Source organism: Peromyscus californicus, unplaced genomic scaffold (genome assembly GCF_007827085.1).
Source record: "Peromyscus californicus insignis strain IS unplaced genomic scaffold, ASM782708v3 Scaffold_7__1_contigs__length_154581171, whole genome shotgun sequence".
Lineage (NCBI taxonomy): Eukaryota > Metazoa > Chordata > Mammalia > Rodentia > Cricetidae > Peromyscus > Peromyscus californicus.
Genome location: NW_026294595.1, coordinates 126,542,565 through 126,683,692, shown reverse-complemented (window position 1 = coordinate 126,683,692; position 141,128 = coordinate 126,542,565). Strand labels below are relative to the sequence as shown.

Sequence of the window (141,128 nt, the reverse complement as noted above, 5' to 3'; positions counted from 1 at the left end):
CAACTATCCTCCTGCCTCGGTCTTCCAAGTGTTAGGGTTGGAAGTATGAACCGCCATGCCCAGCTTTGTTGTCATTTTTTTGTTTGTGACAGGGAGTCAGCCCGCAGGCCGAGCTGGTTTGGGATGTGTGTGTGTGGCAGCCCTCCGCCTCAGCCTCCCGAGTTCCCGGATTGAGGTGTGAGCCACCGTCCTCGGCCTGGGGTGCTGCCCTGTCTCCTATCTAGAACTCTGACGTCTAGTTGTTCATCTGAGAAGCAGAGCTAGCACCGCCTCACACTGTTGTTGCAAAATCTAAAGGGGAAGTGATTGGCATAGCTGGGGGGGGGGGGGGTCCGGTAATGGATCAACAAATGTTATCTTTGACATTATTCGCCTGAGCATCAGGAGATCCCTTCTGCTATCTGGCTGAAATCTCTCCTGCTTTAGACCTCTTCTTCTGACTAGTCCTGGCACCAGGTCTGGAAAGGAGAATTCAGGGTCCTCAACCTTGTAGCACCCTCCTTTGGGGACACAAAGGCCTTAGAAGGCTAAGGTGTGGGAGCTAGGCTCTAATGAAACCCGGAATGAAGGGGTCTACTCTCTTCCTCAGTGGGCTCCAGTTTGCTGGAGGAACTTGGTCCAGGACCTAGGGGCAGGATCAAAGGAGGTGATGCGAGGCAGTTAACGGGGCTCTCTGACAGAATCCTGGAGCAGGGCCGGACCCTGGGTCTGAGCCTTACCAGTACTTCCTGGGCTGTGTGTCCCCCGAGTTCCGAGTCCTCCGGTCCTCATCAGCAGACTCCAGGCAGCTCTGGAAAGCATCTGTGGGGCAGGAGACAGGTGTGGTTCTGCACCACGGGGCTCGCTGGCTGCCCCTCAAGGCCAGATGCTGATTTGCTGGTGGGGTGGAGGTGACCCCTTTCAGCGTTGTCTAATACGTGGGAGTGGATGGGGGCACTCCAGATCTTTAGGGCCCTCTTGGGTTCTCCATCGTTTGAGAAGTGGAAAGTCAAGCCTCTCTCTGGATGAAGTCTGAAAAGTTTGGGACTGGGGGGCGCAAGCTCTGCTGTCAGTCTCGTATCAGCCAGGTTGGGAGCCCCACTAAACTGTCTGCCCCAGAGGAAAGCCCTGAGCCTCCTCCCTGCAGGGCAGTTGGCCCAGGTCTCAGAGCAGATGCTCGGCGGCGTCTTGCTCCAAGGTCTCCTTAATTGACTGTCTACGTGCGTTTTGCCTGCTCCGCTGCAGGAGGAGGGGGCAGGCTGAGCCCTGCCATCACTGGACACGCAGGGTCTGGCATCCCAGCCGCTCTAGAGGCCAAGGACCAAACTGGGTCAGCGGGTGGGAGAGGCGACACATCTAGGAAAAGGAGCAGCCCATCCTCTGGAAAGAGGAGACCCCACTTCGTGGAAAGAGGCAATGCCCAGGACTAGGACCCCAGTGAGGGACCCCAGGAAGGGAGAGTTGTGCGGCGATGGGGCAAAGGCTCAGGGTGGCCACCACCAACACCCCCCGCACCCCCCCTCCCACCCTGCGCGCGACCCTTCCCTCGGGCGGGACTCACCTTTGCAGGCTGAAGGCAGCGGAACGATCCAGAGCTGCCCCGCTGAGTGACTGGCAGGGAACCGCAGACCCGACCGAGGGGACCAGAGCGCGCCCCGCCTCCGCCCGCCACCCCCACGTGGGAACATCCCGCCTCTGTCGCTTGTGCTCGGCCACGTCCCCAGGGAGAAGAGGGAGAGCTGCAGCCGCCCGCCCTGTCCCCACCGGTGCGGGGAGACCTCTGCAGACCCCCAACTGGCAGAGGAGCAGGAGGAGGTCCCTGCTACTTCAACCTTCTCCTGGTCATCCCACCAAGAATGCTCTCTGATTTTGTTTTGAGTCAGGGTTTCATGTAGCCCAGGCTGGACTCGAACTCACTGTATAGCAGAGACTTGGCTACTTCCTGCCTCCACTTCTGGGGCTCTGCATTGTCTTGTCAGCCTTCCAGCCTCCTACTCCAGGCAGCCTTCAAGTACCATTATGGGCGCTCCTTCCGGCCCTCTACGCTGAGGGCGGTGAGGTTGGGGAGAGGGGAAAGCCTCCTTCAGCCGCAGGCTGCCAGCAGTCCCAGGATTCCAGAGGTGGAGGCAGGAGGACCACAAAGTTCAAGGACAGGCTTTGCTACAAAACCCCGTCTCTAAGGAAAGAGAGATGAAGCCTCCTCCTGGATTTTTCATCTGTGCTGGGTGACTCTCAACAATTGGCCTGGTGTCTCTGAGCTTCAGTCTTCTCTCCCATGAGACAGACCTAAGGTTGGTTCCCACCACATCACTGGCTTCAGTACCAGAAAAAAGCTCAGGAACATTTAATGAATAACTACCCATCGACCCAACACTCCGGAGAAAGAGGCAGACAACTCTATGAGCTGGAGGCCAGCCTGGTCTACGTAGCTAGTTCCAGGCCAGCCAAGGCTACATAGTGAGGCACCACCTCAAAAACAAAAAACAGAAGAATTATTTATCGATACTGTGCCAGTGAAGCAGTTTAATCCCAGCACTTGGGAAGCAGAGGCAGGTGGATCTCCGTGAGTTCAAGGCCAGCCTGGTCTACATAGTTCCAGGACAGCCAGGGCTGTGTAGAGAGACCCCGTTTCAAAAAGAGATAAATAAATGAAATAAATTTATTGTGTGTGTGTGTGTGTGAGAGAGAGAGAGAGAGAGAGAGAGAGAGAGAGAAGGGGGACCTGCATAGGCCATAGTGAGCAGGTGGAGGTCAGAGGGTAATTTTTTTCAGCAAATGTTCCTACCTGCTGATGGATTCAAGGCCAACCTGAGCTACAAAGTCAGACCTCTCTAGCCAGTGGAGCTAAGTGTGGTGACAAATGCTTATAAGCCTAGCACTCAGAAGGCTGAGGCCGGAGAATCACATTGAGTTCAAGGCCAGCCTGGACTACCAGGCCAACAAGGGCTATATGGAAAAATCCTGCCTCAAAAAGAAAGAAAGAAAGGGGAATGGGGATTGGGGGGCAGGGAGATGCAGTTCAGATGAAAAATGCTTGCCCAGCATAGACAAGGCTCTGGATTTGATGCCAGCGCTCAAAGCAAAACAAAACATTTCTTTTTTTCTTTTTCCTTCATTCCTTCCTTCTTTTTTTCTTTTTTCTTTTTAGAGAAAAGAGTGTATTGAGACCCAGTGCAGCTGCATTCATTACCAGTCTACAGTGACAAGACCAGACATAGTTCCTGCTCTTAAGGCTCACAGTCAAGTTCCGGACTTCGGAACAACCTGTCAGAGCCCAGAGGCAGAAAGACCCAGGGTGTGTTGCAGACCAGAAGGAAGGCCAAGGCGTACAGGGAGGCATGCAAGAGGAGGGCTAGATAAGGGGAAGAGAGGGGTGAGGCACCGAGCCGGGGCCACAGTGAGAATCTTGAATTTGTTCTAAAGAGGATAAGAGGGCTGGGGATACAGCTCAGCGGTAAGTGCTTGGCCAACATGTCCAAGGTCCCGTGTTCAATTTCCAGTACCTATAAAAAAAACAATGAGAAGCAACCAAAGGCCAGAAGTGAAGTGCTGCGGAAATGAGGAGATCATGGACTCAGTTAGGGAAGCAGAGGACTGTCAGTAGACTGGTGGCTGAGGGCTGAGGTTCTACAGTGAGCTGGAGTCACGGTACCCTGGTTTGTGTCCATGGGGTATGCCCATTCTCAACTCACGCACCAGAGTTCCAGTAGCCTGCCCAGGCCCGTTTACTGGAAGGAAGGGGCGTACTCCTCAAGGAAAGACACGCTTGCAAGGGCAGACATCCAAGGCAAGATGCTAGAACTCAAAGGGGGGATGCGTACCACCTCCATTCTGCATCAGGGTAACAGGGCCCGGGGAAGGCAAATATGGGGTCCTGGGATTCTAATAGCCCCCCCCCCCACCTCTGCCCAGTGCCAAAGGCAGGCCCTGCCGAGCTCTCTAGTGGTCACCCCTGGAAGCTGCCCTCCCCTTCCAACTAAGCTGATTCCAGATTTGAGAGACACCAAAGGACTGCTCTCCTTGAAGACTAGCAAGGTGTGTTGTAGAGTAGCGCCCTGGAGCAGAGGGCAGAGGGAGATTCTCCATCATGTAGCCTGGAAGAGGCACACCTTGCATCTTCAGTGCCACAGCCCCGTGCCCCCACCCTACCACACCCCTGTGCTCTGCACACACCCTCAATGATTGAACCCAGGGTCTTGCCAGCATCCCCAGCATGCCTTCCCAGATGGTGGGTGGCAGCGTTGGGAAGAGAAGCTTGTGTTGTGGGCTCTGCTGCAGCCACACTGCGTGGGTGCGCAGTGGCACTTCTGGGTCTCAGTTTCCAGGCCCTCACGGGGCCTCCCAAGGGAAGGCTTATGGGGAACATGACCCTCTGTTCTTCCCTATCCCTTCCCACCAGGCTCTGTGGGAACTCCAGGCTCCCAATGTGGGGTGAGGCTGTGATGAGGAACATCTGTTTGGAAGCTCTGTCCAGGACTGAGGAAAAGAGTGAAGACAGGATCCCCTCCACCGCGCATGGTGGGTCTGGTGGCTCACTGTGCTTGGAGGACCACTGAAGAACATCGTCCTCTGTGGGTCTTGGACATGTGACAGGCTCTCTGTCACTCGAGGAACCCTGGGCCTAGGAGTGAGTCTGCCCCTGAAGTCCCTGGTGAGACTGGTCCTCGTGGTGTCCTCCTGTAACCTGGGCACTCGGGAGTGGAGACAGTAGGAGAAGGGGTTAAAGGTCATCCTCGGTCACACAGCAAGTTCCAGGCCAGCTTGGGCTACATGAGACATCAAAGCAAAACAAAATCCACAGAGTCGGGAATAGTCTTTGTGGGCACTGCACTCATGCCAGGGGCCCTGGGGCTGCACCTGTGGAGGAAGGGAGAGATTTGTCCTTTTTCTGTGGGCACTAATTTTTGGTCTTGGGGACACCTATAGAAAGATGCAGCTAAGCCCAAAGTGGTAGCACACGCCTTTGATCCCAGCATTCCGGAGGCAGAGGCAGGTGGAGTTCTGTGAGTTTGAGGCCAGCCTGGTCTACAGAGCGAGATCCTGGACAGCCAGGGCTGCACAGAGAGACTCTGTCCAAAAATACAAACAAGCCGGGCAGTGGTGGCGCATGCCTTTAGTCCCAGCACTGGGGAGGCAGAGGCAGGTGAATTTCTGTGAGTTCAAGGCCAGACTGGTCTACAGAGCGAGATCCAGGACAGCCATCAAAACTACACAGAGAAACCCTGTGTTTAAAAAAAAAAAAAATTTTTTTGATTTTATTTTCAATTGCATGTGTGGGCTCATATGAGTGCAAGTGCCCAAGGAAGCCAGAGAGGGCATCAGATCCCCTAGAGCTGGAGTTTCAGGTAGATGTGAGCTGCCTGATATGCATGCTGAGAGTGTAATTCAGGTCCTCCACAAGAGCAGTAAGGCGCACTCTCAGCCATCTCCCCAGCACAATTTCTACACTTTCTATTTCTTTGTTTTTTTCGTTTCTTTCTTTCTTTCCTTCTTTTTTTTTTCCCTGTAGACCAGACTAGCCTTGAACTCATAGAGATCTGCCTGCCTCTGCCTCCCAAGTGCAGAGATTAAAGGTATATGCCACCACTGCCTGGCTGTTTTTCTTTTTTTACTCTCTTAAAGTAGGAGCCTGCATTATTTATGTGAGACATTTCTTTTTTCCATATAAGCATTTGATACTATAAAACTGTTATATAAATTTTGATGTTATTTTATGTAATTAACTCATTTCAAATTATTTTCTAATTTCTTTAGAGACCTTTTGGCCCCTTTAAAACTCAATTGTAGCCAGGCATGGTGGGGCAAACCTTTAATCCCAGTACTTGGGAGGCAGAGACAGGCGGATCTCTGTAAGTCTGAGGCTAGCCTGGTCTATAGAGTGAGTTCCAGGACAGCCAAGGCTATACAGAGAAACCCTGACTCTTAAACAAAAAGTGAATTGTAATCCAGGATGAGGGGGTAGTGAGTTCCTTTAATCCTAGAACCTGGCAGGCAAAGGCAGGCAGATCCCGATGAGTTCAAGGCTAGCCTGATCTACATATCAAGTTACAGCCAGAGCTACATAGTAAGATCTTGTCTCCAAAAAACAACAAAAACATTTCCCTGTGTCAAACCCAGAAGCAGAAAATCAGGAAGTAATTCCTCAGCAAATTCCACAATACTAGATACAGCTTCTTCTACAAAAGTTGATCTCAACCAGGTGTTTTGGTGCACATCTCTAGTCCCAGCACTCGGGAGGCAGAGGCAAGCAGATCTCTGTGAGTTCGAGGCCAGCCTGGTCTACAGAGCTAGCTCTAGAACAACCAGGGCTACACAGAGAAATCCTGTCTTGAAAAACCAAAGAAGAAAGTGGGGGGGGGGGGCAAGATGAGAAGGAGGAGAAGGGGGAGGAAGAGAAGGGGGAGAAGGAGGAAGGGAGGGGGAGGGGAAGGAGGAGGGGGAGGCTCACTATGAACTCAGGTACAGAAGGTCTGAGGATTTCTCCTGTTTGCTGACTCTCGCTCTTCTGTTCGTGTGATTCCATCCAGGGCCCCGCGTTACACTGAATGTCACGTCTCCTCCATCTCACTGATCTGTGACAGTTCTTCAGGCCTTCCCGCTTCCCACTTCCCGCTTTTTTCATGGCCTGGACAACTTTGATTTTACTTTCCCACTTTGAAGAGTTGGAGTCTGCTGTGTTTATAAGAACTGCCTGCCAGTTTGGATTCCCGAAGTTTTCTCATGATCCAATTACAGTTACACTTTGCTGGGGAAGACACTGTGGAGGTGGGAAGTGGTGTCTTCCTTTTCCAGTGCGTTCCTACAAGAGGCATTTCATGTTGAGTCACATAACCGGGGAAGTGAACCCTGACTGAGGTTAAGGTGGTCTCTACTGGGCTTTTTTTTTTTTTTGGTTTTTCGAGACAGGGTTTCAATTCAATGTGTAGTTTGGAGCCTGTCCTGGAACTAATTTAATAGACCAGGCTGATGTCGAACTTACAGAGATCTGCCTGCCTCTGCTGGGATAAAAGATGTGAGCCACTACTGCCTGACTCTACTGGGCTTCTTAAAACACTCTAGAATTATTTGTCTATTTTTAATTTTATGTGTATGAGTGTTCTTTCCTGCATGTGTGTATGTATTTCTTTGGAGACATGCATGCTTGGTGCCCTAGGAGACCAGACAGAATTGGATCCCCTGGAACAGAAGTAACATAGTTGTAAGCTGCTGTGTGGGTGCTGGGAACTGATCTCAGGCCCTCTGCAAGGGCAGCAAGTGTTCTTAACCATTGAGCCATTGATCCAACCCTACTGTACAATTATTGTTATTTTTTGAGAGAGGGTCTCACTGTGTAGACTAGGCTGGTCTTGAACTCACAGAGGTCCACCTGCCTCTGCCTCCAAATGCTGGAATTAAAGGCATGCATCACCACAGTTGGCCCATTGTTAATTTTTTGTTATTGTTGTTTTGTTTTTCGAAACAGAGTTTCTCTGTGTAGTTTTGGTGCCTGTCCTGGATCTCGATCTGTAGACCAGGCTGGCCTTGAACTCACAGAGATCTACCTGGCTCTGCCTCCCAAGTGCTGGGATTAAAGGCATGCGCCACCACCACCCTGCCCCCCCTTGTTGATTTTTAAATCTTTATTTATATGTAGATGTCAATATGAGTGTATGCCACATGTGTGTGTGGGTGCCTGCAGAGACCAGTAGAGGGCGTGGGATCCCCTGGAGCTAAAGTTACAGGTAGTTGTGTACTGCTGTGCCATGTGCTTGCTGGTAACCGAACAGCAATCCTCTGGAAATGCTCATAACCACTGAGCCATCTCTCTAGCCCCAAATAGTATTACTTTACTTTGTGAGGTATATGTATATATTTGTGTGGGTGTGTGCCCATATGTGTGAAGTGTGCCAGATGTCAGCATCAGGTATCTTGTCTATCACTTTCCACCTTATCCTATGAAACAAGGTCTCTCACGGAACCTAGAATTTGTTGATTGGCCTTGGCTGGCTAGCCAGCAAGCCACATATCACACCCACACACCCACACCCACACACCCACACACACACACACACCTCACTTTCTCTCCTTGACTAGCGATTGACCCTATGGCCTTGAACATGCTAGTGAGTGCTTGGCCACTGAGCTACATTCCCAGAACTTTTTAAAATTTTATTTACTTTCTATTTTTTTTTTTTTTTTTTTTTTTTTGGTTTTTTCGAGATAGGGTTTCTCTGTGTAGCTTTGCACCTTTCCTGGAACTCGCTTTGGAGACCAGGCTGGCCTCGAACTCACAGAGATTCGCCTGGCTCTGCCTCCCGAGTGCTGGGATTAAAGGCGTGCGCCGCCACCACCGCCCGGCTTACTTTCTATTTTAAGACAGGGTTTTACTAAATGGCCCAGGCTACTCACTATGAAGCAAGACTGGACAGCTACATGAGACCCTGTCTCAAAAGATGAAAGGCTGGGGAGATGGCTCAGTGGTTAAAAGCACTGACTGCTCTTCCAGAGGACCTGGGTTCGATTCCCAGCACCCACATCCCAGCAGCTCATGATCATCTATAACTCCCTATTTCAGGGGATTTGACTCCTCTTCTGCCTTCTTGGGTGTCAGGCATGTACAAGGTACACATGCATACTAAATACCCGTACACATAAAACAATTTTTTAAAATTTAATCATGAGCTGGGCAGTGGTGGTCACACATTTAATCCCAGCACTCAGGAGGCAGAGGGGCAGTCTTATCTCTGTGAGTTCGAGGCCAGCCTGATCTATAGAGCAAGTTCCAGGACAGCCAGGGCTACACAGAGAAACCTGTCTGGAAAAACAAAAAACAAAATATTTAATAATGAATCCACCCGCCAGTGACTCAATCTACTGATAAGCAGAAGCCTCCTGATCTGGTCACCCTTGAGCATTGCCACTAGCTAGAGACCAAGCCCTGAATACAGGAAGCTTTCAGAAAGTCACTTCAGATCCAAACCGTAGCCCCAGGGGAGCCTGTGAGAGTCCCCAAACTGGACTTGGTTCCCTGAGGAGGTGAATCCAGATAAAGGAGATTTGGCAAACACTGTTTGAAGTTTTTGTGCAAAGTCTACAGGTCAGAACAAGAAGAGGATGCAGGTGAGCACGTAAGGGCCTACATATCATCATGGCTTTAGGAACCAGAACCGTTCTCAGTGCCTTTGTCCGAAGCTTACAGTCCCCTCTCCTCAATGCCAGGGTCTCTTCAGGAGTGTTCCGAAGTCCACCCAGCTGGCTAAGGAGCTAGACACTCGTATGGCAGGTCTGAATCTATCTACCTTCTTTTATGGAACACGTGCTTACTGAGCAGTGACTTTATGGCAGTCAATGGACATAGGGTAGTAGGCAGAACACTCAGGGAGACAGAGTGACAGTGAACAAGTAACACCAAAGGAACAAACAATACTAAACTTTATGTCCTAAAACAACTGGGAACAAGCCCGGCGGTGGTGGCGCACGCCTTTAATCCCAGCACTCAGGAGGCAGAGGCAGAAGGAGCTCTGTGAGTTCGAGGCCAGCCTGGTCTCCAAAGTGAGTTCCAGGAAAGACGCAAAGCTACACAGAGAAACTCTGTCTGGAAAAACCAAACCAAACCAAAACAAAAACCAACTGGGAACAGCCAGGCATGAACAGAACTCAGGGCACTGAGGCAGAATTGTCTTGAGTTCAAGGCCACCTGGGGGCCTGGCAGCCCACACCTTTAATTCCTGGAAAGGGAGGCAAGCATAATCTATGCAAGTCTGAGTAGCAAATTCCTGGTTACCCAGGGCTACAATGGTGAGACCTAGCCTCAAAAACAACAAAAAACTGGCGTCAGCTGAGCAGTGGTGGCACAGGCCTTTAATCCCAGCATTGGAGAAGCAGAGGCAGATCTCTGAGTTCAAGGCCAGCCTGGTCTACAGTGCTAGTTCTAGGACAGCCAAGGCTAAAAAAAAAAAAAAAAAAAAATACTGTTTAGAAACACTCCTGCCCCCACCTCCACCCCACCAAAAAAAATCCTCGGGTCACTCAATGGGTTCATTCTTTGTTTTGTGTCTGATCTGTTTTGTTTCTTTGCTGGGCCTCACTCAAACCCAGGGCTTAGGACATGTAAGGCACATGCTCCACCCAAGACACACCATTAGCCCAAGACAGTCTGTGTCATGAGACAAGGTCTGTGTTATGGTTTGAATATAAAGTGTCTCTCACAGGCTTGTGGTGTTAGCTCCTGGCCTCCAGGTGGTGGTACTATTTTGGAAGGTTCTGGAAACTTTAGGAGATGGGACCTAGCTTTAAGAAAGTAGGAGGCGGAGGCAGGTCCTTGGAAAAATATTGTCCTGCCCCTTTCTGCTGTGGCCCTTCCCGCCGGCCCACCATTATGTAAGCTTTCCCTCTATGTCCTCCCCACTGTGATAGGGTCAACCTTGGGAAATTATGAACCAAAACACCCCCCAGAACTCTTTCAGTCAGCTATCTGTTTTTGTTCTCTTGAGAGAGGATTTCACGTGTACCTCAGGCTTGCCTGGATTCTGTAGTTGAGGATGATTTTAGGTTTTGTGTAGTGTTGCCTGCCTGTAATCCCACCACTTGGGAGAAAGATCAAAAGTTCAAGGTCATCCCCAGCTACATCAAGAGTTCAAGGCCAGGCTGAGATACTGGGTTTTCTTTTTAAAGGTATATTTTAAGGCTGGGTGGTGGTGGCAGCACACGTGTTTAATCCCAGCACTTGGGAGGCAGAAGCAGGTGGATCTCTGTGAGTTTGAGGCCAGCTTGGACTACAGAGTGAGTTCCAGGAAAGGCGCAAAGCTACATAGAGAAACCCTGTCTGGAAAAACAAACAAAAAAAGGTGTATTTTATTATTATTGTTATTTTATTTATTTAGTTAGTTTTTTGGAGACAGGGTTTCTCTGTGTAACAGCCTTGACTGTCCTGGAACTCACTCTGTAGCCCAGCGATACATAAGATCTTTTTTTTTTTTTTAACCAGAGCTGAGGACCGAACCCAGGACCTTGTGCTTGCTAGGCAAGTGCTCTACCACTGAGCTAAATCCCCAACCTTGATATATAAGATCTTAATCAGAGCTCTGATGTGGGTGGAAGTTTCTGGATTCTGGTGTACAGTTATGTGAGTACCTGGATACATACTCATAAACCAAATGGGAACACACACACACACACACACACACACACACACACACACACACACACACTCACACACACTCACTCACTCACTCACTCACTCACTCACTATTACTCTCACAGTCCATTAGAGGCCGCCAGGATTCAGGCTGTCACTAACCCTGGGACCCAAACAGGATTTTGCGCCCGTGGGGGCGCAGTTCCAGTTCCTCCTGAGAGGGGGCGCGAGTGGCCAGAGAAAAACCAGAGCCCACACAATTGATGCTTGCTGCGTGAGGGCCACTGCGGGAGGCGGAGTCCACTGGTTCATCTCAGCAATTTCCCCCATGCCTCTCCTGGCTTAGAGATGCCGGGTCTTAAACCCAAGAATGGAACACAAACACAACACATAAGCGTGATTCTTCTGTCTTGCCTCTCCTCATGTACAAGACACAACCTAGGTTTTGTGGAGCCTCTAACAAGAACACAACATACAAATTTTACAAACTGCACAAAAACCCCTGTGAACTCTAAGCTAGAACTCTTATGAGTGAGAGCCTTGACCTTTAAGCTTCTTGGGTCATTTCAGAGTAAATGAACCTCAGGTGGTATGTGTGTGTATTTTTATATATTCACTGTCGGTCTCCAACTAAAAAAAAACGGAAACTCCTAGATGGTACTGAGTCTTGTTGGAATTTAGTTCCGGTAGTCTGTTCCTAGTGCACGGGAAGAGCTTTCTAACTACACGGTGAATAAGTTGGGACTCCTATAAATTCCCAGGTAGAAGCGACAACAGCTTAGCCTGGAGCTCAGCGTGTATAGATTGGACTTCGCTGGAACCTCAGAGCAGCGGGTAGAGAGCTGGCGATGCTCGAGAGCCAGGAAGAACATCCGATCAGAAATGGCACTGGGGCCGGCTTTCCTGCTTCCCGCTTGGCCCACAGCCATCCTCTCATCTCTCCTAACCGCTCCTTGCACAAGGCCCTGATGCAACCCTGTACCGGCCTGGGGCACCTCTCTTGGGGGAAGCTCTGGGAAGGAGGTTTTGCAAGAGTTGAGGGCAGGAAGCAGAGCCAGCCAGGGTGGGGTCAGAGAGATAAGGGAGCCAGGCCTGCTCCCCAGACCTGTGGTTCCTCCTAGCCCTGTTTCCTCTTCCCTTCCTTTTCCAGGAAAGTGGTGGCTGGTCCTCACCTCAGCCTCACCCAACTGCTGCCTGGCCCTGTGACTCACCTCCTTTCACTCCAGCAGCCAGGCAGGATCTGAGGTCTGCCTACCACTCGGGACCCAGCTATGTGACCCCAGGCATGGGGTAACCCTCTCCGGTTGGTGGTTCTGGTGTTCAATAAGAGTCAGTGCTGTTGCTGGGAGCAGTGGCTGGCTCATACTTGACTCCTACCAACTGAAAGGCTGAGGCAGGAGGACTGCCTTGAGTTCAAGGCCAGCCTGGGTAACAGGGTAAAACCTTGTCTCATATGTGTGTGTGTGGTTGTAATGGCCAGGTGTGGTTGTAATGATACATAACAAAGAAAGGCAAAGTGGGTTCTTTTTGTGGGGCCCGCCAAAGTACGCCACTAAGCAGACACACGCCACATGCGACCAAGTTAGTGCAAGAGGTTTGTCGGGGGAGGGGAGAGAGTGGGGACATGAGAGGCAGGCAGACAGACAGACAGACAGAACGAGGAAGAAGAGGGGGCAAGAGAGGAGCAAGAGGCAAGAGAATGAGCTGTGCCTGGCGGGCACTTTCAAGGGGTGCACATGTCGTATAGCTCACGATGGAAAATCTCCTGGCAACAGGTGATGATATAACTGCTTTGGTGGCAGAGGCGGCTGCCGCTGCTGCTCTGGTGGATTCCAGCACTTGGGAGGCAGAGGCCGGTGGATCTCTGTGAGTTTGAGGCCAGCCTGGTCTACAGAGCGAGTTCCAGGACAGTCATGGCCACAAAGAGAAACCCTGCCTCAAAAACAAAGCAACAACAGCAAAAACTGAAGAAGCACCAGTAGCTGCTGGGGACGGGGTTAAGGGTGCATGCAGATATCAGGGCTTGATGATCCCCCACTCTCCACACAGAGCCAGAACTTTCCATAGAATTTGGTTGGCTTCCACCTGGTTTTAAGACCTATGCCTAGCTATGGTGACCTATGTCTTCTCAAAGGCAGGTCACACAGAACTTGACCCAGGACATCTTAGATACAGAGGGAGCTTAGGCTATCTCTATCTTTCCTGGTTCCAGTTAGATTTTGTTCTTGTTGTTTGAGACAGGGTTTTATGTAGCCCAGGCTAGCCTCCAATTTGTTATGTCGGTGAGGATTACCTTGAACTCCTGATCATCCTGCCTCAGTGCCTCAGTTCTTTTTTTTTTTTTTTTTTTTTTTTTTGTTGTTTTTCGAGACAAGGTTTCTCTGTGTAGCTTTGCGCCTTTCCTGGGACTCACTTGGTAGCCCAGGCTGGCCTCGAACTCACAGAGATCCGCCTGGCTCTGCCTCCCGAGTGCTGGGATTAAAGGCGTGCGCCACCACCGCCCGGCAGTGCCTCAGTTCTTAATCAAAGAGGCAGGATGCCGTTCAAGCCAGCTTATGCTGTCTCAAAAAAGCAAGAACTAGGGATGCGGTTGATCATGGGGCACTTGTCTAGCATGGTTGAGGCTCAGGGTTTGGTTCCCCAGGAAAGAAAGAAAGAAGAAAGAAAGAAAGAAAGAAAGAAAGAAAGAAAGAGAAAGAGAGAGAGAAAGAAAGGAAGAAGAGAGAGAGAAAAAGAAAGAGAGAGAGAAAGGAAGAAAGAAAGAAAGAAAGAAAGAAAGAAAGAAAGAAAGAAAGAAAGGAAGGAAGAAAGGAAGGAAGGAAGGAAGGAAGAAAGAAAGAAAGAGATTAGCCAGCCACTACTATCGTTGCTGTTAAAATGAGCTTAAGGGGATTGAGAGATGGCTGAACACTACAGGCTAGGCTTGTAACCAAAATGAGCAGAAGATTGCATTTGGGTCACTAAGGGGTTAAATATGTAGTGCCTATCACATGTATATGAAGTCTCTAATCACGTCTTGGCCTTTTGTCTAAGACCCAGTGTAGGATAAGGCCTAGCAAATACTAAGCACTCTGCATTTGTTAAATAAAGAGGACCCTGAGTTTTCAGTCTTTGCACCGAGTCTGGGAGGGTTTGAGATGTTAATGATTTCCAAAGGAGGAAGGTTTGGCTTGTGCACGCGCGCGCGCGAACACACACACACACACACCACGTTCGTGGCCTCTGACCCTGGGTTTGGGGCGCTCTCTCTCTCTCTCTCTCTCTCTCTCTCTCTCTCTCTCTCTCTCTCTCTCTCTCTCTCTCTCTCTCACACACACACACACACACACACACACACACACACACACACGTGGCCTTTGGCCCTTGGTCTGGGGTACACACACAACTGGGATATGCACACACATTGGTGGCCTCTGGCCCCCTCCCTCCTTGGTATCTCTTATGCAAGCTGCCGGCGCCCGCCCCGTTCCCAGGCCTGGCTGCAGCTGCGGGCGGAGGGGCAGGGCGGGGGCGGCCGCTGTTTGTCTAGCGCGGCCGTGCCAAAGTCGGCGGGCCCAGACAGCCAGGCGCCTCCGTACACCTGGGGATGCTCAGGTTAAATAGCTCCGCATTCCTCGGGCCCAGCTGATGGAAACGCTCCCAGGCTGCTGCGGAGCCGGCCTCCAGATGGGCTGGGTCCGGGCCAAAGAGGAAGAGAGGGAAACGTGGAAGCCAGAGTGTGCCTGGATGGCGGGGGAAGTGGCCAGGGGCGCAGTGGCCCCTTCCTGGGCTAGAAAAAGGCTCTGCAGGGTAGAGGTGCACGCGGGGACACGCCCACGTCCCGGTGGGTGGGCTTGCGAGGGGTGGTGGTGGTGGTGGTGGTGGTGGACTCACATGGTGAGGAAGTGAGTGCACACGTGTGTGCCTCCGATTAATAATTTCTGTCTTATGTACTGGGCAGTGTGCTAAACTCTGTGCTGGATTTCATTTATTCTGGACAATTCTGTGAGGTTAGTACTATAAAACCGCCAGGTGGAGAGGGTGCGGCAAAGGTTTAACCACCTACAAATACTGCGCTGTTTGGTAAAGTCCATCAAATGCTTGAGATCATTTTATGTACCTGGCTTAGTGTTAAAGTTAACGTAACTTAGTCAAACTTAAGGTAAGTGCTCTATAAATATTTCCGAATTTTATTGCTGTTCAGCTTATTTCTTCAGTGATATAACTGGGCTCAGAGTTCTGCCTTTAACCCCAGTGGGGAATCCATGAAGTCCTTCAGGCAAAGGAGTAGTCTGGCTCCTGGCTCTAGGTGTTGTTTATTGGGTTTTAATCCTTATTTTGTAACTTGAGAAAGGGTCTCCCTGTGTAGCTCTGGGTTGCCTGGATCTTGCTACACACACCAGGCTGTCTAACACCATGCTTTAGCACAACTGGTTAATATTGTTTAGTGGCAAATTATATCAACCGTTCTTACTATTGGGGACAAGGTCTTTGCCTTTTCTGGCACTCCATTTCTCTATGGGAGTTAACCTGGCAGGGATACTCAAAGGACAGTGTCCCCAAGGTCTAACTCACAGCTGGCCAGGGAGGTGGGAATTGTACTTTTGAGAAATGGTTTGCCTACACACAGCTATCCCACTGTTGCCCTAGACCTGCAGTGGCCTAGAAATAAATGCCAAGCAATCTAGTTACAAAGGAGCCCAGTGTGGCTCTACAGCCCATAACATACACACTACCTACCAACCCAGAGCCAGGCAGATATGAGCACAATGCACCCAAGCAAAGCCCTGGAGGGCACACACTAGTCTGCAGAACCCATGTGCTCATTTGCGTGTACCGCCTTGCTACCTGCAAACACTACCGGACCCCAAGGAGAGATGCCCCAGTTCCTCAGGTCACACACAGGCAAGCCCAGATATTTGTGCACTCCCCTGGTGAGCACAAAGCTACATGTCCAGGTAGACAGAACCTGAGTAAAACCTTTTCCCTTCTCAGGAGTTAGGGACAAGACTCGCCCCCACACTAGCCTCAGGGGAAATGTTGATCTGCTAGCAGAGCCAGGCCAGGGTGAGGGGGCCGAGTTCAGACCCAGAGCAGGTGGCCCTGCAGCTGTGCACAGCCCTAACCCTGCCAATTTCATCACCCACTTGGACAAGGCAGGAGCCCTAAGGCAGCCTGCTGGCACCCAGAGAAGGGTGGCCCAGCAGGGAAGAGAGGGCCACACAAGCCCTGCTTCAGGCAAGCTACGACCCTGTGCAGGCCCCTCTCACTAGGTGTCATCCCACAGCCACACACACCCCTGCCCTTGGCAAGGAAGTGAATGGTCCAGTGACCTGCATTTCCAACTTGAATGGCTTGAATACGCCCCAGCCCAGAGCGAGCCGACCCAGCAGGTCCATCTGCATTTTAACAACCTCCCTGGGTGATCCAGATGGCCCAGAGACCACTTTGAGAGAAACCCTACTAGAGGTCTAGAGGATTTAATTTTATGACACTAGAGAACAGGGAAATGGCCAGGGATGAGGGAAAGAATAGACATTAAAGACACCGGAAACACTCATTCAGGTCGGTAGGAATGGCAGTCCAGATGTGGCCCTCCAATTCCTCGCTCTCAACACCAGCTGTGAAGATGGTCAGAGGTCACTCCTGCCCCAGGCCCCTCCCCCCATCCAAGAAGTCACTGCAACGTTATCTAAAGTATTTGTTTAATAACAACAAAAAGCCCACCCCCATAGAACTATTGTAAAACAATATTCTCAGCCAGTGATCATTGTAATATACAATACAAAACATTTTCTCAGAAATCTGAGAAGCACGAAATGTGACCATTTAAAAAAAATGTCTGCTTTTCAAAAAATAGAAACACACGGGGTTGGTTAACCCCCTCCCCAAAGTCTCTGGGTGCTGAAAGGTGGAGAAAGGGTGAGCCTCCGCTGGTCAACCCTCTAGCCCCCTGGCCAGATCCGCCAAGAGTCCGGTGGCGGCGGTAGTCTTTTCCCGGGCTCCCTTGGGGAACCTAGAGCACTTTATTCCTCTTGCGTCCTGAAGGGCTGGAGTCCATCTGGTCCCTCAGCGCGCCGCTTCAGCGACACAAGATGCGATCGTCGGCTGGAACACATGCCGCCTGTGAATACCAGAGCGAGATAAGGGATGAGACAGGATGGAAGGGACAAGAAAGGGAGAGGCGTTCCCACTTCTTCACTCCAAGGGACACGACGAAGGAGCCACCTTTTTCTTATTGGGGGCCCCTAAATCGCTATGCACCCGAAATGGAAGGCAGACATACTGCTAACCCCTCCCCATGGCCTTAGTTTCCCCATCCGCAGGAGAATAACGTAATGTTCCGACTCGAACCTCACCTCGGCCGCCAAGGCACTGATCTCGCCATTCAGGGTGCTGAGCGGAGCCCGAACGGGCAGCCCCCGGCCTCCGGCTGTCCCGACTTCGGATTCCGAGTTCAGCTCCAGCTGCAGGTCCCTGATGTAGTCGATAACGTGCTGCAGGATCTCCACCTTGCTCACTTTGCGGTTCTGAGGCAGGGTGGGCACCAGTTCCTTGAGACGTGAGTAGCAGCCGTTCATGTCGTAGAGCAGGACATTCACCTGCTGTTCGTCCAGCAGGGCCGGCAGGCGCGTCCCGGCGCAGCGCGAGATGGCTACGCTCTGCTCCGACAAGCCGAGCACAACGTCGCCCGCGCCGCCCGCGGTCCGGCCGGCCTTCAGCGAGCAGCTGGGGCCCGCGGTGGCCGCGGCGCTGCCACTGGCGACCTTCATGATCCTGAGGACAGGCGGAGGGGAGCGGAGGAGCCGACGAGGGAAGTGCAGGGAGAGAGCGCAGAAGTTGGAGGGAGGTTGTACAATGAGAGGGCTGAGCGCTGGAGCCAGTCTTTTATAAGGGCGGACCCAGGGCGGGTTCAGAACGTTCAAAAGCAACCAATGGCTGGTCTGGAGGCGTGGCTTAGCGCGCCCTCGGGTCCCAGCTCCCAGCACCCTTGGGCTGGTGGAAAGGTGGTGGAGCTCAAGAACAGCGAGGGTGGGAGGGCATGGGTAGAGCAGCTAGTGGGCTCGTCCTTAAAGAAGCCAAAGAGGTTAAGCCAATTTTGCAGATAACAAAAAGATCTCAGGAATCAGCTTCTCGTGGTCGCTTTCTAGCTTCTCCAGGTCCATTTTGCAGATGAGATAAACAGGACCGGAGAAGTGGCTGGCTCTGGGGCAGTCAGTAGCTAAGGACTAGCCCAGGATTCCCAGATGCTGTCAGAAGATTGGGCTATGATCTCCACTTATCAAAGCCGAATTTTATTTTTATGTTTATTTATTTTTGAGGGTTTTGTTTTGTTTTTTGTTTGTCTTGAGACTGAGTCTCATGTAACCCAGGCTGGACTCAGAACTTGCTGTGTAGCGGAGGAGGACGACCTTGAACTCATGATGCTCGTTGGTTGCTCCAGCTCCCAGGTGCTGAGTTTACAGGAGTGCTCTGCCACATCATGTTGAGACAGATTTTAAAGCAGGCTCTCTCTTACTCTGGACTCCGGGGCTGGTCTCAACGTCCAGAAAATGAACCGTAAAGTCCCTAGGACCAGGACCTAGGTCCATTGAACTGGGAGCAATACCGGGAACATCTTTAAAGTGGAGGACAGAATCTGAGACCTGAAGTAGATAGAAGGGTCGCTGGAGAGTGAGACTACATTCCCCAATTCTACCTTGGATTTGCAGCCTCTTGCAGAAAGGTCCCAAATCTGCAGCAGCTGGCGACATGTATTTTTTTTAATTTTTTCTCTTCTTTTTGCTAGCTTTTTTTTTTTCTTTTCTTTTCTTTTCTTTTTTTTCTTTTTCTTGAAGCCCTCGGAGCAAGCTCTCCCTCCCACAGAGCAGCAGCTGCGGAGATCACCCCCTCCCTTTCCTTTCCCGGGCTGGTCTGTGTCAGCGTCTGAACAAGCGGCTCAGACCGTTAGACGCCAGGCCCGTGACGTCACCCATTCATAAAACCCGGACGGGCTGTCAAGCTGGCGCCGCGCGGGCGGTCGCCATGGAGACGGCAAACTGGGCCGGAGCATTCTCCGCTTGGCCCCCCCTCCCATGAGCCTGTCACCTGCAGACCTTGGGCGGGAGGCCTGGGAATGCGTTCCTCGTGGGCGCGGCCGCAGACCAAGGGTCAACTTACCTCCCCGCCCCACACCTGCTGAGTCTCCTCCACCCAGCCCCACAGCTCGGGTGGTTTAGGAGGTTTTCGTGTGAGAAAACCTTCTCCCCGCTAAACTCCTCTCGGCCGAGGCCCCTCCCCAGCTGAGCTGGATTCCTACACTGAGATTACAGGTGTGCTCTGTCACGTCATGTTCTGGGACAGATTTTAAAGCAGGCCTTCTTTTATTCTGGACTCCGAGGCTGACTCAGTCTCCAGAAAAATGAACGTGAAGTTCCTAGGACCAGGACCTATCTAGGTCCGTTGAACTGGGAGCGATACCAGGAACATCTTCCTTTCAGGTGGAGGAGAGTCTGAGACCTGAAGGAGATAGAAGGGTCGTGGTGTTAGGTGTACGCTCTGCTCTGCCCTACCCTGCCTGGTTTCGATAATAGCCACGACCAGTCCCGGAGCTCTTTCTCGGAACAAGAGCTGTGTGAAGTTTTGCCTTCATCTGTCGTAGTTCCCTCCATAGCACTGAAGACCGATCTGTTTAGTTTATTCACAAAAGAACAGGGGGTTAAAAACCTCCCAGGAACCTTAGCTATTGTCCTGGAAACATCAAGGACATAGTGTCACAGAGGATGTAGCTCAGCTGGTAGACTGCTGGCCTAGCATTCGGGAAGTCCTGGGTTCTGTCCCCAGAATGCCCTAAACCTGTGTGCGGGCACATGCCTGCAACCTCAGCACTGAGAAGGTAGAGTTAGGAGGATCAAGAGTTTATCCTAGCTGGACAATGGTTGGACTCAAGAGGCAGAGGCAGACAGATCTCTGTGAGTTCCAGGCCAACCTGGTCTACAGAGTGAGTCCCAGGACAGCCAGGGGTACACAGTGAGACCCTGTCTGGAAAAACTGAAAACCAAAAACCAAAACAAAACAAAAAAAGTTTGTCCTAAACCACACATTGAGCTCAAGGCCAGGCTAGTATATGGTGTATGTATGTGAGAGCCTGTCTCTCACTCTCGCTCCCAAAGAGGACAGGCCACCTGACTCCAGAGCCCTAGACAACCAGAAGCAGGAAACTGAGGCTTGTCACTTGTCACCCCAGAATTACCTTGAGAAACAAGGGTAAAATACTGTATGCTCCCTAGGAGAGGGCAATATTATAGTCTCTCCTCCCCATAGCAATGAATTCATACAGATATTTGGTGCGACAATGAACAGCCCATTGCCCGCTGTACCTCAGAAAACCAGGAAAACTGGCAAGTGAAACCAGCTTCAAAGGAGAGACTGTCACATCTGTAATCCCAGCAGTCCCCAAACAATGAGGCAGAAGGATCTGAAGGGTTAGGAATTTGAGGTCAACCTGTTCTAAGAAAAGAAAAAGCAGCATATCACTAAGGAGCTGAATTCCCTCCTCCCCAACTCCTTACATACTGTTCACCGAACAGCTAACAATCGGATCACAAGAGGTTTGAACTTTGCACTGCTCAAAAGAATTGCTTGGGGTTGGCGGTGATACGGCTCAGTCAGTAAAGAAAGACTCCTGCTCCCAAGCCTAAAGGCAGGCGTTCAATCCCCAGAAGCCGCACGGTAGATGTGAGCCCTGCAAGTTGTCCTCAGCCTTCCAAATGCTCATCATCATGCATATGACACCTCCTCCTGTACACAAAATAAATAAAAACATACAATTAAACAATTAATTTTAAAAAGGAGAGACTTGCTAAAAGGACTAGAAAGGCACTGGGCAGCCAAGGAAGGGAACTGGAATGTTAATTAATTACTAACAATTATTCATCGCCCCAGAGATTCTACTGTAGTCAATTTTAGAGAAACCTACACTGACAGGCATAGAGCTCCCTGCCCAAAGATACTCACTGCTGTGCTGTCTGGAGAGGGATGCAGTCTGGTGGCACCAGCCCCGCAATCCTAGCAGGATTCTTTGGGAGCTAAGGAAGACAGATTGCAAGTTTGAAGCCTGTCTAGGCTATACATCGAGTTCAAGGCTGGTCAGAGCAATCGAGGAAGATCCTGTCTCAAATTTTAAATTTTAGAGGTAAAAAAATACATACATTAAAAAAAAGTTTATTTGTTAATTTTTGATGGGGCTCACTATGTAGCCCAGGCTGGCCTCGAACTCACAGAGATCCACTCTTCCTCACAGGTGCTGTGATTAAAGGCATGTACCACCATACCTGGCCCCAAATTTAAACATGGTTAAAGGGTCAAGCCTTGATGGTTGTAATCCCAAGCCCCCAGGAGGCAGAGGCAGAAAAATCACTGCAGGTGGGTGGGAGGCTGCAGGTAGGAGGCTGCTTTTGACTACATAGAGAGTTCCAGGCCAGTCTGGGGTGGGCAGTGGTAAATAAAAGGCTGGAGATGTAACTCAGTGACAGAATGCTTGTCTAGCATGTGAAGAAGACCTGGATTCAACTCCCTGTCCCACCAAAGGCTGAGGGAGGAAGACTGTAACTAATAAGGAAGGATTGGTCCTGTGAGAAGGTTAAGAGGACTAGGAAAGAATGAGGCAGGCGACAAAGCCTCAGGTCTGGCCTCAAACACACCATGTAGGCAAAGTTTAAAGTTTAGCCATGAACTCCTGACCCTTGCCTCTGCATCTCCAGTCCCCAGTGCTGGGATTTTGGGTGTGAGCCACCACACCAGGTTCCGAATGCATGTGTTTGTTTGTGAGACAGGATCTCTCACTGTGTAGTCCTGACTGACCTGGAACTCTCGAACCAGGCTGGCCTCAAACTCATAGAAATTGGAATGATGAGATTAAAGGCATGTGCCAGCATGCCTGGCTATGAATGTGGTTTTGAACAGAAATGTATACAAGGCTGTGTGTAGCTCAGTGGTGCAGTAAGTTTTCAGTGTGTTGCAGGCCCTGGATTCACTCTCAACAGAAACAGAGGTAAAAGAGGAATAGGGGGAAAGAGGGAAAAAAGGAAAAAGAAAAATATATTTCTATGCTCCTTTGTATAGAGGTCCACCTCACAGGCCTGACTGCTGGCTGAGATGAGGTCAAAGCCAAGAATATTTTGCACACAGTAGGGGAAACAGAAATGAGGTGACAATTGAATCCCAAAACTGAAGTATGTGAGGGTGTGGAAGCCCAGATGTGTGCAAGCTCTGTGCATGTAGAGGCCCGAGAACAACTTGGAGTTCGTTCTTTCCCTCCACCATGGTCCCTCCCTCCACCATGGTCCCTCCCTCCACCGTGGTCCCCTCCCTCCACCGTGGCCCCTTCTTCCACCATGGCTACTGGGGATTGAACTCAGGATCTCAGGATTGCATGTTAGGTGCTCCTACCTGCTCCTCTCTGTCTCCAGCCCTGAAACGGCCTTATCACCTGTTCAGCTGGCTCTGTGCTTGCCATTCTTCCCCCAGCAGGACCACAAGATCAACTCATCTAAGTAGATGCCCAAGAAATGACAAAAGGAGTTCTTTTCTTTTGTTCTTTTCCTTCCTGAGACGGGGGTCTCACTTGCCCAAGCCGGACTCCACTTAACTATGTAGCTCTTCTTGAGCTCTGGGGTTATAGATATGCCCCACCATGTCTGCTTTATGTGTTGCTGGGGATCGAACCCAGGGCTTTGTGCATGCCAGGAAAGCTCTATGAGCTGATACACCCCATCTCTCCTCTTATTTGATGTGTATGGATGTTTTTGCCTGCATGTATGTCTGTGTACCATGTGAGGTCCTGGTGCCCTCTGAGGCCAGAAGAAGGCATCAGATTCTCTGGAACTGGAGTTTCGGACAGTTGTGAGCCACCATGTGGTTGCTGGGAACTGAAGCCTACTCCTCTAGAAGAGCAGCCAGTGCTCTTAACCTCTGAGACATCTCTTTAGCCCCAGTATTTTTTTTTTAGGTACAATCCAGGTTGGTCTCGAATTCTGGGCTCAAGCCATCCTTCTGGAGTGGCTGGTACTGCAGATGACGGTCACCACACTGAGACTACCAGAGAGCCTGGTGCTGGGACTCAGTGTGTGTCACTGGGCCTGACATGATGGAGGCTTCCTGGCTGGGGTGGTTTCTTGTATTAGTTATTTTTTCTCATCACTGAGACAGAGTACCTGATGTAAGAACTCAGGGAAGAGCTGCTTTCTTTTGGCCCATCAGACAGTCCGTTAGAGTGTGAGTGCAGTTTGAGTGTGCTCCGTCACATTGGGAAGGCAGTGTGAGTGTGCTCCGTCAGAGGGGAAAGGCAGTGTGAGTGTGCTCCGTCAGAGGGGAAAGGCAGTGTGAGTGTGCTCCGTCACAGTGGGAAGGCAGTGTGAGTGTGCTCCGTCACAGTGGGAAGGCAGTGTGAGTGTGCTCCGTCACAGTGGGAAGGCAGTGAGTGTGCTCCGTCACAGTGGGAAGGCAGTGTGAGTGTGCTCCGTCAGAGGGGGAAGGCAGTGTGAGTGTGCTCCGTCAGAGGGGGAAGGCAGTGTGAGTGTGCTCCGTCTTGTACTCTATGAAGAGGCACAGGAGAAACGTGCTGAATGAAGGCAGGGCACCATCACACCTCCAGGGTGATTCCTGTCACAGGCCTCCCTTTCTGTCAGGCAAATGGCTCAGAGTAACCTAGTGCTCCCTCAGTATCAGGCATTGTTCTAAGTATTAGCCTAAGCCAGAGGGCAGGGGCCCAGCTGTTCCATCCAGTGCTGTAGCTCAGCTACAGGGCCTGTCACATCAGAGAGGCCCTGGGACCAGTCACAGAATGAGCAGTCACTTCATGTCCTATCTGCAGAATGACTAGCTTCGGGGCACACAGTGTGATCAGCTTCGGGGCACACAGTGCGGAGGTGGCATTGCCTCTCAGTGTGGGCGTGTGGGGGCGTGGGGAGACTTTGCGTGGAAGTCCCCACTGCAGCGTGTCTCTGTGGACATGTGCACTTCCAGCTTTTTCCTCAACTGCCCTCTCCCATAGTCTTGGCTCTGTAGGCTCCAGGGCGGGCCTGTTTGGTGCCACGTGACCTGCTCTGGCCCTGGCCCGGCAGCTGCTCCCCAGATGTGCCCACAGCGAAGTCTTCCAGCAGCCAGGCCGGCGCCTCTGGGCTGGGACTGAGGGAGCTTTGGGGAAAGACCTTGGGCTCTGGCTGTCCCCACCCCTGCTTGTAACTAGAGACTACATAGTCCCCCATCCCACCCCAGGACTCTGGTCCAGCCAACACAGTGTCTGTGCCCATCTCACCAAGAACAGAACCCCAACTCCTCCCCTTCGCTCACCCCTCCCCCTTCCCCACCCAGCCCATGTCCTGTCCTCCCATTTCTCTCTCCAGCATCTTGACTTCCTCTAAACCAGCTCCATCCGGTCTTGAGGCCCTTGCCCTGGAGGTGCCCTCAGCCTAGAGCACTTACCAGCCAGATCTCTGCAGGCTTGTCACCCTGAGGTCCCAGGTCAAAGGTCTCCTCCTCACTGGAGACCTCAGAACACCCTTGGCTATTTTCCTTTGCTATCTAAAGTGATCTTTGTCTCGTGCTCTATTATCTACTTCCTTTTCCCATCCTCCACTGACTGGGCTATGAGCTCTGGAAAGCAAGCAGGATTTACAGGGCATGGTAAACCTGTAACCCCAGCACCCAGGTGGAGGCAGCTGGAGAGCTGGCCGTCTGTGGCCATCCTGGATTGCATAGTAAACCCTATTGAGGGGGTCAGGGGAGCAGGATTAGAGACCCACTGAAGAAGTGCATAGCTCAGGAAAGGTGAACAGTTTGCTCAAACAGCATAATACTTGCAGCTGAGTAATTTTTAGATAATTTTAGCTAAATAGTGAATTGTTCCTCCAAGGCCCTCAGTTTCCTCATTTGCAAAATGAGGACAAGACTTGAACTTGGGCCTGTGCAGATGGCTCAGTGGAAAAGGGGAAAGGTGCTTGGGACCCAGCCTGACAACCTGAGCTCTGTTCTTGGGACCTGCCCACATGAGAGAAGGAGAGAACCAGCTTTTACAGGTTGTTCTCTGCCCTCCACACGAGTGCATGCACACTAGATAAATAAATAAAATACAATAACAAGATAAAATTTAAAAGTTGAACTTAACCCAGAATTAGGGTTAATGTTTAGCTCACAAGAAGTACTCTGAAATGGGAGCCAGGACAGACAGTTTTGTATCTTTTTCTAGGATCTCGTTTATCTAGCCCCCAGATTCAGCAGGAGGTTGTGGTGGTGGTGGTGGGGAGTTTGCACACGAGGTGTGTGTGAAGGCTGTGACCTATCTGGCCTTATCACTCACAGAATCATCTCTTTCTGCTCTGGACTCAACTTCTCCATCTGCACAATGGGGTCCATAGTCAACCTTACCCTAGGGGTTCCAGGCTGGGTTTCTGGGTGGTTCTAGGGAGTGGGATGGTCCAGGCTTGGACTCACCTTTTGCCATCCACCCCAGTTTCCCAAAGAGACCCTAGAACAATGGGCGGGAGTCTGGAGCCTGGTAGTCTGGGCCCCTCCCCAGGTCCCTGCAGATGGAGGGGGTGGGGCCTTCCTGTGGCTGGACAAAGGACTGCTGCCCCCATCCCCCAGTGTCTCCAGTGACAAGGAGAAAGGGCAGAGCCTATGCCAGGGAGCGTCTATCTTAAGCTCCCAAACCTTAAGGCAGCACACTGTTGTATACACCCACACAGCAGAATATAGATGCACTGATCCAGCACCCCATGAGTGTGCAGCAGGCACAGCCAGCATGATAGCAGCACATTCACACACAACCAAACGTGCATGTGCAAACACAAATACAGAATCCGCACAAAGCCAACACACTGGAAAAGACTAAGGAGGCGACATACAAACTACACAATGGTTGCCCTCCTCCCAGCCACTCACACAGCACATACAGCCATCCCAGGAACCCAAACCACACACAGATGTACACAGCCTCCCTCCCCGGCACCAACCGGAACCACTCGGACAGCACACATTTGTCATACCAAAGCGGTACTAGTCATACCAAAGCACCATCCACAGGCTGGGTTGTAGCTGGGGGCAGAGCGTGGCTGGAGCACGCTGGAGACCCTAGGTTCCATTCCCAACACTGCAAAACCAAAAGGAACCAAGCACAGGCCTCACATCCCGTGGGGGAGGGTTCTGAAGGATCACTGAGAATTGGAGGCCAGCTCAGTCTACCTAGTAAGTTCCAGGCCAACAGGGGCTTCACGCTAGCTAAGTGAGATTCTGTCTCAAAAAAAAAAAAAAAAAAAAAGGCGAAAGCAAAAATGAAAACATTAAAAAACAAAAGCCTCCCAGTCATACCAAGGCCTGTAGCTGTACAAAAACGCCTCTTCTAGGCATCTATCATAGTGCTTAGGCCCAGCCACTGTCAACCCATACCAGGATGAAGACTCCATGTTGGCGGGTCATAGCATGCAGCTAGGATTCCAACTACTTGGGAAGATCACAAGTTCAAGGCCAGTCTAGACTACTTATGGAGACCCTGTCTCAAAATAACAATAAACAAAGATAAAGAACAGATCAATAGATTCTAAGGAGTTTAAAATTAAAACAAGCAAAAATCCCACCAAGACCCCCATACTGTCACCCAGCCCCAAGTATTTTTAGTTGTACACAGCCCCTTGACTCTCAACGTGAATACATACTTCAGAAGGCTACAAAAGCCCCACAGACACACAGCTGTAAAGATCCAGACCTCAGGAGTCTCACACCCACGCATGCAGGCCTAGCCCTTTCCCAGGACTGTGGTGTAGGAGTTAGCCTGACCCTGGCTTGCTCTGAGGCTCTCAGGCCACAGTCTGAGCAAAGCCCCACAGGGGTGGGAGGGTGGGACAAGGAGATTGCACAAGGCGCCCCTGGGTGGGGCCTCAGTGGTTTCTGCATGCACCCACTGGGGATGGACAGGAGCCTCCAGAGATCCCATCGTGGAAGCAGCACCCCTCCCTCCCTAGCACGTGACCTGGCCTTCCTTTGACTCACCTACCTCCCATACACCTGGGTTCCCCCTCCTACTGCTGCAGGGCCTGGAAGCAGGGGAGGGGCTGAGGTTGAGGCTTTCATAGGACCCCACCCAGCTCCCTGCCCATCAGTCCTTCAAAGCCTTGAGCACCCCCTTCCTGTCTGCTCCACCCAACCTTGAGTGTCACCAGGGGTGGCACCTCTAGCTACTCCCTCTTCTCAGGCCCCAAGGAAGGACAGCTGGATTCCGACACTATGTGTGACTCACCACAACGCCTTTCCTACTTTTCTTTTTAAAAGTATCATTATCATTTTACCGAGGTCAAAGCAGCCATGAGCTGGTTGAAAGGCAGTTCAGACATCCTGGAAGCTGGGCTTAATGGCTCACACCTGTAATCCTAGCACTTAGGAAGCTGCGGCAAGAGGCTCAGCTTAGTTCAAGGCTAGCCTGGGCTACATAGTGAGTCCTGGACAGCCTAGACAACAATGGGAGCGAGAGCTTGTCACAAACACCACCACCACCACAAATAATAATAATAATAATAATAATAATAATAATAATAATAATAATAATATAGTAATAATAATAATAAAAAAGACATCCAGGGACACTTGAAAAGGGAGCTTTTTTCTGGGTGTCTCAAAGTCCCCAAGAGTCTGGCTCCACAGGACTGAGCCACTTTATTTCATCATGTTTCTGTGTCATTATCTGTGAGAACATAGACGGCAGATGCTCCCACCTCTGTGAGGGTGAAATGATTAGGCCAGTGAGGAGCTTAGAGCAACCTCAGCAAAGTCAGCCTTGAACAGACACTGCTTCTTCTTCTTCTTCTTCTTCTTCTTCTTCTTCTTCTTCTTCTTCTTCTTCTTCTTCTTCTTCTTCTTCTTTTCTTCGAGATAGGGTTTCTCTGTGTAGCTTTGCGTCTTTCCTGGAACTTGCTTTGTAGACCAGGCTAGCCTCAAACTCACAGAAATCCACCTGCCTCTGCCTCCCGAGTGCTGGGATTAAAGGCGTGCGCCACCACCGCCCAGCTCAGACACTGCTTCTTAATTATTGTTCCCATACAAATGCTATCTCTCTTAGTGGCTCCACCATGGCCATTTATTCCATAGTAACTCCATGGTTCACACTTGCATCACAGAGAATGACTTGACTTCATGACTTTAGGGAACCCCATTCGTTCAGCTGGGAGTAACCAAATGGGAACAGTTTGCTTGGGACACACAGATGCTGTCTGGAGCTGGCCGTTGTCACCTCAATAGCACACTTCATAGCACAGTGAAAGCCCTATATTCTGAGTAGGGGAAACTCCTGCAAGAACACTATCTATAGCGCCTGTGTACCCTTCACAGCTGATTCAGCAGCCCGAAACTCTGGTGCCTGCCTGGGGAACTCATAGTCTGGAGGGAGAGACAGACTGGAATGAGGCCATCATCTCCCAAGTTCCCCAGGCTGGGATGGAGAGACACGGGGAACTAGAAGTCAAGGGGGTCTTCCTGTCAGTGGCGGCTACTTCCCCGCTGAGGCGGATGTTTCTAGCTCCAGCGTCTGCAGACTGATGGCCACATATACTGCAAAGCCCTCTCAAGGCAGGTGATTGAAAGCGCTGGTGATGGTGTGGGAGAAGGAAGCCTCTGGTCCTCTGCCGGTGGGTGTGGAAACTGGTAGGATCGCTCGGAGCTCTGTGTGGCAACAAGGAGGAAAAGTGAACATCCAGACACCCTGTGACCCAGAGGCTTGCTCTCACTCCCACGGACAAGCCCAGAGAGTCTTTCACACAACCCGCTGCGGATGTGGGCTGGAACCCTTAGCTAGCACTTGCCCAGCAGCCTCGAATGGGAAGCTCCTTGTCCTCCACAGAACAGAAATGAAGTGACAATGGCCAACTGTGCAACATTTCATCTGGGTGAGCTGGAGGGATGAGAGCACTCGGCAGATACATGACAGACTTGCTAAGGGCAGATGCAGAACGACAGAAAAAACAAACACGTGAAAACCTCTCCAGCAAGGCCAAGACATTTATGTGCAGCAAAGTCTGAAGCATGGGGTTCTCAACCTGTGGGTCGGTCGCGCTCCCTTGGAGGTTGAACGACCTTTTCACAGTGGTCGCCTAAGACCATCAGAAAACACAAATATTTACATTAAGATTCATAACAGTAGCAAAATTACTGTTGTGAAGTAGCATTGAAAACAATTTTACTGTTAGGGGTTACCACAACCTGAGGATCTGTAGGTCACGGGATTAGGAAGGTGGGGAACCACTGGAAAGAGAGAACCAGGGCGGTGTAATAAAAAATAGAAGTATGGCCCAGGTGTGGTGGCACAAGCCTTTAATCCCAGCACTCAGGAGGCAGAGGCAAGTGGATCTCTGTGAGTTCGAGGCCAGCCTGGTCTACAGAGCGAGTTCCAGGACAGCCAGGGCTACACAGAGACACCCTGTCTTGAAAAACAAAAAAAAAAAAAAAACAATAAGAAAAATAGAAGCATGGCCTGGAAGAAAACATGCTCAACTCATGATAGACAATGGCTGTGGGGGTGATCAGCAGCTAGCCTCGGGGAAATGGGGTGCTAGCTCTGGAGGCAAAGCTCTCGGGAGCATGTCAGTCCGTGTAGAAGAGGCTGAAGAAATGGCTCCCTGGTCAGAGTGTGTAGTGTGCAATAGGAATCTCAGCTCCACATTGGCAGTTTAAAATCATCTGGAACTCCAGGGGAATCTGTTGCCTCTGGCTTTCACGGGCATTGGCATGAACTTATCCCTCCCCCACAGACACACAAGCACATACACAATTAAAATCATAATAAATCTTTTTTAAAAAGAAGAAAAGGTATGAGGTGGCCAAGGATACAGCTAAGTTGGTAGGGTGCTTGCCTAACATTCCTGAGGGCCTGGGTTTAACCCCCAGCACTGCATAACCTCGGCATGGTGGTCCTTGTCTGTGATGTCAGCACTCGGGAGATAGACGCAGGAGGATTGGAAGTTCAAGAGCATCCCGGGCTACTAAGGGAGCAAGTATTTGCTTATGCCTAATCTCTGGAGGTAGGGTGCCGGTGAGACCCAGGGCAGGGCAAGTTAATGGCACCACCTCAAAACAACAACAACAACAAAAACCCACAACCAAGGCCAGTACCTTCTGGCCCAGGCCTGCAGTGTTCAGAATTGAGGCAGAGCTACTCCTGCAGCGACTTAGGACTGAGTAGGACTGGGCCTGTAGGAGGCTCGTACCCCGGCTTTGTTCCGGGCGGGCGCGCACTGCCCGAAAGCATCCCCCGCCAGGGCACCCGCCCCGGCAGATGGGAGCCCGGACTGCGCGCGCTGGACCGTGGGAACCGACCGGCGGCCCGGGCAAGGCAGGGCACAGATGGGGCGGGCGCCCGGGGGCGGCGGCAGATGGGTGCGAGGCTGGCCCCGGCTGTGCGACAAAGGCGAAGGGCAGATGTTTGTGACCAGATGTTCGCGAGAGTGGGGCGAGGGCCTGGGAAAAACCGACAGGCCAGTTTCCTGCATCCTTCCCTCGCGGCCGCTAGGGAGGGCCTGGGAAGCCAGGGACCGAGGTCGGGGTCTCAGGGCTGATGTGATCCTGTGTCTCAACCTGGGTCCCCCGCACCCACGCCCTGCACCACCGCCCACATTGATGTAGGAAGACACAGGAGTCTGTGGGTGCAACCACACCATCCTGGCCACAGCGGGGCTCAAAACCTCCTACTACTGAAGTTTCGCAGCCACTTGTGCGGAAGTTGATCCCAGAATCACCTCCCACGAGGGTCTATGAACCTGGAGGTCTCCAACAGCAACGACTGGACCAAAGGCTCAGCCCGTAGTGTGTGAGGACTGCGGCTAGAATCTAGACTCGTAAAGCCTGTGGGTCCTCTACACCCACACCTTCAGTTTGTCCGCTGGGACTTCACAAACCTTACCCAAGGATCAGTCGGGGAGCCCAGCATGGTGTGGAGACAACCCATAATCTCAGCACTTGGCGGGAGGATCAGAGGTTAAAGGTCGTTCTAAGCTAAGAATCATCTTCGTGTTCTGGGCTATAGGAGGCTCCATCTCAACAAGACAAGGTATCTGGAAGACCCTACGTGCCAGGTTCTGGCCAGTGCTGAGATATTATAGGGGACAGAAACAACTCCAGTCTTTGTCCTGGGCAGCTTTTATTTTGGAGATAGGGACATGGAGACATGCAATATAAATGCATAACATTATCTCATATGAGAAATTACTACTACTACTACTACTACTACTACTACTACTACTACTAATTTTGAGATCATCTTGCTATGTAGCCCAGGCTGGCCTGGAGCTCAGGATACCTCTCCCTTGTCACCCAGCCTCCTAGGATGATAGGTACACACCATTGCATGAGGTGCAAAAGGTAATTGGTGTAAAAGGTTATCTATCTTCTATATTTTTAAAATTTATTCTTATTTATGTGTACGAGTTTTTCCTGCATACACATAAGTGTACTGTATATGTGCCTGGTGCCCAAAGAGGTCAGAAGAGGCCATTGGATCCCCTGGAACTGGAGTTACCAATAGTTGTAAGCCACAATATGGGTACTGGGGACTAAACCTGGGTCCTCTGTAAAAGTAACAAGTCATCTCTCCAGCTGTCTGTCTGTCTTCACTGGCAAGGTAGAGAGAGGAAGATGGGAAGTTTAAGGTCATCCTTAGCTACATAATGGGTTGGAGCAGGATTGGGCTGCATGAGCCTCTGTCTCAGGTCAGTTTTAAAAGGCCTGTGAGGTGTCTCAGTTGCTAAAGGGACCTGCCACTGAGCCCGATGAGCTCAGTTCCTTCTCTCAATCCCAGGGACTCACGTGATGGAGGAAGTGAACTGACGCCCCAAAATTGTCTTTTGACCTCTAAACTTAAACACACACACACACACACACACACACACACACACACACACACACACACATGTGCGTGCAGGCGCGAATAAAAATACTTTAAAATTCAGTTTTTAAAAAAAGTCAGGTTAATTTGTTATGTTTCTTTGGGAGAGTTAAGCCCACAGCTCTGACAGGCAGCCAAGGGCTCAAGGAGGGCTTCCCGCCGTGTTTGTATCAGCTTGTTTGAAAGAGCCACCAGAAAAAAGTCCTAATAAACAGCCGCTGGAAGAATGGCTGAATAAACTATGAATTCCTCATGCCTCGGGGACCTCATGAGACAGCACTTTCCTTTCAGGACTTTGTCCTAAGGAAGTCCTCAAACGTGGGAAATAATGTATGTCTGAGAAGGGCAGCCAACTGGAAAAAGTCACACAGTCATCCCCAAGGCACATCACCTCGAATCATGGTGTTGTAGTCACTTGAGAGAATGAGGAAGAGTAGAGCATGGAATGTGGACCTGTGATTTCAGCCCTTGGGAGATGGAAGCAGGAGGCTGGAAAATTGGGCTGACCTATGCTACATAGTGTGTTCCAGACCAGCCTGGGCTACCTGTCTTTAAAAAGAAAATTACCATGGTTGGAGAGGCGGCTCATCAGTTAAGAGCATTTGCAGTTCTTGCAAAGGACCCAGGCTTGGTTCCCAGCATCCAGCTCATAACCATCTGTAATTTCAGCTCCAGGGAGCTAATGCATTCTGGCCTTTTCCATGGGCACCTGTATGCACATGCACATACCCGCCCACATACATACACACAATTTAACATAAAAGATAAATCTTTTTTTTTTTTTTTTTCCGAGACAGGGTTTCTCTGTAACAGTCCTGGCAGTCCTGGAACTTGCTCTGTAGACCAGGCTGGCCTCGAACTCACTGAGATCCACCTGCCTCTGTCTCCCAAGTGCTAGTATTAAAGGTGTGCACCACCACTGCCTGGCTAAAAGGTAAATCCTTTAAAAAGGAAAATATCCAGGCTTACTGGTGAATGCCTTTTAAAAACCTTAGCATTCAAGAGGCAGAGGCAGGTGGATCTCTGAGTTTGAGGCCAGCTTGGTCTATATAGTGAGTTCCACGACAATCATTGCTACACAATAAGACCTGTCAAAAACAAACAAACAAACAAACAAACAAACAAACCAATGAAAACCACGGGCTGGGGCTGTAGTTCAGTATTTGTCCTGAATGCATGCAACCCTGGGTTCAATCCTCAGTACTGTACACAACAGTATCACTTGCTGTCGGCCTGAGTTCAATCCTGAGAACCCATGCAAAGGAAGAAGGAAAGATGACTTCAGAGAGCGGTCCTCTGATCTCCACACTCATGCCATGGCATGTGTGCCCTTTTCCAACACACACACACACACACACACACACACACACACACACAGAGAGAGAGAGAGAGAGAGAGAGAGAGAGAGAGAGAGAGAGAGAGAGAGAGAGATTTACTAAACCAAAGTTTTGCTTTGGTTTGGTTTTTCGAGACAGGGTTTCTCTGTGTAGCTTTGCGCCTTTCCTGGAACTCATTCTGTAGCCCAGGCTGGCCTCAAACTCACAGAGATCCACCTGCCTCTGCCTCCCGAGTGCGGGATTAAAGGTGTGCGCCTCCACCGCCGGGCCTTAAACCAAAGTTTTAAAGCAGTCCAAACAATGGCTTGCTTGTCAGCTGTGTTTGGTGCACTGACAGGGCTGTTCCACCATCACCACTGTGGTTCTAGAGCATTCCCACTGCTTCTCAGAAGCCACCTGTAACTAGTCCCCATGGGACCCAGCCAGGCCTCTAGGTATTTTCTGTCTCTGTACATCTGACTGTTCTGAATACTTGAAGTAAATGCAATGGTTCAGGATGGATCCTTAGTGACTTCGGCTTTTGGTGTTTTTTGAGATAGGGTCTCTCTGTGTAGTCCTGTTACTCACCCTGTAGACCAGGCTGGCCTCAAACTCGCAGAGATCCGCCTGCCTCTGCCTCCCGAGTGCTGGGATTAAAGATGTGCTTGCAGCTTCTTTTATATCAGTAAGGTTTTCAAGGCATCTCTGCCTCTCCCCAGCACCTTGTTAAGTAACATTAGAATAGCTGCTCCAGGACCTTTTTGTGCATGCTCAGTAGACAAGGGCTTCACCACCGAGCTGCCAGCTGCACACCCAAACAAGACTAGTTTTCTTCAGTTATATTTATTTTAGATTAAAAAAAAAACAACATTTTTTAAACTATGTATGTGTGTGTATTCTACACATATGTGGGTGCCCATAGAAGCCAGAAGTGTCAGATCTCCAGGCGCTAGAGTGACAGGCTGTTGTGAGCCACCATGTGGGTGCTGGGTCCTGGTGCCCTGAACCATTCAGTCATCTCTCCAGCCTTTTCTTTCTATGACAAGGTCTTGTGTCGCTCCAGCTGGCCTTGAACTTGCTGTATAGCTCAGAGTGGCCTTCATCAAAGCTGGATCCTTCTATCTCCATCTTCTGGGTACTGAGATAACAGATGTGTGCCCCTGTATCTGGCTGATACAGTGCTGGGGACTGAACCTGCTGGGGGCTTTGTGCGTGCTAGCTAGGCAAGTCCTTTACCAAGTGAGCCACATTTCCAGTTGTAGAACATGGTTTTTGTTTGTGTGTTTTGTTTTTGAGACAGGGTCTCGCTGTGTAACCCTGGCTGGCATGGAACTGGATATTCAGGGCAGGCTGGCCTCAGATTCAGAGATCCGCCTCTCTCTGCCTCTGGAAGGCTGGCACTGAAGGTGTGTGCCACCATGCTCAGCAGAACGTAGTTTTTAAGGGCACAGCTGGGCATGGTGGCACACACGTGCAATCCCTGCAGTTGAGAAGCAGAAGCAGCTGAAGCAGGAGTTTGAAGCCTTCTTTTCTTAGGGAGGGATTAAGACCAGTCTAGGACCCCATGTCAAGGGGCTGGAGAGACGGCTCAGCGGTTGGAAGCACTGGCTGCTCTTCCAGGGGACCTGGGTTCAATTCCCAGCACCCACATGGCAGCTCACAACTGTCTGTCTGTAGCTCTAGTTCCACGGACCTGACACCCTCACACAGACGTATATGCATTAAAACATCACTGCACATTAAAAAAAGACCCCATGTCAAAAACAAAAAGCAGGTTAGAGAGATGGCTCAGAGGTTAAGAGCACCGACTGCTCTTCCAGAGGTCCTGAGTTCAATTCCCAGCAACCACATGGTGGCTCACAGCCATCTGTAATGAGATCTGGCACCCTCTTCTGTATACATAATAAATAAATAAATCGGCCGGGCGGTGGTGGCGCACGCCTTTAATCCCAGCACTCGGGAGGCAGAGCCAGGCGGATCTCTGTGAGTTCGAGGCCAGCCTGGGCTACCAAGTGAGTTCCAGGAAAGGCGCAAAGCTACACAGAGAAACCCTGTCTCGAAAAACCAAAAAAAAAAAAAAAAAAATAAATAAATAAATAAAAATAAAAATAAATAAATAAATCTTTAAAAAACAAAAAACAAAAAGCATGGAGACACTGGCAAGGCGTTTTTGTTTGCTTGTTTTCTTTCTTTTTTTCTTTCCAAGACAGGGTTTCTCTATGTAGCCCTGGTTGTCCTGGAACTCGATCTGCAGATCAGTCTGGCCTCGAACTCAGAGATCCACCTGCTTCTGCCTCTGGAGTGCTGGGATTAAAGGTGTGCGCCGCTGCTGCTGCTGCTGCTGCTGCTGCTGCTGCTGCTGCCGCCGCCGCCGCCGCCGCCGCCGCCGCCGCCGCCGCCGCCGCCGCCGCCGCCGCCGCCGCCGTCGCCGCCGCCACCGCCACCACCACCTGGCTTGGCAAACTGTTTTAGTAGGAATTAGGATGGGGATTATATGGGCAACTCAGACTTGATGTGGACTTTCTTCGTGTTGTCCCTGTTTTTGCATCCTTTGCTGATCTGTGGTGCTGCATCACTTGTATTGTGCTGACTAAAATGTCATATCCAGAGTGCAATGCTAAGAAACATGTTTAACTCTAAATAGAGTGCAAGTCTTTCTTGGTTCACCCTCCTGGATGTCCTGATAACTAGTTTGGACGTTTGGGTGTGGGTAGGAGGAGATGGATTTGGAAGTGTGGAGATGTTATTTTTCATGGGGGATGGAGAGCTGGGAGAACCAATGACTTCCAAGATTCCATGGGAATGGACAAAGATTCTGATTCTGTTTCTAACTGTCACTGGCAAAAGTCCCAGCTCACCCCATGTCCTTCCTTTATGTTCAGGTGGAATTGTATGTTTGAGGACTCATTTAGTTCAAGAGCATTTGAGGTCTTGGAGGCTATAAACCAAGTAGGAATAACAGCTCCAGCATCACTTAGGGACCTGGTGAACAGAGCATGGGCGGACGAATCCAGAGCTCAGCACCTTGATTCCCGGAGACCTTCATCATCTATGGTATGACACCTGGAGAGTGAAGATATGTGCTCATCATCTGGTCATGCCATACATTCACTCATCAGTTTTGTTTTTTGTTTGTTTTGTTTTTCTAGGCAGTCTAGGCAGGGGCTTGCTATGCAGTTTACCCTGAATTTGAACTTATGATCCCGGGCAGGCGATGAAGCTCAGTTGTATGTGCTTAGCCTGCAGGAGGCCTTGTGCTCTGTTCCTAGCACCACATAAATGTGGCACACTTCTGTAATCTCAGCCCCGAGGAGGCAGAGGCAGGAGGATCCAAATTCAAGATCATCTTTAACTATACAGAAAATTCAAGGTCAGCCTGTGTACCGAAGACCCCACTTCAAAAATATAACAAAAAAAAAAATTCTTTTTTAAAAGAAAAGAAATTCCAATCCTTATGCCTCAGCATCTGGGGTGAGAGCAGGAATTCTGGGCAGGCCCATCACACTTGGTTTTGATCTCCAGTTTTAAGCACCTACTGTGTTTCATGCTCTGCCCAAGTCCTGGGGAGACAGTGGTGGGTAACATTTGGTCTCTTTCCCTTCTTAGCTTCCTTGAGGTTTTCACATGACCAAGGTCATGACCTAACTCATTAACTGATATTAATAATGATGATAATGACCTAATGTGCTTCCAATTCAGATTGGAATAGCAAAACTGCCTTCATATCTTGGCTCTGCTGTTTGGGGGACATATATCTTCTCGGGTCTGGGTGCTCTCCTTTGCAAATGAGAGGGATCCCAATAGTGCCACTTGCAAGGCTGTGGTGGGAACACAGGAGACAAGGACGAACTTGAAACCTCCTCCTGCCCAGCTTAGTCCAGCTAAGTCCTCAAGAAACCACAGGGACTGGAGTGTCCTTGGGACTGGAACCCAGGGCTTCCTGCATGCTAGGGAAGAACTCTATCAGAAAAAAAATTAATTAGAGTAGCAAATTTTTAAAAATATCTCTGTGGGGGAGGCGGGGCTCAGGACTGGTGTTTACTCCTGGATCATTCTCCATTTGTCCCGCAGCAACCCTTGCTAGCCTGCCCCCACGTTGACATTGGTAGCCTGACCTGCCACACTAAGTTGCTAACATGCACAGCATCACCTCCATTTGCTGAGGAGGAAACACAGTGCGGAGGAGGGTGGCTGTGAGCCCAGCCAAGGACAGCAGGCTCTTGCCTGTTGATTCCCAAGATCAGGGTCTACAGGAGGTGGGGGCTGAGAGCCGGGGCTCCTCCTCTTGGTCAGCTCCCTCCCTTCCCTGGGAAAATCCAACAGGTGGTGGGGCCACTGCACTGGGGCCATTGTATGGCCTAGAGGGTCCTGAGAGTGTGTGTGGGAAGATGGATGCCTTCATTACCATCTGAATCCTGGGAAAGTGCAGGGCTGGAGGTGGGTGGGCGTGGGGCCGGGTAGGGGACTTGGCTGGCCCTGGCCGGACCACACAGCAGCTGGGAAGGGGGTCCCCACGAACCCTGAGAGAGCCTTTTAAAATCCCAGGTAATGGGATTCCTCTTCTTGTTTAACTCCTTATTTTTAGGACATTTCCATCCTGTAAAGCTTAAACGGGACACAGACAGAAATAAGAATTTTAAAAGGAGAAACACTCTTGTTTCCCATCCATACTTTTTCAGTTGCAATTTCTCACCACGGGCACTGGCCCACCAACCACCTATCACAGCAAGTCGTAATCCTGCACCTTGGTGGGACATTTCCCAGCAGGGCTCTTCCTGCCTGCTCTTCACAGGCGTCCCAGGTAACTCCAGAGTCCATTGGTTGATGAACAAATTGATAGAGGGAGGGTTTGGACTTAGAAACTAGATGTGGTCAATTTGGCCAGAGTGGAAATGGCCGTGTGATGATGGGAAAAGCGAGGAAGAGAGAATGCCACTAGAATAACAATGTTCGGTGACCATGTGTCCCCACGTTACAGATGATGAGAATCCACTGACTAGAATCCACACAAGGAGAGAACGGCACAGTCAGAATGGCATGTCCTGTTTCCTGTTTCTCTAATCCAGTTCCTGCATTTCTGGAGGTCTTCCCTGGGGGCAGAAAAGAGGAAGGCTACTTGGGAGATGGGGTGGGTGAGGGGACACAGAAAACTCAAACTGGGAGTCACACACACACACACACACACACACACACACACACACACACACACACGCACACACACACATACACACACACACACACACACAGAGTCGCACAACCACGCACGCAGGCTCCCACCCACCCACCCCACACAGAGCAGAGAGAAGACAGAAGGGCACAGGTTCACAAGTTGACACCAACAGGCTTGCAAACCTTTATAAGCCCATTCTCAAGCTAGTGTGCTCCTGCTCCCCGTGTGCTCCTGCTCCCCGTGTGCTCCTGCTCCCCGTGTGCTCCTGCTCCCCGTGTGCTCCTGCTCCCCATCCCGCCATGTTCTCTTAAAGCCACACACTCCTAAGCCTATCAGAAACAGGCGGGCATAGGCATGTACACTGGGGAGGAGGGAGTATAGGCAGCCACTGGCTTAGCCTGAGCTCTGGCACTACACCAAAATGGTCTCTGATGGTGGAGGCCCACTTGGCAAAAGCCAAAGCAAGATGCTTATCTGACTGTCCAAGAAAGGAGGGCTGAAAGCCAACTGCTCAGCATGCCGGTGCAGCCAGGTGTGCTGGGAAGTCCCTCCTCTGTGCCTGTAACCTTTAGGATGGAAAGGTTTGTTTGTTTGTTTAAGACAAGGCCTTCCTTTGTAGGCCAGGCTAGCCTATAATGCCACTGTCTTCCTGCCTCAGCCTCCACATCCACTGAGGAAGATAACTTTGAAATGACTAATTCACGTTTTGCTGTTTCTACTTTATTCCTTTGGATCATCCCCATCCATGGACTCAGGCTCTTTCACTCACCTCTCTCTCCTTGGTTTTTTTTTTTGAGACAGAATCTCCCTGTGTCTGGACGGCTGGCCTGAAACTTGCTATGTAGACCAGTCTGGCCTCAAACTTGAAGTTCTCCTCCTGTCTCTGCCTCCCAAGTGCTAGAATTAGAGGTTATGCCATCACAGGCAGCCTGAACAGTCACTCCATCTCAGCACAAAGCGCTGCCTGAATACAGAACCACACATAAAACCAGCTAAGAGCAGAAGTACAAGGTTGGCCAGGTGTGGAGGCCGAGCACCCACTCAGGAGGCAGAAGGAGGTAGATCTCTGTGAGGGGAGGCCAGCCAGGGCTGGACTGTTCCACAGACTGGGCACACAGAAGGGAGGGGAATTTAGCCTTCCCAGCAGATAGCCTCAGAATGACAGGGATTGAGTCCTGGCTGGAATGAGATGCCAGGAACTGACGGGAAAGGGAAGACATCCAAATGATAATGTACTGGGGATCTGATTTAGGCCAAAAATATATAATAAATAGCCAGGTTTGGTAGCACATGTCTTTAATCCCAGTACTTGAGAGGCAGGCGGATCTCTGTGAGTTTGAAGCCACTCTGGTCTATACACTGAGTTCCAGAACAGCCAGGACTACAGAGAGAGACTCTGCCTCGAACAACAACAACAACAACAACAAAGCAAAAACAAAAAAACAAAACAAAAAACCCAAAATAGATTAAAAAAATAAAAACAAAGAAGCAGTATAGCTTTTAAAAAGGCCTTTCGTGTTACCAGTCCCTCTCTGTAGTATTATCTCCTCCATCCTGCTTTCCCTATAGAGACTACCACAGAAGCTTCCTAAACACACACAGAGAATTAAAATGGGGTTACCTATAGTGGGACAACAATGCCCCTATGGGCACTACAGGCTGACAAAGTGAGAAGCCCGGTGCAGGAATGGGTTACCTCCTCTGAAGCTGTAGGCCAATGATATCCCATAGACAAGCATTACAGACTATTGCCAATGCCATGAGAACTGGACAGTGAGACCCTATTGCTGAAGACACCACATACGTGAGTCATAGAACATGGAGAAATCAAGTCGGTGCTGACCTGGAAGCTTCATCCCTACTGGCTAGTTTCATAGTTCTGGAAGGTACTATCCATGCTACCAGCGGAGAAAAGTAGTCATCAGTCTTATCCAGCTGTGAATCCTGCCCAATGATGCAATGGTAGTACGAACATCATGGGAGTAACCAATAACTTTCTGATTGGATTTAAATTCCGATCTATAAGGTGAATCCCATACCTACCACCATTATCAGGCCATAGTGAGGAACAAGCCAGTAAGCAGCACTCCTCCATGGCCTCTGCAGCAGCGCCTGTCTCCAGGTTTCTGCCCAATTTGAGTTCCTGCCTTGGCTTCCTCCAACGGATTGTGACTCAAGATGTGTAAGCCAAATAAACCCCTCCCCAAGTTCTTTTGGTTGTGGTGCTTCATCATTGCAACAGAACCCCTAAGACACGTGTCTCTCGTGCACACCCCAAACGTGTTCCTTGCAGGAGACACTGTGCACAAGAAAAAGGTTCCCAGGCCCTTTTCTCCTAGAACACCCTGTGGGTGGTGGGTGGGTAAATATTGCAGCTCATTCTTCTCAGCACTTCTGAACCTCTGCACTATCCCCAGATTCTTTCATGTCAATCAGGCCCCAGAGATCTTGAGGTCTGGAACTTTTTTTTCTTTGCAGTGTGGAGGATCAAATCCTGGCCTTGCACGGCAGGCCAGTGTGGTTCCACTGAGCTCTAGTCCCCACTCCGTCTTAGGACTTTTCAAGGGAGAGGATGGGAATGTGACAAGTTGCCTTGAAACTGTCCCTTGCCCCCTGGGCTCTCAAACTGGGCTAAAGAGAAGTTCCTCAGTTCTGGGTAACTAGCTGGAGAAGAAGGATCATCCCTGGCTGAGGAAGGCCCTGTCCAGAGTATGGGTTCCCTGTAGTTTGCCTCATAAGTTTCTGTGACCTTATGTCTCCTTGAGAGAGAGATTCAAGGTGGAGAGCCTCCTCATCCACCTTCTGCAAGGTGGGCCCTTTTCTTTCCCCCATCCTTTCTTCCTCTGTCTTTTTTTTATATATATATAATTTATTTTTATTCTATGTGCTTTGGTGTTTTGCCTGCACATATGTCTGTGTGAGGGTCCCCTGGAACTGGAGCCACAGATAGCCATGAGCCTCCATCCGGGTGCTGGGAACTGAACCCGGGTCCTCCAGAAGAGCAGTCAGTGCTCCCAATCGCTAAGCCATCTCCAGTCCCATCTCTGTCTTTTTTTTTTGAGATAAAACTTTTTTTTTTTGTTTTTCGAGACAGGGTTTCTCTGTGTAGCTTTGCGCCTTTCCTGGAACTCGCTTTGGAGACCAGGCTGGCCTCGAACTCACAGAGATCCGCCTGGCTCTGCCTCCCGAGTGCTGGGATTAAAGGCGTGCGCCACCACCGCCCGGCGAGATAAAACTTTTTAATTACATTATTTTAGCGTATGTGGGTGTTCATGCCAAGGTGGAGACAGCTTGTAGGAAGCAATTCTCTCCTTCCACCACGTGGGTTCTGAGGATCAAACTTGGGTTATTAGGCTTGGCAGCAAGTGTTTTCTATCCGGGTCATCTTGCTGTACTTGTCTCTCTTTTGACATAGTTTCTCATAGCCAAGGCTAGTCTTTAATTCCTACATTTTAACTGTTTATATTTTGTGTGTAGGGATGAGCATACACTCCAGCACATGTGGAAAAGTCGGAGGACAGTTACCAGGAGTTGGTTCTCTTCTTCCACCAAGTGAGGCCTCAGGTCATCAGGCTTGGGTGCAGGTGCCTGACCACTGAGCTGTCTTGCCTGACCATTGAGCTCATGCCTGGCTGGAGGCCTTAAACTTCTGAACCTCGTATTGGGATTATAGGCATGTACCACCACACCCAGTCCTAAGGCTGCATTTGAGTAAACCTGTTTCCGTCTACCAACTTCTGGTCCTGTTTTTTGCTTAGAGTGGTGAGCTGTAAGAACTTGATTATTCACATGAATGCGGCCATGAGAAAATTGTCAGGACATGCTAAGGGACATCTGGATGACCTTGGGTCCACTCTATAGCATGCCTTCAGTTCCCTGTCTCTCCTTTCTATCCAACCCATAGCCTCTGCCCTGGCCTCCTGGCCTTGTTTATTTTAATGCCCATTAAGGATAATGACACTTCCCAGCTCAGAGTCCTCCCTTGGCTCACCATTGTCTTTAGGAGAAATTCTAAGTTCCTTGGTCTGGCTTTGTTCAAGGGCTGTTTACTGCTCCCCAGCTCGCCCCTAAAGCCTCTGGCTTCTCTCCCTCTCTGCTGGGCCCTTTTCCTCTTGGACCAGGACTCACTCCTGGAGGAAGTGATGAAAAGCCAGGGAAGGAGATGAGCTTCCTCCCCTTACTTTTCTGTGTATTTAATCTGGAGTCCGACAGATTTTCATTCATGTCTCATCTCTACTGTTTCCTGCTGAGGTTCTTGTTACCATTTATTTGGTTTTGGTACAGGGGATTGAACCCAAGGGTCTTCTTCTTATAAATCAATGCTTACCAACTGAGCTCTGGCCCTAGGCTCTAGATCAAAATATTTAATATAAAACTTGATAAATTATTTCCTTGAATCTAGGTACACCATAAACCATACCCCACGATGGATTTCTTATCTTTTAAAGATTTATTATTTTATGTGTATGAGTGTATGTATTGTGTACATGGTGCCTGTGGTGGTCAAAAGATGGTGTAAAATGCCCTGGGATTGGAGTTACAGACAGCTGTGAGCTGCCGGTAGGTGCTGGGAATTGAACCCGGGTCCTCTGCAAGAGCAACAAGTGCTCTTGACCACTGAGCCAACTCTCCAGCCTTGGATCAAATTCGTTAAAAGCAAATAAGATGTTGCATCTGTAGAAAATTTCTAGTAACCCTAGCCTGGTATACATAGAATTTTATCCAGGCTAGCCTGGGTTACATAGCAAGACCCTGTTTCAAAACCCAACAACTCGCTTTATTATTATTATTATTATTATTATTATTATTATTATTATTATTATTTTGGTTTTTCGAGACAGGGTTTCTCTGTGTAGCTTTGGAGCCTGTCCTGGAACTCACTCTGTAGCCCAGGCTGGCCTCGAACTCACAGAGATCCACCTGCCTCTGCCTCCCGAGTGCTGGAATTAAAGGCGTGTGCCCTGCTCCCACTCACTTTAAATCTCCTGCTCCCACTCACTTTAAATACCACTACCCAAAAAGAAAAGGAAATCGCAGGGTGGTGGTGGTGGCGGCGGCGGCGGCGGCGGCGGCGGCGGCGGCGGCGGCGCACGCCTTTAATCCCAGCACTCGGGAGGCAGAGGCAGGTGGATCTCTGTGAGTTCGAGGCCAGCCTGGGCTACAGAGTGAGTTCCAGGACAGGCTCCAAAGCTACACAGAGAAACCCTGTCTCGAAAAAACAGAAAAACAAAAAAACAACAACAACAAAAAAAAAGAAAGGGAAATCTTCCAAGTGGAATTTTGTTTATCTTTTACCTCCAAATTTATCTTATATTTGTTTTGAGAGAATAGAGTCTTATGTAGCCCAAACTCATCTCAAACTCTCTGCAGGGAAGCTCTGATGCTTCTGTCCCCATTTCCCTCCCGACCCCAACTCCAGCGTTACAGGAGTGAGCCACCACACCTAGCTTTCACTTAATACTGCTTTTTCACCTCTTGGAGATTCCTCCATATCTTTTACTGAGGATATACCAGGTGTCTATGCTTCCAAGGACTGTTTAATCCCCAGCCACCCTTGAAGTAGAGGAAAACGTAGCTCAGAGATTAAACAAAGGATGCCTCATCTGAGGGAAGCATTCGCCGAAGACAATGCCAGGCCTCAGGACTGTTCCAGACCTTTGCATCCATTCATGTAACAGACAGTGCCTGTATGAGTCCGCACTAGGCCGGGTGTTGGGGATACAATTGTCCCCTCATTTTCTAGGTAAGAACACCAAAATATAGGGTTGGAGACACAGCTCAGTGATAAAGCGCTCGCCTAGCACGTGACCTTTCACAGATTCGGTCCCCTGGGACTGGGATGAAAGAAAGGCAATGGAGAGAAGGTACAGCCAGACCAAATTCCGAAGCTTGTCCTTGGCCAGTGACCCCGCCCTCTTGGGTGGGACCAGCCCCGACCACGCCCCCAAGGCGAATGGCTTCCGGCCGCAAAGCTGCGCGGGCGAGCAGCCCAGCTGGCGGCCCCCGCGGTGCGGAGGGAGGCGGCCCAGACTCGCTGGAGCCAGGCGCTGGCCGGGCCCGACCGCCTGCGGAGCCCAGGTGTGGCCTTGGCGGGGGCGGGAGAGGTGGCGCTTTCCTTCCCGCTCGCGCGGCCCTTCCTGGCGCACCCCGCAGGATGCTGCTCCTCCCGTGGCCGGCAGTCACGTGGGGAGTCCAAAGTGGGGGAGCAGGAAGGAGGCACATGCCGCTGCAGAGACCCCAGCCAGCCTGGCTTTTTTTTTCCCTTGGGGTGGTGGCAGTGGCACTTAGTTTTGCAAAGGCAGCTGGATGTCATAGGCCCCTGCTGTGTCCACCAGGACCAGGAGGCTCCTCTCCTGTGGCGTCCATCTTGACATATCCACTTAGCCATCTGTTTAAATCAGTCTCCCCCGGAGGAATGTCATCTTGCAGGATGTCAGTTCTGGAGAACCACCATTTGAGTTCCTTGCTAAGTCCTTAGTGCCTTAGCTAGTGCCTAACACACTGCATGGAAACAGCAGGGCTCCGGACTTCCCATAATGGGGACTGGCCCTGGGAGGAAGCTCTCACCCCTTAGCTGAGGGGCCAGATGTCAGGACACTGCCATCCCATCATGGAAGCCAGAATTGGGAAGCCTTTTGACGTTGTCATCCTCTCCGTCCCCACACCCCTATGCTGTCCCTAAGGAAAAGAATCAGGAATCTACTGAAGTGGTTGAACATGAGCTTAGAAGCCAGACACCAAGGTTCAAATGCCCGCCAGGCACCTACTAATGGCCTCACTGCCTCAGTTTCCTTATCTGTAAAGATGATAGTAGGTACCATATAGGATTACAATTAATCTTCCCATTGGCTTTGAGAGAGGGGTCTCATACAGAAGCCTTGAACTCTCAAGGGGGACCTGGAGCTGATCATCCTGCCTTAGTCTCTGAGTGCTGGGATTAGTTGGGCACCAGCATGACCAATCATGCTTTTTTTGCTTTTTTTTGCAATAGGGTCTCTCATCATGTAGCCCTGGCTGGCCTGGATGTAGCCCAGGCTCATCTCAGCTTGCTGCCTCTACAAGTACTGGGATGACAGGCATTCACTACACAGGGATACAATCAACTATTTCTAGAATACTAGCACAATGCTGGCCACATGCGTACCCCGTTAGTATGGAGTACTGGGGTCTCTTGCAGGGATAATCTTACTCTTAGAGCCGCCTCCTGCTACAACCAGAAGCCAAGGCACATAGAGAACATCACAAATCAGGGGAAATCTGTTTGAAAGCAGCTTCCCAAGGATCCACCCCAACCCCCACCCCAGGGTGAGCCTGGCACCAGGCCCACCGGAGGCCCTGCCCAACCACCCACCCCGCGTCCCAGTGTGCAGGACCAATGCGTGCCCGGCCTGGTGCCATTTTTCCATGGGGCTCAGGCGGTGGCGGTTCACATCTGGAGTCTAGACTCAGAGGCTCTGCTGGCCGGGCCTACCGCCCAGGCTGGGCCCCGCTGCCCGCTGTTTGCTCAGCTGAAGCTGGTTAATTGGAACTGGAGTGGCCTCTGTGGCTGGCTGGCCAGGCAGGCCCTGATCGGTGCTACAAGGTCTGTGGAACATCTGGCCGGGCCAGGACGGTCATTAGGTGGCAGGCGCCCGGCGCCACTGCCACCTCAGCCTCTGCTGGGGGTCGGCTGTGACTCAATGAGGCCTTTGTGGGCTGTAGGCTGTAGAAGCCAACCACACTGTGTGCCTGGGCTGCCTGCCCCATCTGCCACCCTCAGAGGGGCTTTGTTCCAGGACCACACGGCCTCCCCCTGAAGGCAGTACAAGCCTGCAGAGAGCCGAGAAGCCCCTAAAGAGATCCCCTGGCTGGAGGAGCCTTTGAGATTTTCCTCTTCATAGAACTTTAGACCCAGAAAAGTTGGGTGGCTGACTCAGAGGGGCCCAGCATACCAGCCACAGTGGCTTGGTCTTAGAAGGTCTGGAGAAGAGCATAGTGCTTCAGTACACTGAGCTGGAGTCAACTGCTTGAGGTCACATCCATGTCTGAGGGCGAGCTGCCCCCATTTCCTCATCTGTACAGTGAGGCTAACAATAACACACATTGGTCCACAACGGAACCCAGGGAAGACTCAACCCCCGTATTCTCACTCCCAGGGTCTGGCCATGTTTGTTCTCTGGCTACTTCCAATCTGTTACTTTTAGGCATTAAACCTGAACTCTGGACAGGGAAGGTCATGGGCTGGGAGACAGAAGCGGGCTCTCAGGTCATGGCCATTGTCCGGTCTCAGTTTCCCCACCTGGGCAGGTGGACAGGGCTGAGCTGCCCTCCCCTTGTCCCCTGGACTCTCCTGAAGGTCAGAGGTGAGGGAAAACTCTGGCGTTGGGACCCCTAACTCCTGTCCCCGGGTGGCCTCCTCAGAGTCACTGGAACTGCTCCTTCCTAACCCAGGCTCTCTGAAGATCTGGGCTTTATGTTGGGAAGCCCAGGAATGGGCAGAATGGGAAAGATGGAGCTTTGATCTCCAGCCAGACAGAGAGGAAGCCCAGGGAGAGCCGCCTGTCCACAGTTATGGTCGGTTCCCTGTGAGTCAGGTGTCCGTGAGTCTCTTCATCTCCTCATGCCAAGGCCAGCGGGACACAGCAAGCACTTGCCCACCACCTTTACTGTCCCCAAGTGTTTGGAAGAGCGTGGTGAGGAAAACCGCAGGCTGGGGAAGAAGGCGCATGGGTACCCACCCTCTCCTGGCCTGGCAATGGGGTGGGCACCCAAGGAGGGGCTTGCAGAGACCTCGTGAGCTTAGCACAAGACACTGAGTGAAGCTGGGAACCCCCCAGGAGCACAGTGCCCAACAGCCATGGGATGAGTTTTTAATGTGAGTCAGTCCACAATACAAAATCTAAAAACCACGTTCGGCTCCCACCTGGCTCCTGGGGAAAGAAGAAGCAGAGGGTTTCCTTGGCCTGCAGGGGATGAGGAGCAGCAGAGGAAGCCAGAGAAAGGGAGAGGGGAACAGGCAGCAGAGGCCCGCTCCCCATCCTGGAGCCACCTTCGCCTCCTGCAGGTGGCCTGTCGGTGTCGCCCACAGGCCGCCCACAGGCCGGCCCCGTCTGTCCGATCTGGCCCTCAACGGTCAGGCAGCGGCTGCCTCACTTCTCCTTCTTCTCGAGCTTCTTCGATGCTGACGTCTCTGTTGTCGCCTCTTTGGATTCAGTTCCAGTTGCTTGATCTTTAGGGTTTGACTCCTCATAACTGACCGGAAAACAAAGGAACACACTGAGAGGATGCTAAGGGCAGAGTCCTCGCCACCTCCCCCCTCTTTGCGATCTCAGGGAATCACAAGGATCCCCGCATCTCAAGCCTGGCCTCTGCCAGTCCCTGGCCCCAGCCCTCTGTGTGTCCTCATGGGCACCCTGCTTGGCTTTCTCTGTGCCCTGTGCTGCCAAAGGGCTGTAAGGGCATCAGCAAATGGGAAAGGCTGGGCCTGGACTTGTGTGGGTCACCACCAAACTTCTCGAACCTTCTGCTGGAGAGCAGCAGACAGCACTGGGGATGAGACTTGGGGAGACCAGCTGTCTCCTGGGGCGCACAGCGGAGTTTAGAGCTCAGCCCTGGGTGGGGACTGTTCTGGCAAACAGCATAGTGCTGCTCATTAGGACGGACACACTAGGTCTCCTCAGGGGCGCTGCTTACTGAGCACCTGTGCCCATTCAAGCATGATGCCTATTTCCTGGCTGGTTAAGGTGGGCACCAGGTGCTTGCTTGATGAATGAAGGACAGAGGAGAAAGTGGTGTGTTCAGGGCAAACACGCAAGCAGGCAGTCACAGTGTCTGCTCCAGTCTCACAGGGCCACCCATGCTCATCTCCTGTGAATTCCCACTGTGGGTGAGCACCCCAAGGTTCTGGGCTACCTGCCTGCCTTGGGGCTGGGCAGCAAGTGCTGGTGGCTGTGAAGAGCTGCCTCCTGCCATCAGCCCCAGTGACACTCCATGACTTGACACCAGGGCTGGAGCATCTGCCCTACCTTAGGCCCAGGACAGTGGGGGGAGCGGGCAGGTGGGCACCCGCTGGGCACTACATGGCGCTGGGATTCTGCGGGCGCCGGCGACGAGGGCCAGCTAGCTTCTGCTGCATGGAGTCGGCCAGGCTGGCAGGGGAGCCCGAGACTGTGGGGAAGTGAGTGAGCCTCGGCGTATGAGGCAGGATTACGGCCGAGGACTCGTAGCTGTGTAAGAGACAGACAGAGAAGACAGAACAAGTAGATGGAGGGGAAGAGGAAGGGAGGACAGAGACCTCCTTCCCGAGGAGCACAGAGCACTGCTGTCTTGGTCGCCTGGCTTGCACCTGCCCTTCACTGTGTGTAAAGCAGCCTGTGCTGTTTGGGGGGAAGATGCACCACTGCAAAGTGCACGATGCAGACAAGAGTGAAGGAGGGCTCGCGGTGCTGGGCTGACATGCTGTGAACTAGTGTCTCGAACATACGCTGTTCCACAACACACTAAGTGCCCGGGAGTAGCCCAGCAGGAGAGCATGTGCTTAGACTAAGTGAGGACCTGGATTTGAACTTCAGCCCTCTAAAACACCACACACGGGAAAAGCACCAAAGTGCAGAGAAGATGCTGGGGATACCTGTCAGTGCACAGATGTCTCTGAAGGTCTGTAAGAACTGGCCTCCAGCAGGCCAGGGTAGGAGGCTATCCTCCCTTCTCACAGCTGTGCCGTCCGTCCGCCCGTCCGCCCGTCCGTGTGTGTGTGTGTGTGTGTGTGTGTGGTGTCTGTGTGTGAGTGTGGAAGCCAGAGATTAATGCTGTCTTCCCCTACACCTCTGCACCTTATGTTTTGACACAGGGTCTCTTACTGAACCACAGCTCACCTATCGGCAAGATTGGCTGCCTAGTGAGCTCCAAGGATCTGTATGTCTGTCCCACCCAAAGCTAGGGTTACAGATGTGTGCCGCTCTGCGCATCTGGGTATCCAAACACAGGTCTTCATGTTTGTGCAGCAGGCACTTTAATAACCGAGCTAGCTCCCTAGTTGGTTTAAACAAAACCAAACCAGACCTGCGTGTGCCGTGGTGCTTGTGAGGAGGTCAGAGGTCAACTTCTGGGAGCTGACGCTTCCTTCCCTTCTACCGTGGGGATTCTGGGGATCAAACTCAGGTCCTTAGGCCTGGTAGCAAGCAATGTTATCTTGTGAGCCATCTCACCCATTTAAAAAAATTCACGCCGGGCGGTGGTGGCGCACGCCTTTAATCTCAGCACTGGGAGGCAGAGCCAGGCGGATCTCTGTGAGTTCGAGGCCAGCCTGGTCTACAGAGCGAGATCCAGGACAGGCACCAAAACTACACGGAGGAAACCTGTCTCGAAAAACCAAAAAAAAAAAAAAAAAAAAATCACTTACATTTTCTGTACGTGTGTGTGTTTGGCCTGCATTTATGCACGCACACCAAGTGCCTGCAGATATAAGAGGAATGTGTTGGATCCCTGGAACTGGAGGTTACAGAAGGCTGTGAGCTGCCCCGTGGGTGCTGGGAACCAAAACCACGTTCTCTTTAAGGGCAAGAAGTGCTCTTAACTGCTGAGCCATCTCCCCAGCTCTCTTTTAACAACTTTCTGAACTTTAAAATTTTTATTTATTAATTTAGAGACAGGATTTTACAATGTTGCCCTGGATGGGCTGAAACTCACAGAGATGTACCTGCCTCTGTCTTCTGAATGCTAGGATCAAGGGCATATACCACCATGCCAGGCTTTTTAGTCACCATATTGATGCTGAACTTAGTGTGGACACCTGTGATACACATGACACACCACAGTCCAGAACTTCTGGACTTGAGCAATCCTCCTGTCTCAGTCTCCCCAGAAGCTGGGACCACAGGTGTGCACCTGGCTGAAACAAGGTTTTATTTTGCCACCCAGGCTGCTGGCCCAGAGCTTGCTATATAGTGCAGGCTGGTCTTGAAATCAGTGATATTCTGTCCTAGTCTCCTAAGTACAGGGATCAAGGCATGCAGCACCATAAGGCACAGGCTCAGCTGCGAATATTTAAAAGCAAGGGGAACACTCCTCCACTGTTGGTGGGAGTGCAAACTTGTACAACCACTGTGGAAATCAATATGGCAGTTTCTCAGAAAATTGGGAATCGATCTACCTCAAGACCCAGCCATACCACTCTTGGGCATATACCCAAGGAATGCTCAGTCATACCACAAAGATACATGCTCAACTATGTTCATAGCAGCACTATTTGTAATAGCCAGAACCTAGAAACAACCTAGATGCCCGTCAACTGAAGAATGGATTAAGAAAATGTAGTACATATACACAATGGAGTACTACTCAGCAGAGAAAAACAATGACAGCATGAAATTTGTAGGCAAAATGGATGGAACTAGAAAATATCATCCTGAGTGAGGTAACCCAAACCCAGAAGGACGAACATGGTATGTACTCACACATAAGTGGATACTAGATATAAAGCAAAGAACAATCAGACTGCAACCCACAGAACCAGGGAGGCTACATAGCAGGGGGGACCCTAGGATGACTGTGGCTTATAATAAGTTTTGGTTTTACCCAATCACTGGGCAAGCTTTAGTGAAACATTTCACTATTAGGATAAGAATTTATACTGGATCAATCTGTTAATAGAAAATAAATAAATAAATAAAAACGGGGAAAATTTTGTTTTATATCCAACTGGGTGCCGAGTCTCCAAACACAGGTTTTAATTCTTGCGCAGCAGGCACTTCCTGACCAAGCTCTCTCCCTAGTCTCATCTTTTTGAATGTTTAGTCATCAGGGAGTGGCACTATTTGAAAAGAATTAGGAGGTGTGGCCTTGCTGGAGGAAGAGTGTCCATGCCGGCCCAGTGTCACTCTCTCAGCCTACCGACCAGGAAGTAGCTCTCAGCTCCTGCTCTAGCGTCAAACATGCCACCATGCTCCCTGCCACGATGATAACCCTCCGAAACTGTGAGCAAGCCCCAGTTAAATGCTTCCTTCCATACGAGTTGCCTTGGTCACGGTGTCTCTTCACAGCAACAGAATAGTGACTGAGACAAACACATTATTTGTGTGTGCCATGGTGCTTATGAGGTCAGAGGACAACTTATGGGAGTTGGCACATGTGTGTGTGTATGTATGTACATGTGTGCAGATGAGTACATGTACTGAGTACAGGTGCCCCATGGAGGCTTCAGGTCCCCCCAGAGACATGGTTGTCAGCTGCCCAATGTGGGTTCTAAGAACTGAACTGGAGTCCTCTGGGAGAGCAGCAGGTCCTCTTAATTGCTGAGTCAACTCTCTAGCCCCAGCAATGGAACTTCGAACCATGTAAATGTGCAATCCATTCAAGAACCAATCAGTGAATGAGCTTTTCAAAAGGGGAGTGGCAGTGAAAGAGAAAAAAAGCAAGAGACCAGGCTGAGAATGGGAGAGGACAGAGGAGAGAAAGGCTACCTGCTTTTCCCTGAGGACCTTCTGGGTAGGGTGGGGCTTACACAGAAGAGCATTTAGGAATGGGGCCTGGTTGGGGGGGGGGGGGCACCTTCTGCCCTGGCTGGCTCAGAGCTCAAGCCGCTGAGGATACAGGGGAATGGTTCAGAAGTTTCTCCAAGCATGGATGTGCAGAGGGAGGGATGGTAAGTGCTGACCTCAAGGATCAGCTGCATGCCAGAAGATAGGGGTGGGCGGGCTTCCGAGGGTAGGCCAGGAGCTGGGGATTCCAGGCAGGGCAGGCACGGGGAAGGGGTGAGTCATCTGCGGCCCTGAGGCATCCAGGTGCACAGGAGGCCGTGGCAGGCACTTGGGGGACAACTTAAGGCCAAGCAGGCAGAATTGGGTGAAGGGCCCGAGTGGGCAGCTTTAACAGTAGCTGGCAGCTATTTCTAGGCCTTTGGCAGACAGGGTTGATGGTGCTTAGGAGCAGACACCTGCTGGGAGTCATGCAGGCCCTGGGGTAGGGGTGGGGCGGCGCACAAGGTGTGGCAGATATGGCAGCAGCCACGGAGGAAGGGGACTGTGTACCCGAAAACAGGCTGTGGGTTATGGCTACAGAGGCATCTGGACAGGGATGGACACATGGCTTCCTGCTGAGGTGTCCTTGTCCTAGAACATACAAACATGCTGGGAAAAGACAAGCCTCAAGTCACCTTGGCAGAGCTAGCTTGTGATCCAAGGCCCGGGAGAGCAGGCAGCCATTCCTTGAAGACACAGTAGGCCGTGGTGTGGGCTGCCCTAGACTAGACCTCCCCTGGCTCCTAGGGAAGGTCCCACCGGTGACCACAGGCCCGGCAGCTAGTCACTGGCAGAAAGGAACAGGTGGTGGGAACACTCCCTTGGAGACATGCTCATGTGATCCGGCAGGCCATGCAGGTGCGCTAGGGCCCGCCTGCATGTCTGCTCCACCCCGCCTTACCTGAACATCTCTGCCACTTCTCCCTTGACCAGTGCCACCAGGACAGGAAAGCCAATGCAGGCAGGAACCAGGTACAGCAGAGCGGGCTAGGAAAAGACAGAGGCTTGTGAGGCAAGGCACTCCACCCTCTTCCGGACTTGACTGAGGGATAGCTCAGACCCAGGTTTGCAGAGTGAGTCAGTGGCTGAGCCAAACACAGGGCTGGAGTCCCAGACCAGGGCTGCTCCTCCTTGGGAGGGAAAGCATGCACTGCAGGAACCGGCGCAGGGCTCCAAGGTTCCTCAGGTAGCGTCTGCATCACAGAGAGCGGCTCAATGCTGCTACTTCTTGGGCCGCTCTCTTCCTAGAAGCCTGCAGCCTAGGCTGGGGCAGAGCCTTGTATTTTAGTAATGCTCACAAAACACTGTGATCATGGCGACAAGGACGGTAGCTAGACACGAACGTTAGCTGCAGTCGGTGTAAATGTGACTCCTGCTCACTGGCTTTCACTCTCACGTGCTCTGCTCTCCATGTCCCCCAGTTCCAAGTCTGTGCTGAGACTCCCGAGAAAGCTGGGAGAAAAGGAAGACTGTCTCCAACGCCTGAGGCTTTTCCTGGTGGCTCACCTCCATGGCTGTGACCACCCTCTTTGGGCGGAGAAGGGCTAACGCTCTAGAGGGAGGGGCAGCCTAGGTCTCAGTTCTAAGAGTTAAGCCGAGGACGGAAGCCCCACGTACTAGACCCTGAAGTCACTCCTTGATCCTTTCCTCTGAAAGGGGAATGTCACACCTGTTGGATACTCTAAAGTCATCAATGCTGCCAGCAGCCTAAAGGCCCCACAAGATGTGACCCTTGTCATCACCTCCTCCATCTCCTCCGACCGACCTTACTCCAACCACAGCCCTAGTACCCAGTCATGTGCAGTTGCAGCTGCCTAGGCGTTCTTGCTCCCTCTGCCCAGCTCCTCCTCCTCCTCAGCCCTCAGCTCTGTGGAGAAGTCCCCACTGGCATGGCATCAGGTCCCTGGCAGTGTGGAAGTGATCATTCTAGGCAGAATAGAGTCTGTATGCCCTGCTGGGCTGTGGACTTGGATAGAGCAAGTGTCCGCTGTCCTATTCAGTCTGTATGCCTGGCATTCCAGAGGGCCCGGGGGTGGGCAGGTATGCGGTATACTGGTGGCTTCTTTGCCATGCTCACCAAGTTAGGTCTTGGAGATGACTGGGACGAGAGTAAAGAGATGCCATTCTCAGTACAAAACCAGCCTGGGAGCCGGGCGGTGGTGGCGCACGCCTTTAATCCCAGCACTCGGGAGGCAGAGGCCGGCGGATCTCTGTGAGTTCGAGGCCAGCCTGGGCTACCAAGTGAGTTCCAGGAAAGGCGCAAAGCTACACAGAGAAACCCTGTCTCGAAAAACCAAAAAAAAAAAAAAAAAACAAAAAAAAAAAAAACAGCCTGGGGCCCGAGAACAACAGGATCTTTCCCCTGCGTCTGAGGATGAGCTTCAGGAGACCATTTCTTGGCACTGGTCTGGGTGGGTGGTGAGCCACATTACTTTACACAGATTAACCTGGAATCTAATAATAGTATTCAGACCGAAGTCCTAAAGATGGTGTTCCTGATTTGCCCAAGGTCACAGAAGGTCTGTGAGGCCAAGCTGACTTAGGATCTGGGGAGCTGGGCCTTCATTCTTTCTTGGGTCCTTGCTGTGGGTTTTTTAGGTCCATGCCCCAAGCTGTGAGAAGCAGCTGGAGGTACTCTAAGCCCTAAGCTAACCCCAGAAACAAGACACGTGGAATGGTTTAAAAGCCTTCAGGTCTCCAGGTGATGGGGGCACACACCTTTAATCTCAGCACTCGGGAGGCAGAGGCAGAGGCAGAGGCAGGTGGGTTCTGTGAGTTCCAGGCCAGCCTGGTCTACAAAGTGAGTTCCAAGACAGCCAGGGCTGTTACACAGAGCAATCCTGTCTCCAAATAAAACAAACAAAACAAAACAGCTTTCAGGTCACAGAACAAGAAACAGTGGGCAGGGGTCTATCAGCAGAGTGCTCACATAACATTTACGCAACGCTAGTGTTTGATTCCCAGCACGGCCGCAGGTGGGGTGAATGGGGAGCTAGAGACAGACTAAAATACCCTGGAAGGAGAAAAAGGTGGGCATTGTGGCGCACACTTGAAACTCTAGCGCTGTGGAGACAGAGGCAAGAAAATGAGTGGGCGTTTGAGGCGTTCTCCCCAGCTACACGGGGAGAACGCCTCAAAACAAGACAAACAAAAGCCAACCACCAACCAACCAACCAAGCACACACCCAAACCAGGCTAGGTGTGGCGGTGGGGCACACCTTTAATCCCAGCATTTGGGGGGCAGAGGCAGGTGACCTCTATGAATTATAGGCTACCATGTCTACAGGTACTCAAATGAGACCCTGCCTCAAACAACAACCAAGCAAACCTAACCAACCGACATAGGCCCCTAAAAACAGGACGAAAACGACGTGAGGAGAGGCAGGAACAGAAGGCCAAACTTAACATTCACGCTTAATTTGTGGGGGGTGGAGGGACAGCTCAGTGGTGAAGAATGCATACTGCTTTGGTAGAAGACCCAAGTTTGGTTCCGTTGGCTCCCGACTGCCTATAGCTCCAGCTCCAGAACCTGACACCCTTTGCTGGTTCTGCAGGCACCTACTCCCACGCATACAAACCCAAGGCTCTTCCACACAGTAACCCTAGGTTAACAAAAGGATGAGCAAACTGGGGTCTGAGGATGGAGAAGGGCTGGTCAGGATTTGGAGCGAGCCTCCTCCTGTCCAGCCCAGTGCCTCCTGTCCAGCCCAGTGCCTCCTGTCCAGCCCAGTGCCTCCTGTCCAGCCCAGTGCCTCCTGTCCAGCCCAGTGCCTCCTCCTGTCCAGCCCAGTGCCTCCTCCTGTCCAGCCCAGTGCCTCCTGTCCAGCCCAGTGCCTCCTGTACAGCCCAGTGCCTCCTGTCCAGCCCAGTGCCTCCTGTACAGCCCAGTGCCTCCTGTCCAGCCCAGTGCCTCCTGTCCAGCCCAGTGCCTCCTCCTGTCCAGCCCAGTGCCTCCTGTACAGCCCAGTGCCTCCTGTACAGCCCAGTGCCTCCTCCTGTACAGCCCAGTGCCTCCTGTACAGCCCAGTGCCTCCTCCTGTCCAGCCCAGTGCCTCCTCCTGTCCAGCCCAGTGCCTCCTGTCCAGCCCAGTGCCTCCTCCTGTACAGCCCAGTGCCTCCTGTCCAGCCCAGTGCCTCCTGTCCAGCCCAGTGCCTCCTGTCCAGCCCAGTGCCTCCTCCTGTACAGCCCAGTGCCTCCTGTCCAGCCCAGTGCCTCCTGTCCAGCCCAGTGCCTCCTGTACAGCCCAGTGCCTCCTGTACAGCCCAGTGCCTTCTCTTGCCCAAGACAGTCTTGGGCAGAATGTAGGACTTCTAGGAGAGCTGGTGGCCTCAGGCTCACGGGAAGGGCTCCTTTAAGAGAGAGCAAGTTTGCTATTATCAGAGGGATACAAGCCTGCCTTTTCTTTCCTCCCAAGGCATCTGGGAAAATCTTTAATGAGAATGTGAGAGAGAAAGAGAGCTGGACCGCTCAGGGCAGTGAGCTGAGGGCCAGGCTTTCTGAGACAGCAGCGTCTCATATGTGTGACTCAGGCTTATGTGATTAGCTGTGTGGCTGAGGACGATTCTGAACTTCTGTTCCTCCTGCTTTCATCTCCTGAGTGCTGCGATCACAGGCATGGGCCACTGTGTCTGGCTGGGAAGGCTTCTGAAAAGGCTAAGTGAGCTGAAGGCCGCAGAGGGGCCTCCGCCCAGAACAATGCAAACATGGAGTCTGCCTGCATTGTCTTGGAAAAGGCAACCTCACGCAAAAGGCTCCTCCTATGTCCTGGATCCCCTCTTCAAGGGCTTTCAGGGAGATGGCCATTTGGATGAATCAGGACCAGGAGTAGCCTGGGCCCAGGCAGGCCTGGCTAGCCGGATTACCTGGGATGTCTGTTTTTCTAGGTTTGCAGTCTCTCCACAATGGGGAGGACACCACCTTGCATGAGAGCAAGATCCTCTTCCGGTTCCTGCTGGGAAGGCAAGCCTGCCACCTGGTGGTTGCCAGGGGAATGGCTCTGGCCTACTCCAACGCAGGGTTGGGAGCTATAGTACAGGCCTTGAAAAGGCCTCTAAGCTATGTCTTGATCTGGCACTCTAATCCTCTCACCAAGCGCATGCCATGCTCCACAGGCACACCAGAAGCTGTGCCAAACATAACTGAACAAACGAGAAGGCTCTGTGAACACTCTGGGTTTCTCTGCTTATGAGCCACACCCTTGGATCTTTGTGGAAGGTTTAGCATAGGTACAGTGATCACCAATCTGATCTTGTGATAAATTCAAAGACAGCTCCCATGTGACAGAGCTTTGGGGGAGGGGAGGAGTGAGGAGCAACAATACGGTAGGATAGCACCTCAAGACTGTACAGTATGCATGCGGTGAGTGAATGCTTATGGGGTCTAATGGTAAGAAGTTATGTAGTGTGATATGCTGGATCAAGGAATGGTTTATGTGAGCAGTAAGAGTTAATTTTGGTATTCAGGATGCATGGCATTTAAAACTAGAGTTTCTGATTTAGTATTTTTGGGCTGTGGGTAACCGAACTCCCAGAAAGCAACGCTGTGCTGGAGGTGTGGGGAATGCATTATGTAGTGGAGCTCTGAGTGATTACATTGGTTTACCCCACCCCCAAGCCACTCTTTTTTCCGCTTTTATTAATGAATGAGGAAATATGAGTATGTGAGTGACTCCTGGAACCTGGCCCGAGTCCCAGAGAGGAGTCTACTGAATTCCCACTGGGGCTTCCTTGGCCTCTGCCCCACACACTGTTCCTGCAGCCTGGGCCTTGTTTTTTACAATGTTCCAGGCCAAGTCCTAGCTCTACTACCCACTCACTGGGTGGCACCTCAGCTCCAGTTTCCTCATGTCCTAAGACCACAGGAGCACAGGGTTTGGCACATGCATTGTGTTTGTTAAGACAAGAGAGGAGGCCATCCTGCTTGCTCAGTCTCTACCAGCCTCCCTCTCCAGGCCACTGAGACCCCAACCTTCACACATGCTGTTCACTGCTGCAGCATATTACTTTAACTGTGCAAAGGTGTGTTACATCTGCTCATGCTGCATTGCTTTAACGATGAAGGGTGTGTGTTTAATGATGTGAAGATGTGCTGCATCTGTTTCACCTTGCCTGCCTAAGGCACCTGATTAGCCTAATGAAAGAGTTGAATGGCCAATAGCTAGGCAGGAGAAAGGATAGGTGGGGCTGGCAGGCAGAGAGAATAAATTGGAGAAATCTAGGCTCAAAAGGAGAGGAGGAGGGAGTGAGGGACACGCCCAGGGCAAGAAGTCAGCCCACCGCCAGCGCGCCAGCCATAGAGAAGCAGTGAAAGTAAGTTATACAGAAGAAAGGTAAAAAGCCCGAGGCAAAAGGTAGGTAAAGAGAAACAGAGTAATTTAAACTAAAAGAGCTAGCCAGAAACGCGCCTAAGCTAGCTGAGCATTCGAAACCAATAACAAGTCTCTGTCATGACCTGGGAGCTGGTTGGTGGCCTAAAAGAAAAAGCTTGGTACAGCTCACTGTGGTAGAGCGCACCTCGGTGGAAGGAGGTGGTGGAGCCTTGGCTTTCCTGGGGTGGGTGTAGCTAGCTCTCACTTGGCTGAAACACCTGACTCTCCCCAATCCTGCTCTTTGTTCGTCCATGCTAGCTTGCCTGGGAAGCCATCCTCTCTTCCCCAGCCTCTTCTCCTGCAGCTGGAATGACCACGTGACTTGCTACCTGGCTTATGGGATACAGGCGGAAATCAGGTAGAGAACTCTGGCAAAATGTCTGCTTTTCTAGTGAAGACAGTGGTGTGCTGAAAAAACCGTTTGCCTGGAGCAACAGCTGCCACATTCCCACAAGTCAAAAACCACCAAAAACCTTGTTTTGCTCCCACTGCACGGTGCCCACCTCAGGACTGCTCTCTGAGTTCTCTTACTGTCAGGGACGTACTCTGGACACACCAAGGGCTGCTCTGCTCACCTGGGCATGCTTGAAGATGTGCATGATGAAGATGGTGAGGCCCAGGCCGAAGATGTAGGCGGCGAAGCTGGTGTAGAAGTAGGTGTGGGTGTTCTTCTTCAAGCTTCAAGGAAGGCAGAAAGAAGGGTTAGAGTAGGAACATCCTTTCCAGGGAACTCTCTGCAGTTGCATGTGCATGGGAGAGCTCTCTCAGCTGGGAGCCTGGAGGGCCATGCACCCTGTACTTCCCTGAGTTAAGTCTCTTTAGTAAAGTTACCTTTACTTTTTCATGTTCATTTTATATCTTTGCAAAATGGGAAAGCCATAAGCCTATTTGTAAATAACAAATATTATAATCTAAAAACGGCCTGTAAGACTATTAGCCGTAAAATCTCTTGGGAGAAAAACCAATTCGGGTTCTAGGTTATCCCCACAGAACGTAAGACTGGGGCAAGGCCCTGCTGGGGACTTGGCAAGTGTTCCTCTCACCTCAAGTCCAGTCTTATGTTTAGTTTCTACCACAGCCTGAAAAAGTCTGAGGAGGGAGAGCACAGGGACCAGCTAGACTGAGCAGTGACTCGAGTGCGGCCTGGCAAACGATGCCTGCAGCTCGCTTTCCCCAAAGCCACTGAGGTCAGCCTGTGCTCAGCACTCTCCACAATGGCACAGCAGACTCAGTGGGAACTCTTGTTCACCACCATGCACGTGAGGTGGAGGCTCCCGAGGTCAGACTAGCCACCAAGGGCTCAGGGCTACAAGCACCAATCTCAACTAAAAGGGCTTTAAAAAAACAAAAACAAACAAAACAAAACCACTCAAATCTTCAGAATGCAGGTGAAATGAGAATTTCTCTGGATGTGTGGGTGGAGGTACCTGCTCTGGGCTCCTGATAGCTGGAGAATGCTGGGAGAACCCCAGGCCAGGCCAGGCCAGGCCCCCCTTGCTTACCTGATGTCAAAACGAAGCAGCAAGGCAATGAAAATCCCTGAAAGGAAAAAGGCAGGGTTAGCAAGCTAGGGCTGGGGAGAAGAGGGGCAGCCAACTGATGGAGACTGGCCTGGTCCCCACCACAGTGCCACACTCTGTCACAACAGACCACTGTGTGTTCCCCTCTGACCAGGCACAGTGTAGGATCAAGGGAAGCCAGAGTTCCCAGAGCTCAGCCGAGGGCCAAAACGGTAGGGAGAATGACGCCAGTTCTGACACTCCAACAGGGAATTAAATCTAGGCCTGTTCTAACGAAAAACAGACTTCTCGTGTCATAAAAGGTGGACGAGGTGGGATCTAGTCTGAAGAGGGCTTCCTCAAAGTGACACTGGCCAGAGAGAATGGAAGGCATGTTCTGAGCTGCAGGAGGGAGACACCCGGCACAGACCGCCATACACCAGGCTCGGGTCTATATTCCGAGTAAGGAACATAGCCTGCTGAAGAGTTCTGGGCAGGAGAACCTAAACAGGTCTAGAGACTCCTGTGGCTGCTGCCTGGCTGGAGCAAGAAGCAGACCATTGGGAGGTCCCACAGGAGCCCAGGAATGCTAACTCTGTCCTTAGCACCTGGCCCACACTTCAAAACCAAGTCCAGATACCCCAGAATCCCCAGTCTCAGACAGAGCCAGCCAGTCCAACCTCTGCATGCCGCACACACCACATCCTTTACAGATTTTCCCCCCTCACTGGCCTTTGGGCTCACACAGGACAGAAACTAAGTCTCATTTAGCTAAGGACAGCCTCTCAAGAGCTGAAGCACTGTGGCCATCAGAAGCCTATCGAGCACGATGAATAGGTATTTTTGCAGTGTTGTGTTTGGAACCCTGTGCATGCTGGGCAAGGGCTCTACCACTGAGTTACACTCCCCACCCTTTGTTGCTAATTTTAAAGAGGGAACCGAGTCATTCTCAGCAAGGACTGTGAGAGGAGAGTTGGATGGAAAAAGCTGACCAGAGCGGCCTTTCCTACAGTGTTTGGAGCTCAGCGCCCCCTGGTGACTGATACTTGTAACAGCTCCTCAACTAAAGCAGGGGCAGGAGCTCGGCTGTTGTACTAACAGCCTGGGGTTCAAAAGGCTGCTTTCTGGGCTGGGTGACGGCTGGGAGATTTGGAGCCACATACGGATCCTGAAGGAACTATTAAGGAGAGGATATGTCTACTCCGAAAGCCCAGAACCATGCACTGAGGAGACTGGTGAAGCGAGACACTGGTCTCTGTAAGGCAGAGTTCTCAACCCGTGGGTTGCAAGCCCTTTGGAGTCAAAAGACCTATATTTACATTATGATCCAAAGCAGTAGCAAAATTACAGTTATGAAGTAGCAATGAAAATAATTTTATGGTTGGGAATCACTACAACATGAGGAGCTGCATTAAAGGGTCGTAGCGTTTGGAAGGTTGAGAACCACTGCTGTAAGGCATTTGTCTTGGGGGTGGGATTCTATTATTTTCTTTAAAGACTGCTCTGGTCACCAAGCCAGGCATCCCACCTAGGATGAACACAGGACCACCATCACCAATGGAGTGTCTCTGCCTATTGCCAGGGGATTGGAATTCAATTTTGTTTTGAGACACGTTGACCACTTAACTAGGCTATCCTTGAATTCATGATCCTCCTGTCTCTGTCTGGGGTCATAGGCACATGTCATCATTTTTACCAAAGGACTCAAATCTCTCCTGTGTTACCTGGGGTGGGGTATGTCAAGCCCAATCTCTCAGACAAGTAGACCTGCTTCTTTAACCTGGATCATAGAAATTCCCTCTATTCCCTGGACTTGCTGGGAACAGCCAAGGGACCCAGCAAAGCACCCACCACAGTGCCTGGTGACTGGCAGGTGCTGTCACCATCGTTCTCCTGTTACTGTCCTACGGCCAGTTCTGACAGTATTGGCTTGTATGTGTGTGGTGCTGTGGACTAACCCAGGGTCCCTGCATGCTAAGCTTTACTCTGCTACTGAGCCACAGTCCCATCCTCTGCAGGAGACCTTTTCCACAGTCAGACGGCCCCACTGCTGAGGACGATAGGAATCTCTCTGTCCTTTAAAGGAACTAGGAGCTAGACAGATCCCTGACAGGTGACAGGGAGAGGAGCCAGAGATAGATAAAGATGCAAACTTGGAGCTTTTGTCAGCCTCCTGAAGTGAGAGAAAGGCCAGGCAGGCGTTTTCTCCCCATTGGCAGGGCTCCTCCTGGCCTAGAAGTCCAGGTTGGCTAGAAGATATGTTCAAGGCCATTCTGAACACGTTTACCTGAAGCTGAGGGCTCAGCTCCACTTTCTTGGTTTAAATCCAAAATTAAGGGAGAGCGAGCTGCTGTATGCCACCCAAGGCACAAACACGTACTGAGGGGGGATCTGCCAAGTCCTCACCTGATCTTCCCTTTTCCCGACAGGTAAGGCTACCTACCCGCCTCCTAGTAAAGCCCTTGGCACCCCCCACCACAGCCCTCTCCCCAGCAATCACCTGGAATGACGATATCTCCAAGTCCCAGCATGGCAAAGTTGTCCGCGTCAAGGCCCTTCTCCAGCAGGTCCTGGGGGAACACCACTGCGGGGAGGAGACGGGACCATCAGAGGGAGCCGCTTCTGCAGGCTGCCAGCCGGCTGCCAGCCTCCAGCCCTGCCAAGCCCGACTCACATTTGTATAGGAGATGACAGGGTGTTCTCGGGATGAAATGGCAGCTTTTACGGCAAGGAGGGATCTAGGACCATCTAACCAAAGGTTTCATCTTCATTTTTCCTTCTATGTTGCTATGGGACCCATGAGAAAGAAGCCCTATGCTGACTTCACCCCAGCTGCTTGCTGCCACAGCCAGCATCACCAGGGTGCTACAAATCAGTGCGCCACATTCCATCCCCTCAAGGCCACCTCTCCTCCTTCCCAGCTACCATGCCTGGTACAGCCCTATGGTCCCAGCTGATTCGGGATCATGCACAGTTGGGACTCTAAGTTAATCTGCTTTCCCATCTACCTTGGGATGGTTAGTTGTTTGCTTTGACCGGTTTTGAGGTGATCTAGCTATGTGGCCCAGGCTGGTTTTGAACTTTCAGTCCTCTCAAGTACCAGGATTAGCACTCCATGCTCAGCCAAAGGACCCAAGTCCTCATGCATGGTAGGAAAGCACTTTACTACTGGTGATGCCTGCAGCTCCAGAACATATGACTTGGCCAAGGAAATATGAAAGATGCTTCCCCAGGGTATTTTTTTGGGGGGGTGGGGGTGGGGGCGGACAACCAAAAACACTCTTCCTGGGGAAAGAAAAAAGTGGTCCCCTCTGTGCCATGTCTGGGTGAGGAGTCAATGCTAGAATTGTGGTTCCCCTCCAGGGACCATGGAAAGGTGAGCTAAAGGACAGGTAAGAAACACGTTGAGAACGGAGGGCGGAAATCTCCTTGGTTTTGGTGATTCCACTGAAGGGCACTAACCCACCCTTGAGCTGTTCCACCCAAGCTTACAGCAGTTTGAGATAAAATTTCCCCTTGTCTATTCAGGCCCAGCGATCCCTGCACTTTGGAGGTGGACGCAGAAGGTACAGCGGTTCAAAGCCACCGTTAGCCACAGTGAGTTCCGGGATGGCTTCGGCTACCTGAAATCCATCTCAACAAACATCCAAACAGAGTTTTCCCTTGTTTAAAGTCTTTGGTACCTGATTTGTTTTTTGAGACAAGGTTTCTCTGTGTGGCCATGGCTGTCCTGGAACTCGATCTGTAGACCAGGCTGGTCTTGAACTCAAGAGTCCTAGGTAATTGAACTCAAGCTGTCAGGTTTGGCAGCAAGAACTGTGCCAGCGCAGCCATCCTGCTGGCTTTTTTTTTTTTTTTTTTTTTGGACTGTCTTGCTATGTAGCCTAGGGTAGCCTTAAAGTTGCAATCTTCCTGCCTCAGCCTCTCCAGTACTAGGACAACAGGAATGTGCCCCATGCCTATGTTATGGATCTTTTTCCTTTCAGAGGTGCAGGGATGGAACCCCAGGGTTCACACATGCTAGACAAGCATTCTACCACTGAGCTACTACATCCCTAACCTCTACAGTTGGGTTTTCTAATACTTGTATAGACAACGGTTATTCTAAAAAACAAAACCAAAGTATGGTGAGAGTCGGTAGACAAGAGAGCACCTGGTACTCAGGTAATGGGGGGAACCCAGGGAGTGTGATACAGTTAGTGTGACGGTCTCTACTTCTGGAAAACCACTGCGAGCCCTACAATAGGCCATTAAGCACCTCTCCTCTATGCTTACTCCCATTCCTATACATTTCATGCCACACGGCATCATGACCAAGTGGCCAAGGGTCTGGGGGTGGGGTGGGGGGACTGAGAACAAGAACACAGCCAGATGAGTCAATGAAGAGGAAAGAGAGTGAGGTTCTGACACCAACAGGGATGATGAGCCAACTGGGGGAGAGGAAGATGCCCGATGGTGGGAGGTGGTCACTTACTTACATTTGATTGGTGCCTCAAAGGACTTGGCCACAGTCACCATCACATTGGTGCCGAATACCTGGAAGGAGAAGATACGAGTCTAAAGGGAGGTGGGTGGGCACGAAAGGCTGTCCCTAGGCTTCTAGATGTGGCGTTGAGGTGCATGAGAGTCCAACAGGGAACCGGGAGAGCTCGGAGCACACCTGACATTCATGTGGTTCTGGGCCAAAGAAAATCTGAAGGAGTCTGAGAAAGACCCTCAACCGGCCCAAGCCGGGCAGCCTGCTTGTTCAGGCTTCTCTCCCTCTTACCAGACAAAGACCCTAGGCAGCTCCCAGACCCCTTAGCAGTGCCTCAGAAAGGGAATACTCAGCCAGAACACAGCTAACCTTTGACCTCCTTGCTGGGTCATTCCCCAGCATCCACCACTCCTATCCAAAAGGCCCGGAATCTCAACTCATTTGCTCTAGAGACACAGGATTTAGTGGTACCCCTGTAAAGACCACAGAGGGTGTATGAAGGCACTGGGTACGCTGGCTCTTGGTAAGAGATGCCACCCTTTGTCTCCAGATTTACAGATGGACCAGAAATAGACCTGCTCTGGGGTACAAATTCTATCAGACTGCCACTTGGACAGAGATGGCAAAGATGCAGGGAAGCCGGGAGGCGGAGAAGGGCCCTCAGAGCTGGACAGCACATCCCTGCCTGACTCACCCAGAAGATGTCATAGATGAAGAGTCCGCCAAGCAGGATGCAGCCAGTGCTCACGTTGTTCAGGTGCAGAAGCTCTACCCCATTAAGGGAGAAGGCCAGGCCAAAGAGGTTGTTGGCAATCCAGTGCTGGGGAAAGGTTGGCGTGAGACTAGCTCACTGGGCCCCATCCTACCCTGTCTCCCCAAGCGCCCATCTGCTCAGGCTCTGACCACTTACCTTCCTCAGCAGGTACCAGACACCAACGACGCTGCTTAGGCCCAGGCACACCAGGTCCTTAGTGTCAAACTCATAGTTGATGATCTCTGGGCAGAGAGGCCAGGTAAGTCCACTTCCCCAAGTGAGGCTATCCCCCCAAACCTGCCAGCCCCTGCATGAAGGCGGGCATAACTGCCGGCATGGTCAGACAGGCTCATGGACTTGGCCTTGGCTGCCTCAGACTGGCAAAAGTATTGGGCTGGGGAAAGCTCACTGGAGCCATGTCCAACCCCTCTTAATTTTCTAGAAGGGGAAACATAGGCCCATATAAAATACAGGGTATTGGGGATATAAGCTCTGCCACCTAAAGCTGGGTGACCCTGGAGGAGGCTGTGGCCTCTTAAAAGTTTGTTTCCTTATCTGTAAAAAAGTCAACAGCACCTTTGTCAGGGGGGCTGTTGTGAGAAGTAAGGCTATTCTTACAATGCCCTCAGCACAGTGCCCAGAATGGAACACTTTGGGTTCCCAATTAATGTTACTCCTACCAAGTTCGGAATTTTAGGAAATCAAGGGGATTACTGGTAACCCTTTCCAAGCAGAGGAAGAAGGAAAGAGAGATGTAGAAAGTAGTCAAGAGGGAACCTTGAAGGCTGCTCTTGTCGGGAGCACCTTGGTAGAGACCCTGAATGTCAGACCTACTCTGGATGCTACCAGATTTCCTAATAACTGAGTGTGGCCACTTCTATGATTCCAGAGTGCAGCAAACTGATACTTGTCCCCCAATTCCTGCTCTTTCCTGTGGTTACAACACCCCGTTTTCATTTTTTAAAGGTATCTGTTGAATTTATTCATCATAACCACAGAGGCATTTTCTCCATGATGTCACATACAGACACACACACAGATACAACACAATATTTATATTTAGCTCAAGTGCATTGCGTCTAAGGCTCACTTATATGTCTTCATGTGCCACAGCCCGTCATTTAGATAATGGATGTTCTCTATGCCGATGCCCTTGTTGACTTTCTCAATGTCTGCTGCAGTCATTTTCATAACTCCGACACACAGGGCGTGCTCTTTCCCTTCTGCCATGACCGCCACGATGGTATCCACCGCAGCAGCATAGAGCTTTGCTCCAGGAGATGTTAAACCTGGACACATGATATTTGCACCACTGAGCACAAATTTGATGGCTCCTTTGTCGACCTGCTGGTGTGGCAGGATAAATGGGTATTTGTGAAGTAATCTTAGCGTTGGATAAAAAGGTCCTTTTCTCTGCCTGAAAAACAGTAATTCTCCATTAACTGTAAGGATTTCCATGTGTTCATGGCATCGCACTATTTTGACGGGATCTTTCTTAGGCATGATTTGATTAAGCCACGGCTCGATACCTGGGAACTGCTCAGTCAGTTGGCTCTTAATACCCTTAATAACGGAAGTTTTCAGCTGGATGCAGTTGGACACACAGTCCTTCTCGTCAAATTTCTTGAACATGATCTTGGTGTGAAGTGGCGCCGACAGGGTAAAGCTGAAGCGAAGCGTGGATCGCCAAAGGTCCGCGTTGCGGTCTACAGGAAGGATAACACCGGCATCCGAGCCGGCAGTTGTCGCTAACCGGAAGATGGTTCGACCCACTGCACTTTACGGCTACGTAAGATCGGATTACTTCCGTTCCAGTGACCCCCACGTTTGCTCTGACCCCGACGTGGTCACCCCACAGCTCTTCCCCCCCGACTTCCGGCTCTTTTCCGGACTTCCGACTCTTTCCCGGATTTCCGATTGTAGAAAGGGCGGGACTCGGACCGGATGATGCGTCAGAGTATCCACGTCTACGGATAGACGGCCACTTCGGGTTCCGACTGGACCTGCGCCGAGTCGCACCGCCTCTTCCGGGCACACTGCCCAGATCCCTTGGAGCTAACCAGCCAATTGGGATGCGCCTGTCTTCCCTACGGCTGCGCAGTGGACGCTCCCGTCTTCCCTACGGCTGCGCAGTGGACGCTCCCGTCTTCCCAACGGCTGCGCAGTGGACGCTCCCGTCTTCCCAACGGCTGCGCAGTGGACGCTCCCGTCTTCCCAACGGCTGCGCAGTGGACGCTCCCGTCTTCCCAACGGCTGCGCAGTGGACGCTCCCGTCTTCCCAACGGCTGCGCAGTGGACGCTCCCGTCTTCCCTACGGCTGCGCAGTGGATGACCCTGTCTTCCACGGCTGCGCAGTGGACGCTCCCGTCTTCCCAACTGCTGCGCAGTGGACGCTCCCGTCTTCCCTACGGCTGCGCAGTGGATGTCCCTGTCTTCCACGGCTGCGCAGTGGTCGCACTCCCAGACCCCGAGGGGCCCCCGAGTATTATGAAGCTTGGCATAGATGGGGATTTGGAACCCTGAAGGTTCTATGGTCGTTAAAAAAAACAGGCTTAGCCTTTAAAAAAATCAATCCGATAATCATTTATTTGGCACAGATGTACTTGATGCAGAGACGAACCATCGCATCACCATTTCGGGGGGGAAAAGGTAGAATGTGCTTGGCAACCAGGAGAGAATGGAATTCATTCTACAGGCTTCTCAAGTGTGAGAATTATCTTCCATTTGGTTCAAACCATCACTTCTCTTGTCACCATGTTTGAATCCATACGATAACGAACACATCTTCATAGTTTTATTTTCCAAAGCTTGGGCGAAACAATCACTGAGCATACTTGCTAAGAGCTAGCTGTCTGGTATAGCTTTTACTGAGTGCACATATGAGCCAGGCACTGTGCTGAATGCTTTCCACTTATCATTTACTTCCTAATGAAGGGGCTAGATTCTATTCTCATTTTTATTTTACAGATAGGGGAAACAAACTTCCAGTAAAAACACCTAGTGCTCAGAAATAATGGATTCACCCAGATTCCCAAGTCTGAGTAGTGGCAAAGCTGGGACATGAACCAGGGCCGTAAGATTGGAGTTTCTCCTTTTTGTTACTTGTTTCTTTGGAGAATCCAGTATTAGAGAAACAAAAGGGAGAGAGGGAAGTGGGTACCACTGACCTTCCTTGTTTTCCCCAGAGCCCTGTGTGAAGAGCAGCTGATACTGGCGATTTGGGAAGTTGGCTGGAAAAAACTTATTCATGAAGGGGCTGGAAAGAAAGACAAAGCAGGTCGGCAAACAGAGCCCCCACGGGCAATCATAGCTCTTAACAGTTCCCACTAACTTCCACTATGGCTGTTACCCCCAGGCACCTTTTCTAAGTGCCCTGGGAGGTACATGTTATTTTTGCCACTCTACAGATTTGGAGTCTACTAGAAAATGACTTGACCAGGGTCACACAGGGAGCCAGGATCTGAGCTGAGATTCAAACTGAGGTTTCTGAACTCTTAAGCGATGTTTCGCTTATTGGCAAAGCGGACACAGGCAGACTTGGTATGAAAAATTTGGGGGAGAGTAAAAGATTTCCAAGTCTGGCCCATCAGCTTCTTGTCAGGAAATGTACTCTTAAACTCTTACCAAGTCCCATGCTACAGAACTGGGCTTTTACAAATATATTTGAAATCTACCAGCCAGATGAACCACAGCCTCCAGGGCAGAAACATCCTTTTTCAAGCCTACTATGAGGTCTCTGTTGCTTAGGACCATCATGGCTTTAAAAACATTGTTATCCAGCATGGTCCTGGCCAGGCAAAGTACAGACATGTTCTTTCCCAGACTACGTTAGAGCAAGATTAGCAAACCAAGGCCTCTTGGTCATGAGTGTGACAGTACTATAGAGTGGTTACTAGTCTCCACAGTCCTGTGGGGGCCACATTTGTGACAGCCTCCTCGAGCTTTGGTCTCCTTACCTGTGTGTGGATAAGCATATGGCCCATCTCAAAGAGGTGTGTGAAGATAAAATAAGGCAGGAAAGATGCTCAGCTCAGTGCTGGCCTGTATTAAAGATGTTTAAGAACTGTGAACAAAGGTCATAGAAGATGTCCCAGAATGGTTTCCTAACTACTAAGAAGTAAAGCAAGGTAGGCCTGGAAACATTTAGGTCACAATGGATAAGGCAGGGATGAGAGAGGTCTTTGTTTTGAAATTCTGGTGGCTTGGAGAATATGAATTTAAGAACTATCTCTGGGCCTCAGTTTCCCCACTTGTCAAACAACTGATCTCTTGTATCCTCAGGCTGTGTGATGTGATTGATGGTGAATGGCACCAGAGAGAAGTGGCAGGCATGGCTGGAATCTGGAGTGAGCATTCATGGAAGAGCTCTCAAGAGATGGAAGGCAGAAGCAGCCAAGATGGCCGAGGCTGGAAGCTCAGTTTGCTGAATTTCTTGGGAGGGTGAGGCCACAGTGCCAAGTGCAGATAGAGGCAGAGAGCAGCTCGAGCTGAAGCATTCACCTAGCCTAGCCTCTTAGCAGCTTGACATTCTGCATAACAGACTTGAGACACGCTTCCTAGGTTCAAGTCCTATGTCTGCCACTTCTTAGAGGCGTGATCTTGGGGAAGTTACTTAGCTGCTCCTTGCAACTCTTTCCGTATCTGGACATTACAATACCTTTCTCAGAGGATTACTGTTTGTTCAAAGATAGGGTCTCACTCTACAGCTCAAGTTGGCCTTAAACTTGCAATGATCCTCCTGTTTCTGCCTCCCGAGTGCTGGAATTATAGGGATAACGTACCAAGTCTGAGACTCTCACAGGATTAAGAGGATTAAGCTAATGCTTGGTGTCTGAAAAGTTCAACCGCAGCTTCCACTTCAAGTGTTAAATGTCTGGACTGATTTCTGCATCTGATCTACACCACTGAGCTACAGATCCAGCCCTTATTTTAAGATAGTCTCACTAAGTTGCCCAGGTTGGCCTCCAATTTTTGATCTTCCAAACAGCTGGGATTACAGGCAAGCACTGAAAAAAAGGGCCTGCTGTCTAACACACACAAAGGATGACATATGTGATGCCACTGGTCAGTCTGAACTTGAGGGCGGGGCCCTGTCGTCCCATCATTTCCCATGCCGGATGGACACAGTGGTAGATGTTTGCTAGCCAATTCTGAATGCACTTTTACTGTGGGCAGAGTGTTCTTGTGATCCTCCATGGCCCAAACAGACCTAAAGTTCATTGCTTTGTCCTGAGAGACAGCCTAGTGCCCTTGCCATTTGGGGGCAGATGGTGAGGGTTGATGAAACTGACGATGTGCCCTTGTTCTCCTGAGGTGGGAGACTTCGGCTTTCTGTCTGTGGGCCACTTGAGTAGGGCAGGAGCTCAGCCACAGGGGATAAAATAGGCTAAGGCTGCCTGGGCAGAATGTGGAATCTGGCTGGGTTGGAGTCTTGGTGACTGTATTAGGTGAAGGCGGGCTGTGACCCCTGCCTGCCCCCAGTACTACGAGCTGTGGCCTGTTCTGAGCAGTTTGAGGTAGGCAGTGGATGGCAGCAGAGGTGGAGGTTTCAGAGAATTGCAGCCAAGGCCAGCATGGCCTGGGATATGGCTAGTACAGCCTTTAGCAGGCATTTTAGAGATCTGTGGAGAGGAGTCTGTTCTCTCCACGTTCTCCCTTCCCCTCAACTTCTGCCAAAGCAATCAAGAATTCTAGCCCTGGAGTTAGACCTGGGATCAAACCCTCTGCTTTTATCAGCCATGAATCATGGTGGACTTCCTTGTCTTCTACCTTCAGGCCTTATGGTACAGATCCAGAGGAAGGTTTGCCTCATGGATATAAACAGCCTGTGGAAACTCTTAACACTGTAGCTTTCTTAACCAAAAGACTTGAAAATACAACTCCAGTGAGTGAGAGTCAGTTTAATATTTGGATCAACACTAAAAAAAAAACGTGATTAAATTATATCCCCTCCTTGTAATAAAATTGCTTTTGTTGGGTTTTGCTGTTTCTCATGACAACTTTATGGCTTCATTCATTGGCAGTTTTTGTAACCCAGGCTGGTCTTGAACTCATGATCCAACTGCCTCATCCTGCCAAGTTCCTGGGACCTTTACATGGGTGCTAGAGCAGATTACTATTGCTCTGAATTTTATGAGAAAATGATTGTGGGGATGTGGCTTAGTGCTAGAACACTTGACTAGCATATGGGAGTTCCTGGGTTCAATTCCTAACACCAGAAGAAAGAGAAAAAAGCAAAACTGGGGGTGGGCTGTAGCTGGGTAGAAGAGACTGCCTAGGGAAGTACAAGGCCCTAAGTCCAACACCCAACATGAAAAAAACAAAAACCAGTCTCTAGCTGACAAATTTTACCATGCACCATTTATTTTGAGACACTATTTCATATAACTCAAACTGGTCTTGAAGTAGCTGTGGAGCTAAGGATGACCTTGAACTCCTGTCCTGCCTCTACCTCCAAAGTGCTGGGATTAGAGGCATGAGCCACCAAACTAAGCCCGTGTGTCCTTTTTTTTGAGACAGAGTCTCACAGTGTAGCCCTGGCTGATGTACAACTATGTAGATCAGGCTGACCTCGAACTTAGAGATTTGCCTGCCTCTGCTTCCTGAGTGCTGGGATTAAAGGCATGGGGTACCACCTGGCTTCCCATGAGGTTAATGGCTGACTTTTGCTTATTTTGGTGCTAGGTTCAAACCCTGGGCCTTACCCTTACTAGGCAAGTGCTCTACCACTAAGCTATACTCCCAGGCAATTGCTGGTTTTATTTTCTGTTGATAAAATCTATCACTAAAATGTACAAATTGGTTAGAGGTTAGAGAGACAACTGGTTAATCTGAGACATTGGGAACACAACAGTTTGTGGGTAGATGGATGCAGAGCTGCTGGGACAGAAATAATCAGTGCCCAAGCATATAGCCTAAATGTTGCTTTCAAAGTATATGTTCTGTGTGGTGAAGCTAGGCTGTGGAAGAACTGGGGATCTCAAACCTTTTGTAGACACTGGGGTGGGACTGACTAGACTTGGAGGAGTCATCAGCATGGAAAAGGAGACCCAGAATTTCAAAATGATGGCTCCCGTCCTTGCCTTAGGTCCTCATGAGTGCTGGACCTGCTATTATACTTGCTAGGTCCAAGTTATTCAGGTTCTCTGAGATGGGCATGGTATTTTCAACTCAGCTAGAATAAGATTTTGCAGGTAAAGATAGTGCTGGGTTTAGTATAAAGCCTATAGCCAAAGTCCCAGGTATGTAACACCGGGCCAGTCCTAAGCCCAATGTATGCCTGGCATGGCAGCCCATCTGATGCTTCCTGTCCCTGTTAGAAGGTTCTGTACTGTCTATAGGGGAAAGCTGATACTTAGAGAGGCTGAGGCTACCTTTTGAGACCACACTCTGACTGCCACCTTCCCGCCAGTGTGCGCAGAGGAATAAGCCTCACTGTCCTTGGCATTCACGGCCTCTGGGGCAGATTCTACTGTCTACCTCTGAATGCTTTGGAAGGTGCCTGACACTGATTCCTTAATGTGCAGAGGCCATCCAGCTCCTGATATGGCACCTCTCTCCTTACACTTCTCCCAGGATACCTATCTTCCAAAGCTGAGTGCAAGCTGAGTTCCTTTCTCTGGGCAATTCTCCCTGGCCACTCCTCGGTCTATCTTAGACTACTGCAGAGGCAGAAAGAAGCGAGCTGGGCTAGTTTTGCTGGCCATACTAGAGGGTAAGATTCTCATCCGGTGAATGTGAAATGATGCCAAGAGGTAAGTGCTCAGGCTAGCCCTGCAGAGTGAAGGTGGCCAGTAGCCCCTTGTTCCTGTGACACTGACCTACATCCTTTATGCCTGATGTCCTGATGCGAGTGACCGGGTCTGAGCAGAATGGCCTGTGTCCAGACCTGGGCGTCAATCCTATCGAACGGCTTACTCTAACTTCAGCTTCTCTGACTGTAACCCGGGGTCAACAGCAAGAGCTGGCTAGCCAAGGTGTCTAGCAAGTTGACACAGGCGATCACAGCCGTCCTAACGAAGGTGACAGTTCTACCTACTGACTACGACTTGTTTGCTACATGAAGGGCATTGCTTTTTTTTTTTTTTTTTTAAATACGCCCTTGAGGAGACTGAAGCCAGAGGTTAACTTGTAGCGTAGAGGCTGGACTTAAGGCCAGGCAGTCAAATTCAGAGCCTGCATCCCACCCCTCTGCTGTTAGGAGTGTGTCCCATGAGGACCTGAGCCTAGTGCTTGGCAAGTGCCACTAGGGAGATACATCTCAGCACTGTGACGACTCTTGGACACTCCTGACTGGGTTCTCCCTCTCTAAGATGCCTGGAGCTTGCCTCAGCCTCTTGAGTGCTGAGAGCCACCATAACTGGCTAGCCCTGTAAGTCCCTATAAGGAGACTGTGGCCCAGAGAGACCCCGGTTTCCATCCCAGGTCATGTACAATATGACCCAGGGGAAGAATCCCTTGGATTTAAACCTGGCTTGGAATGACACAAAAGATCATGTTCCCATCCAAGACCCTGCACTGGTTCCTGAGAAAGCGGCTTCAACTGCTGCCAGGAGATGCTGTCTGACCTGATGGTGTGGGAAAGGGCCAGGATCCCCAGCACGAAGAAATACATGGACAGCAAGAGGTTGATGTACTCCTGGGAGAATATCTGAGGAAGAAATACAAAAAGAAACAAGTCAGGGTCGTCAGAAGCCAGGATCCATCTCCTAGAGGTTGGTCTCATTCTATCCCTCTGGAGTTAGGGACCGTCAGCAAGAATCTCTGACTCTAGGCTTCCATTCTCACAGCTAGGGGGAAGGGCAGTACCTCAGGTCCCACCCAGATGGACTCTACCCACAACGGAGTCTAGATGCTTACATATGTGATTCCGTCATTTGGAGAAGGGTAATTACTATGTGTGCCCAGGGTCTTACATGGAAGTCCTAAGGGCACAGGGGAGGGGTCTGAAATCAAACCCAAGAGCAGTTTCAGAAGCAAGAATTTCTTTCTTTCTCCCTGCTCAAATACCTGGGAGCCCCTTCAGAGTGGCCCCCAAGCCCTAAAGCATGCTAGTTACAAGATCTCTGGGTACCTTGACCCACTCTTCAACTCAACCCTTGCCTCTTCATGCCTGTGACGGCAGCTCAAAGTCGGGACACCAGGCCCTGACAGCTACTTCATGCCTGTGACGGCAGCTCAAAGTCGGGACACCAGGCCCTGACAGCTACTTCATGCCTGTGACGGCAGCTCAAAGTCGGGACACCAGGCCCTGACAGCTACTGCCCCATCTCATCACTGCCAGCTGAAACAGAGATTCTGTCACAATGCTCCAAAGCTAGTCGTCTCATACTCACTCTGGAACTTGGGAAGGCTGTGTTGAATCTGTGCCTGCTGCAGCCTGCTCCACCAGTCAGTGTTGACTCTTAACTGGGAGGCAGGCACGTGCTTTTTGGGGGCACAGGGACCATGCCACTTGAGTAAGACTTTATAGTTATCTGTTTAAACACCAGGCTGATCGTGTCGGTGACCCACTTCAAGCCTTGCCACTGTTTCCTTTGCTGCATGCCGTTCCCGAGTGGGAAGGCCTTGTAGGCCCTCCTGATGGAGGCTGTAGATCACTCTGCCCTGCTCACACACTGTGTTTCATACTCTGCAGCCTCACTCCCATTCCCAGGCAGCCTGGGCGTGTGTTCTTGGGTTGCTGAGATGTCTTTTCCCCCTTACCTAGGTTACTCCAACTCTTCTTTCATCAGCTCTCGGCCCTGAGCAGCTTTATTCGGGACCTGTCTGACCTCTGCCCAGCAGTATGGCTGCATTTTCTGACTGCCTGCTGTGTGCAGGGCATGGAGCCCAATACTAGCCATACAACGAGGAGTAAGGCAACTTCAGAGTTCATATGCTGCTAAGAGAAAAAGAATCTCAGAGGATGCTGGGAGCCAAGGGAGTGCCATGACAGATTCCAGATTCACCAAGCACGACTGGAGGGCTGCAGGCAGGGTTGTGGCATGATTTGAGGGCCTGAGATGATCCTACTGCTGCTGTGTGTACAGAGCAAGAAGAGGCAGCAGAGTGCCCAGCGAGAGAGGGTCCTACACGAGCCAGCAGAGTCCAGTCTGTCCTGGACCAACAGGATGTGCAGAGGAGCTGGGTATGGGGACAGAGAAAAGGGGCAGGAGCAGAGGGACTCCTGGTGCTCTTGGCTGAGGAGGGTGTGTGTGAGAGAGAGACAGACAGACAGACAGACAGACATGGGCTCCAGTAGGAGCTCACAATGGGCTGGGTCTGTGCCTTTTGTCAGACACCACTTCACACTTGACGCACAAGGCCTAAATTCAGAAAGACTGGACAGCCAGCAAACCATTGTGAGGTAATGGGGGCTCACTCCCCATTTACAACACAGCTGGTGGCCGAGAAAGATGGGAAGTTCCTCAGGAAGGTGCATGAGAAGAAAGGACTTCTACTCATGGGTCCTCCGGGGAGGAGACAAGGGAGGCCTATGGGCAAGTGTCTGTACTGGGACCAGCTCCACTGGCAAGTGTCTGTACTGGGATCGGTGGAATACACAATCAAAGACTTTAGGTGATTTCATCTGTACGCCTGGATGTTGCTAAGGCACAGTTATGAGAGCACAGGAGGAGAAACTCACAGCAGGGAGTGCGAGTGTTACAGCTCTGGAGGGAACGGCATCCTGACTCGTCAGCAAGTCAGGCTATACCTGGAGCTGCAATAGGACAGAGCTCTGGTTTTGAAACAGGGTGGGTTTCTTTGGTTGGCCCTTTCTCCCTACAGGGAGCAGCCTTATTGCTTGGTGGCACCTGGTCCCCTGGGCTGCCTAGAGCCTGTCTAGGAGGAACATAGGTAGTTAGAAAGCAGGAAAGGGCTAAGTGCCACCGAGGTGGGCCTTCTCTTGTTACACAAATCACACAGCCATCAGGCTAGAGTTCTTGCAGAGATCGGTGGCCACATTGTCCCACAGCTGTGTCAGGTCCACTGCCCAGAGAGAACAGACTGAGTGAGCAGTGCAATTCCCAGCAACCACATGGTGGCTCAAACCATCCATAATGAGATCTGGCGCCCTCTTCTGGCCTGCAGGTGTACACGCAGACAGAACACTATATATAATAAATAAATAAATCTTAAAAAAATAAATCTAAACATTAATTAAAGAATTAAACTAAACATTAAAATGTGAGGAGGACAGTTTGGAGGCAGGGGGCTGGGTGTGAACTCACACACTCAGCATAAGACTCAGAGAGCAGCATCAGCTGGATCAGAGGCCGTGCAGGGTGGCAGGGTGGCAGAAGACTGGATGACAGCGTAGGATTGCGGGGTGCCAAGGGAGGCCCATGCACATCGCTGCCTCTGACAGTTCAACTCTCAGACACACCAGAGGGACTCTGGAGCAAGTCCTCTGGTGGAGAGGGAAACGGAGGTGAGCACTGGGGGCAAAGGAGAATCAAGAAGACAGGGCTCTGAGCAGAGCGTGCTCCAAACCAGTACCCCTGACAGATCAGCTTCCGTGTGAGGTCCAGGAAAAAGGAAAAGAAATTAAAATTGGGGCTTTTACTCGACTCTTGATGCTATCTGGGGTGAGGGTCCAGCTCAGTGGTACAAAATGTGCTTGCACGCCTTAAGGCCTTGGGTCTGGTTCTCAGCAACCCCACTTCCACCATCACTACAACTTCCACTACAGAATTGGGCACTGTGTGTCTAACTGCAAACGGAGACCCTGTTTTCCTGCACAGACTTGTGTACCAAAGTAGTTTGTGCCACGCTGTGGAACGAGCAAATTTGTAGCAGCACTGCCATGATACCCCAATACTGGGCATTGAAACCATCAGGCAGATTTGACTGTGTTGATACAGGCAACCCCAACACCTTTCCACACCCTCAAACATTTAACATATCTAGGTCCATCATTACAGGTTCTCAAGAAACTACAGGAGCAGGTCCAACTTGTTTGTACCTTTCCTTAGATTGAAGTATGCATGTACACGTATGCACGCATGCACATTTCGTTACTGTGTTAATAATGGAATCCAGGGCCTTGTACATGCTAGGCAAGCATTCAATGACCTAGCTACACTCCCTGCCTTGAAAAAATATTCATCATTTAAATGTACTTTGCAATTGCAAATTAAAGCTATTCTTAAGTTTCAACAAATAGGAAGTAAGTGCTTGTGATACATTAGTTAAAAAATACCAAGAGTTTATTTTAATGCTTTCCTCCTGATGTCGAGGCACGCTTACCAAAAGCCTGAAGGGAGCCACATAAACGGTGACACTGATTGCTCATTGTGGGATCTACTGCTTTCTCTCCCAACACTCTTCTGTGTAATGTTAACCATCTGGTACATGTTACTTTCACACCCAGAAAGCAATACACATAGCAGAACATGTACACGGGGAACAGGTTTAAGGAGCATTTAGCTACATGAGAAAATGCTCATGACATTTTCAGCGGGAAGTGGAAGCTACAGAGAGGCTACATCGTGGGGCCACAGCTATGGAGAGAGTATGCACAGGGAGGCAATGGAAGACACAGCTCCGAATCGGAACTGGGACTGTCTCTGGAAGTTGAGTTTTGGATGGCTGCCACTTCTTCCTTTTTACTTTTCTGTTTTCCAAGTTTTCAACATTGAGCCTGCTCAACTTTTATTGGGAAAATAAACCTTAATAAACCAATAAATCAATAAAGGTAACTGGTATGGTAGAGGTATGTCTGCAACAAAAACTACATTCCAGACCAGCACAAACACCACAAGGAAGCAGAACTGGTAGCCGCAGAACCCAAAGCTGGTGGGAACGGGGAGTAAATACCAACAGGCTCTGGCTGGGGACTTAGGGCTGAATTATTGTTCTTCCTGCTGTTTTCTATAAATGGTCATTCATAAAATCAAGTTATCTAGGCAGCCAAGGACTTACTTTGAAGAAGAGGTAGAGCCCCAAGAGAGTGCAGCTGGCGATGATGGGGAAGCGGGCGGCATCTCGGCTGGTGATGGTTTCCGGCATGTCTGACGAGCTCTACAAAGAGAAGGAATGTGTGGCTGAGGCACCCCGGCTACAGGCTGCTGGAACACAACGTTTCACCAGTCATCTCCTGCACCCGCCATGCCGGCCCACTTTGGCATCTCATTCCTCGTCTCAAGGCTTTTGCTAATGTTATTCCCTCTACCACAGAGGTTTATAATGACAGATGTTATAATTAGCAAAAATATGGTAAGGAGCTGACAAAGGATAAATATTTACACAAAAACGAACTGAATATAAAACAAAAGCATTTCAGTATTGTAAATATGGGAAGAAACTGAAAATGGAGTGATAATGTAGCATAAGGACTAAATTAGTTTTATAGAATTTAAGTCGAAGTCTTCAATGAAACTTCGTTAGCGTTAGTATAATCCTGGTTGAAATTTGTACTAAAAAAACTTTCAACATGGAAGTGGTGGTGCACCTTTAATCCTAGCACTCAGGAAGCAGAGGCAGGTAATTTTCTGTGAATTCAAGGCCAGTCTGGTCTACGTAGTCAGAACCATGGTCTCAAAAACCAAACCAAACCAAACCAAACCCCAAATCCTCATTGTCTTTAGGAACCCAGCTAGCGTCCCTGCTGGGAAACCTTTCTGACTTCTCCCAGAGATAGGTCTATTCCTCAACCCTGTTTTCTTTAGAGATGGATGCTCACGGACTCTGCCACTCAACCTACTTCAGCCTCCTGAGAGGCTGGGATTACAGGTGTGCACAGCTTGGCTCCTCCATTTTATATCACAGCTACCTGAAGTCCTAGCAATGCCAGACTAGACTCCTACTCATGCCAAAGGAAAAAAAAAATCTCTCCAGGGCAGCACTGTCTCATCACAGCACCCAGAAGTTCACTATCACGACATCCATCTTATGATGAGGCATCTACATCCCTGGGAGAAAGGACCTCAAGCGGCTGTGGAGGCATACCAATAATTTGGCTCATCAAAATCATCAGGAAAAGGCATGCTAAGAGGGCAGCTATCTGGAGAGGAAGATTCTGAATCTGAGAAGTTCTTGTGCCCTAAAGTACAAGACTGTAAAAGGGCAAGGAGACAGGAGCTAGGCAGCAAGCCTGTGAAACCATCACCAGGTACGGGAGGTGTGTAGTATGTGTGCACCCCATCCACTTAAATGTATAGAAACCTGGGCAGCCTTTTGGATGGCAGTTTGATGGGGTGCATAAAGTTTACACATGCCCAATGACACACAGAGCACATACCTATGGTGTGCATGTGTACCCCTTTTATACAGACAGGGCCTCTCACTTCAACCCATAGTACTTCAATTTAGATAGTCTGTCTAAATAGCTTGCTTGAGGGCTCCTGTCCCTGTCTTCTAAGTGCTGGGATTACAGGTAAACTGCCACACCCACCCAGCATTTATCCCAGTGGTGGGATCTGAACTCTCGTCCTTGATCTTGCCGAACAAGTGCTCTGCCCACTGAGTCACATTCTCAGCTCCAAGTCTCATTCTTTGTAAAGTTCTTTGTGTGGTACTGGGGATTAAATCCAGAGCCCCACAGAGTTAGGCAAGCACTCTGCTTCCAAGATTCCCAGTCTGTCATTCTACAAGCTCAAATTAAAGAACATCAGGATTCCATTTCTCATCTACCGGAATGGCAAGAATCCATGCCTGTAAGATACCGAGCTGATGAGCCACGGGACAAGTGAAGGCCAACAGGTCTTCCTGTAGAAATAATTTTGATAAACGTCAAAACCTTACTGTACATATTCTTTGGCCAAATAATCCCAAGTCTGAGGATCTTTCCTACAGACAGTCATTGCTGAGTCTCAGTTTACCCCTCTGTCAAACAGGGTGACAATCTGCAGCTTTACTTACCTCAAAATGGGGGAGGAGTGCTATTAAGAGGTTGGAGACTAGGATACATAGGAGGCATTTAAAAAAAAAAAAAAAAAAAGGCTACCGTGATCTTGTAGGTGAATGCAAAGGTCCTTAACAGGCTCCCCTCAAGGCAGGGCTGAGGGGCTGCCCCAGACTGCAAGCAGGCCACTCATCCCTCCACCAATCTCCCCAGTTTGCCAGGAAGGGGGAGAAGTGTGGGCAACTCTGACAGGGAGGCCCAGCTTCCTTCCTTCTCTCCTCTGCCAGCCCCTGGCTTCTGCTTTTGGCAGCAGAGCAGTGACACTTGGCCAGTACCCTGCCTCTGTGTAGCTCCACATGTTGAATACATTTCCTGTGCAGCGGCAGTATGGGTACAGAATCATCCGGACGGCTGCGACCTCAGTGAGTCCCCAGGCAAGTGGGCTACAATCTGACAGCTTAAACAGACTGTTACAATGAGAGTCATGTGAGGCAGCATGGACATGCACGCTGAGACAGGGCATGAATGCCCAGTGGTTAGAGAGTGTGCCGAGGCCCGAGGCCCAGCAGCCTCCCAGCTGCATTTGGGATAGTGATCCCTCCCACCCCCCGAACCTTCATTTTCCTGACTGCAAAACCAGGACTCCAGTCTCTGCAACGAAGTACTCAGCATAGAGCCTGGAGTCATCGCTGGTCTCTGTGCCATTTCTATCACTGTGTGCGGGAATCACGGGTAAGCCGACACTAGTTCTGAAGGGAAGTGAGTGTCACAGGTGGCTACAGCAGATGCCATCTAAAGCCTTGAAAGCCAGACACAGGGTCTGGAATGCAGCAGAGGCCCGATAAAGGCCAACTGTGTGCAGGCGTTTGCTCTGTGTGCACACTGGAGCAGTTCTCAGGCAGGCCTGCACAGAGAGGCTTGGGACTCGAAAGCACATTCAGGACTTTGTGGCTTCCCAACAAACCAGTGCTGTGGCTCATTTCCACAAATTCCTTTCAGTTCAGCCCAATCCCAGGGCAGGAAGAGGCTTCGCGTTATTCGATGACAAACCAAGGTTGGACAGATGCTTCCAACAGAGGAATCTGGTCTCCTCTGTGGGTGACGGTTATAAATATCTCACGCTGCAGTGTTGAGTCAGAGTGGGAGCCTTGCGATCTGACTGGTAATAACAGAAGGCGAATATTTACGGAGCCCTTTCTATGTGCCAGGCGGTACCCCAGGAGCTTTTGTGCACAGCCCCTGCTCCCAGCAGGTACTTTTGACATATGAGGAAAGGAGGCTTAGAGGAAGGAGTATCTTGCTTGGTGTAACACAGATGGTGAGTGGGACTGAACCCAGGCAGCCTGGCAGCCTTTCTACTTGTTACTAGCTGTCTTCCCCCTCCCCTCCCTGGAGAATTCTGTTGGCACTGATGATGCTAGAGCCCTGTGGCCTTCCCAAGACACAAATCCCGAAGATGAAGAACAGTTTAAACCAGCCCCACCCCCCAACACAAGACAGGGTTTCTCTGTGTAGCTCTGGCTGTCCTGGAACTCACTCTGTAGACCAGGCTGGATCTGAACTCAAGATCTACCTGCCTCTACCTCCAGAGAGCTGAGATTAAAGGCATGCACCACCACCACCAGGCTGAACAGTTCATCTTTGTAGTTGATTTACTACCAATTTGATTTGGGTTTTTAAGCCAAACATGAAAAGAATTAAAGAATCAGGAGAAAGTTTCACAAATGGCTGAAATAAATGTAGCTTTCAGTATCCTGGGTATTTAGATATCAGGGTGGAAGCCAAACAGCAGAGGGAGCCAGATGCCCAGCTTCAAGCCACTGGCACAGCCAGAGCCCTGGAAGGACTGCTTCCTGACCACACCCCAGAGATAGCCTGGGATTCCTGGGCCATTGTATTGCTGTCTCCCCAGACTGAGGCCCTGGGGTCTCCTGTACTCACCCCACACTCACCCCCTTTGCCACCGTTCTGCCTCCTGGCCATGCCCCGAACTTATCTTCTCCTCATCTTTGCCTCCCCAAACTGTACCAGCCCTTTTGTCTCTCCTTCTAACTGACAGAGCACTCTCTCTAAAGCCTACACCTGCCTGGAGTTGTGTAAAGACCTCCGGAGTAGATTATGTGGCCCTCCAACAGCAAAGACACAACCCACGCCAGAGTGACTTGTCACAACCTCTACAGAAGACCATTTTGTAAAACCTAAGGATGGAGATTCAGGTAGTCTTTGACTCAATAAACCAATTTCAAGAAACTTGCCCTACAAACAAATTATGAAATAGTAAATATGTAAGGATACTGATTTCATCATGGTTTGTAGTGGTTAAGGACTACAGCCAAATGTGGAGGCCTCTAAATTAGCGGCTCTCCAATTTTGAGTGTGCACTAGATTTACCAAGAGGACTTGCAAACACTCTTCTGGGCCCACCTGGAATTCTGACTGTGAATCTGCTTTTGCTGAGAGCTCGAGTTCTGCCCTTTCAGAACTGGTGCCCTGAACAAACTGTGGTTCCAGCACCTCAGGAGTTGAGGCAGGAAGAGTGCTGGTTAGAGGCCATGCCGAGCTACCTAGTGACTACCAAGGCCAGTCAGAGCAACATAGCCGCATTCAGCCTCATAAAAACAAAAACAAAAGCCAACCCCCTCCCCATTCTCCTGAAAAGGACCCTTCCAGACACACCGGCACACTTGGGTGTCCAAAGGAACATTTCTATGTATGGATGGGTAAACGAGACCCAGGCACCAGGGACTGCTGCTGGCAGAGGCAGCTGGGGTGGGAGGCGTTCACTGTGTACCTGTGGGCCTTTTGCATTGTGTACCAGGGACCTATTTCACTACAAAAAGGCTGAGGCAGCTGTAAAGCAGAAAATGACTAATTCACACTGCTAAATAAAAACAAGCTGCCGAGCAGCATGTACTGAACAATTGCTTCTATAACAGACCTACCTGTGAGTACCTACAAAAGCAAGTGTATATTTGTATACACACAGAAAATGTTCTAGAAGGCAAGCTGGGGATATAGCTTGGTGAGAATGTACTTAGCATGTGTGAGGCCCTGGGTTAGATTAGGAGGGCCACAAAAAATGAAAACGTTCTGGAAGGTTCCACAAGTAGCTGGGCATGTGTGTCGCTTCCAAGCGGTTCTGAAGCGGCTTTCTTTATGCTCTACAGCTGCTTGAATTTTACACATTTTAAGTGTTACGTTACCTTCAGGATTCTTTTCCTCAGAAAGGGTGTAGGTTCCCCAAGCATCCTGTCACGGCACTCAAGTCCCTCTCCTGGGCCCCTGTTATACTTCTCACTGCTCCCTGACCTCAGCCTGCTGAATTCTCATTCACGTGTGCAAAGATACCTGTTGCCTTTTCCAGGAGACCTTGGCTGATCATACATTCCGTGTCTTAGCCCAGCACTCCTGGCACCCAGCCCAGGACTTGACAACAGATGCCCAGTGCTGTTGGCTAAGAGGTCCCTCTGTGCTCTAGGTGAAAGTTCAAAGAACCTACCCAGCAGTCAGCTCCTGATTGGCTGGAATTTATTCCCTCTGGGGACAGGGGTTTCTGACACCCCTGCTGTGACTTTTCCCAAACATCCCTGCACATCTCACCTTCTTTTGCTTAGGGTTTTACAATCTGCTCTGCCTCTTGTGGACACTGTGGCCCCAGGGGAACTGTCCTTGAATGCTCTCTCTCACAGGCCCTGGTATCAAATATCAGCTGGGAGTGCCAAGCTCCTGCCTGGGTCCTCACTCTTAATTCCTCCCTCCTGTCAGATGAGCAAGGTGGACAAAGGAGTCATTTGGCTCATCCTATCTCAGGTCAAAACACTACTTGTGTGTCTTCAGAGGCACTGTCTCAAGGATGGCTCCCCCATCTTCTAGAACGGGACCCACCCGGTTCATTCTTGAATGGCAGAGCAGAAAGATCTCCATTCTTTGACCCTCAGTTCTTTTTTCAAACCGACCTGATAAACTAACTGCCTTTGCCTGCTGCTCAGCACTGACAAAGGCAGGTAAAGATTCCCTAAGCTCAGAGCATCCTGGTTACTGAGACCGGGAAGCCTCTAATGAATGGGCGAGCCCTGCTGTGGTTTTCATCTTCTAAGAAGGCCTCTCTGTGGACAGTGCTCAGAACATGTAGAGATTATGGCCCCCTTTCTTCTATCCACACCCTCTGCTTGGCTACACTGAAGTGCCTCCTTCCTTCCTGCTTTGTTACCGTTCTTGCTTTCCCCAGCTTAGAATGCCCTCTCCTGGCTGGAACTGTACATCTCACCCAGTCAGGACGCCTGCCTGCTCCGCCTCTATAGCCCACCGCAGCCCTCGCTGAGCCTCGCCTAGCTTCCTAGACTCCCTGGAAACAGGGCTCTGACCTACCCATCTCCCATCTATGCGGCATCCCTGGTGACAGCTTAAATTTGAGAAACACTGGTGCCTGGAAGATATTTTCTGCAAAGAGTGGTTCATGTGCAGAAGGCGGCAAGGAAAACCACTCAGTCTAGCAGCTGCTCAGCCTCGCGCCATGCTGCCCAATCTCCCCCTCCCCCCAACCACCACCACGCCACGCTGCCCTCCATCTTTTGTCCTATTCGGTGTTTCAGAACTTGCCTTGGCACCAGGTATCTGCCTGACCAGACTGGGAGAGGCTAAGGACACCTGAAATCTGCTTAGAAGAGGCAGAGGAACAAAGAAAATGGGTCTGAGTGCTCTCTCTGCATCTGCCCAGAAAGAGCCAGCCCAGCAGTAGGTTTCCTGAACTTGGGCATAAAGGCGGTGTACCCTCAGCCACTGCTCACACTGGGCGGTGTTTCCAGAATCTGAACTGAAGCAGTTTCAAAAATGCCAGCTGCCCTGAGGGCCTGCCCTCTCTGAGTAGGGCAGCTTCCTCTCCAGGCCACCTTCAGGTTCGATGGGGGGAGGAACAGTGAGGAACTGTACACTCTGAGGCTGTTGGAGACAGGATGCCAGGAAGGGAGAAACTGTTGGTTTCAATGGGCTGTAGAGGCTTAATATGGGGCAGGAGATTTGGGAGGGAGGGAGGGAGGTGGAAGGTTCTGGAGTCCCCCTGGACATCAAATGAGACAAATGTCATGGAAGGCCAAAGGCAGGGTCTGCCCCAGTCTCAAACAGTTCAACAGTGGCTATTATTCAGAAGGTAGACTCAATCTGCAAAGGGATTTGGTTTTAATGGGACCTGGGGAGAAAGGCTACTCTGGAATCAGCATCTGGGCTTTAGTTTGGAGAGATCCAAGGCTGGGTGCTAAGTAGGGAGAAGAAATCAAAGAAGAAATCTAAACCTGGAGAGAACCAAGGTGCCACATTCCCAAGAGCTGGATGGCTGGAACTGGTTCCAAATAGTGAACAAAAGACAAGCAGCTGAACTGGTGCTCTAGTCCCCACCCCCACCCCACACCCCTTTTTTTTTTTCTGGGCAACTGGGTCTCCCTCTGTAGCCGAGCTACAATTTTTGATTCTCCTGCCTCAGCTCCCTGAGTGCTAGGCTTACAAATGTGTGCCATCATGCCAGGCCTCTATTTTAATTTTTTTTTTTTTTTTTTTTTTTACATTTACTTAGTGTGAGTGTGACGAGGTCAGAAAATAACATGCAGGAGACGGTTTTCTCCTTCCACCATTTGCGTCTCTGGAATTTACCTCAAGTCATCAGGCTTGGCGGCAAGCGCTTTTAACCGCTGCGCCACCTCCCCGCCCCTGGGTTTTGTTTTTAAGGCAGGGAGAAGGGTCTGATCAAGGGGTTCCAGTCAGGCACACACGCAGCAGTGATTCCTGTGCGACAGAAATCAGGGTCTAGGGATGGATATGGATGCTACAATTAACTGTGGGTGTGGCCAGGCATGGCTCCTAGCAGAAGGATGACAAAAGATGGTGCCTTTCAGAGCCATCTGTAAGGAACACACTAGGGCTGACCCAAGCCACGGATGGGGTGATCGATCGAGGTGAGGAGCAAACACCTGGCTGCTGATTAGCCACAGCATCAGGTGGGGCTAGTATGGCTGGGCCCGGCAGGCTCAGCCAAGTCAATGCCTGCCTTTGTGTCTGAGGTCGGGCCGACAGCGTTCCCAGCTGTAGCATGAAGCAAAGGGTCTGGGGGAGGGGATATGGCAGGGTCTGTCTGCGAAGCCGCTATCTGAGGACAATGCTAATCCCCGCTTTGGGGAGTGGCCAGATTCTGGGACACCAAAGGCCAGCCACAGATGTGGACTCGGGTGGAGGGAATGGTGATCGATGCCCGCCCGGGTGGGTGCGTGACGCGGGAGAAAGGGGCCAGCTATCGGGTTTGCAGGGACAGGTTCGTGGGGGCTGTGGCCGGGATGGGGGTGGAAGGCGCCCACTCTCGCCCTGACCCTACCTTGCCGCGGGCGCAGCGCACTGAGCGCAGGGCGCCGAAGAAGATGGGCAGCAGCGCCATGAGCAGGAGGCTGCCGTAGGCCAGCGCGATGCCCTCGGGCGTGGAGGGCGGCCGCGTCGAGACGTTGGTAGGGCTGCCGGCCTCGGCGCTGCCGTTGTGCGGGTCGCTGAGGGCCGAATCCATGGCGAGGCTGCGCTCGGGCTCCGACTCCAGCTCCGGCCGCCGCAGCACGAACGCAGATGGAAGGCGAGGTACTGCGGGGAAAAGCCACGTTCCCCTAAAGAAACAGGAAGTGACGTGCCTCCTCGCCTTTCCGCGCCCCGCAGGGAACGCGCGCGCGTTCACGCTACCCCCCTTCCTCCCCGCCCCCAGATCGCCCTCTAGTGGCGGTGAGGGAGGGGAGGCTTGTTGCTAAGCAACTTGGGGGCCGACCCACAAAAGCTCCCTGGACCATTTTGGCTGTAGTCCATCCTGAGACTTGAGGACCCATTCCTTAGTCCCAGGTGATTTCTTCAGTACCGGGCTGTCCTGCTCGCCACAAATCCTCAGCCTTCAGCCAAGAAGGATGCACACATTCATTCGATACTCAATTGTCCATTTGTGCCTTAAATATTTATTGGGATGTCCCACTTATCTTCTGGTCACTCTCCTAGGGTCTGAGGACACTGAAGAGAACAAGCAAAAATGTGTCCTTGCACTGACGAAGCTCGCATCTGAGTGCGTAGGAGCTGGGAGGGGAAGACGGAAAGACTAAAATGAACAAAATAAATTATGAAGTCTAAAATATATCTTTTAGAATAGCTTTAAAATGTAAAGATGTCAGCATATAGGTATGAGTTCTAAATCACGTTAATGTGGATAAATTAGAGAAAAATAAAGCAAAATAGGGAAGGTGTGTAAAACGTTTGCAAATGTACTAATTGCTTATTATGTGCCAGGCAATAACAACCCTACCACTCCATAACCCCATACAGTTTATACACACTGTGGCTCTCCTCATAATTGGAAGATGTGTTTGTTCAGTTGGCTTGTTGACTTGGCACTTGATTGAAAAAGCCAATTAGGCTAAAATGTAGTATTTTCAAAAGCAACTGGTTATAGACCTGGAGAGTTTATAAAATTATGGTTACATACTTCAATACTCAGTTCAATTAATATGTTGCTTATTTTACCTATTTCTAGGGTTCTTGTTCTTGCTAAAACCATAACATCACATTATGTTCTAATTACTCATCTGCTATCTCTGAGGCTTACTTACATCTTTGTACTGATGCCATTTTTATGGACATTTGCTGACCAGAATGGTGCCATGTTATCATTCCTTGTCTGCTTTAAAAAGCAGTTAGTAGCCGGGCGGTGGTGGCGCACGCCTTTAATCCCAGCACTGGGAGGCAGAGCCAGGCGGATCTCTATGAGTTCGAGGCCAGCCTGGACTACCAAGTGAGTTCCAGGAAAGGCGCAAAGCTACACAGAGAAACCCTGTCTCGAAAAACCAAAAAAAAAAAAAAAAAAAAGCAGTTAGTTTATGCATGTTAAATAACTCAATCTTGGAAGCCAGGCATGGTGGTACACGACTTTAATCCCAGCACTCAGAGACAGAGGCAGGTAAGTATATCTGTAAGTTTGAGGTCAGCCAAGGCTACACAGTGAGACCTTACCTTTTTTTTTTTTTTTTTTTTTGGTTTTTTGAGACAGGGTTTCTCTGTGTAGCTTTGCGCCTTTCCTGGGACTCACTTGGTAGCCCAGGCTGGCCTCAAACTCACAGAGATCCGCCTGGCTCTGCCTCCCGAGTGCTGGGATTAAAGGCGTGCGCCACCACCGCCCGGCGTGAGACCTTATCTTAAGCAAACAAACAAACAAAACCAAAACAACAACAACCCTCCCCCTCTTTAAAAATTCAGTCTGGTGGCTGGCATGATGACTTGGAGGTAAGAGCAGTTTGTTTTTAGAGGGCTGGAATTGGTTCTCAGCACCCATACAGTGTCTTCTTACATATGTAACCCTACTTCCAGGGGCTCCAATGACCACTTCTAACCTCCTCAGGCACCAAGCATGCACATGGCATAATACATACATGCAGGCAAGACAGTCATGCATGTAAAATAAGTAAATCTAAAAAATAAAAAAAATCAATCTTAGCTAGGTTTGGTGGCACATGCCTTTAATCCCAGCATTCCAGGGGCAAAGCCAGCCAAATCTCTCCAAGTCTGAGGCCAGCCTGGTCTACACAGAGAGTTCCAGGCCAGCAAGGGCTATTTCATAAGACTCTGTCTCAAACAAGCAAACACAAGATTCAGTCTTATTAAGTTTAATCTCTTTCATTTCTCAGAAAGTGTTGTGTCTTTGTTAGGGTTTTATTGCTGTGAAGAGACACCATGATCACAGCAACTCTTACAAGAGAAAACATTTAACTGAGGCTGACTTACAGTTTCAGAGGTTTAGTCCATTATCATCATCATGGTGGAAGCATGGTGGCATGCAGGTAGACATGCTGCAGAAGCAGCTGAGCGTCCTGCATCTGGATCGGCAGGCAACAGGAACAGTGAGCCACTGGGCCTGGTTTGAGCTTCTGAGACTTCAAAGCCTGCCCCCAGTGACACACTTTCTCCAACACGGCCACAACTCCCAACAGTGCCAGTCCCTATGAGCCTATGGGGCCATTTTCATTCAAACTACCACATGGTGCAATGGTATAATGTTGAGTAAAGTGTGATGGATCTCTTTAACAATTGAATTCAAATTTTTATTAAAATTTCTCTCTATGTGTTTATGTGTGTGTCTGTATGCTACATGTATTTGGGTGTCCTATGAGCCAGAAGAGGGTGTGGGATACCCTGAAGTTGGACCTTCAAGAAATGTGACTCTCCAAGAAACAGATCAAATAAAAGAATTTGTTATGGGTTACAAGAATTAAAAACAGCACTTCTGTATCAAGGTGGAGTCTCCTGTGTGATAATGGTATGGTGCTTGTTAGGGCCCTGGGGCTCAAGGTGGGGTCCCCCGGTGAGTTGTATTGACTTCAGTCGGAGCCTGAGGAACGCAGAAACTTGGGCTCTATGAAGGTGCAGGCTGCCGTCTGTAGGTGTTCCATCTCCAGGAGCACTTTCTCCGGGAGTATCTTCTCCAGGTGGCTCCCAGGAAGACAGAGAAGTGCTCCCTGTCTATAGACAGCCTACTCCTTCCTCAGGGATGGTGTACTTGATTGTCTCAGTAAACCTTGCAGGTAGAGCATTCATTAAGACCCCAGACAACCCGGTAGCCTTAATCCGTGTGAGACCAGGCTGGATGCCTGTGAAGTCCTACGCAAATACTTGCTGTTCTAGCTGCTAAGTCCACAAACGACTATTTGTGTACTAATGGATGAATCTACCATTCCTTCGGGCCGCTTCTCAGTCTACGGCCTTGCATGTTCTCCTTCCAGCACTATGGGGCCAGCAGTGTCACTGGAATGATATAAAAGAAACAATAAAGTTGTCTCTGAAACCAGGAGCGGTGGCGCACGCCCTTCATCCCAGCACTTGAGAGGCAGACGCAGGCAGTCCTCTGTGAGTTTGAGGCCAGCTTGGTCTACATAGTGGGTTTTAGGACAGCCAGGGCTGTAGAGTGAGATCCTGTCTTAAACAACACAACACAACAACACAACACAACTGTCTCTGCCCCTCAGAGCATCTTGTATTTGTTCCTAGTTTGTGTGCAATGCAGATGTACCCAAGATTTTTTTATTTTTATTTGTTGACATGATCTTATGTCACCTGGGCTGAGGATGACTCTGAGCTTCTGGTCCCCTGATGCCACCTCCGGAGTGCTGAATTACAGGCACGGGCAACCAGATCCAGCTTTATTCAGTGCATGTTAGATAAAAACTTTTGTAATTGAGCTATATCCCTAGCCCCAAGTTTTTAAAATATATAATATTTTTATTAATTCTTCCAAGAGTTTCATACATGCATTCAATGGAGAGAGGGAGTGGAGCCCTGAGTGAGTGTGTGTTGTTCGCCATGGACACAGCCATGGTAAGGACCCCAGTGCCCCACGGGAATGGCAAGGCCTTTCCCGGTGGAGGCACAGAGAGACGACAAAGCCTTCCTTGGGTTTGAATGTGAATGTTGACAGTGTGTGCCGAAAATGTCCCCTGTAGCTTTCTTCTCCTGCTGTATGTCCCGCAGACTCCTCCCTCCAGAGACAGTTCCTACTGAGATTAGCTAACCCTGCCTCCTTGTTCAACTGTGCATAGTAACTCCACCTCCTTGTTTAGCTGAATGTAATAACCCCTCCTCCTTAGTCGGCTGAGTACAATACTCCACCTCCCTCTTCAACTGTATGTAACAAACACACTGTGCTTCTGGGGGTGGTGGTGGTGGTGGCTTTTCCATCACTGAGCCCACCCCACCCACCCCAGCTTTTCTGAATCTCTCTTCTTTCTTCATTTTTTCACCGCCTCAGTCAGATCAGTCCCTGGAGATGTGCAGCAGGACAGTCAATGCGTATTCATCTTCTCTCCTTCTCCTTTTCTTTTGTTTGTTTTTTCTGAGATAGGGTCTCTCTACGTCGACCTGGCTATCCTGGAACTTGCTATGTAGATCAGGTGGGTCTAAAATTCCCAGAGATCTGCCCATCTCCCAAGCACTGGGGTTAAGGAATGTGCCATCATGGCCGGTTTGCAAGTTGTGTTTAACTCCATAATCCTAGAGAAATTCTTATACAAGCCTATTAGGAGAAATAATCACGATTTTTTTTTATATTTTGTAAAATTTTTTCTTTTCTTTTTTTTTTTTTTTTAAAGATTTATTTATTATGTATACAGTGTTCTGTCTTCATGTACGTCTGCAGGCCAGAGGAGGGTGCCAGATCTCATTACAGATGGTTGTGAGCCACCATGTGGTTGCTGGGAATTGAACTCAGGACCTCTGGAAGAACAGTCAGTGCTCTTAACCTCTGAGCCATCTCTCCAGCCCCTATTTTGTAAAATTTTTATTGACAAATAATTCACATAATATATAATCTGCCTGTTTGCACAATTTGATAGACTTTCATCCAGCATCTTCATAGGCCCATGACACCATCACCACTTTCTATTTTAGAACATCTCTGTCTTCAGTTTCATACACGCATATAATGTATGGTGATTACATTCCACCTTATTTTTTTATTTTTATTTTTTATTTTTTTTTGGTTTTTCGAGACAGGGTTTCTCTGTGTAGCTTTGAGCCTTTCCTGGAACTCACTTGGTAGCCCAGGCTGGCCTTGAACTCACAGAGATCTGCCTGGCTCTGCCTCCCGAGTGCTGGGATTAAAGGCGTGTGCCACCACCGCCCGGCTATTTTTTTAAATGAATATAATATTTGCAATTGTAACCATTTTTAAGTTCACAATTCAGTGGCATGAATTACATTCAAGATATTAATTATACTCATGATATTCATTAATTACACTCATGATATTAATTACACTTGTGGTATTCATTGATAATCATGATTTTTATGAGTGTGTGTATTCATGTGTGCCTTTGTGTGCAAGCATGTAGGCCTGAGAGTAGTGGTGAGAAACTAGAGTCAATCTAGTTTGGGTTTCTATTGCTGTGAAGAGACATCATGACCATAGCAACTCTTATAAAGGAAAATATTTAATTGTGGTGACTGGTTTATGGTTCAGAGGTTTAGTCTATTATCATCATGGTCGAACATGGTGGCATGTAGGAGACATGATGCTAGAGAAGGAGCTGAGAGTTCTTATATCTTGACTCATAGGTAACAGGAAATGGTCGGAAACACTGGGTGTGGTACTGTGGATGATTGATTGATAAATAAAACACTGATTGGCCAGTAGCCAGGCAGGAAGTATAGGCGGGACTAACAGAGAGGAGAATTGAGAGAACAGGAAGGCGGAGGGGGACACCACCAGCTGCTGCCAGGACAAGGAAGATCTAAGGTACCGGTAAGCCACAAGCCTCGTGGCAAAGTATAGATTAATATAATGGGTTAATTTAAGATGTAAGAACTAGATAGCTAGTAGCCTGAGCCATTAGGCCAAACAGTTTAAATAATATAAGAGTCTGTGTGTTTATTTTATAAGTTGGCTCCAGGACTGGCGGGGTTTGGCGGGAGCTGGAGAGAAACTCTCTAGCTACAAATGGCGCCCAATGTGGGGCCAAGAGTTTCCACCTAAAACCTAAAAAAAGGATTCTAAAATGGAGCTAAAAACAGCTTCCTAGTTGTCTCTCTGAAGTTAACAACAGCCTTTGGGTTTCAACTACTATGGCAGGTTTGTACTAATCTCTGGCGGGTTTGTGGCATGCGTGCAGGCTTGACCTATGCTATGTTACACAGAGGTGCCTCCAAGCTGCACACTATGCTGTGTATTGGATATAGTTTTTGCTAGTTAAAAAAAAAAAAGAGGTTTCTGGGCTACACGCAACTTTGATAGAAACATAGACCCACTGTTTCTAAGAGTTGATGGCTCCCAGAGCTGGCAGTAAACTGTACCACCATTATGTTGGGAGGCTGAGATGGGCAGAGCCAGCAGCCACAGCACAGTTTCAGTCTTAGAATGCTACAATAGATTCACGATAAAACAGATTCAGATGGAACAAGACTTTAAATGCTTTACAATGTATGTAAAAATGTAGGTAGGCTTAAAAGAGAAAGAAAAAGGAATATATACAGTTATATAAAAAATACATAGTTTTAAAAAATAAAGCCTTTAAAGAAACAGTAAAATTAATATAAAAAATAAGCCATGTAAAGATGGATATCACACAGAGAATCTGGATTATGTTGTCTTTGAGATTTTTAACTATAGAGAGACATTTGATTTTAAAGACTGATGAGTTAAACCAATATGCATATTTTATTTTATTTTTTTAATGTTATGGGAATAAACATCCATCTTTTTTTTTATTTAATTTTTTTTTAAATTTATTTTTTCATTGGTGTTTTACCATGGGTGTTGTGTCCTCTGGAATTGGAGTTACAGACAGTTGTGTGCTGCCATGTGGGTGCTGGGAATTGAACCTGAGTCACTCTGGAAGAGCAGCCAGTGCTCTTAACCACTGAGCCATATCTCCAACCCTGTATATTTTAAAGATACCTTAACTTCAAAATTTGGATCTAAGGATATGTTGCTTTGGAAAGGAGGCTCTGCTTTTGTTTCCACAGAAAGCCAGAGGCAATGGATTTGTTCCAGATTAAGATACATCAGGTTTGACCAGGCAAGACCACCTAAAAGGTCTCCGATGACACCATGGCCCAGATAATCCAACATCCAAAATGGTTTCAAGGCAACTGGCTCAGATGATACACCCTCGCGGACTACTCCATAATCCTAAAATTTTCTTTGTGTCCCCATAAAATACAGTGCTCCCCTCCAACAGAAAGTAGTAAAAGCCGGGCGGTGGTGGCACACGCCTTTAATCCCAGCACTCGGGAGGCAGAGCCAGGCGGATCTCTGTGAGTTCGAGGCCAGCCCGGGCTACCAAGTGAGTCCCAGGAAAGGTGCAAAACTACACAGAGAAACCCTGTCTCGAAAAACCAAAAAAAAAAAAAAAAAAAAAAAAAAAAAAAGAAAGTAGTAAAAAAACTACGCCCAAATTCCCAAATATACCAAGCTGGCTTTGGAGATAAAATTGGCTCACTCCTTCTCTAAACCCAGACATATTGCTTTAAAAAAAATGGTTAAGAGATTCTTATGTCCCAAATCAAAAGAGCCCTCTGATGTGAGACAGAAAAAAAAAACAATATTTTTACTTAAAACAGGTTAATTATAAATACAATCTCTTTCTAAAGAAGAAAAGGGGATAGTTTAGATATGATAAGATAAAAGGGTAGATCAATAAACCTACTTTTAAAGAACAACAACTTGTTTAAAATGTTTTACATTGGTATAGATTTTAGTTTATTGATACAAGTTTAAACTTAATTTTGTTATACTGTATATATATTTCTACTTTCATTTGAGGTATTATGTTTATGTAACTCATTTAGATTGTAATGGATAATTAAAAAATACAAATCAGTTAGTCTTCTATGATAGTCAAACTTATAGTCATGTTAAGTTTTCTAGGTATACATAGATATATTTCAGATAGACAGGTAATCGTCAAATATTTCAAAGACCTACAAAATATGACATTTAAAATATTATTATTATTTTTTTTTTGGTTTTTCGAGACAGGGTTTCTCTGTGTAGCTTTGCGCCTTTCCTGGAACTCACTTGGTAGCCCAGGCTGGCCTCGAACTCACAGAGATCCGCCTGCCTCTGCCTCCCAAGTCCTGGGATTAAAGGCGTGCGCCACCACCGCCTGGTGACATTTAAAATATTTTTAAAAATTTAGACTTTCTGGACAGTGAGATATGTCTGCTCCTGGCAGCACCAATTTACTTCAGAGAGGAGGATGGGCATCAAAGACACTCCATATGGAGTTTATCTTCACCTTGGCAAAAATAGCCATTTGGGCAAAAAACTGTTCTTGCCTGGACTGCTTAAAAAAATATATAGACTGGACATACAGGACCCATAGAAAGGTGACCACTAAACTTTGCTTGACAAAATGGTCCTTCAGGCTCCTGCTTCACAGAGAAAACTGACAGACATTCTACAGGACACAGAGAAAAATGATTAAGAGACTCCAGGCCTGTGGACTAAAGACAGATGCCCCAACTTTACAAAGGAACATTAGGTGACTGTCCAGGCTGCCAGCTGTCTCTGTCTACCCCGCAAGACTTCCTGAAAGTTGCTTACATCCTTTTCCCATTTCTCAGGTAATAATATATCCTTCTGAGGTCTTTGATGTAATTGAAAACTAGAGATAGCTATAATTTTCCTTAGTTATAATAAAAGATAAGTTAGCTATAAAACCTTAGACTCACCAATATAAGATAGGATATCTTCTTTAATATTGTAACTGTAATTCTTACTTGATAATTGTTTTGTAATATGTAATTTTATTATGTTAAAGTTAAAACCTTCCTTTTTCAAAAAAAAAACAAAACAAAAGGGGAAGTGCTGTGGATGATTGATTGATAAATAAAACACTGATTGGCCAGTAGCCAGGCAGGAAGTATAGGGGGACTAACAGAGAGGAGAATTGAGAGCAGAGAAAGGCAGAGGGAGACACTGCCAGCCGCCGCCAGGACAAGGAAGATGTAATGTACCGGTAAGCCACGAGCCTCGTGGCAACTTATAGATCAGTAGAAATAGGTTAATTTAAGATGTAAGAACTAGATAGCTAGAAGCCTGAGCCATTAGACCAAACAGTTTAAATAATATAAGAGTCTGTGTGTTTATTTTATAAGCGGGCTCTGGGACTGGCCGGGTTTGGCGGGAGCTGGAGAGAAAACTCACCAGCTACAGTGTGGCTTGAGCATATGTGAGACCACCTTCACAGTGACTTACTTCCTCCAACAAGGCCACAGCCACTCCAACAAAGCCACACCTCCTAATAGTGCCACTCCCTTTGCAGGCCATTTTCTTTCAAATCACCACAGTGTGTCACTGGAGAATTTGGAATGCTGGTGCAGGAAGCCAAGAAGCAACCAGAAGCCCTGAACCAAGGCCATTTTCAGTTTAGGCTTGTTAGGAATCTGCTCTCACGCCTCAGGGTCTGGCATCTTACGTCATCAATGGGTATGGGTGACTATGTACCTGCCTTAAAAAAACCAGATGCGGACTCCCACTCTCTGTCTGTGTTTTCTCTCCACTCTCTGCTCTGCTCCCTCCCACCCCGCTTCCCTTCCCCACCAGGCCTGGCTCCCCTCTTTCTTCCTCCTGCCTTTCCCTCCTAATAAAGCTCTAAAAACTAACATTGGGTTCTGCCTGTAACCAGCACTGTTTAACCATTATTTGGTGCCGTGAACTCGGATAGGAAATTCTGCACACTGAGCGTACGGGGCTGAACGTTGGAAGCCTAACCCAGGACCTGCGACTGCCCTGCCTGCTGTGCATTTGCCTGTCACTGCAGTACTGTGTCTGGACTGTGCTCCCGCAGCTCCAGCTGCCGTGTCCTCAACTGCACGTGCAATTGGTGAGTCCCGTTTCCCGTGGCTGCAGCCTGACCTATATTCCTCAAGTTGGACCCCCCCCACCCCGGGGGAGGGGGTCCTCGGGCTGCGCTGACAATGACACATTCTCTCCCTTGACAAAGGAGTCAATGCTGTCGGACCCCCCGGGGGGGGGGGGTTCCACGTGCTGCATATGTCCCAGCCCTTTCTCCTACTGTGATGATGGTCTGGGTAACCTGTGCTGATTCATAGATCCTTCTCCTTGCTTCAGGAACACTTGAGATAGGAGTCTGGGATCCAGGTTTGTTATTTTAATTTTTTATTTTTCTCTCTCAGCTGCAGCCATGGGACATAGGGGCAGATACCAGTAAATTTGGTGGATACCAGTAAATTTGGCCACATAACAGCTTCACGGGAACTTCTGCCAGCGAATGGGCAAATGAAAAGAGTTACTTTATCCCCAAGCTTCCTCCTGAAGCTCTGAACCCTTCTCCCTCCCGCTACGGCACCCTGCCACGTGCAACCACTTCTGTCTATCCGACTTCTGCTCTCCAGCAGTGGGCAGGCTTTAATTCACCTCACCTTAACTCCTGAACAAGTGGGCGGGCTCTCCAGTGTTGGGCGGCTGCTTCTGCTGATTCTCACCCTAACTCACCTTAACTCCTCTCGTTCTCAAGCTGCTGTGAGAGGCACAGATGGGTCTGGAAGCAGGCTAAGATCCATGCAACTAAGTTTACAGTAATCAGGATGGCTCATAAGCCAGAGATCAGTTTATAGCCTGCCTCCTGGCAGGTCTACCTCCCCGACATAGGACTAAAACTTGAGCATCTGGAGAGCAATGCTCCTGACCCCATGGGCTAAAGTGTCACCTGTGGCATTTAAGGTGTACCAGGGGAGAGAGATTAAAAAGCCCGAGAACAAAATTGCCAAATGCTGGCATACGCTGGCTCCTGAAAGCTGTTGGGTCCCTGTTTTAAATAAGGGACAAAAAAAAAAAGGCCATGCGGGCTAGTGTGTGCCCTGCCAGGCCAGGCCATTAACTGAGCCTTGTTCAAAGTGCTGCCTAGAAAGTTAATTGGTCAGCTGACTGCCCCCAGACACCAAGATGGCACAGGAACATGAAGCGAAGACCTCCAGCAGACCTAGGCTTGGCCACAGGCTCGGAGGGAACCCAGAACACAGCAGGTAAGTGATCCACTTCTTTCCTTCTGGACACCAGAGCTACTGACCTGGTTCTGGGAGTTATGGGGTCTCACCTCTCCTTGTTTCCCTATTGTTGGGGTAGGGAGGACAGCCTTAACCACCCCCCCCTCCACCAGATTTAATTGTAGTTTCAGGGTTACTTAATGGGAAAAGATTTTCCAGCAAAGATAGGAGCTTTCATTTCATTGCTCCCTCCATGTGCCTCACTCCAGACCTGTCAGAAGCGCTTCTCCTCCTCATGCACACAGACAGGGTCCCTGATCTCTGCCTTGTCCCTAATTCCAAAGATATAAGTTCTCATGCACCACAAGCTTTTCTCTTCCCAGTTCCTCTTTTTTTTTTTTTTTTTTTTTTTTTTTTTCAAGACAGGGTTTCTCTGTGTAGCTTTGCACCTTTCCTGGAACTCGCTTTGGAGACCAGGCTGGCCTCGAACTCACAGAGATCCTCCTGGCTCTGCCTCCCGAGTGCTGGGATTAAAGGAGTGCGCCACCACCGCCCGGCCTCCAGTTCCTCTTCTAACTCACTGCTCAGCTAATGGTACAGGACCATCACAGAACTAGAGTCCAGAGATCATCAAGTAAGAAACTGTAACAGCTAAAAGGTATTTACACCTCCAGACCCAAAAGCATCTGGGTTCTACCAAAACAGACTTTAATATAATCATCTATTACTGTTAAATGCTCTCAACAATTGATCACCTGTGTCTCCTGGATGCTAAACTAGTAAAGGAAACAGGTGCCTTAAGTGATCTGTCTCTGATAAATCTTAAAAACATGTTCCAATCTCTCTGTCTCTCTCATTAACACTAACCAATACAAGCAGAGTACTAAACGCTACCATGGTCACTAATTTTCTTATGGCTGCTTCTTAACATGTTCAAAATTTTTCCCCAAGCTCCAGAAACCAGCTTAAATCCATCTGGACAGGTCGGATATACTTCAGGCTTTTCCTGTCTCACCAGCATCCTGCCAGACACAAAAGCGGCCAGAGTGCCAAGCAGCAGGACAGCCCATCATCCCAGAACGCCTGTCTACCTCAGAAGGCCCCCTTCCCTACACCCTACTAAGAGCCAACTGACCCATCAAGTCAGCTGGAAGCAGTTTTTCCAGGAGGAATGATGCCCCTATTCCTATTCACTTGCTTTTTTTATAATAGACAAAAAGTTTGGAATGTTAAGATTTTGCTCTCACTCCTCGGGCTCTGGTGTCTTACGTCATCAGCGGGCACAGGCGACTACGTACCCACCTTAAAAAAGCCAGACGCAGACCCCCACCCTCTCTCTGTGTTTTCTCTCTGCTCTCTGCTCTGCTCCCTCACCTACTCCCCTTCCCCACCAGGCCTGGCTCCCCTCTTTCTCCCCCCGACCTTTCCCTCCTAATAAAGCTCTAAAAACTAACATTGGGTTCTGCCATGGCCTGTGACTTTTCTGCCTGTAACCAGTGCCACCAAACCATCAAGGGTGACTAGCCTTCCAATTGGTTAGAGCATTTGCACTTACACCCTTTGTTCACTTCTAGTTACGAATAGATTGCCTTTGATTTTGATTTTCAACAGTATATGAGTTTGGATGCTGAGGTACAGCTGCTAGTCAGGTTCCCTAGAAACAGAACCTAAGTGACTGGAGGGGAAGGAAATCTTCTTAGGAAGAAGGGAATGGTGGCAGCCATAGACAAAAGACTTGGTGAACAAGATGTGGTGGTACATGCCTATAACCCCAGTACTCAGGAGGTGGAGGCAGGAGGATCAGGAGTTCAAGGTCATCCTCAGTTACACAGTCTGAGGCCAGCCTGGGCTACATAGTACGTTCAGGCCAGTCTTGGCCGTGTAGTGAGACACTGTGTCATAAAACAAAATAACCTACCAATCAAACCAAGCCCTGCAGGGCTCTCTAATGGGCATGGCAACACGGCTCTAGCAGGTTTTGCCCTTCCCCCCTCTCCCTTGCCCAACCCTTAGAGGTCCAGCAATCAAAAGTCATTATTTGCCTACACTGGCTAACTGTCCAATCAACATTTGCCAACTCGCCTTATCACAGGCTTCCCCTTTACTCTGTAAAAACCCATTCATGCAGAAAACAAACAAACAAACAAACAAACAAAACCCCCACCTCCTGCTGCCTTTGTCCAATCCAGAGGCAGCCGGTTCCCCTTCCCTCCCAGCCCCCACTTGTCCCTCTGGGGTAATAAATCTCCTTTGTGCTGAGAACTTGGTATCTGGGTGTGTTCTGTACGGATTCCAAGGGGCCCCCTTACAAATCCAAACCAAAAAAATTTCCAAAATTTGAACAGAAGTAAAATATAATGGAGCCTTGTGGAAAACAATGACAAGACTCTACAATGTAGCTCGAATGTTAAAAGGTCTTAATAATAAAAAACCCAGAGCCTGATATTGGGGTAAATGCTGAAAGATCAGAAAGACAAAGCCACTGCCATGTCTCTCCTTGCCAACTCCACAAATCCTCTGACTGAATGTCTCTGAGTCCTTAGCCGAAAGTTCTCCAGCCAAAAAGCCTTCAGTTCCTGTCTCCTCATGCCTTGTATACCTTTCTCTGCCCAGCCATCACTTCCTTCTTAGTGCTGGAATTAATGGTGTGTGTGCTTCCCAAATACTGGGATTAAAGGTGTTTACCACCACTGCCTGACTCTGTTTCTGTCCTAGACTGAATCAATCTCATGTAGTCCAGGGTGGCTTTGAACTCACAGAGATCTAGATGGATCTCTGCCTCCTGAGTGCTAAGATTAAAGGTGTGTGCCACCACTGACTGGCCTCTATGTTTCTAGTGGCTTGTTCTGTTCTCTGATCTTCAGGCAAATTTTATTAGGGTACACAGTATATCATCACACTACAATTTAGAAATGAGCTGAGTCGGGTGATATGGTGAGTGTGGTACATGCTATGGCAGTCAGGAAGCAAAGACAGGTGGATCTCTGAGTTTGAGGTAAGACCTTTTGCTTAACTCCTGAACTGTGCATGTCACACAGCTGGAGTAAGGGCAGAATCCTGACACCCTTCTCAGTGAAACCTCTGGAAATGACCTCATATACTTTTCCAGAGGGATATATAGTTGGATTTTTTTTGAGGGGGGGGGCACCAACTCACAAATAACAACTTGGAGACTTATTATTAATTATGAAAACTTGGCCTTAGCTTAGGCTTGTCCCACTAGCTCTTATATCTTAAATTAACCCATTTATTTTAATCTATGTTCTGTCGTGGCTCCTTACCTCATCTCTGTACTGTTCATGCTGCTTCCTTCCTGTCTGGCTGGTAACTCTGTCTTCTTCTTCCTAGAGCCCTCTCAGTTTGGAAGCTATATCTCCTGCCAAGCTATTGGCCATTCAGTGTAGCTGGAAAATTCTCCAGTCCTACCTACCCTGTGGTCGGGACAAATCTCTCCCACCAATATCCCGCAGCCGCTTGGTCCAAGTAAACACACAGAGGCTCATATTACTTACAAACTGTATGACCTATGGGTTAGGCTTCTTGCTAGCTAGCTCTTATAACTTAACTCAACCCATTTCTATTAATCTATATGTTGTCATGTGGCCATGGTATTACCGGTCTGTTGGCATGTGGCTCCTTCAGTGGTGGGCTGGCATCTCCCCCTACTCTCTACTGTCTCTCTTGGATTTTCCCACCTGGCTCCATTCTGCCCTGCCATAGGTGAATGCAGCTTTATTTATTAGCCAATGGGAGCAACACATATTCACAGCATACAGAAAGACATCCCATAGCAATTCAGCTTTTTACTATACCAGTCACAGCAGTACATTTTCACACAGTGCACAAATATCCCACATTTCCCTCTTTTTGTCTAAATAGAAAGGAAAGGTTTTAACTCTAACATAGTAAAACTATATACAATAAGAACAATTATCAGAAAACAATTATATTTACAATATGCAGTCCATTTGTATTTGGCATATTTGGAGAAAGTACCCTATTATCTATCTTATCTTGAGGAATTTAAAATTTTATACCTAAACCATTTCTTATCATAACTTGTATTACCATCCTAAAACTATCTTTTTGGACTTCAAAACATTTTTTTTTAGATAAACAATTTAAACTTTTATGTCTCTCAACCTTATACATTTTATATCTCTTTTGTGAGGTTTTTTTTTTTTAATTTGGTAACAGGGAAAACTGTAGCTATAATTATGTCATTTTTAATTCCATCAGAGACCTGAGAAGGATATAATATTACCTGAGTAAATAGGAAGTGCAGAGCAAGCAAACTCCAAAACTAAAGAAATGATAAAGATATCTGGTTGCCTGGGCAGTTAACAAAGGATTCTTTGTAATGTTGGGGCATCTGTCTTCGGCCTACAGGCCTAAAATGTCTGACAGATGTTTCTGTGAAGCAGGAATTTTGAAGGACTGTCCTATTTTGTCTTGGCAAAGTTCAGTAGTCGCCTTATTTTGTACCTTGCTTGTCCGGTTTGGACAGCACACTGTCAGCAGTAGAGGCAAGGGCAGTTTCTTGCCCAAATGGCTAGCTTTGACACATTGAAAGCAAACTCCATATGGAGGTTCTTTGATGCCCATCATCCTTTCTTGAAGTAAATTGGTGCTGCCAGAAGTAGATGTGTCCCTCTGTGATGAAAAGCCTTTTGTTATTAAAACATTTTAAATGTCATATTGTGTAGGTGTTTGAAGTGTTTGAAAACCATCTATTTAAAATATATCTGTTTTACCTTGAAACATACCTAACATGTCTATAAGTTTGATTGTTATAGATGACTACTAACCTGTATTTCTCTATTACTCTAAATAGCTTTTAAGGACTATAAATTTAAATTAGTTAAATGAGCTGCATAGGTACAATACCTTAAACAAGAGTAGAAACACACACACACACACACACACACACACACACACACACACACACATATAATATATGTTATACTATATATAGTATAACAAAAATAACCTTAAATTTGTATCAATATACAAAATTCCATACCAATGTAAAATATTTGAAACTCAAAAGTAGACTCAACAATCCACCCTTTTATCCCATATTTCTATATTATACCCCCCTTTTTTTCTTCAGCAAGAGATTTCTGAATCTAATCTCCTTTGTTTAGCCTTTTTCTTGACCATGACCAATAACAACTTGTAACCAATCCCTGTAAATGATGACAAACATCCATAACCCACCAATGAACAAAAATCCACCCACCCCACCTTTTGAGAATGTGAGCATTGTGTTCTCTAAACTGCTTCCTGTTATTTTGGGATGATGTTATCTTTAGGGGACCCTGAGAAAATTGGAATACTGGTCAAGTCCTGGAGAGCTAGCTGTATTATTATTTTTTTTTTTAGTCTCTGTGTGATGGGAAAGTATAGAGCTTATCTGAAGTCTTGGCTGAGTAGCTTGTGAGGCTGGACCATCTCAGCTAGCAGCTTTGAAGTTGTTTTGGATGCAGAGTTTTGAGAAAACTGTAACAGAGTCATTCTGAAAGGCTGGATCACCTGGACTACTTGTTTTTATTGGTGTCTGGTCCTTTTGTTCTGAAAACACATACACTTTTAAAGATAACATGTATGTCTATATTAACACAAGTTTGGAATGGCAGTGTGCACAAGTCAGTTAAAGATGATTTTTATATTTTTTTTTTTATGTTTGAGCAGGTAAAAGGCATCTGTTAACTTTATGTGTGTTTGGTTTGAATAACCAAACTGTAATATAAATCTCTATCCATGCCATATGAAAGGATAGCATATAATAATAAAGTCATGAGGCCTCTGTAGCCAACAAGATTTATCATGTCTCATCCAGTCTCAGAGCTGTTCCCATGTTGAGGGTTCAGCATATACGTCACTGGTCCTGTAGTTTTTTTTTTTCTTTTTATGTCTGTAGCTAAGATTTTCAATCAAATTTGATCTTCATTAATTTTGAAGAGAACAATAACTTTTTGCTTCCTGTGGAAACAAAGGCATAACCTCTCCCTCAATGCAATATATTTTTTGACTTTCATTTTGAAGTTAAGACATTCTTTTTTTTTTTTTTTGTTTTGTTTTGTTTTTTGTTTTTCAAGACAGGGTTTCTCTGTGTAGCTTTGCGCCGTTCCTGGATCTCATTCTGTAGACCAGACTGACCTCGAACTCACAGAGATCCACCTGGCTCTGCCTCCCGAGTGCTGGGATTAAAGGCGTGTGCCACCACCGCCCAGCAAGTTAAGACATTCTTAAAATATATAGGCTGGTTTAATTTAGCAGTTTTTATAATCCAATGTCACTCACCCGTTATTTTTTTTTTGTACATTAACATTAAATTTTTTTTTAACATTTAAAAATTTTAAAATCAACAAAGCACCATACAGGATCCAGCCACCTTGTGTATTTCCCATCTTTAAGTGGCTTACTTTTTTATTATTCTTTTTTTGAAGACTTTATTATTTTTAAACTATTAATTTTTCTATCACTGTCTATACCCATTTTTTCTTTCTTTAGTATCTAAGTATATATTTAAACATACTGTACCTTTTTAGAGGATTTTCTGTGTCTGGACCTGGCTTTACTAAGCATCTGCAGTGTTCTCCGACCACAAGACAAATCTTAAACTGCCTTGTCAGCGACCACATAGCTCAGCTTTGTGCATGACACTTGTACATAGTGCTGGTGGCTGGCTCCAGCCTATAGGCAGTGGTAGCTGAGCCTCTGTATGCCGAGCACCAGCCTCCCTAAAAGACTGTAGAACTAGGAAGCCACATTTAGCTCCTTTACAGAACTTTCCTTAGCTTTGTCAGGCTCTGTGTTTGGATATTTGAGCAGCCATGTTGTACACCATATGTAGGTGGATTTTTCTTTGGACCACAGCTCACACACACACACAAACCCAAACAACAACAAAAAACCCTACAGAGATTTATTAATTATAAAAGATTGGCCTTAGCTTAGGCTTGTTTTTAACTAGCTCTTATAACTTAAATTGACTCATTTATATTAATCTACGTTCTATCATGTGGCATTACCCCTCTTCCCTTTTGCACCTCCGGTTTCCTCTCCCTGTCTCTTGGCATCTCCGCCATTCTTCTTCCCAAAGTCCTCTCTGTTCCTGGAAGTCCCGCCTAACCTCTTTTTAGCTATTGGCCATTCAACTTTTTATTACACCAATCACAGCAATTTTGACATTTTCACACAGTGTACAAATATCCAACAACGGGGATATTTTCATGGTGATTGTAAATCCAGTCAAATCCACAGTGAAACCTAACCAACACACCTTGTTCTCCGAGAGGCTAGGAATGGCAAGTGGGGAGCCAGGGCCTTAGTTTCCCAAGGGCCAGAAATTGAGAGTGAAACATTTTATCCGAGGAGGGTATACATTGACACTTAAATTCCTAAGAGGAAGTGAATCAAACCTTTGCTCAGAACAGTGGGGCTGTTGCTGGACCCCAGGAGCTCCCAGGGGCCAGGGTGTCCATGAAGGCAGGATCATTTGTCTACATCCCTTGTCTGCTTTTATCTGCTTACTGTACCATAGGCTACAAATCTCAGACCCTGTGATTTGAGTTGAGGGTCAGGGGAATTTCGAGGGTGCCCAGTTGGAAATCCTTTGGGATGGGCAAGGCTACTTACAGGGCTGAGTCTGAAGTTGGTAAGGATCTTGGCCATCTCAAGCCAAATATAAGAGGCTGGAATTGTCAGCTCCAGTGAGGTAGCAGTCAGAGACAGCTCCATGCAGCCACCAGGAGCAGCTGCAGACGTTCTTTTGCTGGGATTCTTGATTCACTACAGAAAAGCATTTCAGATAGAGTCTGTAGAAATGATCGGATCAAAGGGTAGATTATTGAATCTACTTTAAAACTAAAAAAAGCAGCCACTAGTCTTAAATGTTTTACACTGGTATGGATTTTTGTATACTGATACAAATTTAAGGTTATTTTTGTTATACTGTATTATATGTTTCTATTTCTTGTTTAAGGTATTTTTGTATATTGATACAAATTTAAGGTTACTCTTGTTAGAGTATACTGCACATATGTTTCTATTCTTTTTTTTTTTTTTTTTTTTTTTTTTTAGCTTTTTCCGAGACAGGGTTTCTCTGTGTAGCTTTGTGCCTTTCCTGGATCTTGCTCTCTAGCCCAGGCTGGCCTCGAACTCACAAAGATCTGCCTGCCTCTGCCTCCTGAGTGCTAGGATTAAAGGCGTGTGACACCACCACCCGGCTATGTTTCTATTCTTATTTAAGGTATTGTACTTGTGCAGCTCATTTAACAATGTAATGTAAATTTCTGGTCCTTGAAAGTTATTATTACAAACTATTTAGGATAATAAAGAAATGTAGGTTAGTAGTTAGTCACCTATAACAATCAAACTTGTAGTCATGTTAGGTATGTTTTCAAGATCAAACAGATATATTTTAAATAGACAGGTGGTCTTCAAACACTTCACAGACCTACAGAATATGGCATTTTAATGTTTTAATAACACAGCGTTTTTCATGACAGTGAGACATGTCTGTTCCTGGCAGCACCAATCTACTTCATAAAAGGATGATGGGCATCAAAGACCCTCCATATGGAGTTTGCTTTCAATGTGGCAAAAGCTAGCCATTTGGGTAAAAAAAAACAACCCTGCTCTTGCCTCGACTGCTGACAGTGTGCTGTTCAAACTGGACAAGCAGGACACAAAGGAAAAAAAGACTGTCAAACTTTGCCACGATGAGGCAGGACAGTCCTTCAAAAATTCCTGCTTCATAGAAGAGTCGGCCAGATAGTCTAGCATGTAGACCAAAGATTAGATGCCCTAAAGTTGCAGAGGAACCTTGGGTGATTGCCTAGGCAGCAAAATATCTCTATTGTTTCTGTAGGTTTAGAAGTGGCTTGCATTACACTTCCTGTTTACTCAGGTAATAGTATGTCCTTCTGGGGTCTTTGATGGAGTTGAAGACTAGGTAGCTATAGTTGCAGTTTTCCTTAGTTACGATAGAAGGTAAATTAGGTTCAGAGCTTTGAACTCATCAAGATAGAATAAATAATAAAGTATTTTCTTCAAATATGCCAAATACAAATGGGCTGGACATTGAAAATGTAACTCTCACCTGATAATTGTTCTTATTGTTTATAGTTTTATTATGTTAGAGTTAAAAATCTTTCCTCTTTATTTAGACAAAAGGGGGAAGTATTGTGGAATATTCCTTTACACTGTGTGAAGATATGTCACTGTGATTGGTTTAGTAAAAAAGCTAAACAGCCAATAGCTAGTCAGGATTTTCAAGGCAGAGAGAACTCTGGGAAGAAAAAGGGTGGAGTTGCCAGGAGTCGCCAGTGGATGAGAGGGAGCAGATAACAGGAGGAGAGGAAAAGCCACGAGTCAGATGGCAGCATGTAGACGAATAAAAATGGGCTAATTTAAGCTATAAGATCTAGTTAGAATCAAGCCTAAGCTATCAGCCAAGCTTTTATAATTAATAATAAGTCTTCATGTCATTTTTTTGTGAGCTGGCAGCCCCCAAAGAAAAATCCACCTGCACGAGTCACTAGGAAGCAGAGTTTGAGTTTATTACGAGAGATTTTAGCATAGCTTTAAGTATGGGAGTTAAGAGAGAGATGCTACACCAGGCATGGGTAAGGGCTTCTAGAGGTAGCCATGCTTAGTATCTCAGTGGTAGCTATATATATGATTTTGTGGCTTTTGAAGTTACATTGCTCAAAGGATCTCCAAGGCACCTTTAAAAAAACTTTTTTTCTTAGCATCTGGAGAGATGGATCAGTAGTTAAGAGCACGCACTGTTCTTGCAGAAGACCCACATTCTATTCCAAGCACCAAGATTGGGTAGCTCATAACCACCTGTAGCTTAGCTACATGGGATCTGATGTCCTCTTCTGGCCTCTTCTGTCACCTGCACTCACATGCGCACACCTCTGTCACATATGCAAAATTAAATAATAGAATGAATTTTGAATTAGAAATTAATCTTTTTGGTAAATGAGCTCATAGGGTAGTTTCGGAGCTGCGCTGGATAACATTCCAAGCAGTTAAGGTGGCGAGTGATCTTAGCAGTGGTAGGTATGGAGACACAGCTCCGTGGCGCCTCTGGCGGCAGCCTGGGGAGTTCTTTTCAGAACTGTCTACTCCGGCAAAGCGGATGCTTGGCCACACTCACTGCGGAAAAGAATTTCAGAACAAGCCAGCATTAGACAGAGTTGGAGTTTATTAAAGGAGGTGGTAGTACAGATTCCGAGCAGAAGGGTCAGATAAGACTTCCTGAAGTATGAGACAGGAGCTTGCAGGTGTTTTCACCGTGGGGGTGATGGGTGTGTAGCTGACCCCGAGGCATTTAAGTCCTATTAATTTGCAATAAGAGTCAAAGGTTAAAGGATTTCCTTTAGTAAACAAAGGTTTAAGGTGGATGTACCGGGGTTGTGGCTTAGATTTAGGAATGGGGGGATGGTACATCCTTCTGACTCTAGGGTAAAGCAGTTTGTCCATTGTCTTTGACATTTTGTTCAAGATGTCTGTCTTTAGAGAGACATTAGGAAAGCATTGTCTCTGCCGGCTATTTGGCTTTCTCGGTGGTGTCTAGAGTCTCCCGACTGTCGGCAAGATAGGCAAACCAGAGTGCAGGATGCGGGGGTGGGAGTCGGGGTGGGGCTTTGCTCCCCCAGTCTCCCTTCGTTGCCTTTCTATCTTGCCTCAAAACCACATATAGCGAAGTTTGAAAAGGAGTTGAAGCCTGTCTGTTACTGTGAGTGGAGTTTCTAGCTGGGAAAGAGAAAGACCGCACTTGGTCATATATGCTTAGGCCTTAAGCATGGTCCACTGCTGTTTCCACTTAAAATTTCTTTTTTGTTTTGTTTTGAAACAGTCTCACTATGTAGCCCTGGACAGCCTAGAACTCTGTATGTAGACCAGGATGGCCTTGAACTCACAGAGATCTTTCCACCTCGGCCTTCTGAGTGCTGGGATTGAAAGCAGGCTCTTTGACATTCTTATTTGAAACATCTCTCTATAAAAGGAATATTGTGTCTGTGTTGTGTCAGCTTTCCCAGCAAATACTGATTGCTTGAGAACTCTTGCCTGTCAGCTGGTGAGAAGTGCCACCAGCCTCTGGAGTGAGGGACTATTTTCCCTTTCCATGTTCCCTTAATTTTTTTTTTTTAATTCCATGTTTCTATCCTGCCTCAGAATGGCAGCGTGTTAGTCATAGGCAGCCTCACACACACCAGGTTGGGAATGTTCTCCTGGCACTGATGTTTTTCCTAGGGAGGGACTGTGTATGGGATGATTCCTTGGTAACCTGCTGTGGGGAGGGGAGACCCCGGGTGCTTTGTCTGGCAGGGCTGAAATGGAAACTCTGCTTTGCAGTAGAAGTGAACAGGGATTTGTAGGGAAGAGGGAATCGAGGGACAGAAAAGACTGGGCAGCTGGAGCAAAGATGAACCAGATGCCCTGAGGTAGGAACGCCACCGAGAGAGGGGCATTCATGTTGCGTGGCGTGCGTGCGTGCGTGCGTGCGTGCTTGTGTGTGTGTGTGTGTGTGTGTGTGTGTGTGTGTGTGTGTAGGGGGGTGGAAGGATGCCTTGTCATTACCTCCTAATTGTGAGTCTTCTTACAGCTTCCCCCACACCTCCAGTGCCCCGGTGCCTGAGCATCACAATGCTTCCTTCCTCCAACACTGAGTGGTGTGAGGAGCTACACACAGAGAAGGGATTTTGGAATGAGAAGGAACTATGCATGTTCTGCCAAGTCAGAAATGAATTGTCCAGGACCAGAGGGAAAGTGAATGAATAAATAAAAGAAAGAAAGATGTGGTGGCAGGCCCAGTATAAAGCAGAATGGACACAAGATACAGGTAGTGGGGGCGAGGGGGAAAGATGTAGGTGACTTTTTCTGTTAGAATTCTACTTAGAAAGTAGATTGAGAGATGGCTCAGCAGTTAAGAGTATTACTGCTTGCCGAGTATTGGTGCCTAGCACTCACATGGTGGCTCACAGCTGCCCAAAAGTCCGGTTCTAGGGGATCTGATGCCCTCTTCTGGCATCTGCAGTAACCTGTACCCATGTGGTGCATATAAACTCATGTAGGCACCCACACATACATGTAAATAAAAAAATAATTCTGGAACTGGAGAGATGGATCAGCAGTAGGGTATTTGCTGCTCTTACAGAGGATCTGGGTTCAATTCCTGGTGCTCACATGATAGCTCACAACCCTCTGCAACTCCAGCTCTGGAGATCTGACTTCTGGCTTCTTTGGACACTGGCTGTCCACATTGGACACATGCATACGTGCAGGCAAAGCATTTACATACATAAAATAAAATAAACAAATGTTTAAAAATATAAAGAAAAGAAGTTGAATGAAAAGATTCCCCTGATGGGGTGTAAGGAAGAATGAAATGTGTTGGCAGGTTCTCCTCAGTCTCCGGGGTCTTGCTGTGTAGCTCTAGCTAGCCCCAAACCTTTGATCTTCTCACTTCAGCCTCTTGAGTGTTGGAATTGAGGTGTATGACATCATACCTGACTGAGCCCTGGGCTCCTGAAGTGATGTATTAGACAAACCGGGTAAGAGTGAGGTGGGAAGTCCTTCTCAACGTCTGTCTGGAGGCAGAGGCTCCCCTTGTTTGGTGCCCTCTCCTGCCAGTAGAGGGCAGTCTAGGCCAGTGAACAGATTTGCTCCCCTCCCCAGGGGTGGGTGTTTGCAACACCGACCCTAGGTCACACTTAGCTCTGCAGAAGCCACAGGCCAACTCCAGGACTGAGGTTCAGACTTTGACTCTGGGCTGAGTCTAGACAGGTAAATCTGGGCTTGATCAAGTCTAATGCTGTGCCAGATCTAAGGCCACACAATCTCTCCTGGAGCATTTCAACAGCTTCCTAATTCTTTGCCTAGTTCCTTCTCTTCATGCCTGACGTGCTGTTAGAAACCCTTGGCAATCCTGTATGCCTGCAAGTTGGGTTCCTGCGCCTCACCATCACCTCCAGGAGCTGCCTTGTTTGTTCAGCTGGATCAGGGTGAAAGCGTGAACGTTTAACTTCTCTTGAGCATTTGAAAGACCTAGCAATCTCGGCTCTGCATTTGGGGCTGTGTCTAAGAGTTTGTTTTTGTTCCTTTGTTTGTTTAAAAAAGATTTATTTCATTTTATGTGTATGTGTTTGCCTGCATGTATGTCTGTGCACCATGTTCATGCCAGGTGTCTGAGGAGATCAGAAGAGGGCATCAGATCCCCTGGACCTGGAGTTACACTGGTTGTGAGTGACCGTGTGGGTGCTGGGAACTGAGTATAGGTCCTCTGCAAGAGCACCACCTGTTCTTAAGCACTGAAATATCCCTTAGCTCCAAATAGTTATTAAATATAATGATGAGTGGGCAATTTCCCAGACTGCACTGCGGTCTCGGTACCCCGCCTCCCATTCCTAATCCTATACAGCTGTGTTTTAGGGGACAGAATCACACAGGTTAGAGGTAGCAAGAGACTTCTGGTGAGTCTCTGAGGGCCACAGGACGATGTCCTCACCCTTTGGACTGATAATTAATCCTTTTATGTCATCTCTGGCTTCTCCCTGTAACCTGATCTCTCTTATCCCCAGACTTTAAGCTTGTGAAAACTACTCACAGGTTCCCTAGCTAATTAATCTATGTATGTATGTATGTATGTATGTATGTATGTATGTATGTATGTATCTATCTATCTATCTATCTATCTCTAGCTATCTATCATCTATTTATTTGTGTATGTGGGTCATGTATATCATGGTGTGTAACAGGAGTTATCTCCAGTCCTGCCTGGGCCTGCAGCCACTCAGACCCAAATAAACACACAGACACTTATACTGTTTGGCCTAATGGCTCAGGCTTCTTGCTATCCTGTTCTTATATCTTAAATTAACCCATTTCTATTAATCTATACCTTGCCATGTGGCTCATGGCTTACCGGTATCTTTACATGCTGCTTCTCATGGCATGGCTGGCAGCGTCTCCTGACTCAACTTTCCACTTCCCAGAATTCTCCTCTTTCCTTAACCCGCCTATACTATACTTCCTGCCTGGCTACTGGCCAATCAGCGTTTTATTTATCAATCAATCAGAGCAACACATTCATAGTACACAGATATCCACAGCAATGGTGCATCTGTGGAGGCCACAGGAAAGCTCCATGGACTTGGTGTTTACACTTGGTGATGCCGACTCGTGGTTGTCACCCTGCCTACATCTGGAATTAACTAAGACCCAAGTGGCTGGGCACACATATGAGAGAATTTTTTTTCTTAATTAAAACATTTGAAGTGGGAAGACCCACTTTCGATCCAGATCTTTTGAGATGGTAAGAGCCACCTTTAATCTTGGCTCCATCTTCTGCCGGCAGCTTTTGTTTACAAGTCCTTTCCTTCACTGGCATTAGAACCTGTTTCTTCAGGGTTCTGACGTATGCTGAAGACCGTGGGTGATATCCAGCCTTGGGGGCGACATCCAGCCTTGGGGGCAACATCCAGCCTCGTGGACTGAACTACTACTAGATTCTTGGTCCTTCTATTGGAAGACAGTCATTGTTGGATTAGCTTGGCTGTCCTGGAACTCACTCTGTAGACCAGGCTGGCCTTGAACTCAGAGATCTGTCTGCCTCTGCCTCCTGAGTGCTGGGATTAAGGGTGTGTACCACCACCATGCCTGGCTAAATTTCCTTTCTATGTATAGATTCACTCTGTAAGTTCTGGGCCTCCATAGAACCGTGGCTAGTGCACCTGGGTTCTGGAGATTGAACGCAGCTATTTATATGTAGGTGTTTTTATACATACGTGGCAAACACCTTAAGCTGTTGAGCCATCCCACTGCAGCACTGCCTGCAAGTTTTATTTATTTATTACTTTTTAAAATATTTAATTTTATTTTAAAGATTTATTTTATTTTATGTATATGAGTGCTTGGCCTGCAAGTATGTATGCGCATCATATGCGTGCCTGGTGCCTGTGGAGGTCAGAAGAAGGTGTCGTTTGTCCTGGGACTGGAGTTACAGACAGCTGTGATCCATCACGTGGGTGCTGGGAACAGAACCTGGGTCTTCTAGAAGAGCAGACAGTGCTCTTAACTGCTGAGTCATCTCTGCAGCTTTAAACATGAGCATTAACTTTTTTTCTGTTGTTTATTTTTTGAGGCAGAATCTGTCTATGTAGGCCTGGTTGTCCTGGAACTCGATACCATAGCCTCAAACCCATACAGATCCACTTGTCTCTACCTCTTGAGTGTTGGGATTAAAGGGGTGTGACACCGTGCCCCGCAAGATTATTTTTTTTATTAACCTGTATGTGTGTTCCCGTATGCACCTTTTCTTTTTTTCACCACATGTATTCAGGTGCTTGTAGAAGCCAGAAAAGGATACTGGATTTCCTGGAGCTGGAGTTACAGCTAGTTGTGAGCCATGTGATGTGGGTGCTAGGAAACAAACTCAGGTCCTCTGAAAGATTAATACGTGTTCATAATGGCTGAGTTATGGCTTCAGTTCTATTTACTTATTATTTTTAATTTTGATACAGGATCTTGCTATGCAGCCCAGGCTGGCCTTAAACTCATGATCCTTCTACATTCTCAGTGCTGAGATTACTGGTATATGCCACTAGGCATAGTTTCATTATTCTAGAAGACCCCCGGATGGCAGGCCAGCTCTTTAAACCACTGCCCCCGGTCCTCTGTGGTCCTCTTTCCCTAGCTTTCTGGTGGAGAGATAGAGTACCAGAGAGCAAGGAGTTGGTAAAAGCCGTCAGGAGATCAGGCTCAGAGTAGGGTAGGCTCTCAGTCTTTGGCCTTCCAGTCCACTGTTCTTTCCGTAACCAGCCAGAGAGGTTCTGCCAGGCATTGACTGCAGTATATGGGGCCTGACCACCCCCGATAGCTTCCTGGTTCTGAGTACTTGGAGTTTCAGCATGGGAGGCTGTTTCCTTTGGAGGGCAAAGGGGATTGAAGGCCTCTTGGTCTTCAGGGAGCCCCAGCTCATGTTGAAAACTCCTGTGATGAGTACTCTGATAAGCTCACGTCAGCCTGTTCCCAGGAGGATGAGCTGGCTGACCAGCAGCCAAGGGCGAGATGCCGTGGGAAGGAGATCCTGACTGACCGGGGGCCTGAGGAATGTGGGAAGCACCAGGCAGGCAGAACAACAGGGTGGGGAGGGTGTGTGAGTCTCAGAAGGTCAGGCAGCTGTGAGAGCCTGGGTTGAGGATGAAGGATGCCTGGCTTTACCACCAACTGGCTGTAGGTCAGTGCTATGCTGTTGACTTGCTTCTGAGTTTATCTTGAGGATTTTGCTTGCCAGGAAATTGTCAGTCCTGGGTAGTGGTTACCATGGCAACTATCTCTGCGCCATAGCGACCAAGGAGACTGTTGCCATGACTATGGCTGCCAGGTACAAGAGACAAGTGATTGGCTATCAGTTCTGCCTTGAGACAGATTCTTCCTCCCCTCCTCCTCCTTTCGCCACCAACTGCTAAAATCCAGTGTGTGCAGTCAGACACAGCGATGCTCAACGGAGGTGGCAGACACCGGAGACCTAGCATACGACCCCCTGGACACAGGCTGACAGTCCGTGTGACAGAGTAAATCTCTGCCTTTGTCTGTGCCTTAGTTTCCCAATCTGGATAATTCAAAGACTGTACAAGATCCCTTTGTTTGAAATTTGAGGTTGCTTTTAATTGGGAAACAAATTGGAAACCAAAGGGTTGTTTCAAAAGTAATAAGACAAGTGTCAACAATCCTTACTGCTTCGATGGCACTGATGTGTCTGGAATTGCCCTCCCTGTGGCTGTGAGGAGGCCCGGGGGGGGGGGGGGTGTGCTTTCCAAGAGTCTGGAGTGTTCATTATGTTTCAGGGGAGTGGTACTAGGTACTCCATATGGGGCCATTAATAATTGTCAGGACTGCACATAAATTTTCTTTTGGGTAGCCTCTGATTATATAGGCATGGCTGACCTCTAACTTATGACCCTTCTGCTTCAGTGCAAGTGTATGTCACCACACTCAATTTATATGGTGCTGGGAATCGAACCCAGGGCTCTACCAACTTAGCCACATCCCCAGCCCATAGTATGATCACATAGTATGATCTGAGCACCAGGTTAACAACAGCCTTGCTTGTGGTCTGCTGTGGTGGAGTTTATGGGCACTGCACTTTCTGATGTCAGAGAGATCAGGCTGCATCTGGCTTAGCTGATAGTTCTCAAGCCCAGCCTTGGTGGAGATGCCAGCGTAAGCACATCTGTCTCTCTGGTCCCCGCCTCCCTGGGTTTGCTAGTCTGGGTTCCAAGAATGGCTGATAGTTTGAGACACAAGCGGGGCACAGCATGAAATGGCAGGGCCCAGGAACCCAAGGAAGAAGCAAGGAGCTTGGTTGCTTCTCCTGGGGCAGATGCCAGATCTGTAGCCTCCAGCATCTGCCCTTCCCCCTGCAAGCCGGACAGTCCCGCCCCTTGCCTTTCATAGCAGGACTTTGCAAACAGTCTCTCCGGATGGACACTGGACACGGCTGTGCCTCCTCCCTGCACACTTTCCATTCCCAGACTGAGCCTCAGCCAGGGTTCCTCAGGAAAATTGGCTGAAAGAGACATTTTCCATGCTCTTGACTCCTCTGACTGTGCCGGCGCACTCCAGCCTCTTCTCCCCTTGGTGACCCACACCCAGAGAGCGGGGATGCTGTTCGGTCAACCTGCTGTCATTCACCCACCACTTAGTCTGAAGTCATTTTGTTTTCCTGAGCCCCAGTGTTCTAGTCTATAAAACAAGCTACACAGGCTGCATGTGGCGGCGCAGGCCTGTAATCCCCGAACTTGAGAGGAGGCAGGAGAAGAGAAAGTTGAGGCTAGCCTGGGTATATGGTGAGATCTTGTTTCCTAATCAAACCCAGGAGGCTGAAATGATGCTCAACAGGAAAAGTGCTTGCCGTGCGAGTATGAGGACCAGATTTGGACCTTCATCATTGACAGGTAGTCATGACAGCACACCTTCATCATTGACAGGTAGTCATGACAGCACACCCTCATCATTGACAGGTAGTCAGTCATGACAGCACACCCTCATCATTGACAGGTAGTCATGACAGCGCACCTTCATCATTGACAGGTAGTCATGACAGCACACCCTCATCATTGACAGGTAGTCATGACAGCACACCCTCATCATTGACAAGTAGTCATGACAGCACACCCTCATCATTGACAGGTAGTCATGACAGCACACCCTCATCATTGACAGGTAGTCAGTCATGACAGCACACCCTCATCATTGACAGGTAGTCATGACAGCACACCTTCATCATTGACAGGTAGTCATGACAGCACACCTTCATCATTGACAGGTAGTCATGACAGCACACCCTCATCATTGATTGGTAGTCATGACAGCACACCTTCATCATTGACAGGTAGTCATGACAGCACACCTTCATCATTGACAGGTAGTCAGTCATGACAGCACACCTTCATCATTGACAGGTAGTCAGTCATGACAGCACACCCTCATCATTGACAGGTAGTCATGACAGCACACCTTCATCATTGACAGGTAGTCATGACAGCACACCCTCATCATTGACAGGTAGTCAGTCATGACAGCACACCTTCATCATTGACAGGTAGTCATGACAGCACACCCTCATCATTGACAGGTAGTCATGACAGCACACCTTCATCATTGACAGGTAGTCAGTCATGACAGCACACCTTCATCATTGATAGGTAGTCATGACAGCACACCCTCATCATTGACAGGTAGTCATGACAGCACACCCTCATCATTGACAGGTAGTCAGTCATGACAGCACACCCTCATCATTGACAGGTAGTCATGACAGCGCACCTTCATCATTGACAGGTAGTCATGACAGCACACCCTCATCATTGACAGGTAGTCATGACAGCACACCTTCATCATTGACAGGTAGTCAGTCATGACAGCACACCTTCATCATTGACAGGTAGTCATGACAGCACACCCTCATCATTGACAGGTAGTCATGACAGCACACCTTCATCATTGACAGGTAGTCAGTCATGACAGCACACCTTCATCATTGATAGGTAGTCATGACAGCACACCCTCATCATTGACAGGTAGTCATGACAGCACACCCTCATCATTGACAGGTAGTCAGTCATGACAGCACACCCTCATCATTGACAGGTAGTCATGACAGCGCACCTTCATCATTGACAGGTAGTCATGACAGCACACCCTCATCATTGACAGGTAGTCATGACAGCACACCTTCATCATTGACAGGTAGTCATGACAGCACACTAGGATTCCAGCACTCAGGGAGGTGGAGACAGGATCCCTGGGGCAAGCTGGTTAGCTGGACTAGTCTAATTGGTGATTTCTGGGTTCAAGTAAGAAATCCTGTCTCAATAAACAAGGTGGAGAGAGATTTCAGAAGACAACTGATATCAACCCCTGGCCTTCACAAGCATATGCGCACATGTACACCTGCACACACACACCTGCACCCATGTATGTGAACAGGTATACACACAGGTACAGCACATGAATGGACAAATGGGAAAAAAAAGAACCCATTAAATCCAACCAAGCAATCAAACACCCCCACACCCCTAACATGTACATACATACATGTACAAAGGAAAAGGGGGGCTGGGGAGATGGCTTAGTTGGTAGAGTACCTGCCATACAAGTAAAAGGGACCAAATTCAGATGTCCAGAATTCACATAAAAAGCTGAGCACAAAAGCCCAGGCCTGTAATCCCTAGTGTTGGGGGTGAAGGGCAGGGACAAACAGATCCCTGAAGCTCATTGACTGGCCAGCTTAGCCAAACCAGTAAGCTGCAGGTTCAGTGAAAGACCCTGTCTCAAAAAGTACAGGTGCTGGCCAGGCGGTGGTGGCGCACGCCTTTAATCCCAGCACTCGGGAGGCAGAGCCAGGCGGATCTCTGTGAGTTCGAGGCCAGCCTGGTCTCCAAAGCGAGTTCCAGGAAAGGCGCAAAGCTACACAGAGAAACCCTGTCTCGAAAAACCAAAAAAAAAAAAAAAAAAAAAAAAAAAAAAAGTACAGGTGAAGCCAGGCCCAGTGGCACATGCCTTTAATCCCAGCACTCTGGAGGCAGAGGAAGAGGCAGGTGGATCTCTGTGAATTTGAAGCCAGCCTGGTCTACAGAATGAATTTGAGGACAGCCAGAGCCATGTAGAGATGCCCTGTCTCAAACAAACTAACAAAAAGTAAAGGCGGAGAGTGACAGAGGAAGGACACCTGATATTGACCTTGGGCCATTACATGCCTGTGCACACATGTTCATGTACATACCCACAGACAGGGTTTCTCTGTGTAACAGCCCTGATTGTCCTGGAACTCTCTGTAGACTAGGCTGGCCTCGAACTCACAGTGACCCACCTGCCTCTGCCTCCTGAGTGCTGGGATTAAAGGCGTGTGCCAATGCGACCCAGCTGGTATTTCTTATTCTGTTGTCTTTCATATTATATATTGCCTGTGACTTTACACAAGGGTTGAGTCTTTCCTCTCCTCTTCTGTAAAATGCCCAGCTCTTACCACTGTGGGAGTCAATGAAGTAGCTCGCTTGCACATCTTGGGGCTCAATGACATCTACTTCAACCTTTTGTTGTGAGGCAAGGTCTTACTATACAACCAAGCTAGACTTTGAACCCTGGATCCTCCTGCCTCCTGGGTACTGGGGTTATAGGAATGTCTTCCTGCACACTTCATTGATCTGAACAGTGTAGATTCCCCTTAGCTCAGTCTTTCGCTAAATGTAATCAGAATTTCTTCTTGATCTCACAGAGGAGAACAACATTGCATTTTTGGTAATGTAGAAGAAATGAAAAAAATTGGCCAAATATCTTCTCCAGTATATATGGAGGTGGGATGAAAGAATAAGCATCACTGTTAATGGTGGACACCTCCAGGGAGAAGTGTGGGCATGGGAGGAGGGCATGGAAGGAGTTTTACAGCAGATACCATAGTTCTGTCCAATGGTCCTCACTTCGTTAAGAAGCTATCTTGTTTGGAAAAGTGGGGGGATGAAGCAGGATTGGCCCAAAGCAGGTGTGATAACCTCATTCTCATTCCCTTCTGCCCTACGGTGGCTTTTCCAGCTTCTCTTGCAGCTTGAGGCAGTAAGATTCGTTTTGGCCAGTGAGCTATAAACAAAAAGTCTCTTGGCAAACCATTTCCCCAATCCCCTTTGATTAAAAGAAGAGGAGAGAGGAGGGAGGAGAGAAGAGGGAGGGAGAGGGAGAGGGAGAGGGAGAGAGGGGGGATAGAGAGAAATTTCTTTCTGACATTATTCTTTCTAACTAGTTGTTTGGGATACCAGTCTAAGGATGGAATGCTTGGAATTGTGGTAGTCATATTACAGCCATGAGAAAAAGCCTGACAGAATTACAAAGTTGTAGACCAGGGTCCTAACCTTTTAGGGCTGATGAATCAACCTGAAATTGCCCACCTCTAGACATCTAGGTAGAAAATGTTCTTAGAAAGATTCCCTTCATGCATAACTACAGGCAGCTTTATAGATAAAGGCATCTTTGAGATTTCATACCATATATTCTCCATTGTTTTGATTTATCCTTTGAATGAAAATATATTGTTGCTGTAATTTGATGTTCTATTTGAAATATACACCACCTGGCATTGGGCATCCTTGGTATTCCAAGTGGCAGGAAGAGGCACTGTTGGAAAGAGAGCTAGTGAGGAGTGAACAAAAGGAACACACTGTTCCTTGCAATCATGTCCTAATGACAAGGAGTGGCCTTGTAGACTCGGGGAGAGGGGGTGATAATCCATTCTCATCTCTGTTCAGGTTTTCATCAGAGGTTGTAAAATGCTAGCCTCTGGATAGACTTTAGATGAGGGAATGTGTATAACTGGGGGATGGTAGACATGCCTTGCTGGTTTTTATTTTTATTTTAAAATTTATGTGTATGGATGTTTTGCCTGCATGTATGTCTGCGCACCATGTGTGTGCCCGGTGCCCACAGAGGCACAAAGATTATCTTAGTTAGGGTTTCTATTGCTGTGAAGAGACACCATGACAATGGCAACTATTATAAAGGAAAACATTCAATTGGGTAGCTTATTGTTCAGAGGATTAGTCCATTATTGTCATGGTGGGACATGGTGGCATACAGGCAGACAGGGTGCTGGAGAGGTAGCTGAGAGTTCTATATCTTGTGCAGGCAACAGGAAGTGGTCTGAGACACTGGGTGTGGTTTGAGCATATATAAGACCTCAAAGTCCACCTCTGTAGCAAGCTTCCTTTTGGGCCACCTACCAGCTCCCAAATCATGACACAGAGACTTATTATTAGTTATGGATGCTCAGTCTTATCTTATGCTTGTCCCACTAGCTCTTATAACTTAATTTGACCTGTTTCTCTTCATCTACATTTTGCCTCAGGGCTTTTTACCTTTCTTTCATTCTGTATGTCCTACTTCATGTCTGTCTGGCTAGTGGCTGCCTGGCTGGCTGGCCCTGAGCTTCTCCCTCTTTCTCCCTTGTTCTTTCTCTTCTAGAGCCTAGATTCCTCCTCGTCCTTATTATCTTTGCCCACCAGTCCTGACTAGTCCTCTACTGCCTAGCTATTGGCCATTCAGCTTTTTATTAGACTAATCAGGTGCCTTAGGCAGGCAAGGCAACACATCTTTACATTGTTAAACAAACGCAGCATAAAAAAATGTAACACATCTTTGCCTAGTTAAAGTAATATTCCACAACATAAACAAATGTAACACAACTTTACATAGTTAAAGTAATTGTGGAATATTCCTTTACACTGTGTAAATATATGTCACTGTGATTGGGTTAATCAAGAAGCTGACTGGCCAATAGCTGGACAGGTAGAAATTAGGCTAGATTTGCAGACTAGGTAGATGCTGGGAAAAAGGGTAGAGTCTGAGGAGTCTAGAGAGAGATGCAGAGGAAGCAGGAGATAAACATGCCATGCTGAAAGAAGGTACCACCACATGGCAGAGGGTAGATAAGAAATATGGGTTAATTTAAAATGTAAGAGTTAGCTAGTAATAAGCCTGAGCTATAAGCTGAGCATTTATAATTAATAATAAGTCTCAGTTTGGTTATTTGGGAGCAGCTGCTGGGACACAGGGAAACTCTGCCTACATGTAATATTCCACAATACACCTCCACAGTGAAATGCTTCTTCCAAGAAGACCACACCTACTCCAACAAGGCCACACGTCCTAATAGTGCCACTTTCTTTGGGGGCCATTTTCTTCCAAACAACCACAATGACATACATGTTTAATCTCAGCATTTAGAAGGTAGAGGCAGGAAGATTCTGGTGAGTTCAAGTCCAGCCTTGTCTACACAGTGAGTTTCAGGCCAGCCAGAGAGACATAGTGAAATTCTGTCTCAAAAACCAAGCCAAAACAAAAATCAAAAAGTTGAGGGTTGGAGAGATGACTCAGTGGTTAAGAACATAGGTTACTCTTTTAGAGGACCTGTGTTCAATTCCCAGCACCCACATGGATTTACAACTGTTTCTAACTAAAGTTCTGAAGGATCTGATGCCCTCTTTCTGGCCTCTGTATGTACCAAGCACACATGTGGTACATAGACACATATGTGGGCAAAACATCAATACACATAAAATAAATAAATACATGAAAGATTTGAGATACTTCACAAAAACATCTGGGTCCTGGTTTTCTTAGGAAAATGGAATACCTGTGATGCTGGGCTCATATCCAGTCAGCCCAGGAACAACAAGCAGCCTAGCCCCCTTTCCCTTTAAGAGGGCGTATTATTTACTCTTCTCTTGCTGTGATTAACCACCATGACCAAGGCAACTTAAACCAAGAAACGTTTATTTGGGCTTAAAGTTGCAGAAGAATAAGAGTCCATTATTTATGGCAGGGATGCAAGTAGCAGGCAGGCATGGTGGTTGGAGCAGGAAGCAGAAAGCTCATCTCTTGGACCTCAAGCATGAAGCAGAGAGAGTGAACTGCAAGTGGGGCAGGCTATATACTTTCAAAGCCTGCCTCAGTGACGTACTTCCTCCAACAAGGCCATACCTGCTAAGACTCCGTAAACAGTACCTCCAACTAGGGACTAAATGTTCAAATGCCTGAGCCTATGTGGAACATTTCTCATTCAAACTATCACATGAGACAAGTGTTCTGCACCTTGATGCTCTCTGAAGTCTACCTGTGACCTCCATAATTATGTGACCTAACACCATGAACTGCTGGTGTGTGTGTGTGTGTGTGTGTGTGTGTGTGTGTGTGTGTGTGTGTGTGTGTGTGTATGTATGTGTGTACTCTTGTATAATCCTGGAAGAGCCATGAGCAGAGAGTACCCTTCACTGTTCTTCTGAGGTGGTGGGGTACAAACCTGCCCCAGTAACTCAGACTGTGGAAGATGTCTTCTTGGGAGAGAGGGTAATTGGGAGACAAGTCCTTCCGTGGGCATGGAGTAGTGCTTTCACTCTGAAAGGTGAAGAGGTTGAGATTTGCTCAGTGCAGGTGTATTAGTGACCAAATGTGTCAGAAGCAGCTTAAAGTGGGAGAGCATTAGTTTGGCTCACAGTTTCAGGGGACACAGTCTACCATGGCAGAGACGACCTGATGGCAAAAGCCACTGGCTCTGTGGTGATGAGAGCTTGTAGTGTTGACTTCTCACATGGCATGGACCAGGAAGCCAACTAGGTTAGAACTCTTAGAACTCTCTCTAGTGGCCTGTGCCAGTCAGCTAGACCCTATGTCCCAAAGGTTCTGTCCCCCCTCCCTGCCCCCCACCCAAAACACCATCACTAAGCCTTCAGATCCATGAGCCTGGGGAAGACATTTCGGACTCAACCCTAACAAGTGCTTCTGGGTAAAGGCATGAGCTCCTGGAAGAGAGGTGAGCTCAGCTTCTGGGAGCAGTGATCCACTTCCAACATTCCCCAGTTCCTGTCTTCATATCCCTCGGAACATGGCTAGGGGCGAAGGGGGAAGAATGAGAACCCATTCATCACCTTCCTGCATTCTTTTCTCTACTCCGCTATGGTGGGGAAATAAATAGCTCTTCACAATGCCCAGGTCCATCTCTGGAATATGTTACATTACAAGGTGAAGATATGTGACATTACCTTTGCTAACCAGATAGATGACTTTGATATAAAGGAGTTGGTGGCTGGGGAAAGGGCTGTGGGCAAAGCATGGGGACCTGAATGGATCTCTAGCACTCATGTAGCAGCTAGGTATGGCATTGTGCATCTATAACTCCACTGCTAGTGGGCAGAGACAGGCAGGTCCTGGGAGTTACGGGCCAGCTGGAGACAGTGAGTGCCAGGTTCCATGAGAGACCCTGTCTTACAATAAGATGAAGAGTCACCGAGGAAGACACCTGCATCTGTCTGGAGAGATGAACAGTGCTTGAGAGCATTTGCTGCTCTCGCAGAGGTCTTGAGTTTGGTTCTCAGCACCCACATTCGATGACGTTCTCTGTAACGTTAGCTCCAGGGAACCTGACACTCTCTTCAGCCCCCTTGGGCACCACTGCCAGGAAAGTGGCATACACACACGGATGCATACATATTTAAAAAGAAAGCTTGTAGGGCATGGGTGGTGTACACGTTTAGTACCAGCTCTCAGGAGTCAGAGGCAGGTGAATCTCTAGGAGTTTGAGGCCAGGTTGGTCTACATAGGGAGTTTTAGGTCAGTTATGGTTGCACAATAAGACTCTGTTTAAAAAACAAAAGCAAAAAACAACTTTTTGTTTTGTTTTGATTTGAGACTAAGACAGGGTCTCACTGTATGACCATGACTCGCCTGAAACTGGCTTTGGAGACCAGGTTGCCCTCTACTTCCTCAGTGACTGTCAGTAAGCTACCTGACACATTTATGGACAGGCCTGTGTACCTGCGTGCACATGTGTTCGGACACCAACACACACACACACACACACACACCCCAAACAAGGAGGTAATCCTGGGTGATCTGTGTGGGCCCAGTATAATCTCAGGGGGAGGGAAAGCAGAAGAGGAGTCTGAGCGTTGGAGTCTGAGCTTAACTTGACATTACTGCCATAACAAGGGAGCTATGAGCCAAGGAAAATGGTTGCCTTCTGGGAGCTAAAAAGAAGGAGGTGCCTTCTCCTCCAGATCCTCCAGAGGGTACTGCTGCCACGATGCTGTGTGTTTAGTCTTGCCAGACCCAACTTGGTCGAATTGTAAAATAATAGACCTGTGCTATTGCAAGCCACTGAATTGATGGCAATTTGTCATAGGAAGCGATAGGCTTCTTCTCATAGGTCCATCATACCTCACTAGCTCTACAACAGCCATAGTTATGATTTTGGTGACTTCAGAGGTCATTATCTTCAAGGACTTGCTAAGGAATTTAAGTAAGGTGACAGGTGACAGGTGATTTCTGAGGTGGACAGATGACACGTGATTTCTGAGGTGCTCCTGGACAGGGTTACAGTTGGTGAGGTGAAGCCCAGCTCACAGGGCCACAGAAACAGGGCAGCTTTGCTGGAAGCAAATGTTACTAGCTTTACTTGTGAGATTCTTGGGAAATATCCAGACAGCCAGGCCACACTAGTGTGCATGCTTTATTGCTGTTTTAACTTGTTAATTTGGATTCATCTCTATGTAAAATGAATATTGTCTCCATGTTGGCACCTTCACAGCAAATGGTGCTAATTGTGCTGGAATCCTTGACTCTCAGCTGGTGAGAGGCTCCAGCCAGACTCCAGAGAGGGGTCCTTTTCCTTCCCATGCTGACTTCGCCTCCCCGGTCTCTCTGTCCTGCCTCAGACACACTTTTTTTTTTTTTTTTTCTGTGTGAGTTCCTGACTCATAGTTTCTGGGCATGAGAAATGGTGACTTTTGTGCGTCTGCATTTCAGGGCAGCTTTCAGGCAGCCCAGTGGGAAGTGATGACCCATCTGACATGGCTCCCTCTTTTGTTGTCTGAGATGTAGCTTTTCCCTGAATGTTATTACATTTGTTTGCTTATCTGTCTATGTACTTATGTATCTATCATCTATCTATCTATCTATTTATCTGTCTGTCTGTCTGTCTATCCATCTTGTGTGTATGGTTCTCTTCTTCCACCGTGTGGATCCTGAGGATTGAATTTATGTCTTCAGGCTCACTGGCAGGTACCTTTACCTGCAGAACTATCTTGTCCGACCCCTCAGGCAGCTTTGCTCAGGGACAAATTGTGATGAATTCAAATCGATGATTGGCTTGAAGGTGGCCATGTGACTCTATCCTGTCAGTGGGAAACTGCTAGCTGGAAGCTGCTGGGAGAGACTCCCAGATGATGACAGGGGTATGTCCAGGAAGCAACAGCTTTCTCACATTCCTGGAATTGTCATGCTCATATTTGATATTTGGAGTTGTGGTGGCCATATTGACCTCAAATGTAGCCAGCCCAGGTAAACTGGGACTCGGAAGACATCAGAGAGAGCCAGGTGGTGGTGGCACACACCTTTAACCCCAGCATTCAGGAGGCAGAGGCAGGTGGATCTCTGAGTTCCAGGCCAGACTGGTCTACAGAGTGAGCACCAGGATAACCAGGGCTACACAGGGAAACCCTGTCTTGAAAATAACAAACAAGCCGGGCGATAGTGGCGCACGCCTTTAATCCCAGCACTCGGGAGGCAGAGCCAGGTGAATTTCTGTGAGTTCGAGGCCAGCCTAGGCTACCAAGTAAGTTCCAGGAAAGGCGCAAAGCTACACAGAGAAACCCTGTCTTGAAAAAACAAAACAAAACAAAACAAAAAACCAAAAAAAAAAAGAAAAGAAAAGAAAATAACAAACCAACCAAGAAGATGGCAGAGAGGAAAGATGGAAAAAAGGAAGTCTGACACAGGAGCTTCACGTTCAGAGCAGCACCGTTTGTGATAGCAAAGGAAGTCCAATGTGAAGAAAGATGAAGACAAATCCGGTGTGTTCATAAGCCTTGTGGTGGAATACTATACAGCACTAAAAAGTATGAGAGATCATTAATTATCAATGCAAATGAATCTCATAAATACAATGTCAGATATGAAAGGTAAAGCTGAAGGATAAATACAGTTTAAGTAAAGTCTAAAAGCTTGCTTCAGAGAAAGCTTATTAATGGGAAAAGTTATAATGAATTGAACAAAAAAAAAGTAACTACCAAAGTACAGAGTGCTCACTGCGTGTGAGAAGCGTCATACTAAGAAACAAAAATCTGAATTCTCACCCTGACCTGAAGAGAGGGAAGGGTGAGCGAGAGGGGTGGTGGACGACATCAAGGGAACAACATTTTCCAGACTTGACAGGGCTGATGCACATATGAACTCTCAGTCTATGACAGCGTGCCCAGGACCTACACAGGTCAAGTCACACAAAATCCAGAGAAGGGAAATGACACAAAGCCTCATATCTAGTCAAGAAGCTATTTGCAATTAATAGCTGCTAGAAAGGACAGGCTCCGTGCTAGGTAGCTAGCCAACACAAACCAGACTCCACGGTTCTTTTTTTTTTTTTTTTTTTTTTTTTTTTTTTTTTTTTTTTGGTGTGTGTGTGTGTAGAAAAATATCTTTTACAAATTTTATTATTCTATGTGTATGAGTGTTTTGCCTGCATGTATGTCTGTGCGCCATGTGCCTGTCTGGAAGAGGACATTGGATCCCCTGGGACTGGAGTTACTGATGGTTGTGAGTCACCTTGTGTGTGTGAAGGAATTGAACTTGGGTCCTCTGTAAGAACAACAAGTGCTCTTAATCACTGAGTAACTCTCTAGCCTCCCTCCCCCGCTTTTTTTCTTCAAGAGAGAGAAAGAACATGAAGTTGGGTGGATAGAGGGGGGGATCTGGGAGGAGTTGGGGTAAGAGAAAGAAATAATCAAAATATATTGTATGGAATTTTAGAAAATTAAATAAAAACATTAAAAAAATGACATAGACATACACATAGGCCAATCTGATGGAGGTAATTCCTCATCCGAGGTCCCCTCCTCCCAAGTGATTCTAGTTTGTGTTGAATGGACAGATATACTAACCAGCACAATGTCTTTGTCACCCATAAAACTGAATAAGCCTCCTCATCCCCCCAAAAAAGAGGAAGGGAGAAGGGTGGCCAGCACCCTCGTTTTTCAGATGACAAAACTGAGTTCTGAGAGATGAGGGACATTACTCAGTGGTTCCAAATACTTAAAGCTCATTTCATTTTTTTATTTTTATTTTTTTGAGATAGGAGTCTCTCTATGTAGTCTTGGCTGCCCTGCAACTCACTATATAGGCCAGACTGGCCTCAAACTCACAGAGATCCGCCTGCCTCTGCCTCTGGAGTTCGGGGGACTAAAGGCGTGAGCCACCATTAAACCCAGCACCCTGAAGTCCGTTTCATGTTATGGATTGGAATTATCACTTCCAAAAGGAAGAGAGGCTGAGTGAGGTCTGGGGGTACACAGAGACCAAGCTTCCTAGATGGGACCAAATGCTGATGTCTTCCAGTTCTAAAGCCTGTTCTTGCTACCAACTGGTCTCATCCATGAAGCATGGGAACGCCCCCACCCCACCCCCCTCCTTGGAGCAGATGGCAGTGGAGGAAACCACACACTTTGGTGAACCCAAAGCTTCCAGCCCATCATTAGTGTTATTTTTAACTGAACCCTGAACTGATGGGGACAGTGCTCAAATTGAGATGGAACTTGTATATTTTTTCAAGCTGTTAAATTTGAATGTTCAAGTAGTTCTTGAGACAGAAACCACCATGTGACAAATTCCACCGTAATCTCTCCCTTCTGTATATTTTGATTTGTCTAAGGTCACATGAGTGGCTGGAGTCTAGAGACGCTTAATTGCTCTGAAGGAGCGGCACAAAGTTGTTCTTCCCACATCTCTCCTTGCCCCCTCCTCCTGAGTCGGGGGGTTGCACACATTTCTATGTCTGCCCGAGATGCCCTCTGTGCCCCAGGCCTGACTTCACGGCAACAGACTCTTGGCCATGTTTGCTGAGTGTAGGCAGGGGCGAGCCAGGTCCTGTGAGACCCTATATTTCCCACCACCCAAAGACAGGAAGCCGTGGTTGGAACCTGATCCCTTCGGGAGGCTCCAGGCAGAAGCCTCATGGTTTGGGCCGAGAAACGCAACCGTTTTACCAACAGGGAGCCTCTGTATTCTGAACAGCGGCTGGGTTGTCTCAGGAGCCAGGTGGCCTTCATCTTTCCTGGATCAGGCCAGCACAGTATGTGACCCTCCTCCACAGCAAGATGGGGACTCAGAGGAGCCTTGGGGCCCTGGGGAGACATTCATCTTCCCAGTCTTTATCATATTTTTCCATAACAGTACTTTCCTTTTGAGATGCAGTGGCCCAGCTGGAGGCTGAGGGCTTTCAAAGCACTTTTGTTCTGCGCCCTATCCCCAGTCCAGGCAACTAGGTGAAGGGCAATGACTCCTTTCAACCAAGGGCGGATGTAGGTGAGTCCCAGCCACTGCGGGATTGGTCTGCACTAGTTTGGATTCTGGCACTATTTGCTCACTGTGCAACCTTGGCTGGGGACGGACTTCTCTATGCTACAATTTCTTCACATTGAAACTGGCATGGTGAGCACATCACCAGTTTTGAGGACTTAAAGTTTCCTATGGAAAGCACCTAGCACAGTACCATGCACACAGCGTAAGTGATATTTGCTGTTATTCTCACACTGTCTAGAGCTTAGACCCTCTCCTCTGTCTTCAGTTTCTTCAGCCATGTCATTAAGGCAGCCCCTCCGGGATGCCTCGGGACAGGGGCTGAGCTGAACTGGCGTTGGGCCCGTTTCTTGGGTTCTCTTAACTTTAGCGTGCTCATCTGCAAATGGACCTATTGAGAGGGGGTGGGGCGGTGGTGAAGTCTGAAAACAGGTACAAGGCCGACCTCGGCAAGACGTCAAAGTTAGCTGTCTCGTTTGCTTTGGTGAGGACGACGACCTTTCTAAGCCAGGGTAGGTTGTACGCTGTGGTTTTCTCAAGAGCTGACCCAGCTTTGCCTTATCTGTGGACACCCACAGTCTGAACGGGAAGGACATTTTACAGGTCGTTGAAGTAATCCTGTCAACATGCACTGAGCGCCCGCCCGCCCGGAGAAGGCGGCCACTGTTAGAACCACTGGAGCTGGAGACAGAACAGCTTGTAACTTCTGCCTTGGGAGCCTCCCTCCGTTTCTTGGGCTGGGAACAACAGACAACTAAACACAGGAGCACGTAAATGCAATATATGCTTGGATTCAATCCCTTTCTTTTGAAGATGAGGAAACTGAGGCCCAAGGAAGAAATTTTCCTAAAATCCTCCAGTGGCATATCTGGTCAGAAACTTCCAGGCAAATCTTCACAGTTTAGGTTGATTTACCCTCAAGACTGAACTTCTCCAGCGTCTTAAAATGCAATACCAAGCCGGGCGTTGGTGGCGCACGCCTTTAATCCCAGCACTCGGGAGGCAGAGCCAGGCGGATCTCTGTGAGTTCAAGGCCAGCCTGGTCTACAGAGTGAGATCCAGGAAAAGGTGCAAAGCTACACAGAGAAACCCTGTCTCGGAAAACCAAAAAAAAAAAAAAAAAAATGCAATACCATACATGTGCGGAGGCTACAGGTGAACCTCAGTATTGTGTCTCAGCAGTTATACATCCTCCTTGTTTTGTTTTGTTTTTTTGAGGCAGGGTTTCTTTGTGTAGCCCTGGCTGCCCTGGAACTCGCTCAGTAGCTCAGGCTGGCCTCGAACTGAGACCCCCCTGCCTCTGCCTCCCAAGCACTGGGACTAAAGGCTTGTGCCACCTCAGCTCACCTTGTAAATTTGAGACAGGGTCTCTCATTGGAACCTACAGCTCACAGAGTAAGCTAGGGTGGTGGTCCAGAGAAGGTCGGGGTCCGCACGTCTGTCTCCTCAGTGTTGAGATCACAAGCCTGTGCCGTGGTATCTAGTTTTTGGCATGGGTTCTGAGGATGGAACTTGGGTCCTTGAGCCTGTACAGCACTGAGCCGTCTCCCCAGCCCCATTTTATACATCTTAAAACATTTAATCCTCGAGTCGAGTTTGGGGCGGGGAATTGTCATACATCTTATCTTATAGTGGGGGAAAACGAGGCACGAAGACGGGGAAAGGAACGGAGTTCAGATGTAGACCCCTGGCTTCAGGCTCCCCAGCTGTCCACATACCCTTTCCCCACCCTGGCTTCCTTTCCATCCTGAGTGGCTTCACCTTCTGGCTTCCCTCTCTCACGGGTGAATTGAGGGGCCTTCCTTGATGGCCGCTTTTCCCTGTGATTCCTTTATCCGCTTGGTTGTTCTCTAGCGTACCTTCCTACCATGCAGGGTGAGCTCCAGGCAGCCAGCAGCGGCTCCCGAGGGCGTGGCTCTCTGCCTTGGCACGCAGTAGACCTCAACAAATACCTGTGGAGCAAGAACGGAGGGACGAACAGGGCTTGTCCACGGGTGCTCGAGGCCTGCTGGGAAACTCCGGGTCAGCCTTCACTTTGGGTTCTCAGTGCAAGCCGCTGCCTTCCCCTCCTCCCGCCCTCGCACCCGGCCCTCCATCCGGCCTGCATTTTTCCGGGTTTGATATCATTTTTTCCACTCTCCCGGCTGCTGCCGGCGGCCTCTGCCAACTTTCCACAGCTCCAGCCTCCCACCCCCATTCTCCACCGCAGGCCGGAGACAACTTCGGGTGGGGAGACCCTCCTCCGCTTCCTGGGCATGACTGGTGGCCAGTGAGTTGGTGAGCCTGGGGGAACCAGACACCCCAGGGCACGTTTTTTTTTCTGCATCTCATCCTCCGGACTGGGCCATGGGTAACCCCGTGCAGGGTCCAGGAGTTTGGGGGGGGGGGGCGCAGTTGGTTGGAGGCAGGGGTGTCCGAGTCAGAGGACGGATGAGCCAAACAGTTTGCTGCATCTTGTTCTCTTCTGGAAGTAGTGACAGTCCCACCTCCCCCAGCCTACCGAAATGGAAACTTCTGACCTGACCCCTACACCCAGATGGGTCCCCAGCCAAGTGGGAAGCCTCACTGCGTCCTTCATCCCTCACAGCCAAGAGAGGTCAGAGGAGGGGGCTGGGTCCTGGGGGTCTGGAACTCACTGACTGGTGACCCCGGAGTGCTCTCTGCTCCTCTCGGGGCTTCACTTTCCACATTTGGAAAATGAATGCACTGAACCAAATTAGCGTCTATCCTGGGATTAATGGACTGAGTTCCATGGAATTCATGCCAGCCCCCTTAAATTATATGCAAAATTGTGTTGGAAAATCTACGTCCTCCCATTGTTTTGAGCTAGCACTTGGGCTACGTAGACCTGGCTTGCCTGGAACTAGCTTTGTAAAACAAGATGGCTTTGAAGTTTCAGGCAGATAATCCTGCCTCTGGGTTCCCTGAGTGTTAGGATTATGGGTATGCACCCTCTCCCTTCCCTGGTGGGCTAGGTTAGCCTTAAACTCTGGATTCTTCTGCCTCAACCTCCTGAGTTCTGTGATTATAAGCCACTATTCCCACCTCCCCCATAGAATTTTAACATTTCCCCCCTCTTTTTTCAGTGGTAGGATCAAACCAATGACCTCACTGTGCCAAGAACCCTCAATCACACCTGTGTCGCCTGTCACTCTGTGTGTGTATAGGTCAGAGGTCATCTGCCCACCTTGTTTTCAGAGACAATGCCTCTGACTGGCCTCAGGCTCCTCAAATAAGGCAGAGTGGCTGGTCTGTGATTTCCAGGGATCCACTAGTCTCTGCCTCCTAGGTGCTGGGATTATAGGATTGTAGTAGCAGGCTGGCTCTTTGCCTGAGTTTTAGCCATGGAACTCAGGACCTCATCTCAGCTCTATCGACTGAGCTAGTCACCCTACCCACTCCTAAAGAGGGCTGTGGCAAGGGGACCTGGGATCTTGGTGGCCTCACTTAGAGCAGCTGTGTGTTTCTGGGCTCCTGCCTTCCCTCTCTGAACCTCCTTTTCCTAAACAGTGAGAGGAGGTTAGTAGTCACACTCTGCTCTTAGGTGTTGTGCAGACCAAACATGAACACGCACACGCACACATCAGGGGCTGGCTGTGCAGCTCCGAGGTACAGCTTCCTAGCATGCGTGACAGGGTGACAGCTTGGTACGGTCAGCTCGCACAATCAGCAGCAATTACAGTGCCAGGATGAGTTCTGGAGAGACAACATTTTGTGGTTCTAGAATCTAAAAAAACGAGTTAAGGAGCAAATAGCAGGTCACTCAGAATTGAGATGTTCACGTGATTCACAGTGTGTGTGTCTCAAGGGCCTGGGGTAGAAGCTAAATCCAGCAGTCGGGAGGAGGGCCTGAGCATACAGTTAATTCACCGACTTTTATTGATTGCCCAAGACATCAAGGCTAGCAGGCCAAACCAGTCTACAGTCAAGTTAGATGTTTGGGGAGGAGGTGGAGATGCCTAGAAGAGCCTAGGGAGAGAGGTCCATGCATCAGATAGGACATTCTGGACTGGCTTATTGTAGAACGTTCTGAGGGTTGATCACAGCCCAGGGACGAGAGTTTTAACAAAAAGACACCCACCTTGTAAAACAAAAACAAAAAACAAACACCCCCCCCCCAAAAAAAAAGCCAACCCTACTTGTGCCTAGCTTGAGTTTACAGCCCTATAATCCACTCATCACTTCCCCAAGGAGGCAGGGTCCTCAAAGCCCTGGCTCCTGGCGATGTTCTCTGGCCATCCTGGTAACAGGCAAGGTCCACCACGCAGACTCCAGAAGACGCACCTTTGGCCCTCGGTGGCACCACAGTGTCCCATCACCTCAGAGAGGCGCCGGCCTCAGAGCACAGCTAGGTTGTGGCAAGACTTGGAGCGGGCCTTGAGTGCCCGGCGCCGTGCGCTGCGTGCGGTCAGGCGTGCCAGGAAGCGGCGGGCGCGCTGGCCCAGGCTGGCCCGTCGTCGTGGTGAAGGTGCCTCTGGGGCCGTGCTGTCCGGGCGGCGTAGGCGCAGTTGGCGCACCACGCCCTCGAAGAGCTCCATCACGTTGTGCTGCAGAGTGACCGAAGTCTCGATGAACTTGCAGTCGAACACCACTGCGCAGGCGCGGCCCTCTGAGGGGGCGGAGCCATAGACAGAAGGCCGAGATAAAGGTGGTAAGAGGTGTGTTCAGACACAGGAAGCATTTTTTCCCCCCACGAGACAGGATGTCTTTGAGTGGCCTTGGTTGTCCTAGAACTAGCTCTTTAGACCAGGCTGGCCTTGGACTCACGGAGATCCTCCTGCCTCTGCCTCCCGTGTGCTGAGATTAAAGGCGTGCGAGCGATTTCCCAGGTGTCAGGGGACCCAGGGGCAAATCTACGGAGCTTTGAGACATCAGCTCAGTCTAGGGACTGACTGATACTCAGTAGAACGAGGCTGGGAAGATTTGACCTCATGAGTAGGGCCGTTTTAGGAATCTTTATGGGCCCCACTAGAAAGATGAAACTTATTAAACTGTTCCTCCCCCACTGTAAATCCAATTTAAACCTACCTTTAAAGGTTTGGTTTGTAATTACTGGCCAATACACTAAGTGTTTCATACAAAGCTTGAATTTATAATCTCCCCAATTTACACTGGAGCCACTAATGGCCGTTTTCTGCAAGCTGGTAGACATGGGGTGTGGGTAGAGTGTCTCTGATTATCAGTTTGGGGAGCGACAGGGAGAATTTTAAGCAAAGGTCACAAGGTAAGGTGTGGTTCCGGAAATCTCTGTCCGCAGGCAAGGAGGAATGATTGAACAGGGCTAGAGAAATATAGGGGCTGGCTGGGACAAAGTGGGGGTGGCAGGGCAGGACAGAGGCTTGGGGTGTGGAGCGAGGGGCCTGTAGGACTTGGGTATCGATTTGGGAGGTGAGAGAGGGGGAGGCCAGGTAGGTAGCTGCAGGAGTGGGCCAGGCTGGAGGGCACAGCCCTTCACTGAGGTGAGCACTGGAGGACGGGCAGTGAGGTCTGAAGGAGAGAGGAGCGGAGGGTAATGAACCAACCTTCCACCGAGACCTCCCGGCAGCGGGCCAGGTCTGCCTTGTTGCCCACCAGGATGATGGGCACGTGGTCGGCCTGATGCGTGCGCCTCAGCTGGATCCGGAGCTCCGAAGCGCTCTCGAAGCTGCTGCGATCTGCGATGGAGTACACGATGATGTAGGCGCTGCCCGCCTGCAGGCACGACTCCCGGCTCCAGCTGTCATCCTGCGGGGGAGGGACCCCAGGCCCATCCTCAGAGGGTGCCTAGCCCTGGCTGACAGAGAGGCCTTGTTGGTCTGAAGGTGGAGTAGGTAGAGGTTCTACCCTGGATCGATTGGGGGGACAAATTCTATCATAACGCCCCGTGTCACCTTGGGAAAACCGCTGATTCTCCGAGCCTCAGCTTCTTTGCTCGGAAAATCTGGGGTGGGCTGCCTTGCCTTCTTCCCTCTTCTTGTGACCGCTTCAGGTTGGGGACTGCGGACAGAAAGTGACCCTCTCCTGCAAAAAGGGGTCTAGCTTTGCCTGTTCAGCCCCCTTCCTCGTCCTCTTCCCCCCTCCTCTTTTTCTTCTTTTTGACAAGGTCTCTGTAGCCCAGAGTGGTTTTGACCTTGAAGCAATTCTCCTGCCTCAGCCCCTGGAGTGCTGGGCCTACAGGTTTGCCCCATCAGGCCTAGCTCATTCAGCTCTATCTAGTTTGGTTTTGGGACACAGTTCTTAGTCTTTCTGCAATCCAGACTTAAAAGAGAAAAGGAAGAGGTTCAGGGGGTAAAAGTGCTTGCCGTGAAAGCCTGAGTATGACTCCTGGATCCCGCAGTGGACGGAGAGAACCCGCTCCACAAGCTGTCCTGTGACCTTCCCATCTGCACATGGAGAGCGTGTACCCGCACTCATACACACGCATCACACACATCACCACACACATCCAACATGCGCACTCACACAAAACTGGTAATAAAATAAAGTGTGTGTGTGTGTGTGTGTGTGTGTGTGTGTGTGTGTGTGTGAGAGAGAGAGAGAGAGAGAGAGAGAGAAGGCTGAATTCAGGGGAGGCCTTTCTCAGTGCAGTTTTGGAGAGAGAGCTGAGAAGTCGCCTGTGGGGTGTGAGGACAGAAAGGGATGGAGTGGAAGGGGCCGCTTAAGAAGCAAAGCTCTTTCTAGTCATTTGACTAAGGAAAGGAAACCAGAATATCGGAGCCAGTGCTCCGGGAGTGTAGATTTCAAGCCTTTAATGAGGTCTAGTTCCTGTCCTCAAGGCTCATGTTCTGGAAGGCGGACTGTGGGAAGGGGAGGTACAGTGTAGGGTGCGGAGGTGCATGGGGGGAGGCTGCAAAAGAGGTGGAGGAAGGAGAGGTGGAGTGGGTGTCTGTCAGGTGGAGGAAGGAGAGGTGGAGTGGGTGTCAGGTGGAGGAAGGAGAGGTGGAGTGGGTGTCAGGTGGAGGAAGGAGAGGTGGAGTGGGTGTCAGGTGGAGGAAGGAGAGGTGGAGTGGGTGTCTGTCAGGTGGAGGAAGGAGAGGTGGAGTGGGTGTCTGTCAGGTGGAGGAAGGAGAGGTGGAGTGGGTGTCTGTCAGGTGGAGGAAGGAGAGGTGGAGTGGGTGTCTATCAGGTGGAGGAAGGAGAGGTGGAGTGGGTGTCAGGTGGAGGAAGGAGAGGTGGAGTGGGTGTCAGGTGGAGGAAGGAGAGGTGGAGTGGGTGTCAGGTGGAGGAAGGAGAGGTGGAGTGGGTGTCTGTCAGGTGGAGGAAGGAGAGGTGGAGTGGGTGTCAGGTGGAGGAAGGAGAGGTGGAGTGGGTGTCTGTCAGGTGGAGGAAGGAGAGGTGGAGTGGGTGTCTGTCAGGTGGAGGAAGGAGAGGTGGAGTGGGTGTCTGTCAGGTGGAGGAAGGAGAGGTGGAGTGGGTGTCAGGTGGAGGAAGGAGAGGTGGAGTGGGTGTCTATCAGGTGGAGGAAGGAGAGGTGGAGTGGGTGTCAGGTGGAGGAAGGAGAGGTGGAGTGGGTGTCAGGTGGAGGAAGGAGAGGTGGAGTGGGTGTCAGGTGGAGGAAGGAGAGGTGGAGTGGGTGTCTGTCAGGTGGAGGAAGGAGAGGTGGAGTGGGTGTCAGGTGGAGGAAGGAGAGGTGGAGTGGGTGTCTGTCAGGTGGAGGAAGGAGAGGTGGAGTGGGTGTCTGTCAGGTGGAGGAAGGAGAGGTGGAGTGGGTGTCTGTCAGGTGGAGGAAGGAGAGGTGGAGTGGGTGTCAGGTGGAGGAAGGAGAGGTGGAGTGGGTGTCAGGTGGAGGAAGGAGAGGTGGAGTGGGTGTCAGGTGGAGGAAGGAGAGGTGGAGTGGGTGTCTGTCAGGTGGAGGAAGGAGAGGTGGAGTGGGTGTCTGTCAGGTGGAGGAAGGAGAGGTGGAGTGGGTGTCTGTCAGGTGGAGGAAGGAGAGGTGGAGTGGGTGTCTGTCAGGTGGAGGAAGGAGAGGTGGAGTGGGTGTCAGGTGGAGGAAGGAGAGGTGGAGTGGGTGTCTGTCAGGTGGAGGAAGGAGAGGTGGAGTGGGTGTCAGGTGGAGGAAGGAGAGGTGGAGTGGGTGTCAGGTGGAGGAAGGAGAGGTGGAGTGGGTGTCTGTCAGGTGGAGGAAGGAGAGGTGGAGTGGGTGTCAGGTGGAGGAAGGAGAGGTGGAGTGGGTGTCTGTCAGGTGGAGGAAGGAGAGGTGGAGTGGGTGTCTGTCAGGTGGAGGAAGGAGAGGTGGAGTGGGTGTCAGGTGGAGGAAGGAGAGGTGGAGTGGGTGTCAGGTGGAGGAAGGAGAGGTGGAGTGGGTGTCTGTCAGGTGGAGGAAGGAGAGGTGGAGTGGGTGTCAGGTGGAGGAAGGAGAGGTGGAGTGGGTGTCTGTCAGGTGGAGGAAGGAGAGGTGGAGTGGGTGTCTGTCAGGTGGAGGAAGGAGAGGTGGAGTGGGTGTCAGGTGGAGGAAGGAGAGGTGGAGTGGGTGTCAGGTGGAGGAAGGAGAGGTGGAGTGGGTGTCTGTCAGGTGGAGGAAGGAGAGGTGGAGTGGGTGTCTGTCAGGTGGAGGAAGGAGAGGTGGAGTGGGTGTCAGGTGGAGGAAGGAGAGGTGGAGTGGGTGTCAGGTGGAGGAAGGAGAGGTGGAGTGGGTGTCAGGTGGAGGAAGGAGAGGTGGAGTGGGTGTCTGTCAGGTGGAGGAAGGAGAGGTGGAGTGGGTGTCTGTCAGGTGGAGGAAGGAGAGGTGGAGTGGGTGTCAGGTGGAGGAAGGAGAGGTGGAGTGGGTGTCAGGTGGAGGAAGGAGAGGTGGAGTGGGTGTCTGTCAGGTGGAGGAAGGAGAGGTGGAGTGGGTGTCTGTCAGGTGGAGCCTGCACAGCACGGGAGGGCTCCCCAGGGAGCCAGTGGGCAGGCTTGAAAGGAAGAGCAGCCCCAGCAGGTGAGAGGCCGCCCAGAGGAAGGGAGGAGTCAGTCTTAATGGCCAGGGTGGGAAGGGCTGCGTGGGAAGAACCGACTGTAAGGCAGGAAGATGCTAGAAAGCGGGAGAGGTGAACAGAGACGTGTCAGGTCCTCGGTCGGGGTGAGTGTGCACACTCCACAGCTGTACGGATCATTTCTCAGGCCAAATTGCCGTTGGGTAGGATCAGACAGATGTGGCATCTCAGGGCCTAGAGGACAGGCCACTGGTGAAGTGTTTGCTGCATGCACGTGAGGACCTGAGTTTGACTGAATTTGATTCCTGGAACTCACATTACAAAAAGATATAAAAAAAAACCCAAAAATCAAAACCCTGGGTGCGGTGGTCAGAGGACAGCTTTCAGGAGTCGATTCTCCTCTTCCACTGTGTGGGGTGAATCTTTGGTTGTCAGGCTTGGTGGCAGGCACCTTTGCCTGGATTAGCCATCTTGCAGGCTCCATGCCTGGCTTTTGTTTGGTCTGCCCAACTCACTGGCAACCCCACAGTATTCTACTGCATCCAGAAAGCAGCTCTTCCCCATACCCGCCCTCGAGCTCCACGAGGCTGGCACCTTGTCTGTCTCTCTCATTCCCTCCAGGGTCTTCAGCATCCTGGCCCACTATGGACACCTAACAAGAGCTTCCAATGAACGAGTGAATGAAACTTAAGCTGAAAGTTCAGAAAGTGATGCTCCCAGGGCTGATGGGGACTCGGTCCCAGTATAAGCTCTGGAGTTTGTAGATCTGGGCATGAGTTTGCCTGCTCTCTGAGAACGTTGGACACATTAAGCCCTCGGAACACCTGTTTCCTTGTTGACGGAAAGGGAACTAGACCAACGGTATATATAGCTTTAACTGCATGTCACAGAGTATGTCAGAGCTTCCCAGCGTCGGGGGAGAGGAGGGTGCTCCATAAACCCCAGTTGCTGTTTTAAGAACACCATTATGCTCATCCCCATCCAGACTTCCCTTTATACTTGCTGAAAGATATTGGCCACACCAGACACGGTGATGCACGCCTGTAATTGTGGCTGAGGCAGGAGGACCAAGAATTTGAGGTGGCTGGTGAGATGGCTCAGTAGGTGCCTGCTGCCAAGCCTGATGATCCAAGTTCAATCCCCGGACCCGTATGGTGGGAAGAGAGACCTGATTTCAGCAGATTGTCTTCTGACTTCTACATGTGTTTGCACCCCTCCCACATAAAATAAAAAAAATACAATAAAAATCTAACAAGATGTAGGTGCACGGGGAGGCCCTATCTAAAAGAACACAAAGGAACTGTCCGGATTGCTCCCCATTCTCTTTTTTGGCTTTAGTGGTAGTGCTGCTACCCACTCAATACTGCCCACTTCTTTTTTTTTGAAACAGAGTCTCTCTACACAGGCCCAGATATCCTGGAACTCATTATGCAGTCCAGGCTGGCCTCAAACTCACAGAGATCTAGCTGCCTCTGCGGCCTGAGTGCTGGGATCAAAGGCGTGCGCTCCCATGCCTGGCCCAACACTGTACTCGAAGCTTTCTTTATGGGGCTTAAGTTTAGGGGAAAGGTGCCACAACTAGTCACTCCTTCATGTTTTCGTGTGTGTGTGTGTGTGTGTGTGTGTGTGTGTGTGTGTGTGTGTGTGGTGTGTGTGTGTGTGTGTGTCTGTCTGTCTGTCTGTCTTTTCTCGTGCTCAAAAAGCCCTGTTAGGTGTCCATGTTTCCTTATCTGTAAACATAGTACTTGGCACACTGCAGGCGGGTAGGAGACAATGGGTTTTGTCAGTTGGATCCCTTTAGAGAGAGGATATCCCTGATGATGTTTTGATTTCTCTCTCCCCTCCCCCCTCTCTCTTTTTCCCCCTTTTGAGACAGAATCTCAGTAGCCCAGGCTAGCCTTGAACTCACCACGTAGTCAACGATGGCTTTAAACCCCTGCATCCTTCCGCCTTTAGCTACTGGGGTTACAGGCATGCACCATCCTACCTAGTGCTGGGGATTGAACTCAGAGCCTTGTAATTCAGAGCGTGCCCAACAACGGGTACTCTGCTGACTGAGCTATAATCCCAGCTCATCCTCAATTACTCAAAGTCCTACAATAAGCATATATTACCCGTGGAACAAGAGGAAAGAAGCTCAGACAAGAAAACCATCGCACTCCTGTTCCGGCAGCGGGGAGAGGAGGGTGACCCCGGGTTTTCCTGTTTCACGACCTCCCCAGCTACCACGCATCACCGCAGCCAGTTCTCCACTCCCGCTGAGTGCTCTTTTCAGGCTCCACACCCGGCTCACCACTGCGGAACTGCACCAGAGTTTTTAAAAACCAGCTGATGATGTGACCAGGGCACAACTTTGCTCGGTGGGAAGACACATGCAGAGCTGACTCTAGGTCCTGGGTTTGATTCCCCAGGACTTTTTGTAAACAAACGGTAGTAGCAAAGATGAAAAAAAAAAAAATCAGCTGATGAGGAAGGAATGCTTGACCCATTTATCAGATGAGAAGACTGAAATTCAGGGTAAGTCTATGAACTGCGCAAAGCTAACTAGTAAAAAAAAAAAAAGAGAGAGAGAGAGAAGGGGTGTGTGTATGTCACCCTTAGGCGTTTTGGGGTCAAATCCAGTGGTTTTTTGATTTTGTTTTGCCAAATGTGGGAGTGGCCATAAGGATGAGGAGCGCAAAGGGAGAAATGCATTCTGGGATGTCTGCTGGGGTGGGGGTGGGGATTGGTGGAGTGAGGAAAGAGGTCATGGCTGTGAGGCTCTCCTGCCTTAGGAAAAGCTACAGGTTTGGGGGAGGGGCACTGGGGCAGGCCCCTCCCCCTAGTCCTGCTCCGTGTGTCCCAGGAGGAGTCAGGCGTCTAACATTAGTTTTGGCATCCCTCATCCTAACCAGGCTTACAGTGTCGTACCAGTTTCTCGGCCTCCCAGGTGTCCATGACCACCAGTGTGGTGTCCTCTCCATCCACCGAGAGTGTTCTCTCGTACACATCTGCAATCAAGTGGGGGGGGGGGAAGCATCTCAGGCTGGAGCGGCCATCCATCGGAGAGACAGCGCTCGCTCCTTTACGCGCACTTTCTTGTCACTCACTCCTTCACGTTTCCCTGGGCTAGGGAATCCTGTCCTTCCAGGTGGTCAAAAGCCCCTATCAGGTGTCCATGTGTCCCCAGCTGTGAGCACAGCACTTGGCACATGGCAGGCAGGCGCAAGAAGCTGGGGCTTGTCGTTGAATGAATGTGGGCTGGTGGGCTTAACCTGGGAATCCTCCCCAGCCTGCTCTGACTCTTGCTTAGGCAGATCATGTTATCTCTCGGGCCTCAGTCTCCCCATCTGTAACACACCCGGGAGCATATGAACATGACTCCCAGGAAAGTCAAGACTGGAGAAGGGGCCTGGCCAGACGGTCCCCATCTTCTCTCCGTGTTTAGCCACTCCTTCCCTACACAGCCTGTGTCCTCAAAGCCTGCCCAGCAGAAGCCCATCTTCTTGTCCTCTGTCCTCAAAGCCTGCCCCTATCTTCCTGTCCTCTGTCCTACTCCTGTATCTGATTGCCCTGGGGCCTGTGGTCCTGCAGCTCCTGACCCGCGTGCTCAACGCATGTTGGGGGGAGTAAAGTAATCCAGAGCTCAGAACTGGAGGTCTGGAAGCCTCCATTTGGGAAGGATGTTAGTTGTGTTGTGTGTGGGTCTTGGTGGCTAAGGGATGGCAGGGGAGGAGGTTGAGAGTCAGGAGGACTCGGGGCTGGGAGTTTCTGAGCTGGGTGGAAGCCCGCCATTTTCCGATATCCATAGTTTCAGATTTTCTCCCCTTACAACACGGAAATAAACCATTGACCTTTCACCCAATGTTGCTCCTCTAGACCCTGTCCAGGTTTGTCCTGCACCACCCTAGATGACCATCATTTACTTCTTAGCATGAGTGACTGCCCCTGTAAACTGAACAAGGTGTGACCTGCCCACCTCTTCTCTGCAGTCCCGTGCCCCTGGTGACAGGCTTTTCAGTCCTGTGGCCGCAGCCTGGCTCGTCCCACAGGGCTCCTACCTCCCAGCTGTTCATGAAGGTCCCGCTCTTGCTTCCCTGCGAAGAGGCTGGCCAGGCTGGTCTTCCCAACGCCGGGGTCTCCAAGCAGCACCACCCGGTAGAGGGCCTCCCAAGAGCCTTCCGAGTCGCTGGATTCAGAGGACCACCCATCCTGGGCTGGGGAAGGTTTTCGAATGGGAGGGTTGAGGGAGGCTGACTGACCCAGTCGGGCATGCTGGGATTGAGTAGCGGGTGTTGCACACAGGCGGCCAGGCTGGTGGCCCCGGGACGACAGGGGTAATGGAGTGCTGGCTCGACGGCGCAGGGTGGTCTTCGCTTCCTGTTGGGTGTTGAGTGTCATCCTCAGTGGGGAGATCTCTCTCTTCCCTGGCTCCTTCCTTCCAAAAGAAGGGGGCTGGGCA

At 49.2% G+C, this 141,128-nt stretch overlaps 5 protein-coding genes and 1 long non-coding RNA gene across 7 annotated transcripts in view; all 6 read right to left on the bottom strand.

Moving 5' to 3' along the window:
• The window catches only part of LOC128101956 (cytochrome c oxidase subunit 4 isoform 2, mitochondrial), an 11,719-nt gene extending 10,065 nt beyond the window's left edge, over window positions 1-1,654 (bottom strand). The window contains exons 1-2 of the mRNA XM_052725418.1: window positions 1,541-1,654; window positions 720-801 (exon numbers count right to left, since the gene is read on the bottom strand). Of these exons, the coding sequence (XP_052581378.1) occupies window positions 720-801 (82 nt within the window). The 5' untranslated portion in view covers window positions 1,541-1,654. The remainder of the gene's footprint in view (window positions 1-719; window positions 802-1,540) is intronic.
• A 15,108-nt stretch (window positions 1,655-16,762) lies between these two features.
• Id1 (inhibitor of DNA binding 1) lies at window positions 16,763-17,939 on the bottom strand. The gene is made up of 2 exons (XM_052723970.1): window positions 17,434-17,939; window positions 16,763-17,198 (listed from the first exon to the last, which is right to left on the bottom strand). Exons 1-2 carry the CDS (start codon window positions 17,845-17,847, stop codon window positions 17,157-17,159), a joined length of 456 nt encoding a protein of 151 aa, XP_052579930.1. The 5' UTR covers window positions 17,848-17,939; the 3' UTR covers window positions 16,763-17,156.
• A 1,017-nt stretch (window positions 17,940-18,956) lies between these two features.
• On the bottom strand, window positions 18,957-21,142 carry LOC128102423 (uncharacterized). The gene is made up of 3 exons (XR_008215394.1): window positions 21,071-21,142; window positions 20,434-20,854; window positions 18,957-19,573 (listed from the first exon to the last, which is right to left on the bottom strand). It is a non-coding gene; the product is annotated as an uncharacterized LOC128102423 (long non-coding RNA).
• A 26,153-nt stretch (window positions 21,143-47,295) lies between these two features.
• Hm13 (histocompatibility minor 13) lies at window positions 47,296-86,550 on the bottom strand. 2 transcript variants are annotated; one of them, XM_052726313.1, is made up of 13 exons: window positions 86,242-86,548; window positions 77,963-78,061; window positions 73,624-73,706; window positions 68,224-68,312; window positions 65,213-65,298; window positions 64,997-65,122; window positions 64,304-64,361; window positions 62,326-62,409; window positions 59,829-59,865; window positions 58,902-59,004; window positions 52,860-52,945; window positions 48,467-48,667; window positions 47,578-47,693 (listed from the first exon to the last, which is right to left on the bottom strand). In XM_052726313.1, the coding sequence occupies exons 1-12, from the start codon at window positions 86,422-86,424 to the stop codon at window positions 48,517-48,519; spliced, it is 1,185 nt and encodes a 394-aa protein (XP_052582273.1). In that variant the 5' UTR covers window positions 86,425-86,548; the 3' UTR covers window positions 47,578-47,693; window positions 48,467-48,516. The 2 variants fall into 2 exon arrangements, with proteins under 2 accessions (XP_052582274.1, XP_052582273.1); XM_052726314.1 differs by lacking the exon at window positions 48,467-48,667 and having other exon boundaries at window positions 47,296-47,693; window positions 86,242-86,550.
• Window positions 66,097-67,823, bottom strand: Mcts2 (MCTS family member 2). The gene has a single exon (XM_052726315.1). The coding sequence runs from the start codon at window positions 66,686-66,688 to the stop codon at window positions 66,143-66,145; it is 546 nt and encodes a 181-aa protein (XP_052582275.1). The 5' UTR covers window positions 66,689-67,823; the 3' UTR covers window positions 66,097-66,142.
• Window positions 86,551-131,652: 45,102 nt separating the features above from the next.
• The window catches only part of Rem1 (RRAD and GEM like GTPase 1), a 10,519-nt gene continuing 1,043 nt past the window's right edge, over window positions 131,653-141,128 (bottom strand). The window contains exons 2-5 of the mRNA XM_052725676.1: window positions 140,728-141,128; window positions 139,598-139,677; window positions 133,319-133,520; window positions 131,653-132,405 (exon numbers count right to left, since the gene is read on the bottom strand). The exon at window positions 140,728-141,128 is cut by the window's right edge and continues 155 nt beyond it. Of these exons, the coding sequence (XP_052581636.1) occupies window positions 132,134-132,405; window positions 133,319-133,520; window positions 139,598-139,677; window positions 140,728-141,067 (894 nt within the window). The 5' untranslated portion in view covers window positions 141,068-141,128 and the 3' untranslated portion in view covers window positions 131,653-132,133. The remainder of the gene's footprint in view (window positions 132,406-133,318; window positions 133,521-139,597; window positions 139,678-140,727) is intronic.

What these genes read in the sequence shown, in the direction of transcription:
- Id1 (XM_052723970.1), bottom strand. Translation starts at nt 17,847, where the DNA reads ATGAAGGTCGCCAGTGGCAGCGCCGCGGCCACCGCGGGCCCCAGCTGC. An exon ending in TCAGTGCCTTGGCGGCCGAG is followed by an intron (nt 17,199 to 17,433) that starts GTGAGGTTCGAG and finishes TGGTATTCACAG; the next exon opens with GCGGCATGTGTTCCAGCCGA.
- Mcts2 (XM_052726315.1), bottom strand. Translation starts at nt 66,688, where the DNA reads ATGTTCAAGAAATTTGACGAGAAGGACTGTGTGTCCAACTGCATCCAG.
- Hm13 (XM_052726313.1), bottom strand. Translation starts at nt 86,424, where the DNA reads ATGGATTCGGCCCTCAGCGACCCGCACAACGGCAGCGCCGAGGCCGGC. An exon ending in GGCTCTACCTCTTCTTCAAA is followed by an intron (nt 73,707 to 77,962) that starts GTAAGTCCTTGG and finishes TTTCTTCCTCAG; the next exon opens with ATATTCTCCCAGGAGTACAT. An exon ending in ACATCTTCAAGCATGCCCAG is followed by an intron (nt 52,946 to 58,901) that starts GTGAGCAGAGCA and finishes GTCTTTTCCTAG; the next exon opens with CCCGCTCTGCTGTACCTGGT.